The 144179-nt window shown below is 40.4% G+C and overlaps 2 protein-coding genes and 1 pseudogene across 2 annotated transcripts; 1 reads left to right on the top strand and 2 right to left on the bottom strand.

The window, feature by feature from the left end:
* Positions 1-3893: 3893 nt before the first annotated feature.
* Positions 3894-4781, bottom strand: LOC122050583. Its single transcript, XM_042611479.1, has one exon. It carries the CDS (start codon positions 4779-4781, stop codon positions 3894-3896), a length of 888 nt encoding a protein of 295 aa, XP_042467413.1.
* Positions 4782-54250: 49469 nt separating this feature from the next.
* On the top strand, positions 54251-101767 carry LOC122052282 (THO complex subunit 1-like). The gene is made up of 23 exons (XM_042613734.1): positions 54251-54719; positions 54819-54868; positions 56589-56734; positions 58008-58091; positions 60475-60549; positions 62722-62815; positions 62910-63055; positions 63153-63224; positions 77057-77129; positions 77211-77276; positions 77377-77423; positions 93428-93499; positions 93583-93714; positions 93941-94006; positions 97416-97457; positions 98016-98132; positions 98233-98315; positions 99819-99885; positions 100375-100446; positions 100625-100675; positions 100812-100871; positions 100968-101117; positions 101304-101767. Exons 3-23 carry the CDS (start codon positions 56630-56632, stop codon positions 101565-101567), a joined length of 1938 nt encoding a protein of 645 aa, XP_042469668.1. The 5' UTR covers positions 54251-54719; positions 54819-54868; positions 56589-56629; the 3' UTR covers positions 101568-101767.
* A 4121-nt stretch (positions 101768-105888) lies between these two features.
* On the bottom strand, positions 105889-107345 carry LOC122050582 (annotated as a pseudogene).
* Positions 107346-144179: the final 36834 nt, after the last annotated feature.

The raw sequence follows: 144179 nt of genomic DNA, 5'->3' as shown, positions 1-144179 counted from the left end.
ATTATAAATTTTTTAGAATCACTATAAGTTAATTGTTAAAATTAATGGTGTAAATCTTATTTTATTGATTGTATTAAAGTGATATATTATATAGGAGATAAAAGCATAATTTTGATGTGATGGTACACATTATTATCAATTTTATCAATTCAATTTCAAAAAAATGACTACATATGCACTCATGTCCACATCGGTCCCCTCGGATGGGTCTAGTGGCTAGCGCTTGAGATATTACCACCATGAGGTCTAGGGTTCAAATCTCGGCAAAGTCAAGGTAAATGCCTTCCTTATGTGCTAGTCACTATTCCAAAGGCTAGTAGCCGCTCGTGATTTACCTCCTCCGTGTTGGTCTTGGGACAAATTGATGGGGGCGCTGGGGGCGAGCGTATTCGTCTTTTACACCATGTTTATGTCCACATAGTCCCTACGAGTTGGCACAAGGCAAAAGGCCGTTGTGGCATGGCAAAATATCTCATATGATTTATCTGCCTGTATTTTATTGTGGGACCAACGATACTAACCGCTTGAGATAAGCAATATCACTTTTTTTTTTTTTGCTCCAATGTTTATGTCCACTTAGGCACATGGCACATGCATTATGGAGTAATGCTACCACATATTGTGTTAATTTTTTGAAAATTTTAACATGTCCTATAATACATCGAAAATCCGCCTCCATATTGGATATTGAAGCATATTGGATATTGAAGCAGATGCCCCTGTCGTAGTTGGAGATTGTCATGCACGAGACATGTTAGTGGGTGTTGGAGTTGTCTAACAAAACTCCTTTGATGCTTAAAGTCACCCTTCGACCGTGAAGGCAAATGAAACAATAAAAAATTGTAGAAGTAGTGTTGGAAAAAGGAATTATTGGAGAAGAAATAAAAAATTATAGAAGGAAAAAAATGTGGAAGAGGTGAAGAATCTCTACGTGGAGAGGAGGAGAATAAAACAAAACATACAACTTACTTCATTCATTGAAAAGAGGTACATATTTATAGGCTTAATGAATAAGCACTAATAATCAAGTTTTTTTTTTTTTAAATTCTATCTCTACGAAACTCTTATCCTATCTTGACAACTCAACAATCCTATCACAAAGTTTGGTCAAACTTGCCACCTCATCCTTCTATCTTCACAAATTTTATCAACATTAAAATAAAGTTTAATCTCCAACACCCCCTCTTAAACTTTATTTTGTGACTCCAAGTAGATTCCGCATCTTGATGAAATCTTCAAATTTGAGTGGCTTTGTAAAGATGTCAGCAACTTGATCTTTGGTCTTCACATAGACTAGCTCAACATCTTTGTTTTTCACATGTTCCCGAATAGAATGAAAGCATATATCAATATGTTTACTTCTTTGATGATATACTGGATTCTTTCCCAATGCAATTGTCGATTTGTTGTCAATGCAAATTTGAGTTGCTTCACTTTGTTCAAATTTTATCTCCTTTAGCAAGCTTCTTAGCCATATAGCATGACTAACACATGAGGATGCAGCAATGTACTCTGCTTCACAAGTGGAAAGAGTAACAATAGGTTATTTCTTTGACATCCAAGAAAATGTCGTATCTCCAATGAAAAATATAAAGCCGGAAGTGCTTCTCCGGTCATCACAATCTCCACCTCAATCACTATCTGAATATCCAACAAGCTGAGAATTATTAGAATGAGAATAAAATAGTCCATAATTCATAGTACCTCGAACATAACGAAGGATTCGCTTGGCTGCCTTCCAATGAGTCTCTTTAGGCTCTTCCATGAACCTACTCACAAGACCGACTCCATATAATATATCCGGTCGAGTGCAAGTTAGGTACCGCAAGCTTCCCACCAAACTTTTGAAACGTGTGGGATCAACCGTCTTTCCTTCGTCATTCTTGGATAGCTTTGTTCCGCAGTCCACCGGTGTGTTAACTGGATTACAATCATCCATTCTAAATCTCTTGAGGACCTCCTTTGCATATTGTTCTTGAGTCATAAATATGCCATCAACTCCTTGTTTCACCTCCAAGTCGAGAAAGTAGGACATAAGTCCCATATCGGTCATATCGAATGCTTTTTCCATAGCTTCCTTAAAAGATTTTATCATTTAAGGCGAACTTCTTGTCACGATTAGATCATCTACATATAATGATACCAATAAGATGTTATCATTGTCTGCTCTTACATAAAGAGCATGCTCATATGGGCATTGCATAAAGTCATTTTCTTTGAAGTATGCATCAATTCTTGAATTTCATGCTCTCGGTGCTTGCTTCAAGCCATAAAGAGCTTTCTTCAACTTCAACACCTTTCTTTCTTGCCCCCTCTTGATGTAGCCAGCCGGTTGTTCAATATAGACTTCTTCTTCTAAGTAGCCATTAAGAAATGTCGATTTAACATCAAGCTGAAATATTTGCCATTTTAGTTGAGAGGCTAAAGAGATTATCAACCTTATAGTCTCCATTCGGGCAACGGGAGCAAACACTTCTTCGTAGTCAATGCCGGCCTTTTGTTTGTAACCTTTTGCCACAAGTCGCGCTTTGTACTTTTCTATTTCTCCTTGAGCATTTTTCTTCACTTTATAAACCCACTTCACACCAATGGGTTTATGGCCATCGGGCAAAGTAGTAAGATGCCAAGTTTCATTCTTCTCAATTGCTTTCATCTCTTCATCCATGGCTTTCTTCCATTTGCTATCTTTAATAGCTTCTTCAAAATATACAATTTCTTCATTAGCATAAAGATAAATGAGATTAAGTGGAGTTGTCACCTCATATATTTCTTGAAGACTTCTTGTCTTTTGTGGTGGAGGATCTTCTTCATCCAAGGGTGATGAAGAAGTAGGTGATGGTGGTGGAGTTGGTTCTTTCTCCTTCACTTGTTCTTCTTCTTGAATCATCACCATATTAGTGTTCCAATTCCAAGCACCATCTTCTTGAAATTCAACATCTCTACTTATGATAATCATTTTGTTCACTGGATTATAGAGTCTGTAAGCCTTCGATCTTGCATCGTAGCCAATGAAAATGCAAGGTAAGCTTTTGTCATCAAGCTTCGTTCTTCTTTGATCTGAAATGTGTGCATAGGCAATACACCCGAAAATCTTCAAATGAGATACAGATGGCTTGTATCCGGTCCATGCTTCTTGAGGTGTAATTCCTTCTAAATTTCTTGTAGGAGATCTATTTAGCAAATACACCGCACAGTTTACAGCTTCAGCCCAAAATTCTTTGGGTACTTCTTTCGTTTTGAGCATACTTCGAACCATGTTGAGAATAGTTCGGTTCTTCCTTTCAGCAACTCCATTTTGTTGAGGGGAGTAAGGTGCTGTCAAAGGCCTCCAAATGCCATGATTTTTGCAGAATTTTTCAAATTCTTTTGAGGTGAATTCACCACCACGATCTGACCGCATTGCCTTGATAGTATAGCCAGATTGATTTTCTACCAATCCTTTGAATTCCTTGAACTTCTCAAAGCATCGTCTTTATTCATCAAAAGATAGACCCAAGTTTTCCTGTTAAAATCATCAATAAAGGTTAGAAAATATCGACGACCTCCAAAGGAGGTCGGAGTGATTGGCCCACATATGTCCGTATGAATGAGTTCAAGAGGCTTCTTAGCTCGATTGTGCGATTCATTCGGAAAACTTGCTCTAGGATGTTTGCCAAGAATACACCCTTCATAGATATCATCTTGAGCATTAATATGAGGAAGACCATTCACCATTCCTTTGCTTGAGAGAAGCTTTAGAGCTCTGAAGTTTACATGCCTGTACCTCATATGTCATAGCCATGTAATATCCTTTATGCATGCACTTAAGCATTTTGCAGTAACATGCTTAATATCAAGAGAAAACATCTTATTTTTAGACATAGGAATATGAGCAATAAGTTTGCTTTGCTTTCTCAGACGAAGACTACCATTTTTAGTTGCATATTAAAACATTTCTCAAGCAATTGTTCAAGACTAATAATATTTATTTTCATGTCGGACACATAATAAACATCAGTGATGTATGTGTGAGATTCATCTTTAAGTTTGATAAGAATCTTACCAACGCCTCTTACTTGGATTTTGGACGCGTCTCCAAATGAAACTTGTCCATTCACCATTTCATCCAACTCGACAAACATATCTTTACGCCCGTACATATGATTGCTTGCCCCGGAGTCTAAATACCACAAATTCTTGTTTGTGGAATCTCCATCCTTTCTTGCTAGCAAAACTACATCATTGCCATTGTCTTCTTTTGACGCGTAATTAGCATTCCCTTGCACATTGTTAGAGCGGCATTCCGTTGCATAATGACCAAATTTGTTGCAAGCATAACATCTTACATTTCTTTTGTCATACCTTTGGTCTCTACCTTGATTGTTGTCTTTACTTCTTCCTCGGCCTCGAGCAAAGCCCCTGCCACGGCCTCTACCTCGTCCACGTCCACGAAAGTTACCACGACCACCGCCATTTTCTTGCGAACCTTCAGTCTTTGACTCTTCTTTCTGGTCAATAATGGTGAGCTTGGTTTGTAGAGCCTGCTCCATAGGCTCTCTCCTTCTTCTTTGCATTCTTGCTTCATGAGCTTGTAGAGAGCTTAATAATTCTTGCACCTTCATTTCTTTCACATCTTTTGATTCTTCTATAGCCGCAACTACATAGTCGTACCTTGGTTCCAACGAGCGTAGAATTTTTTCTACGACGCGACTATCTTCAATGTTATCGTCATTTCTTCTCAATTGGTTGGCAATAACCAATACCCTTGTAAAGTAGTCTGATACATTTTCGGACTCTTTCATCTCCAACGATTCAAATTCCCCTCTCAGGATTTGAAGACGAATACTTTTTACTCTTTCATCACCTTTGTATGCTACTTGTAGGATCTCCCATGCCTTTTTGGAAGTTGTAGTTTCGGCTACTTTCTCAAAAGTAGCTTCATCAAGAGCTTTATAAATAAAGAAAGAGTTTTTTTATCTTTTCTCTTTTGTTCCGCCATTGCCGTCTTTTCTGCCTCCGTTTGGTCGACTCCTTCTTGAGGCGCTTTATAGCCTCTTTCAACAATATCCCACAAGCCTTCGCTCTCCAGTAAGGTACTCATTTGGATACTCCAATTGTCATACTTCAAATCAACAAGACGAGGGATAGGAAGCATCGACATGGCTCTGATACCACTTTGTTGGAAAAAAGAATTATTGGAGAAGAAATAAAAAATTATAGAAGGAAAAAAATGTGGAAGAGGTGAAGAATCTCTACGTGGAGAGGAGGAGAATAAAACAAAACACACAACTTACTTCAATCATTGAAAAGATGTACATATTTATAGGCTTAATGGATAAGCACTAATAATCAAGATTTTTTTTTTTTAAATTCTATTTCTACAAAACTCTTATCCTATCTTGACAACTCAACAATCCTATCATAAAGTTTGGTCAAACTTGCCACCTCATCCTTCTATCTTCATAAATTTTATCAACATTAAAATAAAATTTAATCTCCAACAAGTAGAAGAGTGAGATTAGGTTTTTCCTTATACGTATATTGTTGCCAGCTTTAGCACTTACAGGGGGGTCCGCGCGTACCCTAAACCATAGGGCCCATGGGATGCAGCCGTGCAGATCATGAAGGGTCGTGCCCCATTGGCCCATCCCGTAAGGTCTAGTCCAGAATGTCCCATTCCTGCAAAGACCATGTCTGGTTATGGCTTGTCCTTATGATTTATCAAGAGGTCACGCCCAACATGGGGGACTCAGGGGAGTCTAGAATGCTCGAAGGGGAGAATTAAGTACGGAGCTCAATAACAACCCCTAGTGGAGTACATTAGGGACTCGAGTACCAAGTGACACACGGTATTCTGGAGGTGGAGCTACAGGAAGGACTCGGGTGGCCGAGTCACATGAGGAATTCGGGATGCCGAGTTGTATGGGCAACTCCGAGTGTCAGTTGTATAGGGGGGCCTAAGAGTTTGAACCGAGTTGGGAACTGGAGCTGAGCTATGTGGCGTGTATCTGCTCACGTGTAGCAGATCCATGTAGGCTGGATTGCAAACCTAGAAGGGAATGTGTTGGTGGATTTTTGATGCAATATTATGGAAAGTCAATTAAAAAGTCAATGGTAGGTCCTCGTCGTCCTCCAATTCAATATGTACCCAATATGCACTCCGGGTAGAAGGGGCGTACATGCACTCCGGGTAGAAGTGCCAAGAAAAAAAATTATTTTTTTGTCTAAACCTAAATGCCACATTAAATCTTAGATTTTATGCAAGAATGTATATATTGCTTTTCTTAGCATAATGGCCCTATAGACGTGAGGAATTAGAGGCGATAAGGAAAGCACACTGATTGGTGTTGTACGCTTTGGCAGGTGATAAGCCACTCTCGTGGGAGCAAAGGATTAAAATAGCAACTGGTGTTGCTAGAGCTCTTGCATTTCTGCATACACCAGAGAACAACATCATTCATCGCGTCATCAAACCGGCCGTCATCCTTCTTGGCCGGGTGTGTAAGCCTTAGCCTCCAACCCAGCTAATTACTTCAAGTGGCACAAATAAGATGTTTTCATTTCTCTACCTAGGAGTTCAATGTAAAGCTTTCTGGCTTGGGGTGTTCGAGGGGAGGCCCAACCGATGGAGCAACTAGAGTGTCAACTCACCTCATGGGCACGGCTGGATATATAGCAATGTTTTAAATCGCGTAGCGTTGGTTCATAGCGTTTTTGTCTTGGCATAGCGTAGCGTAAATAGCGTAGCATAAATAGCGAAGCGTATAGCATAAGCTTTTCGTGCACATCAATGTTTAAATTTAAAAAAAAAACAAAATATACTTATATAAGTAAAATAAAAATAAGATAACCTAAAATTAATCATAATAATTTGTTACATGTCAAAATATCTCATAACAACAATTTAAAAAGTCTTATAATTAAAACAACATAACCTAAAAATAATCAGTATCATCCAACTCTATATCTCTATCATCATCAATAGTGTTTATGGTTAGAAAATTTCCACTATCAAAAGTTGTTGGAATTACTTCATAATTTTCAGCATCAAGATGATTATCTTCCACATCAACAAGACTCAACCTTGCCTGTTTGTCTTTGCTTCCACCTATTATATAAGAGATACGACATTTAAGAATCAATTATAGGTGAAGTAGATATAAATAAATAATTTGCATATGCTTAGTGCTTACTTGAATTTTCAACAACTCTTTTTTTTTTTTAATTCGTAGGAGGAACTTCAACTATATCCTCAACATCTTCGACTTGCGTATCTGAGTCGAAAAGACTTTCAAAGGTAGCCGACGACACACTCACAATAGGATCACTTTCAAATAATTCATCATCTTCAAGTCATTTAGTAGTTACGGGGAGAACTGGATCTTCTTTCTCAGTTATCCATTCATCATCCGAATTAATTTCATCAACTACAATGGGATCAATCTTGTCTCTCCTCCTAATGCTTCTCTCCCTAAGCTTGAAGTTATATTTCACAAACACCAACGCATTCAACTTTGCATGTTCAAGCCTATTTCTCTTTTTTGTATGAATCTAATATTACAAAGAAGAAAACATATATATAAAAATTAAAAATAAATAATGATATGAAAATTATAAAACAATTAAAATTCAAGTAGAGTTAGAAACTTAGAATACTCACCGATTCAAAAGTGCTCTAATTTCCTTCACATCCCGAAGCACTACAAGTGAGACCAAGCAATCGAATTGCAAATGTAGTAAGCTCGGGTGTCTTACTTCCAAAACGTTCCCACCACGAGACTAATAAGTAATAACATTAAAAAAAAATTACAAGAATGCATATAATTTGAAAATATGAATGCTAGTATAATTTTACAAGAACGGTTACAAGAAGAAAATTTTACCCGGAGTTCGCAACATTCTTGTTCGTTTTGCTATTGGAGTTCCAAATTCTCCTTCAGCTTTATTATACAAGTCCAATTGGATGTTTGCTTTAAGACGATCATCATAAGAGAACATCTTATCCATGCAAGTATACAATCCATCTAACTTCATCACAATCAGAAAATCTTTCTTCATAACGCAATTACGGGTTCAAATAGTCAAGGCCGTAACTTCCATGAGGCCAGAGAGGCGATCGCCTCAGGGCCTAGCCCAATGAAGGGCCCATTTTTTTATTAAAAAAATGAGAGATATGGACCCTAAATGACCGTTAAACCTATTCTCACGGTTCCGAGGCACACACTGACGCATGACTCTTATTTGCACATAATTTATTCTTCGGTGTTGCTCTTCTTTGCACGTGATTTCTTCTTCAGCGTTCTTTCTACTAAGGCACGGATCCATGGAACAAGAGGTAATCATAATCTTCTTCTTCGACCATCTTCTTCGTCTTGCAACACGTGACACTAATTGTAACCTAATCATGCAACAAGGATCGTTTGTGCGACCTAATCGCATCGATTCTCACAGTGGTTATCTTACTCGACGCGGGTTGGCAGTTGGCCTTTGTTCGCGTGACTTCATTGCATAGCACGGGGCTATCACACGCTACCTCAGTCGCTTGTGCGAACTGCGACTTAATTGTATGGTCGTTACTACTTATCGTCTTGCTACTGCCTATGGCTACCGCACTAGTATCAGTATTATATGATACACTAAATGGGCTACCAATGTTATTTATTGAGAAAGAAAGAGTTCGACAATTGAATGATGCAAATTTGATAATTGTTTTTATCTCTAAAATAGCTATACGAGTAGTGTTTATATAATTATTTTAAATATTTATTATTTTAATTTATTTTTAATTTATATTTATTTTTAATTTATTTATATATTTAATATATATGTTATTTGTAAATTCAACTTTATTATTATTTATCGTAGCAGAAGAGTCACTTTTTTAGTATGCGCTTCAGGCCCCGTCGTACACAGGTACGACTCTGCAAATAGTACCCAGCCGCATGTAGAGGATGATGAAGTTGTGGAGTCCATCGTGAATCAATTTTTTCCAAATGAGTTTGTATTTTCTATAAACTCTCCCACAATTAAATTTTATTGTCTCTTTTGTCTTATCCATAAGTTCATAAATATATCTCATGGCCGATCTCTCCTCTGAATCAACTTCCCTTAACACACTTACAAGAGGAACAACACTCTTAATACAAAATGCAACATGTGGCCAAAAGTTGGAATCATTAATAACAATTCTCTTCACGACCTTCCCCTGAGTTGTTTGAGATAGTGGTGAACTAACCCAATCTTCGGAAGCAAACATTTGTTCAAGTGGCCTTTTAACCTTATACATACTCTAAAGAGTGAGAAATGAAGTAGCAAAGCGAGTAACAACGGGACAGAGAATTTCTTTACCGTTTGTATACTTTCTCATCAAATAAAGTATAGTCCCATGACCATAAAGGAACTTCACAACCATCTTAGCTTGGTCAATTGTGTTAGAAAAAATCTTCAACTTTGCAATATCCTCCAACATTAGATCAATGCAATGCGTCGCACAAGGTGTCCACCAAATTCTATGTCTAGTCTCCATAATTTTTTTTCCCGCCTTAATGCAATTCGAAGCATTATCCATGACAATTTGAATTACATTTTCCTCTCCCACCTCATCAACAACATCATCAAGATATTTAAAGATCAATTCCCCATTTTTAATAGAAGCTGACGCATCAATAGATTTCAAAAAGAAAGTGTCGACGGGACTATTTACCAAAAAATTGATCAAACTTTTATTCTTTCCATCCGTCCATCCATCAGACATAATAGCGCATCCATATTTTTTTCATGCTTTTTTATGTCCTCATATATTAGGTTGATGCCATCAACCTAAGTTTTAAGTATCCAAGTTCTTAACTCATGCATTGAAGGAGGCTTGAACCCTCTTCCATATTCCGCAATGCCCTCAACCATAGGCAACTAATAAGAATCATTCACAACATTAAACGGAAGTGCGGCAGAGTAAATAAAATGACCAACTCTACGCTTCACATCAACCAGTAAATCTTTTTTTTATGTCGAATTTAGGATTGTTTGTCGAGGTTCGGAACTAACAAATCCATGAAGGGTACCTTTACCTTTTGATTCACCACTACCAGAACATCCAATTGAATTTCCCCCTACACTTCCAACTTTTGATGATTGTGTACTCATACTCTGGGGACCTTCACCAATCTCTCGTAACAATTCGGTTTGTTTGCTTTTAGATGCTCTAATTTTGTCAAGTAATTCTCTAATTTCTTTCTTAATATCATCCGGAACACTAACACAAGGTGCAATCCCTTTATGAGTTTGAGCTAAATGTTCCTTCAAGCGAGTAATCCCTCCATTCGATATATGATGACAAAATTTGTACCGAACAATTTTTCCCCTTCATTTTGATAACAATACTTCCAACCAATATCTTTTTTATCTTTTTTTGACAAATTCGTAGACATTGAAAATTCTAACTAGACAATCAAAATCCTAGAAAAATAAAAGAAAAAATCAGAACAAATAATTAATTAATTAGAAAAAAATGGGAATCAATTCAGGCATCTAGATCGATCATTGGATCGATCCAATTCCTTGGATCGATCCTGTGATCGATCGAGATCCTTTCTGTTCGAACAGAAAAGGTCTGGATCAATCATTGGATTGATCCAGGGCATCTAGATCGATCACTCAATCGATCCAGATGCCCGACTTTTGGAAATCATGAAATCTTTGCTCCTTTGAGAAAAAAAATGAAAAAAACGAAAGGAAGGAGAAAAGCTTACCTCCAATCGCTGTACCTCGCCGCCGCTCATAGGTCACTGCTCGCCGCTCGCCTTGTCTCTCGCCGATCAAAGGTCATTGCTCGCCACCACTCACAGGTCACTGCTCGCCGCTCGCCTCTCGCAAGTTGTCGCTCGTCGCCTGTCGACTCTGCCCTACCTCGATGGTCACGATTCGACTCGCTTTCGCCCTACCTATTGTGTAAGCAATTTGCAATTATAGCGCCCGCTATGGACCGCTAGGTCATGATAGCGCATGCTACGTGCGCTATCTATGCTTTTGTCCCGAATAGCGTGGGTTATTCGGGACAACGCTAATCAACGAACGTTGCAGAACGTTCACTGATCATAGCACGCGATAGCGCGCTATTCGCCACTATTGAAACCCCTGATATATAGATCCCGGGTATGCCATGACTGGTACGTTATGTTATTTTACAATCTTCTTTTTTCATAAGATCAAACTGTATACTACTTGATTGATAACACTCTTCAGCTTGATTAATAGTCTTCAAAGTAATAGCTTCTTATCCTAATGCTTATATTGATCCTTCATTGTACGCATCAAAAGGCATGCTTTATATAAGTGAACACGTTTGGGGTTATAATTATTCACTAGAATTGCTATTCCTTGTTTGTTGAGTACCTTTTTTTTTTTTCTGAACTGTTGATTATATATGTATATTTATAATCTTCTTGATCATGTCATCTGGATGCAAAAGCTGATGTGTATGCATTTGGGATAGTAATGCTTCAACTGCTTTCTGGCCTGAAGGTGTTTGATCGTAGCGGACCACGTCAGAAACAACACTTGGTCTCGTTCGCTTCTGGCTTCATAACTGATGAGAATAACTTGCGTGAATTCATGGATCCAAAACTTGACAACCAATATCAATTGAGCCATGCTTTAAATTAGCGATACTGTGTCAAATCTGTGTTAGCCATGCAGGCTATCTTCGACCTCACATGCAAACTGTATTGGAGGTCCTTGAGAGCATTGCCCCAGTACAAGTTGAAGCTTGCTCTGTATCTTCACCTTCTGAGTGATGATCAGGTGCAAAATTCCTAGTAACTACTAGAAGTTCCAAGTTGATGATCACTTTGATTAAAGTAACTTGTCATCATTCAAATTTGTGTATTAGGATTCTATGATGATGTATGTTCTGTATAAGATGTATCCAGGAAACAGTAGAAATTTGTTATCTCAAAATTGTCTACTTTTTAGCTTCCTTAATTTCAACACTTTTTCACCGTTAAAAAACTTGAACAAATACGGTACCAAAGCAATATCTTATCTTCATATGGTAAGTATTCCGAAATAATTTTAATGTGATCAATCTAGTTAAATTAGGTTATATTTATTTTTGATGTCTTGTGTCTAAGTATACAGGAATTTGGGAGCATAAGAAGTCGAGCAGAAGATGCAGCGGACGACAAGGATGACACGGGAAGGGAGCCGACAGACTCAGTGCATTCGAGGGCTAGAAGTTGCAGAATAGTACACTGGTGGAGGAGAAGGACGTGCATGATATTCGAGGGACGAGAAGTCAGGAAGGAAGTCTGTTTGCGGAGAAGGCTGGAGTTGAGTTAGGATGAGCTCAATTCTAGATAGTTGGAGCATAACCCAAGTGAGCGCGAAGAAAAGACAACTCTGAAGTTAACTTTAGAGTTTGCCAGAAGCTATTGAAGGAATGTGCCTTCAACTCCAGCTCATGGAAGACGCCTTCTATCGTGCTGAAGGCGCTTTTGAGCTCTCATGGAATTGTTAGCTGAAGATAAAGTTTTATCTTTGGCAGATAAAACTTATCTTATTGAAAGTAAAGACCCTTGGAGCTAGAAATTCAACAACTTTTGTATTAACTTCCTAGTTATTTTCTGAGCTATTAAAAAGTATAAGAGATTTCTTTGCCTTCAACGAAGGAGAATTTTAGTACGCTTTTAACTACCTTGAATTAATAATCTCCTTGGTTGTTAACCAAGTAATCTCTAGTGTCTCTTACTCATTTTCCTAAGCTGTTATTTCTTTTTAATGCTAATTGTTTATGCTTAACTAACTTGTATTCTTGTTAAGTTCAAGTAAGAGAAAATTCTAACTTTGGTTTTAAGGTTATGCACCCCCCTTCTAGCTGGTCTAACACGAACCAACAATTGGTATCAGAGCGACGATACTTCAGAAAGATTAATCGTCATCCGAAGCACAAGAATTGTCGGATCTAGCATCTATCCACCAAAATTTGAGGGGGATTTCATGAACTGGAAAAAAAAAATAAAAGTATTTTTTAAAACTGACTTTGATATTTTATTAACGATTAAGTATAGTTTTGTAGCACGCCGTGATTAAAATGGCGATGAGAAAGAAGAAAATCACTGGACCGAGGAGCAAGTAGACTTCGTGATAAATGGTAAAGTAGAGTTTCATATACTAAGCATTTTGCCATTAAAAGAAATTAATCGCATCAGAGCCTACGAGTCAACAAAAGAACTCTGGGAAAAATTCCTAGAGTTACATGAAGGAATCTAGAAGGCGAAGTTGGCAAAATGGGATCTGCTCCGGAATCAGTTAACCAACTTACGAATGGAAAAAGGAGAAACAGTGGCTCAACTTCATGCGAAGATCAAAGAACTACTCACCGGAATCTCAGAGAAATTGTACCAAATTGAGACTTAATAAGGTAGGCATTGAATGCATTTCTAAGAATTGTTGAATGGTCGTCGATTGTAGACGCCTACTATATATCCAATGATCTAGAGGTAAGTAGTTTAGAAAATATGTTTTCTACCTTTGAACTACACGATTCTAGATATTCATGAACCATAAAGAACGAGGACCCAAACAACGTCATCCTGAACACAAAAAGGGTTGAGTCAGACACCAACACTTCTTCTGATGAAGACGAAAAGACTTATATGGTAAGAAAATTCTCAAAAAAAATTTAAAACTAATACATTCAATAATTCTCAGGCTAAGAAGTCTTACATGGAATAAAAGATGAGTTGGATGCTACAACTGTAATAAAAAAAGGGCACATCAAGGATGATTGCTCAAAGCTAAAGACAAAGAAGAAAAAGAAAAAGCCAATCAAAATGAAGCACAAAACCTTAAAGGCAGCATGAGACAAGTCATCATTAGAGTCCGAAGTTGAAGAGTATGTCAGACTATCACTGATGGCAAGTTACCAAGAGAAGAGCACCGACCAAGGGAGAGATATTTCAAAAGAAAGCAATAGTGAAGGGGGAGTCAAACTCTAAAATTGACATGGTAAGTAAAGTATGTCTATTACCTCCCAATTAACTTTACGAAGGTACTAAGTCCATGTCTAAATCGTTATGTAAATTAAAATAAAAATAATAATTTAAAAAAAAATAAATTTTAGAATTAAAAGTAATTGTAGCACATTCATATCCAATAGAAAGGTATGAAAAATTAAAAATTAAAAATAAAATCTTAAAGGATCAAATTGAAAGATTGAAAAATAATTTTACATGTTTTAATCCAAATATTTTAAGAAATTATATAAGTCTAAATTGGTATTTTAACTTTTATAAGGGTTAAATTAAAAAAAAATATTATTAAAATATGTTTTGAAGAAATTTCATATTAATTCAGTAAGTAAAAAATTTATTTTGAGTCCCTAAATCATACTTAATTTAAATAAATAATTATACATATATTTTAATTTTGTTTGTAAAATTAATTTTATATACTTATTGTCTAGATTTTTTATTGAAATTTTTTCTATATTACAACAATAAATAATCTGTTTGTATAAAATTTTTGGGGATTTTTCAACGATTAAATAACTTTTTGTCAAATTTTTATTAGAAAATTATAATTTTAAATTTTTTGATTTATTTTAAAAAATCTAATTTTTAGTATAACTACCATTATATTTTGAACATTTTGAAAAATTAGCCAGAATTTTAGGATAGAAAAATTATTTTTAAATATTAATTTTTAAAATTAATGTTATCTATTTAAAATAATTTTTTGCTAATTTACTTTTAGAATTTCTTATTTAAATTTTTTGGTAATAAAAAAAAGATGATTCTATGATTCTCCGTCTAGAATTTTTTTGTTTTTAATAAAATTTCTATGGATTATTTATAGAAAAAATAATTTTTAAGCATAAAAATTGATTTTAAAAAATTTTAATTTTTTACTATTACTCATTCAATCTATCATACTTAATAATTTCTAAGGGGGACAATAGCTTCCCTTCCATACACCAGATGGAAAGGAGTAAAACCGGTTCCTTCTTTCGGGGTCGTTCGGAGCGCTCATAATACGCTAGGCAGCTCGTCCATCCAACTACCTCCCAGATGGTCGAGCCGCACTCGTAGTATTCGGAGGACTTCCCTGTTGGTGACCTCAGCCTGTCCATTACTCTGAGGGTAGGCCACGGAGGTAAAGGCTTGCTGTATGCCGTAACCATCACACCATTCCTTTAGCTCCTGTCCTGTGAACTGTCTTCCGTTGTCCGAGACGAGCCAGAGAGGAATGCTGAATCACCATATGATATTTTGTCATATGAACTTCTTGACCATACTTTCTGTTATCCTTGCTAGCGGCTCGGCTTCCACCCACTTTGAGAAATAATCCACCGCTACGATTAGAAATTTTCTTTGGCTGGTTGCCATAGGAAAAGGGCCGACTATGTCCATCCCCCATTGGTCGAACAGACATGCGACTGTGGATGTTTTTAATTCAGCGGTCGGTCTGTGTGTCAAATTGTGATACTTTTGACAGGACAAACAGGTGGCCACCTTGCGGCGCGCATCCTCTTGGAGCGTTGGCCAGAAATATTCTACCAGAATAATCTTCCTTGCTAGTGATCGTCCGCCCGGATTCCCCCTGCAAAAACCTTGATGCACTTCTTGGAGGATGTATTCAGCATCTTCATCACCCACGCACTTGAGCAGGGGATGCGAGAACGCCTTTTATATAACTGTTCGCCCACTAATGTGAATCGAGCGGCTCGCTTCCGTAGAGTTCGATCGGCCTCTCGGCTCCCCAGCTGACCCCCTGACTGGAGGAACTCAATGATGGACGTCCTCCAATCTTCCAGAAGTGGTATTCCTCCCGATCGGTCAATGTGAGTAGCTTGGCCACTAACGACGACCGGAGTCACTACGCTGGCTAGCTTGGCCAGCTCGTCTGCTACTTAGTTTTCTGACCGGAGAATCTTCTATATAACAACCTCCTGGAAACTCCCCTTGAGCTTTTCGAAGGCCTCCGCGTATAGCCTGAGCCGCGCGCTATTGATCTCGAACATTCCGTTTAACTGTTGGGCCGCCAACTGTGAGTCTGAGTGTAGGAGTACCTTGGTGGCACCGACATGCCGAGCAGCTTGCAGACCGGCTATGAGCGCTTCATACTCAGCTTCGTTGTTGGTGGCTCGGTAGTCCAGCCGAATGGATAACTGCATCCGATCTTCTTTTGGAGATATGAGTAAGATGCCAATTCCACTTCCCTGACGAGCTGATGATCCATCCACGTACACCCTCCATGCGGTTTCTGGCTCAGGACTTTGCACTTTCGTGACGAAGTCCGCCAGTGCTTGTGCTTTTATGGCCGACCGGGGTTGGCATTGGATATCAAACTCACTGAGTTCAGTAGTCCACTTGATTAGCTGACCCGGCGCCTCGGGGTTGAGCAGTACTCGACCCAAGGCGTTGTTGGTCATTACGATTATGGAGTGGGCCAGGAAATAAGGCCGGAGTCTTCGGGCGGCAAGAACTAATGCATAAGCGAGCTTTTCGAGACCAGTGTAACGCAACTCGACATCTTTTAATATGTGACTCAAAAAGTACACTGGTTGCTGTATTCCTTCCTCTTGCCTGACTAATGCTGATCCAATCGCATACTCGGTGGATGATAAATAAATCCAAAGAGGCTCTCCTACGATCGGCTTGGCCAAAATGGGCAAGGAACTAAGATATTGCTTGAGTTCTTCAAAAGCCCGGTCACACCCTTCATCCCATTGGAACTTGGTAGCTCGCCGCAGGATTTTAAAGAACGGCAGGCTCCGGTCGGATGATTTGGAGATAAATCTTGACAAAGTTGTGATCCTTCCGGTCAGCCTCTGCACCTCTTTTAAATTGCGAGGCGGGGGCATGTCTTGGAGTGCTTTTACTTTGCCCGGGTTCGCTTCGATCCCTCGCTCGATGACGATGTAGCCCAAGAAATGCTCGCCCTTAGCGCCGAACAAACACTGGCCGGGTTGAGTTTGATCTCGTAATGTCTCAGAGTCTCAAGATTTCGCCCGATCTGCTTCCTGAACACTTTATTCATCATCTGCTGGTAAGTGGCGCCGACGTTCTTTAACCCGAACGACATGACCCTATAGCAGAACGTCCCATCGACCGTAACGAAGCTGACTTTTTCCTGGTCCTCGTGGGCGAGAGGTATCTGATGATAGCCCTGGTAGGCATCGAGCATGCAGATCAGCTCGTACCCGGCTGTCGAGTCCATCATCTGGTCGATCCGCGGTAAGGGGTAGGAGTCCTTGGGGCATGCCCTGTTCAAATCTCTAAAGTCAATACACACTCGCCATTTATTACCTGGCTTGGAGACCAGCACAACGTTGGCGAGCCAAGCGGGAAACTGAATCTCCTTGATGTGTCCGGCTTCTAGCAGCTTGTCAACTTCGACCCGGATGATCAGATCTTGCTCGGCGCTGAAGTCGCGCTTCCTTTGTTTGCTGGGTCGAGCGTCTGGCCGGACATGTAGTTCATGTTGCACCACGCTTGGGTCGACTCTAGGCAACTCGTGGGTTGACCAGGCGAATACATTATGGTTCCTTCGAAGGCAAGCGACCAGCTCCTTCTGCTGGTCCGGCAGATCGGATGCTATGAAAGTAGTGGCATCCGGCCGGCTTGGGTGTATATGTACTTTCTCCTTGTTGTCGTACGTCAGCGGGGGAGGCTTCTCTCGAATGACATTTACCTCCAACCAGGGGTATTTCCTGGCTGCTTTAGCTTCCGCCTTGACCATTTCCACGTAACAATGTCGGGCCGCCCCTTGGTCTCCTCGGACCTCGCCTGTCAGGTTTCCCACTAGGAATTTGATCTTTTGGTGATAGGTGGATACTATCGCCCGGAATTCGTTGAGGGTCGGCCGACCCAGTATTACGTTGTATGTCGAGGGTGCATCAACCACGATGAAATTCGTGGTGCGCGTCCTAACCAAAGGCTCTTCTCCAAGTGAGATGGCTAACCTTGCCTGCCCAATCGGCAAGACTTCATTGCCCGTGAAGCCATATAGCGGAGTTGCCATGGGTCGGAGCTCGGCCCGATCAATTTGTAATAAATCAAATGCTTGTTTAAAAATGATATTTACCGAGCTTCCCGTGTCGACAAAAGTCCGGCGAACGGTGTAGTTGGCGATCACCGCCTTGATGATTAGCGCATCATCATGAGGGACCTCCACTCCCTCCAAGTCTTTTGGGCCTAAACTGATCTCTGGCCCTTCTGCCTTCTCCTTGCTGCATCCCACTGCGTGAATGGATAACTGCCGAGCATGGCTCTTTCTGGCTCGGTTGGAGTCCCCTCCAGTCGGGCCGCCTAAGATCATTCCAATCTCTCCGCAGGAAGCGTTTCTTCTGTTTTCTTCTTCTCGTGTAGGATGTCTGTTCCGCTCGGCGGAAACTCGAGCGGGGCTCTGGTCTAGTGGGTGATGCTCCTGTCATTCGTGCGTCCTCTGACCGCTGGCTCTCTGACTGGTCTTGCGCTCGGGATGCCGATTCAGAGTAGGGGACCGGTGACGATATTCCTTGGGCTTGGGCTGGTGAACCATAGGGTCACCACGACATTCCCAGGCGTTGTGTGTTCCCGACTGGTGGAACTTACAGAACATTCGTGTCCATTTTTTGCCCTTCCTCTGCCGATTAATCTCCGAATGCACCACATTCGTCCCTGGCTCGGTGTACTGTGGCGCCCCTGCTGCTCGGGGCCCTCTTGGGGGCTGATGGCAGCTAGGTACTCTCCGTTCGGACGACGCATGAGGCTCGGTGGGCGTTTCTTTTCTGCGGGCCGCCAGTGCTTCCTCCACATTGATATTCTCCGTGGCCTTTTTTTGCATATGAGTGAAATCCCGTGGTGGTCTGCGGATGAGTGACCTAAAAAACGCGCTTTCCGCCAGTCCCTGGTGTTGGTTGCTACTTGGAAAACCTAGAGGTTCCACTGTACAAAATTTTGTACAAAGGTCTGAACATTTTTCCTAGCTACCATGTGTTCTTTTAAATTAAATTTTGGATCGCCTGTGGAACTTAACACGTTTGATCCAAAACTTAATCTATTCGTTCTTTTAGGTTTTGACTTGGGTCTCCTGCGGAACTTAACACGTTCGACCCAAATTACCTTAAGTTATTAATTCCATTAAATATTAATTTCCATAATTGGTTCCCAGTACTGACGTGGCGAGGCACACGCCCTTTTTGGATATAAACCACCACCGACTAGACAAAACCTTTTATGGAAAGCTAATATTTAATTTTCTAAAATAACTTTATGTTAACCGAAAAGAACAATCAAATCACAAGGAAAAATAAAACAAAAGAACACAACATCGAAAAACATATTCGAAATACTAGAATCGTAAGCCTCTTGTATTTTGTATTATTTCCAAAAATAACTAGTATGATGCGGAAAGAAAAATTACTAGTTATACCTTTTAGAAAAACCTCTTGATCTTCTACCGTATTCCTCTTCTAACCTCAGACGTTGTGTGGGCAAGGATCTTCCGAGATGAGAAACCACCAATGAACCTTCTTCTCCTCCTAGCTAGGTTCGGCCAACACAAAGAAAGCTTCACCAAGGATGAAAGAAAAACACCAACCAAGCTCCAAGAGATGCTAGCTTTCTCTCCTTCTTCTTCTTCTTCTCCAAGTAGTATCCGGCCACCACAAGAGCTCCAAGGGGAGAGAGAGGTTCGGCAACCACAAGAGGAAGAGAGGGAGAGGATGATGATGGCCGGCCACACCAAGGAACAAAAGAGGGAGAGAAATAATAGAGGTTGTTACCCATGAAGACACCCCTACCCCTTCTTTTATATTCCTTGGCTTTGGCAAATAAAGAAATTTATTTATAATAAAATTTCCTTAACTTTCCTTGACAACAATTAATTAAGAAAAAATTAAATAAATTTTCCTAATTAATTGTATGTGGCCGGCCACCTCATGTAGAGCAAATAGGATAATTTTAATCAACAATTAAAAATTCCTTATTTGTCTTTGGAAATTTTAAAAAATAAAATTTCCTTTTAAAATCCCTTCATGATTGATAAAAAGAAATTTCTATAATTTTAATTTTCAACATGTGAATAATTTTTCAAAGAGAAAAAATAAAATATCTTTCCAATCTACAAATAAGGAAAGAGATCTAATCTCTTTCTTTTAATCTTTTGTAGATCTTTTAAAAAGAGATATTTTAATTTTAATTCTCTGTAATAAATTATATCTTCCACATAATAAAAATTAAAATTAAAATTCTTTTTAATTTAATGGGGGTCGGCCACCTAAACTTGGGTTCAAGCGAGGGCCGGCCACCCATGAACCAAGGCTTGGCCGGCCCTAGCTTGAACCACAAGCTAGCTTGGCCGTCCCCCTTCTCATGGGTATGAAGGTGGATATAGGTGGGTATAGTACTCTATAAATAAGAGGCTACGATAGGGACCGAGAGGAGGAATTGGTTTTGGTCTCCCGATAAAATTAAGCATCCCGTGTTCGCCCCGAACACACAACTTAATTTTATCAATAATAATTCATTCCACTAGAGAACTATTATTGAACTACCGCACCAATCCCAAATTACATTTTTGGGCTCCTTCTTATTATGAGTGTGTTAGTCTCCCTGTGTTTAAGATATCGGATGTCCACTAATTAAGTGAGTTACTAACAACTCATTTAATTAATATCTTAGTCCAAGAGTAGTACCACTCAACCTTATCGTCATGTCGGACTAAGTTCACCTGCAGGGTTTAATATGACAATCCTTATGAGCTCCTCTTGGGGACATTATCAACCTAGTATCTCTAGGACACAGTTTCCTTCTATAATCAACAACACACACTATAAGTGATATCATTTCCCAACTTATCGGGTTTATTGATTCATCGAACTAAATCTCACCCATTGATAAATTAAAGAAATAAATATCAAATATATGTGCTTGTTATTATATTAGGATTAAGAGCACACACTTCCATAATAACTGAGGTATTTGTTCCTTTATAAAGTCAGTATAAAAGAAACAACCTCAAATGATCCTAGTCAATACACTCTAAGTGTACTAGTGTAATTATATAGTCAAGATAAACTAATTCCTAATTACACTACGACCTTCCAATGGTTTGTTCCTTTCCATTTTGGTCGTGAGCTACTGTTTATAATTTATAAGGTACTGATAACATCATCTTCTATATGTGACACCACATACTATGTTATCTACAATATAAATTAATTAAACAACTACAAACAAATGTAGATAAATTGACCAAATGTGATTCTTTATTTAACATAAATGTTTACAAAAGCTTAGGCTTTCAGTATACACTCTAACAATCTCCCACTTATATCAACAGTCCTACCATATTTCCTACCAATTCCACATAAGTCGACGGACTGACCGGATATCTGGTGAAAAGACTAGCTAGGTTATCAGGCCGACCAGATGCTGGCATGACAACTTCTCCTCGCTTCACGATATCTCGTATCAGGTGGTACTTACGCTCTATATGTTTACTTGCCTTATGAGCTTGTGGTTCCTTCGAGTTTGCAACTGCACCGCTATTATCACAATAAATTGTGATGATTTTGGGCAAACCAGGAATCACATCTAAGTCCATTAGAAAGTTCCTAAGTCATACGCTTCTTTAGGCCTCGGAGGCTGCTACATACTCAACTTCTATGGTTGAGTCCAAACATTTTGCTTAACACTCCTCCATGAAATGGCTCCACCTCCTAAAGTAAACACATAGCCGATGTAGACTTCATGTTGTCCCTATCGATTGGAAATCAATGTGTAACCCAGGGAGCAAATCGTGCTTGGTAAACTAGCATATAATCTCTAGTCCTTCTCAGGTACTTTAATATATGCTTTACCGCAGTCCAATGTCCTTGTCCAGGGTTACTCTGATATCTGCTGACCATGCCCACGGCAAAACAAATATCAGGTCTCGTACATAACATTGCATACAAAAGGCTTCCTACAGCCGAGGCATAAGGAACTGCTTTCATGTCTTCTATCTCCTTTGATGTTTTAGGAGACATCTCTTTAGATAGAGCTATTCTATGCCTAAAAGGTAAGAAACCTTTCTTGGAATCTTGCATGCTAAAACGAGCAAGGATTGTATCTATATATGAAGCTTGGGACAGACACAACATTCTTTTCTTGCGATCCCTTATTACTTTGATCCCAAGAATGTGTGCACACTCTCCTAAGTCCTTCATATTAAATTGTTTGGACAACCATACCCTTACGTCTGATAATACCTTGACATTGTTGTCAATTAACAAAATATCATCTACGTATAGTACAAGAAATACCACCACGTTTCCGTTACACTTCTTATATACACAAGACTCATCCGGACTTTGAATAAATCCATATGACTGGATTACTTCATTAAACCGGATGTTCCAAGATCTTGAAGCTTGCTTCAGTCCATAAATGGACCGATTAAGCTTGCACACTAGATGCTCTTTGCCTTTTTCAACGAACCATTCTGGTTGCTTCATATGGATGTTCACTTCAAGACTTCCATTAAGGAAAGTTGTCTTGACATCCATTTGCCAAATCTCATAATCCATATGAGCAGCAATGGATAAGAGTATCCGGATAGACTTAAGCATGACTACCGGTGAAAAGGTTTCCTCATAATCGATTCTCTCTTTCTGAGTGTACCCTTTCGCAACAAGCCTAGCTTTGAAGGTTTCTACCTTCCCGTCTGTCCCTCTTTTCCTTTTGTAGATCCACTTACATCCAACGGCTTTTACACCATCAGGTGGTTCTACAAGCTCCCAGACCTTATTAGAGTACATAGACTCTATTTCAGAATTCATCGCCTTTTGCCAAGATGCTGCATCTATATCTTGGAGTGCTTCGTCATATGTCCGGGGATCAGGTTCATATTTACCTGGAATCAAGTCCGAAGACTCTCCCAAAAACATGAATCTCTCAGGCTGCCTCACAACCCTCCCACTACGACAAGGCATTGTCTGTGGTTGTGTATCATGTGTGACACGTGTTGCAGTCTCTTGTGGTACTTCATCTTGTACTGTTGGTACTAAAGTAGACGTGTCATCTCTTAGTTCTTCTAAAACAACTTTACTACTGGGCTTGTGATCCATTATATAGTCTTCTTCTAAAAACTGGGCATTGGTGCTAACAATGACCTTCTGGTCTTTAGGACTATAAAATAAACCACCTTTCGTTCCTTTGGGATATCCTACAAACACATGAACTTCTGTACGGGATTCTAACTTATCAGCATCTGGTTTCATCACATGTGCTGGACTACCCCAAATCCGAATATGTCTTAGACTGGATTTTCGCCCATTCCACAATTCTATGGGAGTAGAAGAAACTGATTTAGAAGGTACTAAGTTCAGAACATACACTGTTGTTTCCAGAGCATATCCCCAAAACGAATTTGGTAATTCTGAATAACTCATCATCGATCTAACCATCTCCATAAGAGTACTATTCCTTCGTTCTGCTACACCATTCTGTTGGGGTGTTCCAGGTGCAGACAATTGGGATTGAATATCGGCCTCTGATAAGTAATTCCTAAACTCTCCTAAGAGGTATTCGCCACCACGATCAGATCGTAGTGTCTTGATACTTTTACCTAATCGTTTCTCCACATCAGCCTTGTATTCTTTGAACTTATCAAAGCACTCGGACTTGCAGCGCATTAGGTAAATATATCCATATCATGAATAATCATCTATAAAAGAGACAAAATATTCAAAACCACCTCTTGCCTGGACAGACATAGGACCACACAAATCAGAATGAACTAATTCCAACACTTCTTTGGCTCTATACCCCTTGGCCTTGAACGACCTCTTGGTCATTTTTCCTTCCAAGCAAGATTCACAAGTTGGAAAATTTTCCAACTCTACCGAACTCAAAAGTCCATCAGCTATAAGCCTCTGAATCCTACTTAAGTTAATATGACCAAGCCTTAGATGCCAAAGATATGCTTGGTTTATTTCCGAAGGTTCTTTTCTCTTATTAGAGTTAGAATATGAGTTATAAATTTCCATATTTTGCTTTGTGGAAGAAATTGGATTTAAAGTATACAAATTGTCAACTAATGCACCAGAACAGATAATCACTTTATTTCTTTTAATAACTACATCGTTACTGAAAGAAATTGAATATTCATCTAAAAACAGTTTAGAAACTGAAATTAAATTCTTTCTAAAACTGGGTACATAAAGACAATTTCTTAAAACCAAATTTCTATTTCTACTAAAAGATAAGTAGACGTCTCCCACTGCAACAGCTGCCACCTTAGTAGCATTGCCCATGTAGACGGTAATTTCTCCTTCAGATAGTCGTCGGGTTTCCTGGAACCCCTGCAAGGAATTGTAGACATGATCAGTGGCTCCCGTATCTACACACCAGGTGCTGATAGATAACACCGCTAAACATGTTTCAACAACTAGAGTATGAGATATACCTTTGTTTTGGTTCCTACGAGGGCAGTCCGCCTTCTAATGTCCTGTCTGCTTGCAGATGAAGCACTTGCCCTTCGGCTTCTTCACTTCTGCTTTAAATCCCGTACTCTGAGACTTATTCACTTTCTTTGCTGAACCGACTTGTTTCTTCTTCTTCTTTCCTCTCGGTTTAGAAGTAGAACCATTTTCAGCATAGTGATTTTGAGCATTGTGACGAAATAATCCTTCTGCTGCTTGAAGTTCTGTCAGTAGTTCCGCTAATGAATAAATCCTCTTATTCATATTATAGTTCAGGCGAAACTGCTCAAAACTTCTCGGTAGCGTTTGGAGGATCATATCGATCTGGGTTTCCCCATCAATTTCTCCTCCAAGGATCTGTATTTCGTTCAGATAAGCCATCATCTTTAGGATATGATCTCTTACAGGAGTACCCTCTTGCATGGTGGCTGTCATTATCTTTCTCATGGCTTCTTGCCTAGAAGCCCTATCCTTATGACCAAAGAGTTCCTTGAGATTGTTCATAATATCATAAGCTATTGGTAAATCTTGATGCTGATGTTGCAATACATTTGACATTGAAGCCAAAATGTAACACCACGCCATCTCATCTGCTTTTACCCATTTCCTATGATATTCAATCTCCTCTTGGGTAGATTCATCAGTAGGTGCTTCAGGGCAAGGCTCAGTCAGTACAAATTTATAGCTTTCAGCAGTAAGAACAATGTCCAGGTTCCTTTTCCAATCTATGTAATTAGGTCCAGTAAGTCTATTCTGTTGAAGTATGATGGACAGTGGGTTGAAAGTCATCCTAAGAATCACAAATAACTTTTGGTCAGAACTCTAAATTTAGAATAATATTGATTTCTCAAACAATACTATTTTAAATTAACCAACACCTTAAAACACCGTGAATTTTGTATGCCACGTTAGTGTGGACGTATACAAATTCAACATTTGTAAAAGGAGGGTTTTATCCCATTAATTTTATTATCTTGTCAACCTAACTTTTTGACAAATAAAATTAATAGTTGGTGTCTTTTGGTCACACAAATAATAGCAGTGACTCTGATGGGGAGGATACTATTAGATGTGTCTAAGTGTATACCATTACTTGACACTAAGTCCATTAATAAGATTATGCCCCTTCCGTTGGGGAAGATCACACGCTCTTAATTAACTTCCTATAGTCATCCAAAAATGGAAGTCTGTTCCAGTGATCCACAAACAAGCCCATCCGTTATGGAGGCAGGCACTCAGAGCCAGCAGCTTGTTTGCATCACTTACAAACCAGTAATGGAGACCATGAGATTTATTTAAAAATCTCTCTCCCACTTAGTTATTTATAAATGAGGAATTTTAACTATGCTAGCCTACTAGTCGTGTATACTAACATGCACACACAGCACAATATAAAAGCAATAAATAGAAAATCTAATTTTCAACTATTATGGTTTTTATCTATAGTTGTCCTCCGTGTGTTGTCATCCCAAGCTGCTGCCATATTTGTCCACCGCCACCGGGTCTAGCTGTCGCATCCATCTTGCTCCTAGTTCCGCTGCGCCTCTGGTCCTTAGAAGGTTCCACGCTTTGCAAGATTTGATCCGCAACATAAATAGAATTTTACATTTTTGATCCTATATTCCATAAAAGGAATGTACATGTATCTAGATCAAAAATAAAATCCTAATTAAAACGAAATACAGCTCCTGCTGTATTTTTAATACAATAATGCACACTCATATAAATGCCCTTGACATGTCCAAGGGTCCAATCACACACATAAAACTATAAGCCATAATAGTTGGATCCTGCATCCACAAAGTTAGCACATCCTACTATTATCCTGCCTAAATTATATATGACATGTGCATAATTAAATTAATACCAAATACACAGAGGCAAAACCCTAGCTCTGATACCAATTGTTGGTTGCTACTTGGAAAACCTAGAGGTTCCACTGTACAAAATTTTGTACAAATGTCTGAACCTTTTTCCTAGCTACCATGTGTTCTTTTAAATTAAATTTTGGATCGTCTGCGGAACTTAACACGTTTGATCCAAAACTTAATCTATTCGTTCTTTTAGGTTTTGACTTGGGTCTCCTGCGGAACTTAACACGTTCGACTCAAATCACCTTAAGTTATTAATTCCATTAAATATTAATTTCCATAATTGGTTCCCAGTACTGACGTGGCGAGGCACATGACCTTCTTGGATATGGGAGCAACCACCACCGACTAGACAAAACCTTTTATGGAAAGCTAATATTTAATTTCCTAAAATAACTTTAGGTTAACCGAAAAGAACAATCAAATCACAAGGAAAAATAAAACAAAAGAACACAACATTGAAAAACATATTCGAAATACTAGAATCGTAAGCCTCTTGTATTTGGTATTATTTCCAAAAATAACTAGTATGATGCGGAAAGAAAAATTACTAGTTATACCTTTTAGAAAGACCTCTTGATCTTCTACCGTATTCCTCTTCTAACCTCGGACGTTGTGTGAGCAACGATCTTCCAAGATGAGAAACCACCAATGAACCTTCTTCTCCTCCTAGCTAGGTTCGGCCAACACAAAGAAAGCTTCACCAAGGATGAAAGAAAAACACCAACCAAGCTCTAAGAGATGCTAGCTTTCTCTCCTTCTTCTTCTTCTTCTCCAAGTAGTATCCGGCCACCACAAGAGCTCCAAGGGGAGAGAGAGGTTCGGCCACCACAAGAGGAAGAGAGAGAGAGGATGATGATGGCCGGCCACACCAAGGAACAAAAGAGGGAGAGAAATAATAGAGATTGTTATCCATGAAGACACCCCTACCCCTTCTTTTATATTCCTTGGCTTTGGCAAATAAAGAAATTTATTTATAATAAAATTTCCTTAACTTTCCTTGACAACAATTAATTAAGAAAAAAATAAATAAATTTTCCTAATTAATTGTATGTGGCCGGCCACCTCATGTAGAGCAAATAGGATAATTTTAATTAACAATTAAAAATTCCTTATTTGTCTTTGGAAATTTTAAAAAATAAAATTTCCTTTTAAAATCCCTTCATGGTTGATAAAAAGAAATTTCTATAATTTTAATTTTCAACATGTGAATAATTTTTCAAAGAGAAAAAATAAAATATCTTTCCAATCTATAAATAAGGAAAGAGATCTAATCTCTTTCTTTTAATCTTTTGTAGATCTTTTAAAAAGAGATAATTTAATTTTAATTCTCTGTAATAAATTATATCTTCCACATAATAAAAATTAAAATTAAAATTCTTTTTAATTTATTGGGGGTCGGCCACCTAAACTTGGGTTCAAGCTAGGGCCGGCCCTAGCTTGAACCACAAGCTAGCTTGGCCGATCCCCTTCTCATGGGTATGAAGGTGGGTATAGGTGGGTATAGTACTCTATAAATAAGAGGCTACGATAAGGACCGAGAGGAGGAATTGATTTTGGTCTCCTGATAAAATTAAGCATCCCGTGTTCGCCCCGAACACACAACTTAATTTTATCAATAATAATTCATTCCACTAGAGAACTATTATTGAACTACCGCACCAATCCCAAATTACATTTTTGGGCTCCTTCTTATTATGAGTGTGTTAGTCTCCCTGTGTTTAAGATATCGGATGTCCACTAATTAAGTGAGTTACTAACAACTCATTTAATTAATATCTAAGTCCAAGAGTAGTATCACTCAACCTTATCGTCATGTCGGACTAAGTCCACCTGCAGGGTTTAACATGACAATCCTTATTAGCTCCTCTTGGGGACATTATCAACCTAGTATCTCTAGGACACAGTTTCCTTCTATAATCAACAACACACACTATAAGTGATATCATTTCCCAACTTATCGGGTTTATTGATTCATCGAACTAAATCTCACCCATTGATAAATTAAAGAAATAAATATCAAATATATGTGCTTGTTATTATATTAGGATTAAGAGCACACACTTCCATAATAACTGAGATATTTGTTCCTTTATAAAGTCAGTATAAAAGAAACAACCTCAAATGATCATACTCAATACACTCTAAGTGTACTAGTGTAATTATATAGTCAAGATAAACTAATTCCTAATTACACTACGACCTTCCAATGGTTTGTTCCTTTCCATTTTGGTCGTGAGCTACTGTTTATAATTTATAAGGTACTGATAACATCATCTTCTATATGTGACACCACATACTATGTTATCTACAATATAAATTAATTGAACAACTACAAACAAATGTAGATAAATTGACCAAATGTGATTCTTTATTTAACATAAATGTTTACAAAAGCTTAGGCTTTCAGTATACACTCCAACACTTGGGTGAAAGCATTCACCAGTACGTCTGATGAGACTGCGGGTATGCCCATCGTAACTTGGTTGAAGTGCTGGATATAGGCCCTGAGCGTTTCTCGCTGGCCTTGCTTCAGGGAGAACAAGTTGACACTTGTCTTCTGGTGTCAGCGGCTACTCGCAAAATGGTGCAGGAAAGTCGCTCGGAAATCTTTGAAGCTACGGATGGACCTGCTCGGCAGCCGGGTGAACCATCGTTGTGCCGGTCTCGATAAGGTTGTCAAGAAGACCCTGCACTTAACCCCATCGGTGTATTGGTGCAGTGTAGCCGCATTGTTGAATTTGGCCAAGTGATCATCTGGATCGGTGCTCCCATTATATTCTTCGATTGCCAACGGAGTGTAGTGTCGGGGTAGGGGATCCTCCATAATTCCTCTTGAGAATTGATCGTTGATCCTCTCAGGCGAATCCTCCTCCCGCTGCGCTTTTCCCTTCCTAGCATCCCTTTCGGGTGCCTTATCTGACGAGGAGCCCCTATCCCGGCGGGCTCGGCCTCCTTCCTCCGAGGGTGTTAGGAACAACGCTCGGTGAAAGGGGATCGACGCATTGGGCGCTGGTTCGAATGTGTCTGACTTTTTGCGAATTTCCTAGTCGGCCACGGGCTCCGCTTCACGGCCCGGATCTTCAGGCTGGCCAGATCCTGAGATGGCTGGCTCTTGTGCTGGGCGTTCGACCAAGACTCGTTGTTGTTGCTCCATCGCCCTTGCCACTCCTGCTTGAATCACCTTTTCCAATTCTTTTGTCGTCAGCATTACGATCGTAGGTCGTCCGACTTCTTCCATCTTCTGCTTCTGGGTTCAGGTTGTAGTTCCCACAGACGGCGCCAATTTGATCCTGCCCTGAAGCTGAGTAGATGGCCACCGGAAAATAACGCTGATGTGGGTCTTCGTCTGCGGTGAAGGTGCTTCGCTCCTGCAATCACAAGTCGTTAGTGCTGAGCCGGGAAGGGGTTCCCGGTGACGACCCTCTGACGCTCAAGTCACACAACAGCAGAAGGAGAAAATAGAGGAAGCAAAGAAGTGAATGGTGGTGCCAAAAGACGTATGCGCGTACCTCCGCGGATGGCCACCTCCCTCCTTATATAGAGCTTCGGCGGGCTGACTACACACTTCCCGGGCAGGCGCGCATCCCCAAACTTTCCCCAAAAGCTAACATCGAGAAAGGATCCCTGATGCCTTACTATAACGGGGTGAACGCATCTCTGCCAAGGCGGCAGAATCTTCTCCCGTACAATTTTCTGTCCATCCGCGCCGTCAGCCAGCGGCATCGACTTCTAAAAGGATGTTGGCACGTATCCTCCGTCTGATTTGTCAGCCGTTGGTCTGATTGAACTTCCCTTGATCGACCCGGCCAACCAATTCTCTAACCTCCTACGAGTATATCTGGGTCGATCGGCGTGAGTGCCTCTGGTCTCAGTGCGTTGTAGGCTCAACCAACCCTTCTTGAATTCTTGCAGCTGATCGGGTTGTAGGCTTGACCCACATTCACCGAACTCTTCCGGCCGATCACCGAACTCTTCCGGCCGACCGGCTTGTAGGGACTTCTGCTCGGCTAGTCCCTTAGCTAACCACCTCTTAACTTCGACGACCACCTAAGCGTGGAACTTCCTTGGAGGTGGGCCCTCCTGGATTATCACCAGATCAATGACGATCATTCATCCACACCATATTTTAGATCTTTGATCTTTCCTCTTTCTTAGAATTTGAAATTTTAGATTTTTAGAGTTATCAAAACAAACTAATGGACCAAACGACTTCGGATTGATATGGGACCAAGTCCTATGCGCTCGGGCTAGTGTCCTAAATGTATCTATGTTCTCAAATGTTATTGTGATACACCATATCAAGAGCAACAATTGTTTGAACATGATTCGAGCATAAGAAATTATGTCAGAAGCTCAATATAAATTATATGGCGATGATGATGAATCATCCACACCATATTTAAGATCCTTAACCTCCTCTCTTTCTTACGATATGAAATATTCAATTTTTAGAGTTGTTAAGGTCCATCAGCTAGTTTTGATCAAAATTGATTGATAGACCAAACAACATCGGATTGGCATGGGACCAGGTCCATGTGCTCAGGCTAGTGTCCTGAATGTATTCATGCCTTCAAACATCATTGTGATACACCAAATCAAGAGCGATACTTTTTTAAACATGATTCAGGCATGAGAAATAATGTCAGGCTAGATATAAATTATATGGTGATAATGATCGCTCCATATTTGAGATCTGTGATCTTCCCTCTTTCTGACTATGTAAATGTATCATTTTAATAAAATATGAAGATCATTTTACAAAAGTACTCATTGATACAAGAACAATACAAGACAACAAAAAAATTTTATATAATAGTTTACACAATCCAATACAGGAATAATTTAGAACAACATAACACAATAATTTTACATAATCCAATAACAATCCATTAGATTATTTGAATGGCGAATGTCTATCATCCATTTTTCAAACATTCTAGTTGCATCCAAAACATTCTAATTACATATGCCAACACACATAATTTATATCTTTACATAATATGAATATAGAAACATAACACAACATTACATTGAGATATTTAAATGTAAATCAACTGTTTTAAAATTAATGCTATGTTAATCAAAATGCACATCTAAATATATTTAGCAAAATACACTTATATGTTCATTCATCACAATGATAAGCTTGTGCGCCAAATACATACAAAAATTGAGTACTATCACAAAAGAACACCAATACATATATCAACTTATTGGAGGCATTCTATATGATCTTTTATTATGACATAATTGTTTGCACCTACTACACTTGTTTTTAACTTTTCCCATGTGCTTGGACGAGATCCTCACCCTCTTCCTTCTTCCAAGTTGCATAAGGCTACTAGGTGGTAAAACAATACATTCGTGTCTACCATTAGCCAATATTATTTACTTCTATATGGATAAATATGATCCATGAAAGTACTTTTCTATGTTTCAAATAAGAAATAATGCTCACAATACTTATGTGAGTCCATGCTCTTGTACAAACACACTGCAATAGTGTGTGAGCAAGGAAACCCTGAAATCTGGAACTCACCGTAATTATATTTACAAAACTCTATGTCAACTATATAGGATGATGATGAAATTTGTATCTCCATTTCTATCCTGCTATATGGATGAACAATATAGTACCCAATTTTTTTATCTCTTAGTATCAATATCCTTCATAGCTAATGACATCAATACTCCTGTAGAATTAGACACTTCCTCCCTATGATTATAAAACCATTGAACAACCTTCATTCTTGTGTTATTATTGTTGGTGCAACCTTAGGTCAAGGTTGACCTGGTTGACCCGACTCGAGTTGACGTGACTCGAGTTGTATTTTGATGTTTGACTTGGGAAGATTGTCGGGGCAACCTTAGGTCAAGGTTGACCTAGTTGTGTTGCATGTTGATGTTTGACACTCGTGAGAGAGTTCTATTCTTGATGTGGGACAAGAATAGATGTTTGGGAGATTATTGGTGCAACCGTAGGTCAAGGTTGACCTGGTTGACCTGATTCGGGAAAAGTCCAAGTATGAAGACTTGGCACGGAAAAGTCCAAGCAGGGAGCTTGGCACTAGAAATGTCCAAGTATGGAGACTTGGCACTGGAAAAGTCCAAGCAGGGAGCTTGGCACGTGAAAAGTCCAAGTATGGAGACTTGGCACGGGGAAAGTCCAAACAGGGAGTTTGGCACGGGGAAAAGTCCTGGTGAGTGAAGCCAGGCATTCGGGAAAATCCTGGTGAGTGAAGCCAGGTGAAAATCCTAGTGAGTGAAGCTAGGTGAATGGGAAAGTCCTAACTGGGATGTTAGGCAGTGTGGAAATCCTGGTGAGTGAAGCCAGGTGAAAGTCCTGGTGAGTGAAGCCAGGCGGTGAGAAAGTCCTAACTGGGATGTTAGGCGGTGTGAATCGATGAGTCGGGAAAGTCCCAGTGAGTGAAGCGGTGAAAGTCCTGGTGAGTGAAGCCAGGCAAGGGAAAATCCAGATGGATCGGGGATGATCGGACTTCGGTGTTGGAAAGTCCAAGTAGGTCAAAGGTTGATCGGACACTTGGCGGGGAGTTCTAGCAGGTCGAGGGAGTGACCGATGCTAGGGATGAAGTACCAATAGGTCAAGGTTGACCGATATTGGTTTGAAGTCTTGGGACTTGGTTTGGGCAAAAACCAAGCTCGGATCGGTCACGGCCGATCCGGTGTACCTGTTTTCTCGATCGGTCCGGTGACCGATCGGATACCAACAAGCTCTGTTCGATTCTTGTCGATCGGTGGCCGATCGCAACAGAGGCGAAAAGGCGGTGATCGGTCCGCAGGCCGTCGGGCCATCTGATCGATGTCAGGGACCGATCGAGACGATCGCGGAAGCACGGCGAGTTGGGATCGATGCGTGGACCGATCGGATGTCGATCGGTCCAGGCCGATCGAATGCGCCTGAAGGTTACGTGCTGTGTTGATCGATGCGGGGACCGATCGGCCAATGCCATATATATAAATTCTCAGTGATTCCTTCCTTCCCATTGGAGTTCCTCTCGAACTCATGTGGCTAAACAGTGCTTCACTCGTCCTCAACACGAGCTTTCCCGACAGTTTTCTCGACTGGCTTGCTGTTGCATCTGTCCGTGGAGTTGCTACTTCATCCGGGACCTCAGTCGACGAGAAGGCAAGCTTGTTTGTTTTACATTCATTTTGTTCTTGCTATTCTCTTGTACTCTTAGCTTGCTGTTGCAAGTGATTGTGGCGAGGTTTCTCCACCCACAAGGAGTTGATATTAGCCGGTTCTCCGGGGACTCATCCACCGACGGATTGATAGGGCTCGTCCACCTTACGGACACGCCGAGGAGTAGGAGTATCATCTCCGAACCTCGTACATCGCTGTGTTAAGGTTTGATTTTCTTCTCCTGTTTTCTTTCTACTTTGTATTTCCGCTGCGCTAACCTAATCGTAGGAAGAAACGCGAGCGATTGGGGTCGGCTATTCACACCCCCCCTCTCTAGCCGTACGAAGGATCCTAACAAGTGGTATCAGAGCGAGGTTCGCTCTTCGTCGGATTCACACCCGTGGGAGCACAAGCTAGAGATGGATCTCTATGGAGAAGACGTCACCATTCCACCCTTCTACGAATGCGGCGACTTCGCGTATTGGAAGGTAAGGATGAAGTACTTTCTTATGACTAACATAATGAATTGGTTTTGTGTACAAGAAGGTTTTACTCCTCCGGTGGATAAGGAAGGAAAACTTCTTGAGAAGAAGGAGTGGACGAAAGAACAAATTCACAAATCCGAAATCAACGAAGAGGTAACGAGAATAATTGAATTTTCATTGCCTACTAACATCTTGTGTAAGATAGGTTACAACAATGCCAAGGAATTATGGGATAACTTGGCCAAGTACCATGAGGAGAGCTCCACTTCAAGCCATGAAGAGGAGACAAGTGAGTCATCAAGTAGCTCACATCATGGAGGAGAGGAATTAGAAGTTGAGGGTTACTCAACATCCAAGGAAGAAGAGGAGGAGAGTTCTTCTTCAAGTTCGGAGCAAGAAGAAGAAGCTTCTACCTCCGGGAGGGATGAAGAAGAGAGCTCGCATCCACCCTCAACCCTAGGTAACTCAAGCAATTTAAGTTCAATTAAATTACATATTATGTGCTTTGAGTGTAGGGAACGTGGACATTACAAGAGTAAATGTCCAAAGAGGGTAAGAAAGACTCCACCGGCGCCAAAGGTCAAGGAAGCCGGAGTCCCGAAACGCAAGGGCAAGGAGCACATCGTGTGCTTCCAATGCAAGCAAAGGGGACACTATAGGAGCCATTGTCCAAGGGGGAGGCAACCTCATAAGGGCAAGAGACCGGGCACATTGATAGGGGGAGCTAAGGCAAACCCTAAGGTATCTTTTAAGGCTCATTCGTGCAATTCTAGTAGGATACATGCTAGTAATTTTATTGCATTAGTCAATAATGATAAGCATGTTAACACTAGAAATCAATACATGTGCTTAGGTGCTAAACATGTCAACCTAGATAGGGATACTACTAGGAATGCTAACCCTAGGATTAACACTTCTAAGGTTAAGGAAAACCTAGGTAGAAACCCTAAATCAACTAGACACATGCTTAGGAACACCTCAAGAAAGAATGACAAATCAAAACTTGAGGTATTAGAGAAAGAAAATCAAGCCTTAAGGTCAAGACTTGACTCTCTAGAAAAGGCTCTTAAGGATTTGACTCCAGGGTCTAGGGGTCAAAAACCCAAGTCCAAGGACAAGAAAGGTTTGGGTCACAAACCTAAGTCCCAATTGGCCAAGCCCACCTATCATAATGTTCCATTCGATTATGGAACAAAACCTAGGGCTAGGAAGACCACTACCAAAGTCACAAGGGAAGTCACCCCTATAGTTGACCTTGATGAGACCCAAATGACCAAGGCTTTAAAGCCTAAGAGGGTCATTAGGAGGGTTGCTAGGGAAGTTATCCCTAGTGAATATTTAGTGAACCCAATGAGCTCTAATAGGTATTGGGTTCCTAGGAGCATCTTCTCTACCCCATAGATGGGTTAGAGAGTGTCAACTCCAATAATAAGGGTAGTTAACCCAACTTTGAGGAAATTGACACTCAAGGAGCATTTTCAAGGTGTTTGGGAACCTTTGAAAATGAAATGGAATAATCTTTGTCATTCCCTCCTTGGAAGAGTAAGTTGTGCCAAAGTGAGAATATATTAATCTTACTTTAAATTGACACAATTTTGAAAAACCTAGAGAAATATCAAATTGGGATTTTGATATTCTCTTAGGTAATCAAGGCAATCCGGGCCTTAACTTAGAAGTGCTACTCTTGTAGAATTTTAAATGGTATAAATCAAACAAGAGATCAAGAAATGCCAACTTGGGTTTTGACATTTTCTTGGAGCACTTTGGGCAATCTAGGATTAGAATTTAAGTTAGCTAAGTGATTAAGGATACTTAGATAGGTAGTCTAGGTATTTTATTTGTGTTAACTTACCATGGTTGTTTGCCATATGTCATGTCATGACACCATATTTAATTTATGATCATTTGAAATGTCATGATAATGCTTAGGTTATTATATGTCATGCCTTATTTAAGTTTTCAAGCTTTATGCCATGACATCATGACATTGGCACATGTTTTTACTTATGATATCATTTATGCCATGTCATCATCTCTTGCATTAATAATCAATGAAATTGATTTAAGGATAAAAACACATTATGATATTGAGATCAAAGTGTAGTTTAGAAAATGCATGAGAACTTAGCCTAAGTTGACCTTAACCCATATCTCACATCAAATTGACTTGAATGTGGTTTGATACACCTTAGATGTGTGTGAGATATTAGGATCATGAGTTAGGATCAAGGTGCATAGTTCTTGTACCTAGATGAGCCTAATTCAAGAAATGGAGGATCATAGGGAAAGCTTGTGTACAAGTCATGTACATCTAGCCCCAAGATTATGGTCCTAAATTCAAATGGTTTTAAAAGCATTTTAAAATTGATTTGAAAAACCTTGATGAAGCTTTCCTAGTGATAGCATTCATCATTGAACATTGTGATACAAAGTTGAGTTAAACTTGAACTATTTCAAAGTTTTTGAACTTTGTATCAAGATTGAAAAATGGAAACTATTTTCATAGGAAATTATTTTTCCGTGATAGACTATGGTATGAGGAGTGTATCCTCAAAGTTTCATAATTTTTGAAATTTTCTGGAATTGTTTATGGGTTTCTGAACTTCGGGTAAAGGAAATTCAGGAATTCTGATAAGGGAGCTTGGATCGGTCACTGGACCGATCCAGAAAGGAGTGGATCGGTCACTGGACCGATCCAGGGAGGTGTGGATCGGTCCGGAGACCGATCCAGTAAGAGGCAGTGAGGCAGTCCGATCCCAGTGAATGTGGATCGGTCTAGGGACCGATCCAATGGGATCCTGAATCGGTCTGGGGACCGATCAGTGCGTGCTGAATTGCTGAAATTTCTTCTGGATGTCTGAAATTTCAGTTTTTGGGAGTTGATTTTCAGATTTCTAAAGTTTGAAACTCTCCAAGACATTGTTGGTGCAATGGTCAAGGGGGAGTTGACCTTTAGGGGGAGTCTTAACTAATTGTCAAGGGGGAGTTGACTTTTAGGGGGAGTTTTTACTCCTTAAGACGTTTGAGGATTAGTGATATGGGATTATCACTAAGTTGATTGTTGAGTTTAGTATCAAGGGGGAAATTAAGAGTTTCAATGAAAGGTATGGGACTTTCATTAGGAAGAAACTCTTGACCTTGATACTCTCCTTTTTCTTTTTGATGTGTGTCAAAAAGGGGAGAGTGTTCATTGGAGAATTATTGGAGAACCCAAGTTAGGTTATCGGGTTAACCTAAGCTAGGGGAAGAATGTCAAGGAATGTTCGAGGAAGAACATTGGAATTCTTTTGATGTGTGTCAAAAGGGGAATTATTGGAGAACCCAAGTTAGGTTATCGGGTTAACCTAAGGAGAATGTGAGAATGTTCAAGGAAAGAACATTGGACATTGGAAGATGATTGAAAACCTAAGTTAGGTTATCGGGTTAACCTAACTTGATTATGGTTTTGTCAAACATCAAAAGGGAGATTGTTGGTGCAACCTTGGGTCAAGGTTGACCTGGTTGACGAACTCGGTTGACGTGACTCGAGTTGTATTTTGATGTTTGACTTGGGAAGATTGTGGGCAACCTTAGGTCAAGGTTGACCTAGTTGTGTGCATGTTGATGTTTGACACTCGTGAGAGTTCTATTCTTGATGTGGGACAAGAATAGATGTTTGGGAGATTATTGGTGCAACCGTAGGTCAAGGTTGACCTGGTTGACTGATTCGGAAAAGTCCAAGTATGAAGACTTGGCACGGAAAAGTCAACGGGAGCTTGGCACTAGAAATGTCAAGTATGGAGACTTGGCACTGGAAAAGTCCAAGCGGAGCTTGGCACGTGAAAAGTCCAAGTATGGAGACTTGGCGGGAAAAGTCCAAGCGGGGAGTTGGTACGAAAAGTCTGGTGAGTGAAGCCGGGCATTCGGGAAAATCCTGGTGAGGACGGTGAAAATCCTAGTGAGTGAAGCTAGGTGAATGGGAAAGTCCTAAGCGGGATGTTAGGCGGTGTGGAAAGTCTGGTGAGGAAGCAGAGGGAAAGTCGTGAGTGAAGCCGAGTGAGAAAGTCCTAACGGGATGTTAGGCGGTGTGGAAATCCTGGTGAGTGAAGCGGTGAAAGTCCCGTGAGTGAAGCCGGGCAAGGGAAATCCAGATGGATCGGGGATGATCGGACTCGGTGTTGGAAAGTCCAAGTAGGTCAAAGGTTGATCGGACACTTGGCGGGGAGTTAAGTGGGAGTGACCAGATGCTAGGGATGAAGTACCAATAGGTCAAGGTTGACCGGATATTGGTTTGGAAGTCTTGGGACTTGGTTTGGGCAAAACCAAGCTCGGATCGGTCACCGACCGATCCAGTGTCTAGTTTTCTCGATCGGTCCGGTGACCGATCGGATCGACAAGCTCTCTGTTGATTCTTGTCGATGCGGTGGCCGTCGCCGGAGGCGAAAGAAAGCGGTGATCGTCCACGCGTCGAGGCCGTATCTGATCGATGCGGGGACCGTCAGAGACGATGTCGCGGAAGCACGGCCGAGTTGGGATCGATGCGTGGACCGATCCGGATATTTGATCGGTCCGCATCGATGCTGCCGAAGGTTACGTACGGCTTGTTTGATCGATGCGGGGACCCGATCGGCCATGCTATATAAAGGCGAGGGCTTCTACGAGGTTATTTCTTCTTCTTCCTTGGAAGTTCTCTCTGCCTGAAGCTTCTACTTGCTCGAGCTTTGTTGAGCTGCTTTGAAGCTTGGCGTGAGCTTCCGGCTGGTTTCCTGCTGTTGTATCCGTCAGTGGAGTTGCTACTTCATCCGGACCTCCAGATGAGAAGGCAAGATTGTTTGTTTTACATTCATTTTGTTCTTGCTATTCTCTTGTACTCTTAGCTTGCTGTTGCAAGTGATTGTGGCGAGGTTTCTCCACCCACAAGGAGTTGATATTAGCCGGTTCTCCGGGGACTCATCCACCGACGGATTGATAGGGCTCGTCCACCTTACGGACACGCCGAGGAGTAGGAGTATCATCTCCGAACCTCGTACATCGCTGTGTTAAGGTTTGATTTTCTTCTCCTGTTTTCTTTCTACTTTGTATTTCCGCTGCGCTAACCTAATCGTAGGAAGAAACGCGAGCGATTGGGGTCGGCTATTCACACCCCCCCTCTCTAGCCGTACGAAGGATCCTAACAATTATTAGTACTATAATTGGGTGTTCTCAAGTCTTATTGAACAATACATTCACATTTTCAAAAAAAATTCATGGTTAAGATTGAGTATCTTCTACTAGGGAAATGTACATTTTCCCATTTTGTAGGTTCTATATTTTGAAGTCATTTATAAGCATCTACATGTGCCATTGACATAGTCTGCATGATTTTATCATATTGTGAAATTGTATTTGTTCTAGTTGCAGTCCAAAGCAATCTAAATACAGGTCTATCATGAGTATATATAACCATATTATAAGACATGCGATGATAACATAAGTCATGGTAATCAATAGGGTAAATTTTACTCATTACAGATAATATCCACGGTGTCTATTAGATATAATTGTCATATTTGATGGATCAACTGTAAGAAATGTCTTTACATGATGATCCGACAGTAAGGACGGGGGACCCCCTTTGAGGGGAGTCAATGACACGTAGAGGTCAAAAGTCAAAAGGGTCATCATGAGGTCCGGCCGACCGGAGAAGGGTTGGGTCGACCGGCCGAACGGGTCCGGGCGGAATCAAAGACAAGCCGACGGGGAGTCGGGTTTCCGACGCTCATGGTGAACAGGTTCGCCAGGCCGAGCGGGTAGCCCGCTCGGTCGAGGCGTAAAGCATCAATGCTGTGAAGGAACAGTCTCAACCGAGCACCCGGTCGGATCGATACCTACGCCTGGTCGGACCGATTCCTGCCGAGTGGATGGACGCTCGGCTCAGGGAAAAAGGAGACAAGGACAAGGGGACATTGGAGAACATCATCTTCTGACAACAGGCATGTTCGACGACCAGGCCATATGCAGAATCGTATGATGGAAGGTTCTGCTGTCCCATCAGAGAGGTGCTCAGACTGTAGCAGTATGATGTCAGGCATGCTCCTCTGGCAAGCCCATACTAAGGTATGGTAAAGGACATGTGTACGCCTCGGTAGGTGTGCATAAGTCTCCTCATAGCTCTATATAAGAGCCCTCATACTTTGCAGGAGGTACGCAATCTCGCATATTCGGAGCCACTTCATCGTTTTCCTCTTGCCTGACTTGAGCGTCGGAGGGCCGTCGCCGGGAACCCCTTCCCGGCCCGACTTCTTTGCAGGTTCGCCGGAGATCCATACGGCCGGTCAGAGATCCACGTCACCAGTTCGGAGAGCGCCACGTGCCCAGTGTCCATCGACTCAGCGTTCGGACAGGATCAAATTGGCGTCGTCTGTGGGAATGCACCTGCATCCAAGCGGAAGAGATGGACGAAGCTGGATGACCTCACACCGTGATGCTCTCCCAGGAGGAGCTCGACGCTCTAATCGAGGCAAGAGCAGCTAAGCTCATGGAGCAACAGAAACAGAAGGCGCAAGCCGAGCGACTGGAGCAATAAGCGACATCAGTGTCAGGAGGCCGAGCGGCAGCAGAGTTCCGACCAGAGAACATCTCAGCATAGGGCCGAGATAAGGATCCGATCGGCATCCAAGGAGAAGCACCGCCTGCCTCGATCCCATTTCCTCGGGCCCTATTCAGTACACCTCCTGAAGTCGAACCAGCTAACCTTGATCGAGGATCTTCATCCGACGTTAAATATCGAGAGTCGAACCGGCGACTATAAATCCTCCGGCCGGAAGACCGTCGAGCTCCGACGTTAAATATCGAGAGTCGAACCGATGACTATAAACCCTCCGGTCGGAAGACCGTCGAGCTCCGACGTTAAATATTGAGAGTCTAACTGGCGACTATAAACCTTCCGGTCGGAAGACCGTCGAGCTCCGACGTTAAATATCGAGAGTCGAACTGGCGACTATAAACCCTCCGGCCGGAAGACCGTCGAGCCCCGACGTTAAATATCGAGAGTCGAACCGGCGACTATAAACCCTCGTGGGAAGACCGCCGAGCTCGACGTTAAATATCGAGAGTCGACGGCGACTATAAACCCTCGGTCGGAAGACCGTCGAGCTCGACGTTAAATATCGAGAGTCAAACCGGCGACTATAAACCTCCCGGAAGAGCGCTGAGCCGGCGTTAAATATCGAGAGTCGAACCGGCGACTATAAACCCTCCGACCGGAAGACCGTCGAGCTCCGACGTTAAATATCGAGAGTCGAACCGGCGACTATAAACCCTCTGGCCGGAAGAGCTCCGATGTTAAATATCGAGAGTCGTACCAGCGACTATAAACCCTCCGGCCGGAAGACCGTCGAGCTCCAACGTTAAATATCGAGAGTCGAACCGGCGACTATAAACCCTCCGGCTGGAAGACCGTCGAACTCCGACGTTAAATATCGAGAGTCGAACCGGCGACTATAAACCCTCCGGCCGGAAGACCGTCGAGCTCCGACGTTAAATATCAAGAGTCGTACCGGCCACTATAAACCCTCCGGCCGGAAGACCGTCGAGCTCCGACGTTAAATATCGAGAGTCGAACCGGCGACTATAAACCCTCCGGTCGGAAGACCGTCGAGCTCCGACGTTAAATATCGAGAGTCGAACCGGCGACTATAAACCCTCCGGCCGGAAGACCGTTGAGCCCCGACGTTAAATATCGAGAGTCGTACCGGCGACTATAAACCCTCCGGCCGGAAGACCGTCGAGCTCTGACGTTAAATATCGAGAGTCGTACCAGCGACTATAAACCCTCCGGCCGGAAGACCATCGAGCTCCGACGTTAAATATTGAGAGTTAAACCGGCGACTATAAACCCTCCGGCCGGAAGACCGTCGAGCTCCGACATTAAATATCGAGAGTCGAACCGGTGACTATAAACCCTCCGGCCGGAAGACCGTCGAGCTTTGACGTTAAATACCGAGAGTCGAACCGGCGACTATAAACCTTCCGGCCGGAAGACCGTCGAGCTCCGACGTTAAATATCGAGAGTCGGACCGGCGACCATAAACCCCCCGGCCGGAACGAAAGACGCTTGAAGATAAGCGGCAAGGGAAAGTAGTGACAAGTCGTATGTCACCTATGTTAGGATCGACGGTCGCGGCTAGAGAGGGGGGTGTGAATAGCCACCCCAAATTCTTCGCGTTTCTTCCTACGATTAGGGTGAGCGCAGCGGAAATGAAACCGTAGAAATGAAAAGGAAGAAGACAAACCTCAAACTCGATGGATGTAACGAGGTTCGGAGGTGATACTCCTACTCCTCGGCGTGTCCGTAAGGTGGACGAGCCCTATCAATCCGTCGGTGGATGAGTCCCCGGAGAACCGGCTAATAAATACTCCTTGTGGGTGGAGAAACCTCGCCACAATAGCTTGCAACAGCAATATGGAAATATAAAGAAGAGCAAGAACAAAATACACAATGAATGTACAAATACTCGCTTGCCTTCTCGTCGACTGAAGTCCCTGATGAAGCACCAACTTCACGGACGAATGCCAACAAGCAACTCAGTCAAAGAAGCTCACCCGAAGCTTCGGAGCTCAGCAAAGCTCAAGCACAGCTTTCAGAAGAACAGCAGCTCAGTTCAGAGAAGGAAGAAGAAGGAAGAAGTAGCACTCATCCAGTAGAAGCCCTCGGCCTCTTTTATACCTACATCCACCTACGAAGAAGAAGCGGAAGGCGATGTAAGAAGGCGGTGTGAGCCAAGCGGATAGTTACAGACCGATCAGTGGCTTTGATCGGTCAGGCCCTCGATCGGTCCAGGGACCGATCAGGCCGATTCTGATCGGTCCCGACGATCCCATCAGGAGAGGTGGCTGCGTCTCGATCGATCGTGGAGACCGATCGGACTCCTGCGACGGTCCCCGTCGATCGTTCACTCATGAAAGTTGGCTCAACTCCTCGATCGGTCTCGGGCCATCGGATGACTCTGAGAACCCACATTTGTTATCGATCGGTCACGCGGCCGATCGATACTCAGCGATCGGTCACCAGACCGATCCGAGTTTAGAGTCGACCCAAACCTAAATGGTCACGAGCGAGCTACAGCCTCTCTTGACCTAGTCAGGAGAACGAGCTACCGAGCCCTCTCCGACTTCGTCCGGTCGAGAGAACGAGCTACCGAGCCCTCTCGACCACGGTCCGAGAACGAGCTACCGAGCCCTCTCGGACTTTCCATGCCAAGTCTCCAACTTGGTCTTCTCGTGCCAGTCTCCATACTTGGACTTTTCGTGAATCAGCTCGACTTTTCACCGATGTCTAGTCAACCTTGACCCATGGATTTCCTGCCTGGCTCCACTCACCAAGACTTCAAACTACCTAGCTTCACTCACTAGGTCTTTCCCTGCCTCACTTCACTGACTTTCCCAACCTAGCTTCACTCACAGGGACTTTCTCCAAGCTGCTGGCTTCACTCACTAGGACTTTCACTTTCACCTAGCTTCACTCACTAGGATTTTCACTTGGCTTCACTCACGGGATTTCCATTGCTCGCTTCACTCACCGGACTTTCTCCAAGCCGGGCTTCACTCACGGGACTTTCACTTTCACCTAGCTTCACTCACTAGGATTTTCACTGCTTCACTCACGGGATTTCCCAACCGCCTGGCTTCACTCACTGGGACTTTCAGGCGCCTAACATCCTAGTTAGGACTTCCCCAGTGTCAGTCAACCTTGACCTACTTGACTCTTCTTCAATCAACTGATCGGCACACATCGTTTCTCCGTATGGACAACTGCACCTGCATTGCCCATGTCTACATGTCTTTCTGTATTGTCAAACATCGAAACCATGACTAAGGTTTACGCTTGGTCAACTAGGTCAACCTTGACCTACTGAAAATTGCACCAACAATCTCCCCCTTTTTGATGTTTGACAATACCTTTAAGTTAGGCTAATCCAATAGCCTCAACTTTCTTCATGCCACTAGGTAATGAAACATAAGTTACAACCTTACATTCTCCTTCTAAGAAGGCAACCTCCTTCTTAGATAATGAAGGCCTAACTTAAACCCTTCATTCTCCCCCTATTGGCACACATCAACAAACTCTCCCCCTGAAGAGTAAGTTATCGTTGTTCACAACTTCACTCGTTGTGATCAACAAACTCTCTCACTAACTCCAATGTTCTTCCTTGAACATTCTCTAGACATTCTCCATTCTCCCCCTTTTTGACACACATCAAAAAGAGTGAATCAAGGTCAAGAGTTTCTTCCTAATGAAAGTCCCATACCTTTCATTGAAACTCTTAATTTCCCCCTTGATACTAATGTCAATAGTCAATTTAGTGATAATCCCATATCACTCATGACAACTCCCCCTAAAGGTCAACTCCCCTTGACCAATAGGTAAAACTCCCCCTAAAAGTCAACTCCCCCTTGACCATTGCATCAACAATGTCTTGGAGAGTTTCAAACCTTTAGAACTCTAAGACACCAATTCCCGAGCTGAAATTTCAGACAACCAGTCGAATTTCAGCAACTTGGCACGCCCTGATCGGTCACTAGACCGATCAGAAGTCCCCTGGATCGGTCACCAGACCGATCCACACTCTCCTGGATCGGTCCTAGTGATCGATCCACACTTTCCTAGACCGATCAGAATCCTCTCTGATCGGTCCACAAGTCTGATATCAGAATTTCTGATTTTCCTCCCGAAATTCAGAAACTCCTAGAAAATTTCAGAAAATTCCAAAAATTGTAAAACTTTGAGGATACATTCCTCATAACATATACTATCAAGAAAAAAATAGTTTTCTATGAAAATAACTTCTATTTTCAAATCTTGATACAAAGTTCGAAAAGTTTTGAAATAGCTCAAAGTTTCAAAACTTTGTATCAACTTGCTCAATGATGAATGCTATCACTAGAAAAGCTTCATCAAGGTTTTTCAAATCAATTTTGAAATGATTTTAAACCATTTAATTTAGGACCACAATCTTAGGGCTAAATGTACATGACTTGTACACAAGCTTTCCCTATGATCCTCAATTTCGAATTAGGCTCATCTAGGTACAAGAACTATGCACCTTGATCCTAACTCATAATCCTAATATCTCACACACATCTAAGGTGTATCAAACACATCCAAGTCAATTTTGATGTGAGATATGAGTTTAGGTCATCTTAAGCTAAGTTCTCATGCATTTTCTAAACAATAATTTGATTTCCATATCAAATTATGTTTTTGTCCTTAAATCAAATTAATTGATTATAAATGCAAAAGATGATGACATGACATATAATGATATCATAAGTAAAAACATGTGCCAATGTCATGATGTCATGACATAAAGTATGAAACTTAAATAAGGCATGACATCTAACTATCATAAGCATTATTATGACATTTCAAATGATAGTAAATTAACTATGATGTCATGATATGGCATATGACACACAATATATGGCAAATAACATATAAAGGTATAGAAAATACCTAATTCTAGCTTTAGTTGCCATTTTTGATAATTTTGATCATTTTGCCATAGGTTCTATATTCCTAAGAGTAATAGACCTAAAATCATATACCAAGGATGTTTAGATCACTATGTGCCAATTAAACTGACCTAAGAGAACTCCTCAAATGTAGTTGGCACATTCTAATCACCTTAGGAATAATTCTTAATTTCATTTTCAAGGCTTGTTCACACCTTGAAAATTTCTAAAGTGCCACCTTTTGCCATGATTAGGTTAACTACCTATTCAAGTAAGGTTGGCACACCCTAACTCATCTAGCGTGATGAAATCACGCTCCTAGGAACCCAATACCTATTGGAGCTCATTGGGTTCACTAAATATTCACTAGGGATGTCTTCCCTAGCAACCCTCCTAATGACCCTCCTAGGCTTTAAAGCCTTGGTCATTTGGGACTCATCAAGATCCACTCTAGGGGTGACTCCCCTTGTGACCTTGGTGATAGTCTTCCTAGCCCTAGATTTTGTTCCATAATCGAATGGAACATTATGATAAGTGGGCTTGACCACTTGGGACTTAGGTTTGTGACCCAAACCTTTCTTGTCCTTGGACATTGGTTTTTGACCCTTAAACCCTAGAGATGACTTCTCCAAGTTCTTAAGAGCCTTTTCCAAAGTATCAAGTCTTGACCTCAAGACTTGATTCTCCTTCTCTAATACCTCAATTTTTAATTTTTCATTTTTCTTTGAGGTATTCCTAGGCATGTGTCTAGTTGTTTTGGGGTTTCTACCTAGATTTTCCTTAACCTTAGATGAATTAATCCTAGGGTTGGTATTTCTAGTGTTGTCCTTACCTAGACTAACATGCTTGGCACCTAAGCACATGTATTGGTTTCTAGGGTTATCATGCTTGTTATTATCGACAAGTACAATAAAGCTACTAGCATGTTTCTTACTATAATTGCAAGAATGAGCTTTAAATGTTACCTTAGGGTTTGCCTTAGCTCCCCCTATACACGTGCTTTGTCTCTTTTCCTTGCGAGGCTGCCTCCCCCTTGGACATTGACTCCTATAGTGTCCCCTTTGATTGCATTGAAAACACACCACGTGCTCCTTGCCTTTACGTATCGGGATTCCGACTTTCTTGACCTTTGGCGCCGGTGGGGACTTTCTAATCCTCTTTGGACACTTACTCTTGTAGTGCCCAAATTCCCTACACTCAAAGCACATTATGTGTAATTTGCTAGAAATTAAAATGCTTGAGTTACCTAGGTTTGAGGATGGATGAAAGCTCTCTTCTTTATCCCTTCCGGAGGTAGAAGCTTCTTCTTCTTCTTGCTCCGAACTTGAAAAGGAGCTCTCCTCCACTTCATCCTTAGATGTTGAGTGACCCTCAACTTCTAATTCGACACTTCCATGATGTGAGCTATTTGGCTCACTTGACTCCTCATGGCTTAAATTGGAGCTCTCCTCATGGAACTTCGCCAAGTTGTTCCACAACTCCTTGACATCGTTGTAACCACCTATCTCACACAAGACATCATTAGGTAATGAAAATTCCAGAATTTTCGTTACCTCGTCATTGATTCCGGATCGGTGGATTTGATCCTTCGTCCACTTTTTCTTCTCGATAGGTTTTCCTTCTTCATCCATTGGAGGAGCGAAACCTACTTGGACACAACTCCAATTCTCAAGATTAGTCATAAGAAAATATTTCATTCTTACCTTCCAAAACGTGAAGTCGTCGCGATCGTAGAAGGGTGGAATCGTGATGTCTTCTCCAAGTAGATCCATTCTCTAGCTTGTGCTCCCATGGGTGTTAATCCATCGAAGAGCAACCTCGCTCTGATACCACTTGTTAGGATCGACGGTCGCGGCTAGAGAGGGGGGGTGCGAATAGCCGCCCCAAATTCTTCGCGTTTCTTCCTACGATTAGGGTTAGCGCAGCGGAAATGAAACCGTAGAAACGAAAAGGAAGAAGACAAACCTCAAACTCGATGGATGTAACGAGGTTCGGAGGTGATACTCCTACTCCTACTCCTCGGCATGTCCGTAAGGTGGACGAGCCCTATCAATCCGTCGGTGGATGAGTCCCCGGAGAACCGGCTAATAAATACTCCTTGTGGGTGGAGAAACCTCGCCACAATAGCTTGCAACAGCAATATGGAAATACAAAGAAGAGCAAGAACAAAATACACAATGAATGTACAAATACTCGCTTGCCTTCTCGTCGACTGAAGTCCCGGATGAAGCACCAACTTCACGGACGAATGCCAACAAGCAACTCAGTCGAAGAAGCTCACACGAAGCTTCGGAGCTCAAGAAAGCTCAAAGCATTTAAGAAAATTCGGAGGAAGAAGGAAGAAGTAGCACTCATCCATGAAGCTCTCGGCCTCTTTATACCTACATCCACTGCCAAGAAGAAGAAGCCGGAAGATGAAGACCGTTAGAGCAGCGGATAGTTACGACCGTCGGTCAAGGCGATCGGTCCAGCACTCTGATCGGGTCCTGGGACCGATCAGCCCTCAGCCCCGATCGGTCCTCGACGATCCCACCTCTCAAGAGAGGTGGTGCGTCTCGATCGATCGTGGAGACCGATCAGACTCCTCACGATCGGTCCCCGGTGATCGGTTCACTCCTGTAAAGTTGGCTCAACTCCTCGATCGGTCTCCGGCCGTCGATGACTTACGTAACCCTTCGCTTGTTATCGATCGGTCACGGTGTCGACGATACTCAGCGTATATGGATCGGTCACCGATCTAGGTTTAAACTCGACCCTAAACCCTAAATGGTTCTGAGAACGAGCTACCGAGCCCTCACTTGACCTAGTCCGGAGAACGAGCTACCGAGCCCTCTCCGACTTCGTCCAGTCCAGAGAACGAGCTACTGAGCCCTCTCCGACTTTTCGTGCCAAGTCTCCAACTTGGTCTTCTCCGTGCCAAGTCTCCATACTTGGACTTTTCCCGTGCCAAGCTCCCTGCTTGGACTTTTCACCAGATGTCTGGTCAACCTTGATCCATCTAGATTTCCCTTGCCTTGCTCCACTCACAAGGACTTCCAAACTGCCTAGCTTCACTCACTAGGTCTTTCCCCTGCCTGGCTTCACTCACCAGGTCTTTCCCAAGCGCCTAGCTTCACTCACCAGGACTTTCTCCAACTGCCTGGCTTCACTCACTAGGACTTTCACTTTCACCTAGCTTCACTCACTAGGATTTTCACCTGACTTCACTCACCAGGATTTCCCGACTGCGTGGCTTCACTCACCAGGACTTTCTCCAACTGCCTGGCTTCACTCACCAGGACTTTCACTTTCACCTAGCTTCACTCACTAGGATTTTCACCTGGCTTCACTCACCAGGATTTCCCGACTGCCTGGCTTCACTCACTAGGACTTTCCGAACTGCCTAACATCCTAGTTAGGACTTCCCAGTCAAGTATCCGGTCAGCCTTGACCTACTTGATTCTTCTTCATCCAACCTGATCAGACCCTGATCAGTATTTCTCCGCATGGACAACTGCACCTGCATTGTCCATGTCTACATGTCTTTCTGTATTGTCAAACATCGAAACCATGACCAAGGTTTACGCTTGGTCAACTAGGTCAACCTTGACCTACTGGAAATTGCACCAACAACCTATGCCCGCTCGGGAGGCCTAGTTGGTCGAGTTATGTGTCATAGGCCCTGACCAATTACCCACAAGTAGGCAAAGTAAAAATGAAGTTGCACAAAGATAAATTTTTCATTAGAGGAAACAAGGCCGAGCGGCCGAATTACAAAAAGGAAAGTTTTTTGCCCGAACGGCCGAAGTACATAAAGACTTATTCCAGAAAATCATAGAGGTCCTTAGCGATGGTGCTAAGGAGCGTCGCATAGTCTTGAGCCGGGATGCTGGCGGAGTTCGGGAGCTGACCCTTGAACTTCAGATAGTCCGTCGTGGCGGTGATGGCAAGCTCAAAGGTGTTATACATCCGCTCGCACACTTTTTCTGAGAATTCGGTCGAGCGGATGTGCTTCAGCCTCAGGGCTGCGACTCGGCCGGGTTTCGCCTCTTGATATTCCTTGAAGGCAACCTGGGAAGCTTCGAGAGACTCCTGCAGCGTCTTCAATGCATCTTTATGTTTAAGCGCCTCGACCGAGCGGCTCGCCTTCTCGCCGTCCAGCTGCTCTATCAGCTCTTTGACTCGTTGCTCCAGGCCCCGAGCCTCGACATTCTTCTTCTCCAGATCGGCGATAGCCGTTTTCTTCCGATCGATCGCCAGGCTTATTTTTCGATCCAGTGATTTGACCTGTCAATCGAGTTCGGCCAGAGTGTGGGCCTGGTCGGCTGTCTTCTTTTGCTCAGCCGCCAACAAAGCTTGGGTCTTCTTGAGTTCTTTCTGCAGCTTGGCGTATGAAGGACCCTGAGAGGGCACGTCACCCGAACTCCTTAACCTCTTTAGCTCCTCGTCCACCATGGCCAGACGATTGGAGATGGCGATCTCCTCCACCCATCTCTGACATAAGCAAGATTGTTAATAGCCGATCGGAAAGAATGCGGAAAGGACTTGAGAAATCACGCTTACCCCAGTGGCCTGCTGCATATGACTATTGGCCAGATTGCTGAGTGGAATCATCGCGACACGTGCTCGAGCGTCGGCCCACATCTCCGCTAGTGGACCCTTCATGGTGATCATGTGCTCAGGCGCGGTTGGCCGATCGGACTCGGGCATCAACTCTTCGGTGGGGAGATGTAGTGAGACCCTGATGGTACGGTGCCGACCGAGAGTCATCTGAGCAGAAGCTGGGGAAGGATCAGAGGCCGGCGTAGAAAACTGGGACAAAATGGCCAAGCGTTGGACTTGGCGGGGAGCGGGCGGAAGGGCGCTGATAGGAATGGCCTCGAGAGGGTCCGCGGACGCATCCAGCTGGGATGTGGTCTGATCGGACGAAATCACCTCAACCATTGGGACTTTGCCGCGAGAATCGGCGGTGGTCCATTCGGACGGCTGGACCGCGGAAGTGGCCGAGCGAAGTGGTGTCTCCGTTCGGCGCCTCTTTTGTCGGAGAGGGCGCTCTTCCTCCTGAGTGGAGCCTTCCTCCTGGACAGTTGGCCCCCAGCTAGGGGTGGCGCCTCTGGCCATATCCCGAGCGGAGGCTTGAGCGGCCGACTCCTCGTGAGTCCCGCTCTCCCCTTCGTGTGAGCCGACCGGCTCAATGCCAAGCGCCTCCATCTCCTTGGCAGCTGCGGCCTCGAGCGTCGTCGCTTTCCTCTTCAAAATGCCGGCTATCACGAACTCCATGACAATGTCCGCTGCAAAGGAAAATGGAGAAAATCAGTTAGCAATCAAGGCGAATGCACAAGTAAAATTCTTACCGAAGCCGCTTGGGAGGGGAGTCCGGATCGGACTTAGGCCAAATATGTACATCACCCTTTCGGGTAAGAACTTGTTAATGTCGAACTTCAGACCAGCTAGCATGTTGGCAGCGTGAAGATAGTCCGGTCGGGTCTTGAACCTCTTTAGCTCAGGGGAGATTGGCGGTCCGACCTGCCATTGGGTACGGAAAGAGGCCCGTTCGGGAAGACGAAAATAGAAGTAATACTCTTTCCAATGTTTATTGGAAGAGGGCAGTTTATTAAAGAAGACTAAACCGGGCCGAGCCTGGAACATGTAAGTACCCAACTCGGACTGTTTAGGATAATAAAAATAGTAGAAGACCTCCGGTCGGAGGGGAATGTTATGGATTTTGAACAAGACAACAACGCCACATATAAGGCGGAAAGTATTAGGGACTAAGCTGCCGAGCGGAATGCCGAAAAAATTACAGACTTCTACGATAAAGGGATGGATTGGAAAGCGCAGACCGACTATGAACTGGTCGCGGAAAACACAGATAGCTCCACTCGGCGATTTGTGCTACCGAGCGGAGGGTGAGGGTAAGATAAGTTCGAAGTCAGAAGGGATGTCAAAATTGTCCATCAGAATATCGGCGTCGTGCCGATCGAAGCGCGACTCCATGGTGGTATACCACGGGCCGAGGGCTAGGTCTTGAGGTTGAGAAGAACTGGCCATTGTCCGAACGGGCGAAACCACAAAAGGCGAGAAGAGGCAAATGATAGAAAGAAGAAGACGACAAACAATACGGCACCAGAGAGCGAGGACTCGGCAAAAAACACGAGGATAACAAAGAAGGAGTAAAGACCTTACAAAGAAGCAGACGAAGATCGAAGGAAGAGTGTGAGAGGTCGCCGGAAGAAGCAGCAACAAGATCACCGGAGCAGGAACGACAAGGAAAGTTTCTAGGCATGCGAAAGCACAAATGTGGTGAGGAGGGGGAGAAGGCGAAGGCTTTATAGGGTTGAGCCCGAGCGGTCTCCACCGTCGGATGCAGGTCACGGGAACCGAAGCACGCATCATGCCGTCCATTTCAAACCGCCTTGGTCTCGTCGCCCGCAACGCCGCCGCCGTACGATGACGACAGCACCGCCACGTGGCATTCGACCACTGGAGAGCATTTAATGAGCGCCTTCATGAGGCGCAGAGCGCATGCCCGGCCTTAATGTCGAAGATTGGCGTAAATTTCGAAGAGATCCGAGGAATGTTGGCGTTGACTGAGGTCATAGCTATCCCCGTGGGGTTCGAGTGGAGGATAGTTTCACGGAGACGTCGCTCGGCGTAACTGGCGGTCCAGTCAGTCGGACTAATCACCTCCTTCGACTAGACTTAAAGGGGAGGCAAGTGATCCGGCAGTAAGGACGGGGGATCCCCTTTGAGGGGAGTCAATGACACGTAGAGGTCAAAAGTCAAAAGGGTCAGCATGAGGTCCGGTCGACCAGAGAAGGGTTGGGTCGATTGGCCGAACGGGTCCGGGCGGAATCAAAGACAACCCGACGGGGAGTCGGGTTTCCGACGCTCATGGTGAATAGGGTCGCTAGGCCAAGCGGGTAGCCCGCTCGGCCGAGGCGTAAAGCATCAATGCTGTGAAGGAACAGTCTCAACTGAGCACCCGGTCGGATCGATACCTACTCCCGGTCGGATCGATTCTTGCCGAGCAGATGAACGCTTGGCTCAGGGAAAAAGGAGACAAGGACAAGGGGACATTGGGGAACATCATCTTCTGACAGCAGGCATGTTCGACGACCAGGCCATACGCAGAATCATACGATGGAAGGTTCTGCTGTCCCGTCAGAGAGGTGCTCAGACTGTAGCAGTATGATGTCAGACATGCTCCTCTGGCAAGCCCATACTAAGGTATGGTAAAGGACACGTGTATGCCTCGGTAGGTGTGCATAAGTCTCCTCATAGCTCTATATAAGAGCCCTCATACTTCGCCGGAGGTACGCAATCTCGCATATTCGGAGCCACTTCATCGTTTTCCTCTTGCCTGACTTGAGCGTCGGAGGGTCGTCGCCGGGAACCCCTTCCCGGCCCGACTTCTTTGCAGGTTCGTCGGAGATCCATACGGTTGGTCAGAGATCCACGTCACTAGTTCAGAGAGCGCCACGTGCCCAGCGTCCATCGACTCAGCGTTCGGACAGGATCACATGATTTTAAAAATCATTCCCATGCGGAGTCACATTCAACCTCAGCAATTGCAAAGCCAATTGGAAGAAGATTTCCATTACCATATACTGTTGTGAGCATCAATAATACACTAGAATACTTGCCTCTCAGGTGTGTTATATAAATTCCAATTAATTTACAAAAATGTGTCCAAAAAATCTTCTACATGCATCAAAAGCCCAAAAACAACATTGAAATTTATCACTATTTTTTTTTCAATGCAATGTATATATTTGAGTCTCTATATTTTAGCTCACGAAATAGTCTTGGGAAATCACCATAATCCTTATTGAAATCATCTACCACTTTATTTATAGCTTTTACATGTGCATAGTATGCCTTTCGATATGATATATTCACTTGAAATCATGATTTTATCTCATTCTGAATATTTATGGATCTGTAGTCTTCTGATGTTACAAAATGACTTTCAATCTGAGAAACTATAAATGAAGATATGCATACATGATGATTAGTTATTGTCATACTAAGATCGCATTGATGACACTCTAAATATTTTATAACTATTAACTCAATATCTCCGTTCTAATTATTGTCCATATGTAATTTCCTTCATCACATATTGCTTTAATTCTATTTTTCCTTCTGTCCTTTATTTTGTATGTGAAATATCTGTTCATAGCATATTTAGCAAGTATATCTTTAAAATATTCTTGCGTTATATAAATCGACAATAAGAATTGATATATATTTATGTTAGTACTACTGAAATTGAGTTGAGTTAACTTTATGAAAATTAAAAAAAATACGTTACTTGACCAACACAAAATCCCTCAACAGAGTCATTTCGTTCTTCCATAAGTAATGGAACAAGATATGTGTTCATTTTATATGTATCTTTAGCTAATAGAAATTACTTTTCAAGGTCACTATATTCATTAGTATTCAGTGCTCATTTAATGAATAATATATATTATTTGCTACGAATTCATCCTTAGAGATATCTATTTCAATTTTTACTTCCATTCTATTGTCGTTATATTCTTATTATGTCCATGTATCTTCAAAAGGATTTTTTAATTTTGTAGTCGTATGTACTGGATTATCCTCAAAACTATGAGTTTGTTCATTCAAATTGAAACTATAAGTAATAGTCTTTCTAGTATTGACCATAACACTAGAGGAAGTTGAAGGTGTTATATTACCGGTACTCATAGTTATATTTAGATTAATAAATTTGTTTCGATTATCTATTCGTGGATTTATATATTGGATCGTAATTATGAATCCCTGATTAGAAATTTGATATTTCTTGCATTGATACCGTCAGGAATTAACCCTATTCCCGTACCTTTTTTTTCTAAGCGGTGCGGTAAAAGGCCGCTTTATTTTTCTCCCTATCCCTGAGGCGCAACTCGACCGCTCCATTCCGCCTCTCTCCCGCAACCTCGCCGTCGCTCAGTCGCGCCGCCGTCGCTTCCCTCTCACCAGCCTGCGCCGGTCGTCCAAGGGCGCAGGCCGACGCAGCATCGCGCGTCCGCACGCAACCCCGGCATCGCCACTCGTTTGCTTACACGCAGCCTACGACTCCGCCGCTGATCTCCCTCGCGACAACTACGACTACCAACAATATCTCGCGAGCTTCTCATCCCTTTTGCCCGATCTCGTACAGCAGCTCGGGATTCAGCCTTACTCCTCCGCAAGCAACTTAAGAGGCCCTGGTTCCTGCTTCTCGAAGAAGCAAGACGCCTTCTTCTATCTTGTGGATCAGCAACACCTCTTGTTCTTATCTTTTGACGAACAGCCAGGACTGTCGATCCTTCATATTTCCTTTGGTGAGCTGCATGAGTTCTTCAAGGTTGCTGTAATTTCAGGGTTTTGTGTGTATTATTAATGATTGAAAGTGTTCCTTCGCAATTCTTCATCTTGAACAGTCCCGTGGTGTTCAAATATCTATTATAGCAAAAATGGAGCATCTTTCCATGTAAGTTCAGCTTATATTATTGATATTTTGGTAAATCATAGCATAAGGTAGTTTCTTATTTCTCTCTCATTAAGTCGGAACAAGAAAGGGGCATTGTGCATCGATATATTTAATCTTGCTGGAAGTCCCAACTTAATATTATCTATTGTTCATTTCCGTTGATCATGTGCACTATATTAGATAGGTTTATAAGTTGTTTATCTATATTTGTTATTTAATGCATGCATTGTTTGCTTTTAACATGTCAATGTTGATGTTGTGTCTTAAGTGTAGTACGCAATTTTATTTTGTCGCCAATTGATGTAGAACAGAAGGTTACCATAGGGTAGAATATGACAAACCTAAGGCATAACATTATAATCAAATGAATTCTTTCTTGGTGCTGATTATATAGCAGAAGTTTTATTGCATGACGCCTTTGGCCCAGTAGGATGATTTTGGATAATTTAGTACTTATACTGATTCCTTCATTGATTGTGCATGACCTGTTGGCAAGAGCAATATGTTGGATGTATGCTCGAGCTATCTTTGCTTGTCATGCACGTGTTGAAACACACACATGCATCAATCTCTATTGCAAAATGAGAGAGTGTAGAGTTTTACACCTATTGGACGAGTCCTAACTTGCTCAACAGCTGGTAATTAGCAAGTTATCATGAGGTCATCTATTATTGCTAGTAGTTACATATTTGGCAGTACATTACATGATGTTTATCTCATTATCCTTCATCATATTACTTAATATACATAATGTTCTTTGTCGACTTCTTCCCTTTCCATTCAAGGACTTCAAATGGAAGATTTTTTTGGCTTGACTGGGTTAAGATTTGATTATTTCTAGTTTGAGTATACTTTTTTTTTTGTTTTCTTCTACCATTTATTTCTTATCTATGTAATTTTATTCTTAGAGTTTCTTTTATATGTTTCAACAATTCGTATCACCTTCACTTATTGCTAGTAGATTAAGAACTTTATGCTTAATTGTTTTTTTATTGATTCATCTGTCATAAGTAGTGTAAGAACTTCGAATTAATTATGCAAATTGGAATTTTGTTATGGCTTCTTGTTTTGAAAAGGTTTAAACATAATATATTGAAAATCCTTTTATGTGGTTCTTTTTTGAAATTGTTGGTTAACCAAATAGGTGCCGAGGCAAATTGCTTGACGGCCTCTTGGATGCCATGCTATGCCTATGGCTGTGGAGATCCACTTGAGACATGATATTCTCTCTCTCTCTCTTTTGAATAAAAAAATTGCTAGCACCTTTTGATTAGGGCAGATGTTGAAACTTATCGATTAGAGTTTCTTTTATATTATTTCTATTGTTCATGCCAATTTCACTTGTTGCTAGTAGAGTAAGAATATTATGATTAATCATTCACTTATTTTATTGGTTCATTTGTCATAAGTAATGAAAAAAACTTCTACTTAGTTATACAAATTGGAATTATCTTGTGTCTTTTGATTGTGAAAAGTTTCAGAAACAATATATATAAAACCAATACATGAAATTCTCTTTTAAATGTTTGGTTGAGAAAATAGGTGCCCCTAGGGAAAATTTTCATGTGATAGTCATAGGTGCCATGCCATGTATGGGTGTGGAGACTCACTTGGGGCATGTCAGTCTCTTGTGTTGTTCTTTTATTTGAATAAAAAATTGGTAGTACCTTTTGATTAAGCAAGATGTTGAAATTGTTTTGTTCTTGTTTCTTTCTGCTAGATTTCTCTGGTCCTGCGAGAGATAGGCAGACTGAGCTTGTCATGGCGGCGGAAACTCCACCAGGCCTTCATATTCTTCTGCACCAGCAAGTCAAAGAGCACGCTCCCACACTGATCTCCAGCCATGCTGACCGTGACCGAGTTATCGTGAGTGAACTCAAGCACTACCACATGGTGACAGAAACTCTTTTTTGCTCGTGAGGTTGCAGGTTCCTTGATTTTGAGAGTCCTTTAGGGTTGATAATAGAAGGGGAATATCATTATAGCTTAGGTTTAAAAGAGAAGCTTTTATTTGGGAATGGACCATGGTCAAAGAGTGTGCTACTACACTAGTCTTTAGCCATGCTGACCATAACTGAGTTATTGTAAGCTAACCCAAGGTCTCTCCTCCTCCCTGAGGCTTCTTTGCCTTCAAGAATAGGGTTGATAATATAAGGGGAATATCATTATAGCCTAGGATAAAATGGAGAAGTTTTTACTGGGGAATGCATTCTTGGTCAAAGAGTGCACTCCCACACTGGTTTCCAGCCACGCTGCTGACTGAGTTATCGCAGTGAACTGAAGCCCTCTCCTCACCCTTTCTGCCCGTCAGGTCATGGGTTCTTTGACTTCAAGAATCCTTTAGGGTAGATAATAAATGGGGGAAATCATTAAATCTTAGGTTAAATAGAGAAGTTTTTACTGGGAATGGAGGCCAGAAGGTTAAAACACCTGAAAAAGTTGATATTTTGTCATTTATAACGAAATGTAGGAGCAATGAATAAGAACAAGTGAAGGTGTTCATGATTTCCTTAGAATTAAAGATGTTTGTTCTCACAAAATAAAAAAACAATTGTACTTTTTCCTGACTGTATAGTTATAGTAAAAAGTTGTCTATTTTATGGTGTTATGCCTTGTGAACTATGTGGCTAGTTTATTTAGAGCAAATTACCTTTATTAAGAAATATTTATGGCCTTTTGTCATTTTAAAGTCTGGGAAAAAGGGACTAGCTAGTGGTGATAGGTTTGTGTGACATATTTGGGGGCCTTTCCCTTATACTGAGAATTGAGGGGGCACAACCTTATTGAAAACTTAGTAGAAATATTTCAACAACCACATTTTTATTTTTCATTCTTTCTTGGTCGTTCCAATGCAAATTATCACAAACTGACTTCAAGGAACAACCTTAATCGAAACCTATCAGTTTGTCTGTTTTCAACAATTGTTTTTTGGCGCAAATCATTACTGATGTTTGCATGTCCAGTATTATCATACGAGGCTAAAGTTGTCAGGATGCTTTTAATGACTTATTTATTACCTCCCTGTTAGAAAATAAAAACTCTCAATTTTAATATTATATATTTTTTTATTCCATTGTATCATTTTTATTTCATCTTCTTGCTGCTTTAGTTAGTTAACTTCACATGTTTGGTTTGGCAGGAAGTGTTTAGGAATGCGTTATTAAAAACTGGCCCACCTGAAAGTTTTGCACTTCAAGCTGTGCAAGAAGCAATAAAACCTCAGGTATCTAAAACAAATTCTTGGTTATTAATTTGAACTAAAAATCTTGCTAATTATCTATGCATTCCCTCTGTTGTGTATGCTGAATAACGAGTTATGTAAAGAAATCAATTAAATATTATTAATTTTAAGTTTATATGCTTGTATGTTGATTTTATTAATTTGTTGCAAAACTGTAACTAGAGGATACTCATTGTTTATGTCTATTTGGGCCGGGTACTGATTTGGAATAAAGTGAATGTTCAGATGCTGATTAGGAATAATTTGTCAAGCTATCATCCAACATGGTGCTAGGTGGCTACATGTGTCTTTTTTTCCACCTCTTTTCTCTGTGGTATCTAATTGGAGAAGTGAATGTGAGATTTTTTAGTTGCCATAAAAATTTGATATTTAGTGCAATTTTCAAGTACCATTTTTTATTTCCCCAAACATTGCCTACTTGTGGAATACACAAACCATTTCTACTGGCAATATTTGATCCACAGTTGTCATCACCTTCAGAGGATGTTTCTCAGATAAGTTTCTTTTTTTCAGTAAGACACAAAATAAGTTTGCTAGATTATGACTCTTTTTTTTCCATATTTTGTGTTTCTCTCTCTCTATTCATCCTTCCTTAGTCTTCTTTATAGCTGTGTCAGAAAAATCATATAACAAGAGAGGCTTGATCTACCAAATGGTATACATGCAACACATTATGATCTCCATGTTCACAGCATCATTCCTCTTGAATCAAACAACTGGATCACTAAACCCCCTTTATTCTATCCCTAAGTTTTCGTTGAAAAGAAAGAATACTTTCAAAAGTTCAGGAGATACATTTGGATGACCTGTGTTTACAAGTATGCAGATCTCATTACACTATATTTGAATGAGATAACAAAGAATGTTGAGATCCTTCATGGCACTTCAGCAAATATATTTCAGTCTTTTCATATGTTATTTTACTGATTAATGGTATTATTATATTTACATTTGTTTTTTTTTGTGTGGATTTTATAGTATCAATCTTTTACAATATTTTGCTAGCCTTTTTAATAATACATTATTGATTCCTATTGTTATTTATAATTTTTAGCAAATTCTTTAAGTTATAATGATGATAGATACTGTTGTTAATACTGAAACAATGTAATTTATATAGAAGTACTAAATTATTTTAAAAAATGTATTATGTTTTTAGATAAATATTTTAAGATGACAATGCTCATTTATTTTGTTTTAGTTAAAATACGTGCTTTATTTTATTATGATTATTGTAGGTTTATTGAATCATGATTTGTAAGTGCTTTTACCAAAAACTGGGTGATAATTGCATCACAAAGCACTTTTGAAAGATAAGTTATGAAACACTAATTACTTGTTTAGATAACACACTTAGTCTTAAAGTGTTTGTCAAAATGTTCCTTTGAATGCAAATATAATGACAAACCCTACCCGCAATAATAGTATCTCTCTCACTTGGGTTTGCCGACATGTATAGGTAGAGTGTAGGAGGTGCACCCTGACACAACTTATAATTGAATAATGTTATTTTCTTTTTCCTCACAACTTGGTATCAACAATTCCTTCTCATCTCTCTCTCAGGAACGCTCTCTGGCTAACTTGTACCACACACTTCCTTAGCCTCACCTTCTCTTCTCCTCTCTTTCACCCTTCCTCTCCTTTCTCTTGTCCAATTGCACGCTGCTGCTTCTTCTACACCATTTGCTATTTTATGATCATTATCACTGAGCTATATTTATCCCAATTACTTAGATTCAACTAAACAGAATTTTATCCCTCCATCTTGATGTTACATTATACATGATATGTTTTTTTACATTGACAGACACTTGAGCTTGAAATGTATCTGCATGAAAAGGTGTCAACAAAAGAGTGTTCATATGGTAGATATGCTTAATTATTTATGAAATAGAGTATTTTTGCTGATGCTTCCAACCATATTTCACTTTATAGGAAGTAAATACAAATTGTTATCTGGTAAAATTTGAAAGCTTCCGATGTTTTTTTATTGAATATAGCTGTTTGCCTATTCAAAACAACCTATGCTTGAAGTTTCTACTAAAGTTTGATCTAAAAAGTGTAAGTGTCATTATTTACAAGAAATAAATGCAAACCTGAACTGCTCAACGGTTCACCTTTGACTCTTTTATCTGTTCATTAATGGTTTTGTTGTGCTGCAAAAATCTTTTTCTGACATTCCATTGATACTACTTTCTAGGTGTTTATTTGTTTGAAAATTATATAGCTTCTTTACAATGTAAAGAACCTGTATTCAAGACAATTTGGCTCATGTATTTTTATCTTGTTATAGTGCAGAGTTTGTTCCATATTGCTCTCTTGTAACTTCTCTTTGATTTGTACTAATATGTAAATCCTACAACAGAAACAAACTGTTCTGGTCCAAGATGAAAATCAATCCCTGGAAAATGCGCTTCGGACATTGCTTCAAGAATTAGTGGTGAGCTTTTTTACTATATTAGTATTTCAGATGTATTTTTTTGTCCAGTGACATTTCTTAAGAGATTTGTGAGCAAAACATTCTGCAGGGTGTTGCCATGTTGAGTCATGTTTCACATTTAGAAAGACTCATATTAAGTTTTGGAAAAATTATAACTTTCTTTTTGTTTATTTCTATGCAACAACTTCTGCTTCTTTATTTGAGATAACTATACAAAGTTAAAATTGTTTATGTAGGTTACTAGTCATTGTTGTCTATTGCCCAGAGTTGAGCTTTTAAGACTTCACGTGATGATAGCGTAGGATGGTTTTAGAGGGTATACATTTAGTGATAATGACACAGGACTCTTTTAACAGGAATGTTTACTCTATTTAGTTAATCAAATCTTACTTGTAGTCCAATAATGTGTACTCTCATGAAATTCAATGGTAATGACCAATATTTAAAGTTTCGAATCACTTGACACAATCTATATGTGCATGTCCAACCAAACATTGACGTTGGTATATAACTGGCACAGTAAAGATGCTATCTTGTTGTTTTTCTGCTGTAACTAATGACTATATGGTATCAGGTTATTGCCTCATATCAGGTTTTCCTCTCATTTATTCTCTCCAAGGCTACTCTATCCTTCCTCACAATCCGGCCAAGCTTCATCTTCTGATGCCACTTTTCTAATGTGTTGAGGTGGTTGCTTCAAACCTCAATGAGACCAACTTACTAGTGTTGGACATCCTCTAACCGTGAATGCCCTTACTGTATGTTGGAGGGTTTCCACTTAAAGTTATTTCACTAAGAGATTAAGCCACTATTTATTTGTTTGTTGGAAAGTAACTTTTTTTTTAAAAAAAATATCTTCTAAAAAATATTTTAAGGAAAATAAATTATTATTTTTTATTTGAATGTGATACTAAAATGTGTGAAAAATACTTATGTGTTGGAAAATATTTTTCTACGATTGATGCACAGAGGGGAAAATATTTCCCCCTTCTCTAGGTTAGGCTCACCAGTCTAGTCAGGCTGAGTCGATGGCTAATTAGGTTGGGTAGGTCAATTGTAACGACTTGGCCCCTCGGCTCCTTGGGCGGCCCAACTAGCGACCCATTTGGTGGCCCTTTGGCGGTCCCTTGGGTGGCCCAACTGGCGACCCCTTATGTCATCGACCGACGACCCTCGGCCATGCCGTTACTCACTAGGTCTTCCAACCCCTGGCTAGTGGATTTTTGTTTTCCCCAGGATTCGAACTCTAGACCTCCAGGCTAAGTACTAGAGTTTATGAATCCTAGTAGCCAAGTGAGCGCCCCCAAGGGGCCGAGGAGCCGGGTCGTTACAATAATGAATCCTGATAGCCAAGTAGGCCGCTTACTTGTCTACCAGGATTCATAAACTCTAGTACTTAGCCTGGAGGTCTAGAGTTCGAATTCTGGGGAAGACAAAAATCCACTGGTCAGGGGTGGGAAGACCTAGTGAGTAACGGCACGGCGGAGAGTCGTCGGTCGACGACATAAGGGGCCGCCAGTTGGGCCACCCAAGGGATCGTCAAGGGGCCGCCAAATGGGCCGCCAGTTGGGCCGGGTCGTTACATCAATCATGTCAGGTTGTCTTGGTGGGTCAATGAACTGGTTGGGTTTATTCTAATGAATGATAACTTGAATATATGTTGAACATTGACATGCTTCATGTTTGTCTATTTATCAAAATTGCTTTTAATCTAATGAATGATACCCCTCCTTGGGATTAATTTAACTTTTATGGTCCATATGTAATCATAAACAAAATTGTTATTTTTTTTAGCTGTCAAAATTTTGAACTTAAGTATATGATCATATACTTGTCTAATCTTCTTTTTCTTCTTCCGCCTCCAAGTCTCTACCGATGTTGACTTGATATCGAAACAGAACATAATCGTTTTACCCAAAAACCGAAACTTTGGCATGCTCGAGATTTCGAACCATGGATACGCCATAAAGAAAATTGATTCTTTACTTTCCTTTCAATTTTTCATCCAACCCTTCATCTCCCTTTACTTTGCCATCCACTAAGCACAACCTAATGGGAGAAATAAGTAGATTAGATTCTACAGAATTAATCAGCTATCTTTTGTTATTTAATATAGTTTGTAATAGCATTCATTATTAGATAATGACACCTTTCGATAATTTTCATGCTCAGTCATCTGCAGTCAGATCAGGTGAAAGAATGATGCAATATGGCCAATCAGTTGACGAAGATGAAAGTATTCGTGGACAGATACCACAGTTTCTTGGTCTGTAGTTGGTTCTTATAGTTTCCTCATTAGGCTGCACTGCATATGCTCCTGCACTTTTTTTTGCTGAGCCCTTCTTTTTGTTGGGTTGTAGATATTGTGCTTCATCTCTGCGAAAGAGGACATATTGAAGGTGGGATGATTTTCCAGCTGTTAGAAGATTTGACTGAGATGTCAACCATGAAGGACTGTAAAGAAATTTTTGGGTATATTGAGAGCAAACAAGATATCTTGGGAAAGGTGAGTTGCCGGTTGGGAATTTTATAAACCTGAGGGGTATTTATTTTTAAACAATCTAGTGCTTTTTAACCTTAGGATTCTGTTTATTTTGCTGCAGCAAGAGCTCTTTGGTAGAGGAAAGCTTGTGATGTTGAGGACGTGCAATCAACTTCTTAGGAGACTATCAAAGGTTAGAATTGGATAACAATTTACTCTTTTGAATTGAATATTTTATACCGTACCAGATATGTGGAACTTGGAGTTTTCCTTGTTCTGTTCAAACTGGAAAACTGAACTTAGTTCAACCAAAAATTTTGGGTTTTCAGTTATTTTACTCATTCAGATTATTTGAGTTGTTTCCAACATAACAATATTTCAGTTCAAGTTCAATTTAAAGTTTTGACCAAATTGTAGCCTCAAATTTATTTATGTATTGTTTTCTGGAAGGTGTAATTGCAGAATCACTAGGTTTTCTTGGTATTGCACCTTTATAGCATTACAGTAGGGATGAAGTGCCTCAGTTACAGAAGATAGCATCAACACCATATGAAAATGTGGTCCACTGCTCACTTATTAAATGTGGAAGTTTTCATTCCCTTGTTATCATGGTTTTATTAATGCTTTCTATCCATTCCATTTGGTGGAAATAAAATAAAACAAAGCAAGTTATTAGATTTTGAACTTACATCTGAGTTAAGGCTATCAATTAGGTTCAAGTGATTCCAAATTCAGGTCATCAGAAAAACTTTACCTTTCTTGAAGATTGTTGATAATATTTATTTTAAAAATCTTCATACCTTTCTTGTGGGTTGATGACTTTAATTAAGTGCGTAATCTTGCTTTTTATCATGTTTTCATTTCTTTCTTTTTCTTTGCCCTCAGTAATCTAGGCAAGTGTCGCAGGCATATGGAAGATGCTGCTATATGCTATCCATTTTATTTGCAAAATAAAATAATTCCTAAGTGGTTGAACTTATTCCAACTAGAAGAATGTGAAGCCACTCCTATCCAGCATGTCTCTACATTGTGTCTCCATTACTTCATAAATTTTTCCATATCAAACTCCTAGTTTGCCATGGCTGATGGCTTTATATGATAGGAACTGGCATGGATAGTCAGTACCTGCCATACCATGCATTATGTATATGGACGGAAGCAAAAGTAGACTTCAACAAACATCTTCCAGTGAAACTGCCACATGACAATATATGAGCTCATGAAAACCATTTCACTCAGAATCAGTATCACATAGGAACTACGCTGAAATGTAGTAAATTCTATATATCAATCAATTCATAACTAGTAAGAAAGTCTCAAATAATTTTTCATCTCTCTCAGAGTGAAACTCATACGAATAGTAACATTGCAGTTTTTTAATAAGTAAAACTTGTTAGAAAAATCTTAATATTTAATATGAGATACCTTCATAAATGTTGAAATTCTCTGGAAGACAATGCTTAGTAGACAATTTATAAAAAAAATTTACAAGACACCATGCACAGAATTTTAACATCAAATACTAGACTTCACTTTCAACTCATATCTCATAAACTAACAATCTAACTATAAATCATGTTTAATCATAACAATAGTATTCGGCTCAATGTCTCAAATACCTTGTAGGAAAAATGTCTCAATTATCCTGTACTTCAAAAGATTGTCAAAATCAGCATCATGACACATGGGCCTCACTTTGATGTGTGTGGTATTCACGACCTAAAAAACATGAAAGAGAATGCAGGGTTGGTTATCACTTTCAGGAGAGCTGGCATTGGTACATAGGAAGGATATACTATGCTAATATGCTCACAGTCATGCTTCATCGACTCATACATAAAATCCTATCAGTAAATCCCAATATGCTTTATGATGATAAAAACAAAAGTACAATATTAGTGAAGTGGCTTGAAGGTTCGAGTCTCTAAATTGATTGTCAAAGAATTGGCCACTTAGCAATGATCATGGCATCTTTAAGAGATATATCATCAAGGGATGAATGGTGATGGTATTTTCTTCATTACCTCCCCCCATCATGAAGATACCATTAGATTCTAGAGTTTGCAAGGATAGATGTAACATGCGAGAGGTTACAGAGTGAATTGTAAATTAGGGGTTTTAATCTCCATTCTTTACAGAGGAGTTAATTTTGAGAGAGATTGAGTAAAGGCCAATATTACTTGGAGAGATGAGGATGTAATAGAGAAGAGAAAGAAGATAATAGAAGAGGATAAAGTGTAGTCTATTTTTTGGTGTTGCAACTCACAAAGAGACTAATAAAAGCATTTCACATGTTTGTGAGAGTCAATCATCAATTTTAAGAAGGGGGAAATGCTGAGAGGTGAGGTTAAGTTGTTGGTTATTTTACTTAGAAAGGTGTGACGATATTGATTTTGAGAGAAGTGGGATGTTGGAAATGGTAGAAAATAATTACTATAATCTTAAATTATGAAAAAGGATGATGAGTAGAAATTAACAGGTATTATAATTGTGAAAATTTCAAGTAGAAATTAGTGATACTCTAATTGTGATAATGGAGCAGATATTGCATTATTTGAAGAAAATTCTGTTATAATAGGAAATCTCTTTGAGGTCATCTTGATTGCCCGAGATGAATGTCTCCCCTAAAGTTGACACTTCCTGCACCCACATGAGAACTTGTGGCCTCTCCCCCTTGATCTCTCTCTCTAGAGTCAACAAGTCTCATTTGTATATATGTAATTTATTTAGCATAAACGGTTAGCAACATGATTAGAATAATATCCAACAACTTCCTCTACGAATGAGATGCACCATGTTATATCATTATAGCTAGTTTTATCTTCTAAGTAAGCCAAGCATCAAGGATTGTGTGTTTTGACTTTTAACCCGTACATTTCAGACCAACGAAGAGGTGCACTATCCACGCCAAGGTTCAAAATCTCGAATCTTGTTGAAGTTTCAATCTTTGTATTGTTTCGGTATCATGCTAATGTTTTGATGCATGGTGCCCGTAATGATTTGGAGTTAAAAAAGGAAGGAGATAAAACATAGGAAGAAGACATTGTCTTTGCTGAATATAATTTTAAATCTTGTACCATGTCGGGCAAAATGGTCAAAACATATCATTCTGGTAAATTATCGAAATTTGATACCACAAGTAGTGAGCATAATGTATATGTGCAAAGGAAACATGGAAGGAGTCAATTGCTAAAACAAATAAAATCAAACAACTAGTAGTAATAAGGTCAAAGGTTCTTCATCAAATAGGGTTCCCAATCAAGGTCCTCCAAAATATCGTAATCCACAAAAGTAAACACATTTTAACCTAACACGATGTCAAAAGGGCAATTTGCACTTCATATCAACCAAGGATTGAAATTTTGTTTTATGCCGGGTGGCACAGACGATTTTTACCGTTTTGTTGGGGAACCGAAATCGACACCCTACGCGCAATCATTTTGAGCGTGCATCGGGAGAGCGTTCGGAATATGTCGCCGGACGCTTTCGGTGCCACTGGACGCCTCCGGCGGCGCCTAATGTGTCGCAGATGCCGGAGGAGTCGCGACGCGATGCTTCCGGTGTTGGGTTTTTCGGGCTGCGAAAACAGCTTTTCGCGTCACGGAAACCCCGAATCACCCAAAGCCGTAGATCCGTGCAAGGAAAACCGAACGAAAAATTACGAGTACGAGTTTTAAAGACTCTAGATCTACACTAGATGAGAGTTATACCTTCGAAGCGTGCCCTTTCGCGTTCCCGCTCGTCTAAGGAATTGCCGGATCTCTAGAGTATCAAAATAGATACTCCTCTAGAAGTATCCACACGAACACGTAGGTGGAGAAAACACACAAAAGGTGTGCTAGCACCTTGTGTGGTCACGGCAAGAGGAGGAAAGGGAGAGAGCTCTCTTGAGGAAGAAGAAGAAGAAGTAATGCCTTGAATGAAAATCAAATTTCATTCACCACTTTTGTGTGGCCGGCCACTCCATGGAGTGTAACTCCCATTCCACATTAATCACAATTAATGTGAAGCCATTAAGAGGTGTTGTGTAACTCCTATGATGTGGCACATCATGAAGATGTGGACCATTACCATTGGTCCACATCTTGCCACTTCACAATGATGTGGCAAATGAGTAACCTCCACTCATTTAATGTGGCTAACTCACATTAAATGCAATGGAGGCTTGTAACCTCCATGAGGTGGCAAAGCAAGATGATGTGGAGCAACACTATTGGTCCACATCTTGCCACCTCACTCATGATGTGGCAAAGAGTCAAGTCAAACTTGACTCTTCCTCTTCCTCTCTAGTCAAGTCAAACTTGACTCAATCTCTCTCATGGTTGATCTAATCTAACCATTTGATTCAAGCCAACTTAATATAATGAATCTAATTCATTAAATTAAATTGATCTAATGAGTCATAATCTAAATTAGACTCATTAAATACATGAATCAACTTGAGTCTAACTCAATTAGCCCAATTTGGATTACTCTTAATCCAATTTGATTCATCAAATGAATCTAATCCTCTTGGTTCATCATATGAACCAAATCTCCATCTAAATGTCCTAAGTGTGTGACCCTATAGGTTCTTGTAACGTTGGCAATGCCCTAAACCCATTTAGGAGCATAAGTAATGAGCGGTATCTAGCAACACATCATTACTACCCAAGTTACAAGAAATGTCGAGATCCAACATCATCTTGTGACTACTAATTGTGACTCCTCACAATATGTGACATTGTCCTTCTATCCTATACATTGATCGATGCGAGGCAGTCATCCTCTAATCAATCTAAATCTTGAACTCCAAGTAGACTCACTCAATCAAATGAGCTCAACATCTCATTCATGGCCATGCACTTCGTGGTCTAACTCTATCAAGAATATTGATGTCGCTCCGTCGTATGGGAGGATAGATCCCATCTACATCACTCACATCCCTCCGTAATTGTTACATACCCAAGAATCGCTTTATAGTCCCTTTATTACGGGTGGCGTTTGAAATCAAAGTACATAACCCATGTAGGGATCCATGGTGACTTGGTCAAAGGACTAATAGTCATACTAATAGAAAGTATATGACACTCATATAACGATCCACGATACTTTCTGGCGGGTCATTCAAGATACATTCTCTAACGATACCCACGTGTCGACGATATCTACATATCCACGACTTGAGATCAAGTCATCGAGTGACCTACGCTAGTCTTATTAACATTGTCCCGAATGTTAATACTCGATAAGAATGATTTAGAGTAGTGTTCCCTATATCATCTCACTATCGATTCAACCAATCGATTGATATAGGTAAGCACCTTCTACTCAAGGACGTTATTATACTTATTTTATCCGGCACTAATACAAATAAGCATAATAACCAAAACCAAACGCCTTAATATATATACAAGAATATGATATACATGAGTCCATACTCATCAATTGATTGGCTCTGGGCTCTAACTAACAATCTCCCACTGCCTTGATCGATCGGCCTAAGGCCTAACGACCTGTGTGACCATCACGCTTTCTGCAAAGCTCTTGGTCAAGGTTTGCGATGTTAGCCTCTGTAGGTACTCAACAAATCTCCACATCTCTATCGATAATCTCTCGAATGAGATGGAAGCGTTGTAGAATGTGAACTCTGCCATCTCATAGCACTACCATTCAAGCAAAACACGAACCTCGATTGTGATCTTTAATTATCCCGATCGGTGCAAGCTGGCATCACCGTAACCCTTTTACAGCATTGCCTTTATATATCAAGAAATATTCTTTAGTCCTTCATAAGTATTTAAGAATATTCTTGACCGCCATCCAAGGACTTTCACGGATCGGTAGTATTTGCTTCGCTCGAAGCAATCACGAGACATCGGTCGACGTAGCGCGATAGACCCATGGCCGAGGCATAAGGGATCGATCCTCGCATCTCTCTCTCTGAAGAGAGACCTCGAGTCTTGAAGACTCGACATCGGCGATCCCTTCTTGAAGTTCGCGGCAAACCGGAGTACCTTGTCGATATATGTACTCGACTTAGGCCAATCTCTTAGATCTATCTCTATAGATCCGTATCCCTAGAACGCGGATGCCTCACCTAAGTCCTTCATTGAGAAGCAACTCCCTAGCCGGTCTTGTGTGAAGCATGGATGTCCTTCGATGAGTAGTATGTCATCCACATCTGATATGAGGAAGACAATGCGTTCTCTATTACCTTCTTTGAGACCAAGGCTCATCTTCATTCTTGATGAAACCAAACTGTTTGATTGCATTATCGAATCAAAGATTCCAGCTCGAGAAGCTTGCTTTAGTCCATAAATGGACTGTCGAAGCTTGCATACTTTATTCTTATTGATGGATCTGAAACCCTCGTGATAAGTCCATCCATTATGGCCTCTTTTCTTAAAGACCCACTTATACCCAATGGGTTTTACCCTTCAGTGGATCAACCAAAGTCCATACTTGGTTGGTGTACATGGCATCTCGGATCTTATGGCCTCTAGCCATTTCTAAGAATCTGATCTCTAGGTGGTAGGCTCATCCTCTATGAGCACAATGTCATCATGGTCGACAAGAGAAATGAGTATCTCTCAGTGACGACGTACCCTATCGGACTGCGAAGAGGTATGTCTACTTGTTGTTCCTCAACTCTTGTGGAACAACATCATCCACAACACTTTCGGGTTCCGATTCAATTTCCATCGAGCTTCATAGTATTCGATCTTGAACTTCCAAGATCGAGCCCCACTAGTCTTTCTGTAAACAAAGTCCCTTTAGAAAGACCCGATCTTCTTGACTACCTTGTCGAGAACGTAGAAGTAATATCCCTTAGTTTCCTGGGATATCCAGGTGAAATAGACTTGTCGGATGGGTCCTAATTTATCGAGACTGGCGTCAACGTAAGCCTCAACCCCAAATCCTCACGAAAGACACCGGGCATCTCTCATCCATATTCTATATGATGTCTTTATCACGGCCTTGGATGGAACTCGGTTGAGAATGAAAGCTGCCGTGTCCAGAGCATAGCCCCAAAGGTATGTCGGAAGATCCGTGTGACTCATCATAGATCGTACCATATCTAATAAGGTACGATTCCTCCTTTCGGATACACCATTCTTCCGTGGTGTTCCAGGAGGAGTGAGATCGACACTCAGCTAAATAGTCACGAAACTCATGGCTTAAGTATTCACCACCTCAATCTGATCAAAGTATCTTAATACTCTTGCCAAGCTGGTACTTCGTTCTTGAATTCTTTGAACTTTTCAAAGGATTCGGACTTATGTGTCATCAAGTACATAACCATATCTACTGAAGTCATTAAATGTGATGAAGTATCTATAACCGCCTCCAAGCATGACATTGAAAGGGCCATACATCACCACGTATGAGTCAAATCAATCGCTCTCGCGCCCACTAAAGGAGTCTTGGTCATCTTGCCTCGTGGGCATGACTCGCATATCTCATATGATTCAAAATCAAATGAGTCCAACAAACCATCCTTACGGAGTGGGATGGCGCTTGTCATTTATACGACTTAGCGGCGGTGCGGAGATAGTTTGGTTCAAGTCATTCGACTTGAACCTCTTGGTACTAATGTTATAGATAGGGCTCTCAAGGTCTAGAATATAGAGTCCGTTTATTAGTGGTGCACTACAATAGAACATATCTTTTAAATAAACAGAACAACATTTGTCTTTTATTAAAAGTAACCTTTCTTGTCAAACAAGAAACTGAAACTATGTTCTTAATAAGGACGTACATAATAACAATCGCCAAATCTACAAGCCTCAGAGGGCGAGATAGATGGTAAGTCCCTACAAAGAATAAAAGAACCCGTGCTCCATTGCCTTAGTCCACCTCGCCTTTTCGATGCTCTGCTATTTCTGCGGCATCAAGACAAATGTGAGAAGCACATCCAATATCTAATACCCATGATGTAGAAATAGATAGATTGACTTCTATAACATATACGGAAGTCTCACTTCGCTTCTTCTTTAGATCCTCCAAGTATACCTTGCGAGTTCCTCTTCGATGCAGGTCGACCGCGGTGGGCGGTAGCATCCGCGATCCCTCCTTTAGGCTTGCCTTTGCCCTTGGTTTGGGACTTTCCCTTACCTTTGGGCTTCCCTTGCTTCTGGACCATCAGAACGGGCTTAACCTTCTTAAGGTTAATCTCAGCAGTTAGTAACATACTAAGTAGCTCGGGCGGTGGCTTGTCAGTCAATCTCGTTCATGTTATAGTTGAGAACGAATCGACTATAGCTATCCGGCAAGGCTTGCAAGCAGCTCTTGGCCAAGTGGGAACCCCAGTCTTTGAGGTTCTCATGTACCCAATCATCTTCGAGTACATGGGACCCACAGAGTCCCGTCGACATCTTGCCTTTGAAAGTGCCTTCGAGATCTCAAATCTCTCATGCCTTGCTTGTCCTCGATATAGTTGGCGAAGATGCTCAACCATATCATAAGCGCCCATCAACTCGTGTTGCTTCAAGCTCGAGTTCATGGTCGGCATTAAACAGACACATCTAATGCGTCGTCTTGATGTTTCTTATAAGCATCTTTGTCGGCTCGCGGGCATTGGCGGAGCCTCCGGAATGGGCTGCTCCAGAACGTACAGTTCGTTCTTGGGTGAGAACTATTCTCAAGTTCCTGTCAGGAAATTCGCTCTGTTGAGCTTGTCCTTCTCAAGGACAGATCGCAGGGAGAAGGAATTCATGTTCGACGTCATAGTTATCTACAACAGAAAAATTTGCAGAAATAAATATCATATTCTTAAAATCATTTAATTAGGCCTTTAATTAAATGATGCTCCCACTGAATTCTATAATTCTTGAAGATCCACATCATACTAATCCTTGAGTTAGCTTTGGCTAATACACCCAAGGCTTAGCATGATCGGTAGGTAACGATTACCAATTACATCTCTATGCAACTCTTGTTTATAGAATCAATATCCGCATTTATATTAAAACTCGAGTTAGCTTTGGCTAATACGCCCGAGAGTTAATATAGTTGTGATTTTGACCTATCTTTTCGAACCGTTGGAATAATGCCTATAGTTGACTCGATCCAACCGAGTAACTAGGAATACTCAATCTAATTGAGTTTGTATTCACCCATGCATTGATAGGCGGGACCAAGATTGTCCCTCCGTACCCTACCAAGATAATATGTATTGCTCTGCTTTAGCAGATTCAACAATACATGTGATCGAGGTAGTGATAGGTATCACGGCACGGTTAGGCATTTAGAGTTGGTTCGATCGAGATCTAATCTAATCGAAAAGGATGCATCTTGTGCACGACTTAGATCTAATCTAATCGCAAGGGTGCATCATGTGCACGACTTAGATCTAATCTAATCGTAAGACACTAATTAATTAATTACTTATTGAACATGCATCATATACATAAGCAATTAACTAATTAATCTATTTGTGATTTAGTCATGGCCCCACTATGATCTTCTCAAGCCAATGAGAAGATCGAATGGTCAACCTAGGGTCAATAGCTTCTCCAAGCTCCTCCCTTTGACCACCTTGTGTTGCTCGTGCCCGACTCGGAACTCCGTCTCGTGTGGACCCTCCACCGCTCCAATTTGTACATTACAATTTGAAACTCGAGTTACATTCGAGTCTAACTAATTTACAACAAGAATATAAGAGAAGGCACGACGCGCAGGTCGCGAATATAATACAACACTCGCAAACACATAACGGCACGCAGACCGTATTATGAATTACAACACAATCCAATCATATTGGGTTTTTGGGCCATGACTATCACAAAATTAATATATAATTCAAAATTATATATTTTCATAATTTTCTGTAATTTTAAAATTAATTTTTACGAGTAAAATTTTCCGGCGGACCCGTTTAGCGGTTTCGGGCGCAATCGTGGAACGGATCCCCTTGCGGGGCCAGGGGCAGCGCCCCTACCCGCGATCTAACCATCGCGAGGGTTCCTTTGCGATCCAACAACGCCTAAACCCGCTGTCCCAAAACGATTTGGGCCGAGACATTGCCGTTTCGAAAAAATCTTCCCGGCGGGTTCGTTTTTAGCGATTTCGGGTGCAATCGCGGAGCAAATCCCCTTGCGGGGTTAGGGACAGTACCCCTACCCGCGATCTAACCATCGCGAGTTGCTCCTAAGCGATCTAATGACACCCAAGCCTGCTGTCCCAAAAATTTTTTGGGGTGAAACGAAGCCATTTTTGGAAAAATCTTTCCGGTAGCCGAAGCCTACAAGCGACTAAACACTTGTGCTTCGATTACTCGAGAAATACTCATAAAAACTCAAAAATCATAATTTTACAGAAAATTACAGAAACTTTAGTTTTCATAAAACCAAAAAAACAAACTTGTACTCGCCTTGCACGTGGCTCTGATACCACTGTTGGGTTTTTCAGTCCGCGAAAACCGCTTTTCGCGTCACGGAAACCCCGAATCACCCAAAGCCGTAGATCCGTGCAAGGAAAACCGAACGAAAAATTACGAGTACGAGTTTCAAAGACTCTAGATCTACACTAGAGAGTTATACCTTGAGCGTGCCCTTCGGCGTTCGCTCGTCAAGGAATGCGGATCTCAGAGTATCAAAATAGATACTCCTGAAGTATCCACACGAACACGTAGGTGGAGAAAACACACAAAAGGTGTGCTAGCACCTTGTGTGGTCACGGCAAGAGGAGGAAAGGGAGAGAGCTCTCTTGAGGAAGAAGAAGAAGAAGTAATGCCTTGAATGAAAATCAAATTTCATTCACCACTTTTGTGTGGTCGGCCACTCCATGGAGTGTAACTCCCATTCCACATTAATCACAATTAATGTGAAGCCATTAAGAGGTGTTGTGTAACTCCTATGATGTGGCACATCATGAAGATGTGGACCATTACCATTGGTCCACATCTTGCCACCTCACAATGATGTGGCAAATGAGTAACCTCCACTCATTTAATGTGGCCAACCCACATTAAATGCAATGGAGGCTTGTAACCTCCATGAGGTGGCAAAGCAAGATGATGTGGAGCAACACTATTGGTCCACATCTTGCCACCTCACTCATGATGTGGCAAAGAGTCAAGTCAAACTTGACTCTTCCTCTTCCTCTCTAGTCAAGTCAAACTTGACTCAATCTCTCTCATGGTTGATCTAATCTAACCATTTGATTCAAGCCAACTTAATATAATGAATCTAATTCATTAAATTAAATTGATCTAATGAGTCATAATCTAAATTAGACTCATTAAATACATGAATCAACTTGAGTCTAACTCAATTAGCCCAATTTGGATTACTCTTAATCCAATTTGATTCATCAAATGAATCTAATCCTCTTGGTTCATCGTATGAACCAAATCTCCATCTAATTGTCCTTAGTGTGTGACCCTATAGGTTCTTGTAACGTTGGCAATGCCCTAAACCCATTTAGGAGCATAAGTAATGAGCGGTATCTAGCAACACATCATTACTACCCAAGTTACAAGAAATGTCGAGATCCAACATCACCTTGTGACTCCTAATTGTGACTCCTCACAATATGTGACATTGTCCTTCTATCCTAGACATATAGATTGATCAATGTGAGGCATAGACCGTGTCATCCTCTAATCAATCTAAATTGAACCCAAGTAGACTCACTCGAATCAAACGAGCTCAACATCTAATGTGACTCATTTGGGCACGGCCATGCACTTCTTGGTCTAACTCTATCAAGAATATCGATGTCGCCCGTCATATGGGAGGATAGATCCCATCTACATCACTCACATCCCTCGCGTAATTTGTTACATACCCAGAATCGCTTTATAGTCCACCATTACGGGTGACGTTTGTAAATCAAAGTACATAACTCCATGTAGGGATCCACGGTGACTTGGTCAAAGGACTAATAGTCATACTAATAGCCACGAGAAAGTATATGACACTCATATAACGATCCATGATACTTTCTCGTGGCGGGTCATTCGATATCATTCTCTATCGTACCCATGTATCACCGATATCTCTATATCCATGACTTGTGAGATCAAGTCATCGAGCTGACCTACATGCTAGTCTTATTGTATTAACATTGTCCCTGAATGTTAATACTCGACTAGGAATGATTTAGAGTAGTGTTCCCTATATCATCTCACTATCGATTCAACCAATTGATTGATATAGGTAAGCACCTTCTACTCAAGGACGTTATTATACTTATTTTATCTGGCACTAATACAAATAAGCATAATAACCAAAAAACCAAATGCCTTAATATATATACAAGAATATGATATACATGAGTCCATACAATCATCAATTGATTGGCTCTAGGGCTCTAACTAACATCCGGTGCCACTAGAAGTGTCGCCGAACGCCTCCAGTGCTGCTAGAAACATCGCCGGACGCCTCTAGCGCCGTCGAATGCGTGCAGGGCGCTGGAGGCGTAGCAGGCGCGCGCCGTGGGCGTGCGTCACAGGCATACTGTGCAATAAGTGCAAAATGAATTGTAATTCAAACAATTCTCAAGTGTGATATTTTGAAGAGTCTTTTATAAACCATAATTAAATTATCTCAATAAAATATAAAAAATATATTTAATTTTTTAAAAAAATAATAAATTTTATTAAATGATATTATGAAATTATTTGTACTGTTTTAAATTTTATATTATGATAGTTTTTAATTATTTTGTTTTTTTTGTTTTAATATTTATTGATATTTTAATATTTTTTATTATTTTAAATATATATTATTTAAATTAATAATTAATTAAATGAATAAATAATTAATTTATAAAATTATTATATATAAAATAGCATCTTTGTATTAATTTATATAATTATGATTATTTAATCTGGGTATTGGGGAACTATAGAGGGTTCCTAAGCAAAATGGTACAAAAATCAATGTTTTCATCTAATTCACGCTACTCCTTTTAGTATTAGTAAGATAACATATATTATGATGTACTAATTTTAATTCGAATTGTTGATAGATCAATTTTCTTTAGAAAATTATATTTAATTATTTTTCTAACAATATTAAGTTGTTTAATAATGGATAACTTATATTAAATTAATAGACAACTTATTTTTAAATTATGCACAATAAATATATTTATCTAATAATTACTATATATAAATAAAAAAAATATCGAAACCGTATCGACACGCCATGATATGATATCGAAATCGTATCGTTCCGGTCTGGGACTTAGTACGGGTCGAAATTTTAAACGATATCAACCTTTAATACTCAATTAAGAAAGTTAATTCTGGTTGCGTGCAGGAGGTCGTAGGATCTTATTGATCACTACAATAGCCACAGATATTAAGGCTTTGAATCCTATTCCCTGCTGTCCATTTATAAATACCAGTCATTTGGGGGTAAAAACATAACAAGATAACCCTTAAAAACTTCAGCCTTACTTTCTAGAAGCATAGACCCTGGTTCTCTGTGCCATTCTCTCTATAAACCATGGATGCCATCCATTGAAAGATGTCACACGAGGATTTGGTTTAAAAGGGAAACAACCCCTGGACAGTGCTAATATCAACATAGGACAGGAAGATGCAGTTTCAAGGCCTCAATTAAATCTCAAAAATCCCTCTTTTGACTATAAACATGCTATACAATCATATAACTAGCTGTAGCAATTTAAGACTACTACACTTAGGAAAATATGAAAGTGTAAGCTTTAAAGTAAGTTGTTTCCAAGGATACCCCAGCTACACTTTTAATTTTGATGGAGAAAGACCTAGAATCAAACTTGCTGAGATCAAATTCGCAAAGGAAAACACCAAAGAACTCATTGCAGACACTGCCATATATGATTTACTAAAGATTTTTGGGCAAATTTTAAAAAGTAAATGGAAAGTGAAGCCTGTGACTCACTTTCCATCAAGTCAAGGATATTGTATGAAATATTTAAATCTTGTAAATATTAAGGATCATCTTCCCCATTTTAATGCCTTCAACCTTCAAATGCTTTTGTTATGTTTTTCCATGACTATATATTGTTGCACCATCTTCGGTACCATGTTTTAATTATTAAACATTTCAGGCAAACGATGTGGTATTCTGCGGACGCATTCTTATGTTTCTTGCACATTTTTTTCCTCTTTCAGAGCGTTCAGGTAATTGCTTATGTTTAAAATGCTGGTAGTTATTTACACCATTGTTTTCTCTGGACATTTTTTCATTTGGACATCTTACAGCTGTGAATATAAAGGGAGTTTTCAACACAACGATCGAAACCAAATATGAGAAAGATGCTCCAGATGGTATGCAGTTGTTGATTGCAATGCTCCTTTTGTAACCTAAGATGTGTTTCCACTTTTGATGACACTTCTATCCTACATTATTTTTATCTCAATGTGCCAGGAATTTCAGTCGATTTCAACTTTTACAAAACCTTTTGGAGTTTACAGGTTAATGCTATATTCTCCCTCTATTGATTATATCCTGAATTTTAACTGCCTATTATTCTACCTTTAATGCTCTTACTCTACTGTGTTATTTTCTAGTGTCGTCTAAACATTATGACTAATGATATAGACTAATCTTACATGTAAAAATAAAGCATATTAGAAAAATGGATGACTTGTAGAGAAACTAGAAAAATATATATTTTCTTCTGTAACAATGTTTCACTTGGGAGACAAAAGTTTTAGTAATGGAAATAATCACTTTTCTGAGGAAGTGTAAGGTCCTACACGATCTAATAGTATATTTGATATACTTTATGTCACATGTTAATATTCACATGCTATTTTCCGTAGATGAAAAGTGAAGGATATATGTTATACTTTGCTACTTTGGTACATAAACATAACATAATATGTATTTACTTGTGTATCAATTCAATCTAGAAAGAAATTCACAGAATCTTTTTAGGTGCAAAATAAAATTCTCTTTGGTAAATGTGTAAATGCATTACCTCTTTCTACTCAAATCTAGAAGGCAAGAAATACTACAAAAGCTTATCAAAGATAAATGCATGGTATAAAATACTGTGTTGTGCCAGTTGGCACGAGTAGAATTTTTATTCTGCCTATAGACTGGCACTGGTACGATCCTCTGTGAGGTCACGAAGGCAGCCGCAACATCGTGGCATCCTCTGCGAGGAGTGTTCTCCTTGTTTTTTGTAATAATAATTTTTAATATATTTGTTCCTCGAGTTAAGTGAGATGAATTGGCAAAATATCATTCTATCTCTGCATTCCAAGTGGCCAAATTCCTAGTCAGCCTATTCGATTGATACAACACAATTCAGTTATAAAGACTTGCTGATGTTGCGGTATCATCCCTATTAAATGCCTTGCTCTGTTTCTTTTGTGCTATCCCTATGGTTCTTGCTGCTAATGATGGTGTCATGGAAGTAGCCAGCCTTCATACTCACCAGGTGTTCATTACTGGATAGTTTCGCTTGCATGAGTGTTTGCTCTAATAGGTCTTGGGTCAATTTTCAGTGGATGCAAAATGCCTCGTTGAGTGTCCGACCTCTCCATGGAAAGGATTGCTGCGCTAGGGCAAAATAACCCCCGTGATTTATCTGTTTGTGTCTTGTTGTGGGGCCAGCGATACTGGGTGCTTGAGGTGAGCGATATCACTTTTTGCTCTATGTTGGGATAGTTTCAAATGATCACCAGTTACATAGGCTTATATTGTTGATATTTTTACAAAGCCACTTCTAGCAGCTCGTTTTCTCTTTCCATGTAACAGGAATAAGAATAAAGTAATTAATCTTGTATTTATATTGTCTAATTCCTCAATCTCTAGGTTAGTTATTCTGGAGTTTATAAATGCATTAGCTGTATTCCTACTTTTACGCAGTGCGAATGAAGATATTGGCAGAAAGCAGGATCCTCTGTCCCTATGAAGCAACAGACCTAAGGATCACAAATGATTTAGTAGGGTCTGCTACATTAAGACTCCGTTTGAGGTGATAAGCACAGAGGACTCCTCAGAGTGAATGTAAATTGGGAATGAATTTGAGCCAAAATAAAAAGGTATCCAAATCCATTTCTCCCACAAGTGCTACTGTTTAAAGAGGATTGTTTCCTCAGTGTTTTGCCAACATCGTCAGTGTCTTGCTGCTGCAGATTACCTACTAAGGTGTGCTAGAGGTCAGGGGCAGTTGATGCTTCGGGAAACTTCCGTGGGGGCAATGCTATGGTGTAGGTGGAGGGGTTAGTAGTGCAAGTTCAAGTAGGGTGTTGGGTTAGCATCATAAGTCGTCGGTGGGGTATTCTTTGAAGTTTCATATTGGGTCTGCTTCCCATGTAGGTGTATCATTGAAAGTCTCAGTGCCTTCCAACTGAACGTCTCTAAGTGGCATTGATCCACAGCATAAGACGTTGCCCAATAATCTGAGACAAAAGTATTTTTAGGCAAGGAAATCCACTCATTAGATCTCAATGGGCACCCTTCAATAAACCTATCCTCAAATTGGCTTAATTCCTTGGACAAGTTATCCCATGGGGATCTCCCCCTAGCTAAGTAGTAAATGTATCCTGTCAACCTATTCTAGGTGCAAGGGCATCCACCCTCTTAAAACTGTACCATTTGAGTTATCCTTTCATATAATGTTTCAGCAACAGCGGAAGTGTGCAGGGGAGGGGTTAGGTGGTGCTAATGATTTTTAGGAGGTTCTAGTGATTTTGGAACTCTATTTGCTGATTTCCTCTTGGCATTTCTTCCCCTCTTGAATTAAACCCATTTCAGGTATACGTTGTTGTTTGTCTCCAATAGCTCGAACTTGTAGTCGTTTTACGACTGTCAGCACTGTCGGGGATTGCCGCCGGGAGGATGCAAACTGATATCATCGAGGCTAGTGTTCAACACTATTTTCGTAAAACGATATTGCTCCACTACAGGTGTTTACGGATAGCAGCAATTCGTTTCCCAAGATACAACGACGCTGTCTCGAAATAGCAGTACTTCAAATTTCGAGATTGACGAACCTCCTCGTAGGCTTTTTGGACTCCGAATGCAGAAGATGGATGAATGAATTGCTTTGCTAATTCTGTGTCTTTTTCAACATCTGGAGGGTTCTATTTATAGAGGAGAAGAGGTGATGTACTTTTTGGTGAGGATTCATCTGAGCCGTTTAACTCAGAGGGTTGTGTCCTTTCAGATAGCCCTTTATCTGAGCCTTTAGATATGAAGGTTGTAAGTTGTAACCTTTCAGATCGCCTTTTGATCTCAGCCACCAGATTAACTCATTTAATTTGACGCTTTAGATCAGGTCTGGTCGCCAATGGTCAGATTGCGACATTTCGTGATCAACGCTCCAGATTGTATCACTTATGATCCATCACTCTCTTTTATCCAACGATTGCCATTTGTCTTGCCTAGTCATATCTCTCCTGTGCCACCTAGGCACATGACATGTCATCCGAGTGCCATGTCATTATCACTTGGAGAATAAATTTAAGCGCCTCGCGACGATGCGAAGTGCAAAGTGCGCCAACAAAGCGCGCATGCGCGCTCGCAGGTGCGAACACCTGCTCGCCCATGGGAAGAGAGCACCTTGTGCCTTTTGTGTTAACTCTATTAACACAGCAATACATATAAGGAAGCAATCTCTCTGGGAAATTTCGGATGTGGGACTTGTTGGGACCTTAGATGGCTAGAGGGGGGTGAATAGCCTCTTTGAAAAACACTAAACACAAATTTCTTCAAGAACTTTGTTAGCACAGCGGAATTAGAAAACTAAAACAAGAAAGCACAGCACACTAACTCAGAGATTTACGAGGTTCGGGGATAACTTGCCCCTACTCCTCGGCGTGTCCGTAAGGTGGACGAATCCTCTTGATCTTTCGGTAGATCACACCCCGGAAGCTATCCGGCTAAAGGATTCTCCTTCTCGGTGGAGTAACCTCTCCACAAAGTCTTTAACAGCAGTAAGAAATTAAGCACAAGACTTACAGTAGTGGCTCAAGTGAAATGATCAAAGGAAGCTCACAGCCACAATCAGCGAAGAACAAGCACACTGCTTCAATCTTCCAGAGAGTTTTTCTCCACAGTGTTTTTCACAGCAAGAGCACAAAAAGCATTATCACGAGAGCCTCTCCTCTCCACCTTCATATGCCTCTCTGCTCTGTAACGGATCTCTGCCAAACCTGCAGCAAATCCCTGCAAATCCCTGCAACCGTCCACGACGTCGCCAATCACGCTTCTTCCTTGTCTGATTGTCTCAGCTCCCACCAATGGCATCCTCGTTTCCACTGGTACCTCTGAGCTTGAACCTATCAGCACAAGTCAAGCTGATTTCGACCAAACGGCTGCCAGCAGATCGCAAACGAGACGTTGCTACCAAAACTGGTTTGTCCGCAGCGAGACACAGCAAAAGCTTTTTCGTCGCCTTCTACTAATGATCCTTAATTTGAATTCACCCAACATCAAGTAATCTGTAACCTGTAACTTCGAGAAAGCTTGCAGCAGATGGTTAGAAACGAAATAGGTAAAAGCAATTGCGAATCAGAAACAATAAGAGAAAGCGCATGCAAAACAAGCCATACTGTGGATCGGTCAGCAGACCGATCCATGCCCGGTCTGAGGACCGATCAGGAACTAATCTGATCGGTCCCCAGACCGATCAGGCGTCGCTCTTTCCGAAGGTGCGCAGCTTCTGATCGGTCTGCGGACCGATCAGGCACTAATCTGATCGGTCCCCGGACCGATCAGATGTCGCTCGTCCCGTGCTTAAAGCCTCCTGATCGGTCTCCAGACCGATCAATGAAAATCTCGATGAGCTGCGATTGACTTGATCGGTCCACGGGCCGATCGGTAAAATCACGATGGGCTATGCGACGATTCGATCGGTCTCCGTCGATAACGCTCGATAGCTGCGATCGATCCCTCGATCGGTCGGCACCGATCGGTATAATTTCCTGGATCGGTCGGCACCGATCCAGTGTCAGTTTCACCTGGATCGGTGCGGAGACCGATCCGACTCTGTTCGATCGGGTCGAGCCTCTCGACCTAGTCGGAGAAATGAGCTCCTAGCTCTCTCCGACTTCATTCGTCCTAAGCGAGCTCACGAGCCCCTCTCGACTTCGCATGCCAAGCTTCCTTCTTGGACTTTTCAACACCGATGTCCGATCACCTTGATCCATCTGGATTTTCCTGCCGCTTCACTCACCAGACTTGCCAAGCCTAACATCTCGATTAGGACTTTCCCACCGCCGCTTCACTCGCCAGGGACTTTCCAAGCCTAACATCCCGTTAGGACTCTCCACTCGTGCGAGCTCCTGCTTGGACTTCTCGATGCAAGTCTCCATACTTGGACTTTTCCGAATCAGTCAACCTAGATTAGTAATTAATCTGAGTTAAAATATCTGATACAAACTTAAATCGGTGTCAACATCAAAACAACATCCAGGTCGGATCGTATCAACAATCTCCCTTTTTGTTGTTTGACAACACGATTAAGTTTAGATCAAGTGCTCATTACCCATAATTTTAGGAAATCGGGATCCTCCCCAAGACGGATACACCAAGTCAATGACGGAATCAAGATCCTTCCGTTATCCTCTCCCAAAATTAAGCTTTATACATTTCTAAACTTAGGTATCCTCTCCCCTTTTGAAAACCAAAAAGGCTCCCCTTAATCCATCTGCCTTCTCTTAACCAACCTAGAGTTCCTCTGAGGTTTCAATACGACAAGATAAGATAGACAAAGATACAATCAAATCATGGCATAGGAACAAAGATAATAAAAAACATGAGACAATGAAGCGTAATAAAGAGCAAGCAAATATAAAACCGAGTATCATAAATATATGAGTAGCATCGAATGTAAACATCCAGGTCAGCATAAAGACTAACAAATAACATCCAAAATACAGACGACACAACAAAACAAGATGTATCAATCAACATCCTCACACGAGGAACACCGCCATCGTCGGCGGGAGGGTGAAATCTCGAGGGCACGACTGGAGGATGAATAGCACTGGTAAGATCTGGAGGCGGGTAGCGTGCCATCCATCCGAGTAGCAACCGCTGTGTCACCACGACGATCGTATCATCAAGCGTACCGGTCAATACGCACAGGTCGTCGTAGCGCCGGTCTATCCGAATCGTAGTCCATCGAACTCGCAGACCACCATCTCCTCGTGTCGATCAAAGCGGCTCTCCAGCTCGGCGATCTGCCAGCGCAGATCAGGATCCGCCTCGCCAATGTCAGCAGGAGGAGCAGCTGCAACCTGTCGTGGAGGGCCCCGTGGTAACTCACCTAAGGCTCTCCCATCCTTCCACTGAACATCCCCATTTCGCCCTATGATTCCAGACTTGGAAAATGCCCGTTTCCCAAGTCGGCAATCCTGCCTAACCATTTTGATTATTCTACCCTTAGAGACATCAATCTGAAGAGTCTCAAGCCAATCAGTAATTATATGCCCATAAGGCATATAAATAGTGAAGCCGCTAGGCTGAGAATATGATATGATCGAGGAGTAGATACTCGACATGATATCAAAATCAAGACGCCTACGCAACCCGTAAAGCATCAGACAATGATACGGTCGAATCTTTGATAATGGTTTAGATGTGATAGGTAGAAGACAGTTCGTGACAATTTTAAAAAGAATATAATCTTGAGGAGATAATCTCAAGGCTGCAAAAGTAGGGAAGTCAACATCTAGCTCATCTAGCCCTTGTCTAGGCTGTCTGAAGAAGTACTCATATATGTCGTCAGGTGAGATATCAAACGGTGGAAGTAATTGTTCTGGTAAGTCAGGAAATATCGAAAAAACATCACCGGAACACCTCCGACAATCGAGATACTCAAAGAAAGATGAGATACTGAAATCAAGAGTCCGCTTAGCAACTCTTGTTTTAAAACCTTGATCACTAGTCTCATGAAGGTTATTATAGAACTCAGAGACCAGGTCATAGTTGATATCTCGTTCCAAGTAGACTAGTGAATCGAGTTTGTAGTATGCTATGATTTCGGACACTTGTGGGCAAAATTCGTCCATGAATTTTCTATCCACGGACCTACAAGGGAGTAATTTGAAAGTCCTTTGTTGAAAAGCTTGCTCAGACTGGCGGTTTGGGAATCTACTGGAACTAGCTGGTTGGGGTCGGGAAGAAGCAGCAGGAGTTTTGGATTTGGATGTCTTGGTTGGTTCCTTAGAGGTTCCCTCACCATCAGTGGGTTTCTTCCTAACCATTTGGACAATGGGAAACAAAGAGAGAGCACCGGCCATGGGCAAACCACCAAACACAAACCACAGTCACCGTAAGAAACATGATAACGTGAACTGCCAAAGACAATAACAGTAGAGATTAGAGATCGAGAGATTACCTCGGTGCCATTTTGACCTTCGGCTTTTAGAAGACGATGGGTCGAGAATACGGGAGAAAGAAAGGGGCGTCGGGGCGTCGGTCGGCTAGGGTTGTGAGAAAGAAGAAGATCGGGAAGAGAGGAGGTCAGGAGGATTTAATGAGGGGGTAGCGCACAGTGTAATCTGATCGGACGGCTGTCCGATCAGGATCGATTTTAACGCACACAAAAAGGGTCTGATCGGTCCCCTTGACCGATCAGGAAACCCTCTGATCGGTGCTCGGATCGATCAGGGGCCTTCCTGCGAACCATAGAGAGCTGATCGGTCCTTGGACCGATCAGAGATCGAACAGAGAGGTTGAAGAGGTTGAGACTCTCCTGATCGGTCCCTGGACCGATCAGATGTGAATCGTCGCGTGAGATCCTCCTGATCGGTCCCTGGACCGATCATTTGTGATTGTCGCGTGCCAGAACCTCCTGATCGGTCCCTGGACCGATCAGTGAGCCAACAGAAAGCACGAAGATATCTGGAGGACCCCTGATCGGACTGTGGACCGATCAGAGAGTCTCCTGATCGGTCGTGAGACCGATCAGTGTCTGATAATTCAGATTTCTGACATCTGAATTCGAGCAACTGATTTCGCAGTCGTTTCTCTCGAGAATTCTGAAAATTCAGAACTTCTCAAATTCAGAACACAGAACTTAAACATCTACGAACAAGAACATTTCCTAATTGCAAGCTCTGAAAGTCCTAACATTCTAGGTTTTTTTTATTAAGTTACAAGTTAGTTTCAGACATTTCAGAGTTTCAAAACCTGAAATATCCAACCCTGTCATGTTTAGTTTCAAATTTGTCAAAATATATCCTAAATTACTATTCTTACATTATCAACTCATCTTATCATTAAAGATACCAATCCAAAGTATCAATCAACACATCAATCATGATTAGATAATTTCTAGACAAAAGTCCAACCAAGATTCCTTGGTTGGAATATATGAGTAAGATCTAGGAGTCAAATACACATGAATTATGTAATGACCTTCCCCATACTCAATTTATGTCTCTTCAACCTACTTATTCAAGGGATGCATAGTACATTTTGAATAAATTGGTTGTTCCTAGCATCTCACCCCATTTCTAGCAAACAAAAACAATTTGTTAAACCTTATCGTTTGTGTGAGATGTCCCCAAATTACCCAAATCAGTTTCCCAATTACTCTTGTCAATTTAATAGTCCTTATTGATCATGGTGAAGTTCTAATGACCTAAGGAGCCAAACACATTCCCAACTCCCTCCTTAAATGACTAAATTCATTCTCCGGAAGTGGTTTGGTGAAAATGTCGGCTAGGTTTGACTTTGACTCCACATATGTGAGTGCAATGTCTCCCCTAGCTACGTGATCTCTTATGAAGTGATGACGCACTTCAATGTGTTTGGTTCTCGAATGATGGACTGGATTTTTAGTTAGGTTGATCGTGCTAATGTTGTCACATAGCACTTGTACACCCTTATAAGAAAGTCCATAATCCTCTAGGGTGTGTATCATCCACAACAACTGTGATACACTCTCTCCGTGGCAATATATTCACCTCGGTCGTGAGAGAGCAACACGATGTTGCTTCCGACTTGACCAACTAACTAAACATGAACCTAAAAATTGGCAACCCCCCAGTGCTTTTCCGATCCAATTTGCACCCAACGTAATCGGAGTCGGTATAACCTATCAAGTCAAATGATTCAGGTGGATACCAAAGACCTACTCTAATTGTGCCTTTAAGGTATCTCGAATTCTCTTAAGCTGCAATTAAGTGAGATTCCGCAGACTTGATACTAGCGCATACGCCCCGTGAAAGAGTATGTCCGGTCGACTAGGCTGTGAGATATGAAGACTACCGATCATGCTTCTATATTGCGTTAGATCAACTGATTTTCCACTCTCATCATTGTCAAGACGAGTGCTCGTCGCCATAGGAGTGGATACTTCCTTAGAATCACTCATTTTGAATTTCTTAAGCATCTCTTGAGTGTATTTTGCTTGATGGACATGAATGCCATCTCTAGTTTGTTTGATTTCTAGTCCAAGGAAGAATGTCAATTCTCCCACAAGACTCATTTCAAACTCACTTTCCATGTGAGTGATAAATTCATTTAAATAGCCCTTGTTATTTGAGCCACAAATTATGTCATCGACATATACTTGGGCTACAAAAATATTTTCACCATCTCGACGAAGAAATAGTGTTGGGTCTATTTGACCCCTTACAAAACCTTTCTCTAGTAAATATGTTGACAACCTCTCGTACCAAGCTCGTGGTGCTTGTTTAAGCCCATAAAGTGCTTTCTTGAGCTTATATACGTGGTTTGGAGCTTCGGTACTCACAAACCCCGGTGGTTGTTCAACATATACCTCTTCTTTGATGAGACCGTTTAAGAAAGCCGATTTAACGTCCATTTGATAGAGCTTGAAACCTCTATGTGCAGCAAAAGCTAGCATCAAACGAATGGACTCTAATCGTGCCACGGGAGCATAAGTCTCATCATAATCGAGACCTTCGACTTGACTATAGCCCTTGGCTACAAGTCTTGCCTTGTTTCTTACAACTTCTCCCTTTTGATTTAACTTATTTTTGAAGACCCATTTAGTTCCAATAATGGTGGTCTTCTTAGGTCTAGGAACTAAGTCCCACACTTGGCTCCTTTCAAATTGACCTAATTCGTCTTGCATAGCTATGATCCAATCAGGATCGTGCAATGCCTCATCAACTAATTTTGGTTCAATCTCGAAATCAATGCGACTTCATTAGACTCGTTTCGAAGAATGACCTAGTCCTAACCCTGTTGAATGTCTCCCACAATTTGGTCTTGGGATGACTAGAGGCTATCCTAGATTGTCTTGGTGTTGATGGTGCCTCGTGAATGGTCTCACTAGGCACAGGCAAGGACTCACTATCGCAAAGGATCGATTGAGTTCTTTGTTGCCTTTGCTCATCAACATCAGAGTCAACTTCGACTCGTTCTTCATTTTGATCATTCAAACTTAGATTTCTAAGTTCAAATTGAATTTCTCCTATAGCCCTTGATTGATCATTTGAGTTAGGGATTTCTTCAAAAGCTACATCAGAGGACTCTTCAATCAGTTTAGTCCTATTGTTGTAGACTCGATAGGCTCTGCTGGTAAGAGAATACCCGACCAGTATCCCTTGATCAGCCTTAGCCGTGAACTTCCCAAGATGGTCCTTGGTGTTCAAAATAAACACCTTACAACCAAACACCCTAAGATGTTTAATTGTAGGTGGTTTCCCAAACCAAAGTTCATGAGGAGTCTTTCCTAAAAACCTATGTATTAAAACTCGATTTTGCACATAGCAAGCTGTATTCACAGCTTCAGCTCATAAGTAGCTCGGTAGTGAGTACTCATGAAGCATGCTTCGTGCAGCCTCTTGTAGGACTCGGTTCTTTCTCTCCACAACCCCATTTCTTTGTGGGGTCCTTGGAGTAGAGAACTCATGCCTATATCCCTTTTCTTGACAAAACTCTAAAACCCTATGATTTTGAAATTCCCACCATGATCACTTCTAATGGTTTTAATTGTTGTCGATTTTTCATTTTCAGTTCTTCTACAAAAGGAAATAAAAATATCTATAGTTTGGTCCTTATGTTTCAAGAAGAAAGTCCATGTATCTAGTAAAATCATCAACGATTACCAAACAATATCTACTTCCATTCAATGATATTACACTACTGCAATCAAATAGGTCCATGTGCAATAAATCTAAAGCAGTAGATGTACTTACATTGCTTTTACCTTTATGGACAGCTTTTGTTTGCTTACCCTTTTGACATGCATCACATAGTTTGGTCTTGTGGAACTTGATGCTTGGTAAGCCTCGCACTAATCCTTGGTTGGCCAACTTCCAGATGTTCTTCATGTTTACATGTGCCAATCTTCTATGCCATAACCAAGACTCTTCTTCTTTCGACATGAAACACTTAATCAAGGCATTAGTAGCACTTTTAAATGATACTTGATAAATATTGTCAACCCTTGTGCCTACTAGTACCGTGTCAAGTGTGTCAATGTGTTTAACCAAACATTGACTTGAATGAAATTCAATTGTGTAACCCGTATCACACAATTGACTGACACTTAGGAGATTAAAAGTCATCCCCTTGACTAGAAGGACATTTTTGATATGGAGACATTCGGATATATGAATGTCTCCAACTCCTACAACCTTAAGACTACCATTGTTACCAAATGACACATTACCTCTATTTTTGTTTTGAATGGTAGAAAATAGTGACTTGTCCCCGGTCATGTGCTTGGAGCATCCACTATCAACAAACCAAGTTGATAGACGCTCCCCCTTTACCAATGCCTACAAGACACGAAAGATAGATGTTTTAGGTACCCAAATCTTGGGACCTAATGCATCTACAATGAAAGACTTAGACACCCATGCCTTTGTTACCTTCTTCCTAGTCTCATGAACCCTAGAAACATGCGATCTATGAAATTGGGTTCTTGACACTAAAGAGATAAAACTAGACTCCTTAGGTTGGTATCCTAATCCAGCCTTGTTGTAGACCGCCCTTTGGGCATTTAGAATCATGTCTAAGGTCTTAGAGCTGGTTGAGAATTTCTCAAGCATTTTCTTGAGCTTCTCAATTTCACCCTTCAAGGTTTTGTTTTCATCCTCTAGGGCCTCTTGATAAAGGTCATCGACCTCATCTTCCCTAAGGGCCCTTAATTTCTCTATTTCATCTTTTAGCAGTTTAGTTTCTATTTTTGATTTTTTAAGGGAAGTAGACAAATGTGCAATTGTTTTATAACACTTTTCTAAATGGGGAGAGGTTACCTCTTCATCATCCGAAGATGATGAAGTCGCGGCTGAAGAGCTTGAGTCCTCACTCTCGGACTCGGACTCCTCTCTTGCCATGAGGGCTAACTGCCGTGTACTCTTCTCCCTCTTCTCTTCCTCAGATGAACTTGAAGAAGACTCATCCCATGTAGCTTTTAGAGCCTTCTTCTTCTTGACTCTTTCCTCCTTCTTTTTGGCTCGTTCCTCCTTCCTTTTTAATTTCGGACACTCGCTCCGATAGTGTCCCTTTTTGCTGCACTCATAACATGTAACATTAGTTTTGTCAATATTTTGTTCACTAGGTTTACCTTTCCCTTTGTATCTTCTGCTCCTTCTCATGATTCTTCTCACGAAGTTGGCCATCTCGCTTGATGATGATTCACCTTCATCATCGGACTCGGAGGAGGATGAAGATGAAACAATTTCTTTCTCCTTCTTCTTTTCTTTCTTTCTTCTTCCCTCCTTGCTCTTTTCTTCTGTAACCAAAGCAATACCTTTCTCTTTTTGCCCTTTGTTAGCAAGTTCATGTAATTCCATTTCACAAAAAAATTCATCTAACTTAACAATGGAAAGATCCTTGGATACCTTGTAGGCATCCACCATGGATGACCACAAGGCATTCCTAGGAAAAGCTTTTAGAGCATACCTTACGAGGTCACGGTTTTCTACTCGTTCATCCACCGAATGGAGACCATTGATGATCTCCTTGAACCTTCCATGTATCTCACTTACAGTTTCATTCTCCTTCATGACAAGGTTCTGTAGTTGGTTTAGGAACAAATCCCTCTTGGCGATCCGAGAGTCTCGAGTCCCTTCTTGGAGCTCGATGAGCTTGTTCCATAGATCCTTCGCACTTGTGAAAGGACCAACCTTGACAAGTTGATCCTTGGCTATCCCACATTGCAAAGTGACAACCGCCTTGGCATCGGCTTGTCCCTTGCGAGTTTGCTCGGTTGACCATCTCGATGAGTCGAGTTCCTTACCTTCTTCGTCCTTTGGAGGTGAGAATCCCTCCTTGACCGAGAACCACATGGAGATATCAGTCTTGAGGTAATACTCCATGCGGCTTTTCCAGTATTGAAAATCTACTCCATCGAAATAAGGTGGACGGTTGGTGCTGAGTCCCTCCTTCATGGCCATTGTTTAGCTCTTTGGGTTGTTAAGCCGTAATGAAGAGCACCAGGCTCTGATACCACTTGTTGGGACCTTAGATGGCTAGAGGGGGGTGAATAGCCTCTTTGAAAAACACTAAACACAAATTTCTTCAAGAACTTTGTTAGCACAGCGGAATTAGAAAACTAAAACAAGAAAGCACAGCACACTAACTCAGAGATTTACGAGGTTCGGGGATAACTTGCCCCTACTCCTCGGCGTGTCCGTAAGGTGGACGAATCCTCTTGATCTTTCGGTAGATCACACCCCGGAAGCTATCCGGCTAAAGGATTCTCCTTCTCGGTGGAGTAACCTCTCCACAAAGTCGTTAAGCACAAGACTTACAGTAGTGGCTCAAGTGAAAATGATCAAAGGAAGCTCACAGCCACAATCAGCGAAGAACAAGCACACTGCTTCAATCTTCCAGAGAGTTTTTCTCCACAGTGTTTTTCACAGCAAGAGCACAAAAAGCATTATCACGAGAGCCTCTCCTCTCCACCTTCATATGCCTCTCTGCTCTGTAACGGATCTCTGCCAAACCTGCAGCAAATCCCTGCAACCGTCCACGACGTCGCCAATCACGCTTCTTCCTTGTCTGATTGTCTCAGCTCCCACCAATGGCATCCTCGTTTCCACTGGTACCTCTGAGCTTGAACCTATCAGCACAAGTCAAGCTGATTTCGACCAAACGGCTGCCAGCAGATCGCAAACGAGACGTTGCTACCAAAACTGGTTTGTCCGCAACGAGACACAGCAAAAGCTTTTTCGTCGCCTTCTACTAATGATCCTTAATTTGAATTCACCCAACATCAAGTAATCTGTAACCTGTAAAAAGCTTGCAGCAGATGGTTAGAAACGAAATTGGTAAAAGCAATTGCGAATCGAAACAATAAGAGAAAGCGCGAAAACAAGTTATATCGTGGATCGGTCCGCACCGATCCATGCTGAATCATCTCGATCGGTGCGGACCGATCAGAACTATCGATCGGTCCCGGACCGATCGGCGCCGCTCTTCCGGTGCGCGACTTCGATCGGTGCGGACCGATCAGCACTAATCTGATCGGTCCCGGACCGATCAGATGTCGCCGTCCGTGCTTAAAGCCTCGATCGGTCTCCGCCGATCGAAATCTCGATGAGCTGCGTTGACTTGATCGGTCCACGCATCGATCGGTAAAATCGATGGGCTGCGATCGATTCGATCGGTCCGCACCGATCGACGCTCGATAGCTCGGACAATTCGATCGGTCGGCGGACCGATCAGGTATGAATTTCACCGGATCGGTCGGACCGATCCGGTGTCAGAGCCACCGATCGGGAGACCGATCCGCTTCGACTGGTCGAGCCCTCTCGACCTAGTCCGAGAAATGAGCCCCTAGCTCTCTCACTTCATCCGTCCTAGAGAACGAGCTACCGAGCCCTCTCTGACTTCGCATGCCAAGCTTCCTTCTTGGACTTTTCAACACCAGATGTCCGATCACCCTTGATCCATCTGGATTTTCCCTTGCCTGGCTTCACTCACCAGGACTTGCCAACTGCCTAACATCCCAGTTAGGACTTTCCCACTGCCTGGCTTCACTCGCCAGGACTTTCCAACTGCCTAACATCCCAGTTAGGACTTTCCACTCGTGCCAAGCTCCCTGCTTGGACTTCTCCAGTGCCAAGTCTCCATACTTGGACTTTTTCCCGAATCAGGTCAACCAAGTCAACCTAGATTAGTAATTAATCTGAGTTAAATATCTGATACAAACTTAAATCAGTGTCAACAGCAAAACAACATCCAGGTCAGACTGTATCAACAGGACTATTCCCCATCTTCTTCCTTAATGTTATTTTGGGCTTAACTTTAAACAATTAATTTCTCATTCATCCGTAATCGGTTTTGAGCAAATTAATAGTCTAGATTCATCTACGCGAAACGTAGATTTCGATTTAGAAGTCAATTATGACTTTCATCAATTGATGACATCTCGATTTTTCCTTGCAAAATCGTATTGGTTGTTTTAAGACCCAATATCCAATATACGTGTAATGCTTTCAACATTTGATTGCATACTTTATCCTAGTAGTTTGCCACTTCTCACATTAAGTTCTCATCTCAAGAGCAGATATTTAAATTCTAGTCTATTTCTTTCATTTTGTGTTTTTCAGCACGTTTTGAGTCAATCCTTGCATACTAATCCCATGATATCTTTGTTTGAGAAGTGTAAGTAGATTATATCAAGGGTCAGTTTCTTTTGTGCAAAATAACTTTCATTTGTATAATATTTTCTGGAGAATTTTTTCTGGAAATTAAATATTTTTCTTTTGTGGCTGTGAGACAAAGGAAAACATTTTCCTTTCCATTCCTTTCCTGATTGATTTCTGTTGGATTGAGCTCTACCTTGATCTTCATCTCATTTCACAGAACAATCCCTGACTGCTCTATTGGATCGAGCTTTGCCTAAATTCTCATTTCGGTTTGTCTCAGCAAGCTCTGTTTGCTTGATACTCGCTTGCTGTTTGGATCAAGCTCCTCTAGTGGGCTCAGGAGAGGGCACCAAGAGTGCTAATCTGATGGAGCTTTCCATTATGGGATTGCGATAAGGAACTGGGAGCTCTATCAAAGCCTGTTCCTCAAGAGGGCACAAGGGGCTACGCTGGATGGATCTAGAGGGGCTGCTGGAGGGGTCAAGAGGATGATAGAGGGCTACTGAGGGGCTGCCTGACAGGTTAGGAGCGGAGGGCTGTTTAAGGGCTTGTAGGAAAGGTGGGGTGCTGATGGCTCATGTGCAGGAAGACGACTTCAGCTGACTCTCACTTGAAACGAGCAGAAGCCATTTTTGCCCAAATGCCCACATTTGTTGTCGACCAAGAACAAATTTCCCATTGACCATGATTTCTATTGCATGAAACCATGAAAAACTAGGAAAAGATTTGCTGGAACAACACTTTCCATTAGTCAAACGCACCCTAAATCTATTTTAAAAATCATCACCAATTTCCCTGTAATATTTCTTCAATCTTCTCAATGATGCACTAATAACTATCTCTGTTGTGAGTTAAGTTTCTTATTTTCTAGTCTTCTTTTGAAAATTATTGACTGAATCAATTGTATTTTTTTTCTCTTTCATTCTAATCAGGATCATTTTAATAATCCTATTCCAACAACCCTTCCACCACCACAATGGCAAAAATTTGGATCAAACTTGACGGTATACTTTTGGAATACCAGTACTTATTTATATTTTATAAGAGTGCACTGATGTATTGTTACTGTTTGATGTTGAATTTGTAGGTTGTGTTGGACACCTTTGAAGCTCAGCCCCTGAGTGATGATGATGGAAACACTAACCATCTTCACCAAGAAGAGGAGGATGCTGCTTTTAACACAAAGTACTTGACAAGCAGTAACTTAATGGGATTAGAGGTGAGCAGAGATAACAAGTTTTATATTAGCTCTTCTTATTCAACAATCATTTGATCAAACATCTCGTCAAAAGCTTATGAATACTGGGATTTGTTTGGAAGGGCATTATAATGCATTCTGATGGCTGTTTGATCAAACCGTGTCAATAAATTATCCTGAATTTTGAATTCTTTATTGTTAGACATCTTTTTGATTTATTTACATAAGTAAAATTTCTCTTCTACAGTTGAAAGATCCCAGTTTTCGCCGTCATATTCTACTGCAATGTCTCATCTTGTTTGATTTTCTAAAGGTATGCTGTTTAGCCTGCTGCATTTTTTAATGATGTAAGCTTCGTTTCTTTTTATCTTCATTTTGCACAACTTTCAATGATTTGTTTTTTGTGTCAGTTGCATTTAATGTAGCAATATGTCATTTCAAGCTTGCATCTAACATATTAATAAGCTTATTATAATTTTTAATTGTAACGACTTAGGGATATATCCTATACATTTTTAATGGTTGATTCATTTGATAATTCAATAGTATATGTGAGCATCAATTTTTCTCACACTATGAAAGAGACTAATGTAGCATGCATGGAGTTTCCTTTTGTAAAGGCGAATGTGAATGAAAACATAATCTCCTACACTATTCATTGTAATTTCGAAGTCTATAATGTGCTTCAACATGAATTTTATAAGTTCCATTACTTTGTGATTTTTCTCTTAAGATTGGAATGAATCTTGCTATTGTCTCTTAATTGAATCAAAATTTGGGAAAATAGAAAATGATGGAAATCAAATCTACTGGAGGATGAGCTCTTGATTCATAAACAACTTCAAAAGCACATTTTCTTGTAGGTCAATTTATGCAACACAACAAGAGGGTTTGATTGTTTGAAGATAGGTGGGGTAGGAAATTGAAATATAGTTTTAAAAACTATTGAATGGATGTAGAAACTTAGGCATCACACCTAAAGACCATACAGATCATATTGTAGGGAGATTATGCCACACAATCTTGAAAAATATACTTAAAATCGCACTCTTCTATTTCATATCGCAGCAGAACAAACACACATATTTATACTAGTAGCTGGACTCTTGGAACATAGGAAAGAGAGCAAAAAGGATTCATATTTAACTAACTCGTAGGATATCTTGCAACAATAAAGACCCTTAACTAAATCAAAAACTCGTGGACTGAATTAAAGATACAAAACTTTGGACCGCTTCTCCGACTTTCTAAACTTTTTCAAACATTGTAATTGTTGAACTTTAGGTGTCTCATTATCCAAAGTGTATGCCAAATTAAAAATTTAGGCTTTGGAATATAGGTTTTTGATCTAGCTAACCATCAAAACTAGTGGCATCTCTTAACTTGTACTTGGACCTTAGTTGGTTATTGTTTCAAGAAGTAATCCTCTTCACTTATAGAAGGAATGATGATTATGATCTATGTTTTACCTAAGTGACATTTATGAGCTTACATTGGAAGTTTCACCTAGGATGTCAAAATCTTTTTTCTTTGTCAGCCTATTGAATACTTGCATAACATACTGTTAAATTGTTTTAGGCTGTCCACTCGAGCCCTTAGGTATTTAAGCATATTGACCATGCAAGTAAATTTTGAGTCAAGATCATCACATTTAGAATCTAGGTTTCTCTTATAATGGTATTTCCTTTAGACATTTCACTTAATTGACAAGTAAAGAACAGTTAACCAGGTAACAAGTAAGAAATAAGTATCCTCTTTTTTTTTCCTAAAAAATGAAAATAATAAGATATGCATGTGGAATCAAATGGTTGTGGGAAAAAATTGTCAATATAGGAAGTTGACTAAGACAAGAGCATTGAATGAAAAGTTGTTGTCAAAGAAAGGAATAGAGAGGAATGGCTATATACTGGGGTGATACTAGCCTTTCTGCTACTAGAGTTGTTGTGTGGTCTATGTCTTGATCAATTAGAACTTGTACTGAATTTGAAAATCTTGTGTGGAATCTCAATCACTATTGTTGGAATTAATCGTTATAGGTGTTGAACTGAATCCAACTTGGTCCAAAATAGGCTTGGTACAATAGTAACTACTAAAAGTAGGCATGATACTTAATGGTTCTTTAAAAAAAAAATATGGCTTGTTCTCAAGATCGAGGCCTCGCCACGATCTTGGTTATATTCGCTTGGGGGATAGCATGCATGAAATCACCTGGTGTTTAGGATTATGTGAGGTAACAAGCCACAGAGTGGTAGTGTGGCTGCTCCTGAAGTGGATATTTGGCACTTGTGTGAGATATAGCTTGGAATGAGGTAGTTCGTGGGGCTGTGTTATAGACCTAGTATAGAATCAATAGGACAAATCATGAAGTGCACAAGGTTGTGGTGAGGCGGAGGAGGAGGTGATGCAGTCAGCTAAGGAGAGGCGTTTAGCTCTTGCTAGAGGTAACAATAAAGAAAGCAACTAATGGGGCGGAGATCAACACCTAACTCAAATCCGTTCTTTATGTGGATGCGAATCCACTCAGAATAGAGGGTTGATAGGGACGAAAGCCTCGTATTTCTCACATTAGAAGTGGGCATTGGAAAGAGTCATGAGGCAATCACAGAGGTTTCAAGCATGTGGCACTTGGGTAACAATGAAGAATTGACTCCTACTCTGCAGCGAGGAAGGATGTTTGTTGTTCTTGGAAGAAGGGTTGTGAGAGGTGAGGCCAGTGTATCAAAGAGACTAGGTCAGGTTCAGTTTTGACACCAATTGATGCAGTATCAGGAACTAATATCAATAGAGAAATTTCATGAAAAGGGGAAAGCTTATTAAAATTGAAAGTTGCTTACATGATGGATAGAGTTTATGGTCCTCTTCTGATCCTCTAGTTCATGCCTTAGTTGTCGTTACTCCAATTATCCTCCATTGCATCTTCAACTACCATGTCACTTGGGTCATTCTTTCAACTTTCAAGAGTTACCCTTTTCTCAAATTGAAGCTTTGAAGTGACCAATCATCATGGTTCACATTTTTTCTAGTAAATCTGTCAAAACTGCATAGTCTGCATATTGCCTTTAGGCTAGGAGAGTCTAATGTGTAAATCATCTTTAGGCCAAGTGTTCAATATAAAGTTGTGCTGTAATTGGCTCTTCAATCGGTGGATATGTTGCAAACATCTTGTAATTTTTAAGCTAATCATTCCTGGGCTAGGTATGCCTATGAACCGACTTTTGGTAATATGAAACTTTGTACACCTTATAATTATAAATCATGTCATTGATGCAAATTGAAGTTACTTGCAGTAAGTTCAGGTGTGAATGGATATTAAACTGATTCTTGCCCAATTCACCTCCGATTGTTTCATCAAATATCTTTGATTTCTTCCTATATTTATCACAATATATTTTCATTTGGAACCAAATTTGTATTTTCCCGTTATACATTTTTTTATGCCCTACATTACTAATATAAAATTTATATTGCAATAAATTCTATGATTGTGTACTACCAGTCCTCCAATTTGAATTGACCCTTTCCTACCTTACTGTGAGAAAAAGTTGGCTCTACTTTGAGCCAAGATCATCTTGATACCACCATGGTTCCACCTGAAATCAGACTCTCTCTCTCTCTATGTATATTTTATGGTTTTCATTAGACATCAGAAAATAATTGTTTATGCTCCCTGCATTAAGTTTGTGTATCACTTTCTTATTATCTGTTTTCTTCTCACTATGTAGACACCTGGAAAGAATGACAAAGATGGATCATCCGACAGCATGGTGAGAACCTCCATTATTTCAAGTCCTTGTTTTGACTCCCTATATTATTAGGTATTACATAATAACACAATTCATAGATTCACAACCCTGTCTCACATTATCTAGCACAATTACATGTGAAGAATATCCATCTATAACACTATATGTTAAATGTTAGGACCGAATGAATTTAGATATCTTCACAATAGTATATTGTCCGCTTTGGGCTTAAGCCCTTTTTATTTTTGGATTTTATCCAAAAGATCTCATACTAATGAAGATATCTTTCCTTTATAAGCCCTTGATCTTTCTCATGTATTTTTAATATGGGACTTTGTTTGCAACCTTGCAACCCGAACACTAAAGACTTAGAAGTAAAAGAGATGGTGAGTAGAAATTGACTTTTGCTTAAAGTTTAAGATTATTACCTTGCTAAATCATGTCAAAAGGATAGTGATTTGTGTTGTGAATTAAATATTGTCATATTAAAACTTCATGTATGCTTTGTGAGTTTCATAAATTAGCTATAATGCACATACCTTTTTTATTTTACCAAGATAACACAGTTTTTCAATTCAGAAAGAAGAAATTAAGTCTTTTGAGGAGCGTGTAAAGAAACTACTAGAGGTCATTCCTCCAAAAGGGAAGGAGTTTCTTCAAAGCATAGAGCATATATTGGAGCGTGAAAAAAATTGGGTGTGCAGTAACCTATAGTTTCTCTGAGGAAACTATTTTTGATATGATGCTGTTTGAAATTGTATTTTGATCCATACGCGTTTTCTGGATCTGTACTTAGGTATGGTGGAAACGAGATGGCTGCCCAGCATTTGAGAAACAACCCATTGAGAGAAAGATTGGCCAAGAAGGAGTAAAGAAGCGGTAAACATTATGATATTTACAACTAATGGTCTTGGTTTACAAGAAGCATGCATACAGCAACATGCATTGCTAACATAAATTACTACTTGTGCCTGTTTGGTTACCCTGTCTTTGTCATTTTTGTTTTGTTCATATTTTTTTCACTTTTATTCCTCACACATACCTTCAATGCACTTTTCTCCTGGTATTTTGGTTTGCATTATTTGCACTACATCTTGGTTACACGTAGTTGGTTTGCTTGCTTCAAATATTAGATATCCGTTAGTATTTGCTTGTTATTATTTGTTTTTGGCATGCTATATTTTGCATATTCTCACCAAATGCTTCTGTAATTCTGAGTCAAGATCTTTGGCATCCTAAAGTTACTTGGTGTTTCCTTTTGTGCTTCAGAGAAATAAATACATTTGTTTAGTGTAAGCATTCTATGCCAAAGGAACCACCAACAAAGTCTTTAAAGGATGTCCGAATTGCTCTTGGCCAATTTTGAACTTGTGTCAACCAACCTACAAAATATAATTGTTGGAGACCTCGACGCCCAAATTTGGATCAACTTAGTCAACATAGTTTTACGTTGTTCGACACACTTTTGAATAGACGCAAAAGTATGTCAACTAACCTTAAAAGATGGTTGACATACCTTCTCCACTCGACTGGCACAATTGGAAATCCTTTCTTAAGCCAACTTACAAGCCCTGTATGCTGCCATGATAATCAAGACCTTAGCTGTTGACAACGACATGCCCTTTAGGGCTCAGGATAAAGCTTCCTGGATAACAAATAGATGCTAAATCCTATATATTCACTCAATCTATGCCCGAAATAAACCTAAGATACAAACGTGGTCAATACAATACATGGTCTTTCTAGTCCAGTCTTCAAGCTTTTGACCAACAAGTTTTACACTTGATCCATGAAGTGCTTCACCCAATGGCGTAGCCACTTCACCAAAGCTTGATAACTTCAATTTCCAGTTTGCATGACATGATGGACAATTCATGCAAATGATCAGATACACAACAATAAAAAAAAAGGCAGCCCGGTGCACGAAGTTCCTGCCATGCAGGGTCTCGGAGAAGGATCCATTGTAACTTTTTTTGCAAGAGGCTGTTTCTAGGATTTGAACCCGTGACCTTTTGGTCACATGACAACAATTTTACCGTTACGCCAATGCTCCCCTTCTAAATGATCAGATACACACCTAACTTAAATTGTATTATTATCAAAACATCGTGGTTAGACCTAACTACAAATTAAGAACCCTTGTCCCAACACCTAATCCTGATGGAATCCAATGAGCAATGCTTGCCAGATACGTACTTAATACAACACATTACTTTTGGTCACAATTCATTGCTATGATTGCATTATATAAAAATGGGAATTGTTGTTATAAAGATCTCAATGGTAAGGTCCACTTCACTTCACATAGATACAAAGCTAACTATTTGATATTTTACTTCTTTAAACTTGCTAATATTGATTTCATTCACTTCATTTTTGTAGTAAGGCAAGATGGAGGTTGGGTAACAAAGAACTATCTCAGCTATGGAAATGGGCTGACCAAAATCCTGTATGGAACATACATCCTTTCACTGCATTTGATTATTTTGTCAAAAGTAATCAATTTCCAGAATCTATCAAAGACTTGGCTATTATTTGTTTCAGATCACAAATTCAGTTTATGGTTACTTTTTTTTCTCTGTTAGTCAATTTCACTCCCTGAAAAAGTTAAGCTGATTTTTAAGCTAGAAGGTTCGCATTTCAGTTTGGGATGCACCTGGCAATTATTTATTCCCTCTTCCATTTACTTCTCATCTTCTCTTTATCCAACACTAGTTACTATAGATGATTATTTAATAGTACATCAAAACTTTACAGATGTTTATCTAACACTGTTACTAAATGATTGGAGCACAATCCATACCTTAGTGAGCATTCTATCAGCCTGCTATTAATATGTTCATGTAGCACACATCTTTACGGATGTTTGATATTGCTATCATTTTTTCTCATTTTGATTTGTAAGACTTTTCTAACTTTAGTGTCATCTCAATCATAGAATGCTCTGACTGACCCACGACGTGTGCGAATGCCATCGGTCACTGAATATTGGAAACCTCTTGGAGAAGATGTAAGTATCATAATCACCTAATTTCATGAGTTCAATAATATATTCTCCTTTCTCTATGTAACGAGGCAATTATAGATACTTTTGTGCGATAAATAAAAGAATTTCTTCTTTTAGAAAACATTTGGTTCCTTTACTTTAGTCATTGCATAATTGCATTATTTGTCTTGAATGCTTGCAGATGGATGTTTCTGCTGGAATAGAAGCTGAATATAACCACAAGAACAACCGTGTAAGTATTATTTTTATTTAAACTTAAACTAATAGCTGCCTTTTCAACCTGGAGCATAAGTGATGGACTAGCCCCATTGCCAATTTTTTGATGATCCTTTCCTGTATACGTATGTGATGGTGTTGTTGATGTTTAGGTCTATTGTTGGAAAGGCCTACGGTTTTCAGCACGGCAAGATTTGGAAGGCTTTTCACGGGTATCATCATTATACATACCGTGTGGATTTCCATTGGAGTATCAAGCTTATCTGTCTGTTAACTTGGTACTGCTGCAATGATTATCTTCCATGTAGTTCACTGATCATGGCATTGAAGGAGTTGTACCTCCAGAACTTCTGCCACCAGAGGTTCGTTCGAAGTTTCATACAAAAGCTGGTGACAGGTCAAAAAGAACAAAAAAGGAGGAAGTTAAAGGTGTTGCTACACATCCTGAAGATAACCAGGTAGTTGCAAATACCTTATAGCCTCCTTCAAACTTCTTATTCTTGGAATTGTTTTCATCCATTTCCCCTATGAAGAATTTCAGACTCTTTAAGTTTGAAATCACCTTTGCTATTTGGCCGTATAATTACACTCGATACTGAAATGTTCGATTCATTTTCTTTAACGATGAACATCTTTCTTTAAAGGTTGCATCGGCAACAGTTGAGAATGACGGCATTGGTAGTGGAGCTGAACTTGAAGATGGTGTGGCACCCATGGATTCAGATGCTTTAGCTGGAGAAGTTCAAAAACAAAGCCCTGATACAGATTCCATTCATGAGGCTGGGCAGTCTGAAGCTGATGGAGTAGATAACGATACAAAAACTGATACCAAAATGGAAGTTGACGCCTCTGATATAAATTCAAAAGAAGCCAACCCAACAAGCAGAAATAGAGATAGTAATGACTAAGGACAATCTTATTTTTGCTGCACAATTAATGTGCTTGATGTTATTAGTGGCCTTGTAATACAATTTATTTATTTATACTCTTGGCGAAATAGACCATCTGATAGCTTGTATTTGTACACTTAGCGTGCGCTTTGTTGCTGCTTAACTAAATTTGTATCAAATGAAAATGTTTTTAATGTCCAAGTGATTGAGTTCAACAAGATGTTTGGTAGGTTGCATATGTATATATAGCTCATAATATGGTGGGTTAAGTTGTGTGATTTTTTTTTTGTTGGTTAATTTTGGAAGTGGTTGATTTAGTTTTATGAAAAATTTTTATTGGCCATTAGAATAAATTTGAAAAATAGATTAATTTTGACGGATGGTTCAATGTCATGAGTAGTTCAAACTTATTGTCGTAGGAGGCGTGATGAGTCAGATTTGAATTTTCATTGCATGGGAGATTACCGCCCATGATGATCGGTCATGGTCGGTTCCAAGCTCGGATAAAGGAGGAGGGTTACGTTAGGTTGTCAGCTAGCGTCAAATTATGACAAATATTCAATGAATGAATCAATTAAATTATTATGTTAATGCTAGGTTGTTCTCCGGAAGGAACGCGTTGCAGGGTCCGACTGTAACGTCTCGGCAAGGACCGCTACATCTCCAGAACTCGGATGTAGTGATAAATATGTAAGAGTTCGCGTTACAGGGTCCGACTGTAATGTCTCAGCAAGGACCGCTACATCTCCATGAGAATTTGAGTGTAGTGTCAAATAGGCAAAAGTTCTCATACCATAGGTTAGATAAGAACAAATATGATAGGAAAACTAATAATCTAAGATTTGAAACATGGAATATAGGAACTCTCACTGGTAAATCAATGGAGGTAATAGATATGATGGTTAGGAGAAAAATTAGTATTTTGTGTGTACAAGAGACAAAATGGATAGGCGAGAAGGCAAAGATGACAGAGAACTCGGGTTTTAAGTTATGGTACACTAAAAAGAGTAAAGCAAGAAATGAAATGGGTATTATTATAGATAATTTGTTAAAAGATGAAGTTGTAGGAGTAGTTAGAAAAGAGGATAGAATTATAGCCCTTAAGATAATAGTGGCGAAAGAAACTATGAACATAATTAGCGTATATGCACCACAAGTAGGATTAGATGAAGTTACCAAATCAAGGTTTTGGGAGGACTTAGATGAAATATTACAAAATATTTCACCAAATGAAATGATTTTAACAGGAGGTGATCTAAATGGGCATGTCGGAGTGAAAAATGAGGAATATGAGAGAGTACATAGGAGTTATGGGTTTGGAACGAGGAATGAGGAAGGGAAAACTATATTAGATTTTGCGATAGCATATGACCTTATATTAGCTAATACGTTTTTTAAGAAAAGAGAAGAACACTTAGTCACATTCAAAAGTGGGAATAATAAATTGTAAATTGACTTTCTTATGGTTAGGAAGAAAGATCGAAAGATTTGTAAAGATTGCAAAGTCATCCCTGAAGAAAGCTTAACTACTCGACATAGGGTAGTAGTGTTGGATATACGTCTCAAACATAATATCAATAGAAAGAAAATATATACAATTCCTAGAATTAAGTGGTGGAAGTTAAAGGATGAGAAACAAAATATATTTAAGGAGAAGGTAGAAGTACAAGCATTAGGTGAAATATACGATAACTCTAATACAACATGGGATAAAATGGTATCAAAGTTGAAAATAGTAGCTAAGAGTGTACTCGGTGAATCAAAGGGACATGCACCACTAAGTAAAGAATCTTGGTGGTAGAATGAGAAAGTACAAGAGAAAGTAAAGGAAAAACGAATAGCTTATAAGGAATTATATATTTGTAAGAATGAGGAAAACTTAAAAAAAATATACAATAGCCAAGAAAGAAGCTAAGAAAGTAGTGAGTGAAGCAAAAAATGAAACTTTTGAACGGTTATATCAAAATTTGGATACAAAAGAAGGGGAAAGAGACATTTATAGAAAAGCTAAAGTGAGAGAAAGGAAAACAAGAGATCTTAGCCAAATAAAATATATTAAAGATGAATGTAATAGGGTATTAATAAATGATAAAGAAATAAAAGAGCGGTGGAAGAGGTATTTTCATCAACTTTTTAATTAAAGTTTAAGTGACCAACTTAACTTAGGTAATTTAATTAAGTCAAATGAGCATAGAAATTTTAATTTTTATTGTAGAATTCAAACTTCAGAAGTAAAACAAACTTTAAATGAGGTGCACAATGAAAAAGCCGTTGGACCAGATGATATTTCGATAGAGGTATGGAAGTGCTTAGGGAAACAAGGTAATGAATGACTTACAAAATTATTTAACATGATATTGAAAACGAAAAGAATGCTTGATCAATGTAGGATAAGTACTTTAGTTCCCTTATATAAGAACAAGGGAGACATACAAAATTGTACAAACTACAGGGGTATTAAACTAATGAATCATACTATGAAACTTTGAGAAAAAGTAATAGAAAAAAAAGATTAAGGAAGGAGACCACAGTGATAGAAAATCAATTTGGATTTATGCCTGGAAGGTCGACAATAGAAGCTATACATCTTCTTAGACAATTAATTGAAAAATATCGGGAGCAAAAACAAGATCTACACATGATATTCATTGACTTAGAAAAAACTTATGATAGAGTCCCAGAGAAATTATATGGAAAATTTTAGAAAAGAGATGTGCTAGCGTAACATATATTGAACTAATTAAGGATATGTATGAGGATGTAATGACCAGAGTAAAGACTTCAGGCGGAGTAACTGAAGCATTTCCAATAAAGATAGGGTTATATCAAGGATCATCCCTAAGTTCCTATCTTTTTACACTAATTATGGACGAACTCACTGCGCACATTCAAGACACAGTACCGTGGTGCATGTTGTTTGCAGATGATATTATTTTGGTAGATGAGACACGTGAAGGAGTAAATGCTAAGTTAGAATCTTGGAGGGAAACACTAGAAGGGAAAAGTTTTAAGCTTAGTAGATTAAGGACAGAATATATGAAATTTAAGTTTAGCAATATTAGAAGTAATGAAACAATTGTTAAGATAGGAGATGACGAGTTGCTCGAAACCGAGAGATTTAAATATTTAGGATCATTTTTACAAAATGATGGAGAGATTGAGAGAGACGTCTTACATAGAATACAAGCAGGATGAGTGAAATGGAGGGGAGCGTCGGGTGTTTTATGTGACCGTAAAGTACCTCTTAAACTTAAAGGTAAGTTCTATAAAACCGCTGTTAGACCTGCTATGTTATATGAAACTGAATGTTGGATTATGACTCGAGCATATGAGCATAAGATGATAGTTGCAGAGATGAGAATGTTAATATGGATGTGTGAACATACGAAGATAGACAAAATAATGAATGAGAGCATTAGAGAGAAAATTGGAGTTACATCTATTGAGGACAAACTCCGAGAGACACGTTTAAGATGGTACAGTCATGTACTTAGACGACCAATAAATGCTCCAGTTAGGCGATGTGAAACTATGATAAACATGCATATCAAACGAGGAAGATAAAAAAAGACTTAGTTAGTAATAATAAAATAAGATAAAATTTATTTAAATATAGATGATGATATAATAGGAGATAAAGTTCAATGTCGTAAAAGGATTTATACAGCCGACCTCACCTAGTGGGAAAATGCTTAGTTATTATTGTTGTTGTTGGGAGACTATCACATCAAGCTTCGGGAGGTAGGTTAAGTTGATGATTACCTAAGTATCAAGTTAGATAGATATGCTTAACGACTTCTGGTGTAGAATAAGGTGATCGGGAGGTGATTGACTAAAAAAGATAGATCCATTATCTTAACAGCTCTCTAGTATCGATCTCACGGATATGGAAGGAGGTTCAAAGAGATGATTAACTAAAAAAAAAAAAAATGTGGAACCGCCACATCAGCGGCCCCCTAGAGCCGGTCCCACGAATATGGAGGGAGGTAAATGCAGGTACACAGGTGGAAAATGCATGACGGAGACGTTAACTCCAGACAGTAACACTCCGAGGATCGACCCCTGGATCTTTCAGTCACAGAATCATGCACTCCCCATCTGTGTTACGTCTTGGGGACACAGAGATGATTAACTAAAGATAATATAGATCAAGGACTTATGTATTTGAGAGAGTAAAAATATCACGGTCACACGGTACCGCCGTTCACGGTCACGTTAGGCAGATCGGGAATGGAAGAGATGAAATTACTTTTTGTCTAATTTGGAAAGATGAAAAAGTATCTGTGAATTTATAAATTTATCTGTCTATCAATAAAAAAAAAGATAAAATATATATATATAAAGTAAATAATGGGAAGTCTGCAATTTTTATTTCCATCATCGTCCCAAGTAAACAGCGACAAAGGATTGAAAGCTAGCTGGCCGTTCTTAAAGGTGTGATGATCGATGATTTATACGCTGTGTAAGATTTCTACAGAGAGCTTCTCAGTGAAGGGTCTTTCTTGATGAGGCTCGCCATTTCGCCAGCGAACTTGTCCATGACGGAGCGAGGTAGGTAGTGAGGAACCAGGATGCCCTCCTCCCCCTTGCTGTTCCTGAATAGGATGTGGAAGCTCGCCACCCGTCCCCACGCCGGCCCGGCGTACGCGGCCTTCCCCCACCCGTAATCTACTTCTTCCATTCCCGTGCGAGTCGCGTCGGACACCAGATACACCCCTTCCGTGGCGTAATGCGGCCGCCCCCGCAGCACCATAAGGTCCGCGAGCGACCGCATGTGCTCTGTCGTCACCGACGCCTTGGCATTCCTCATCAGCTCCAGGGGATAGCTCATCGGCCTGCTGCACAGCTCGCCGGCGCTCGTGACCGCCGCCGCGTAGGCGAACGCGTTCCCGTAGTACCCCCGCGGCAGGCCTAGGCCGGCGCAGCGCCCTCCGCGGGCGCCCACGGTGAAAATGACGCGGATCTCCTCGTCGGGGTCGTCGTAGCCGATGGCGACGGTGCGGCAGCGCCAGAGGCAGGCGGTCAGAATCTCGAAGGTGGAGCAGGTGCGGAGGTGGGGCGGCACGAGCATCCTCAGAGCGGCGATGTCGGATCTCCGGAAGAGGAAGGAGCGGTGCTCCATATCGAGGGGCGGGCCATCGCCGGCGTTAGGCGGCCGAGCCGCTGCGTGATCGAACGCAGGGTGGAGACAAGTGATGCGGGGAGGAGTGCGGGCCTCGAGGAGCTCACGCGCCCAAACAGGGAGTGTGGATGGAGCCGACGCGCCCCGAGCCAGCTCGCCGATGGCGGTCAAGAACTGGCCCAAACCTGCACCGTCGGCCATTGTGTGGTTACCACGGAGGGCGAATATGAAACCCCCGCACCGTAATCGCGTCACCTGGATGTGAATCAAGGGGCGATGGAGGATCCCGGAGGATTCAGGGAAGACCTCGTCAAAGAAGGGAATCGGAGGGTGCAGAGCATCGCCGATCTGATCGAGGCGGACGTCTGCATCGGCCTCCACGAAGAGGACCCCCTCGCCCGTGCACTCCACCACCAGCTTCCTCCCGGCGATTTCTTGGATTCGGCCGGCCAGGGGGTAGAAGAAGACCAGCGCCCGGGAGAGAGCGTGGCGAATCACCGCGACCGGGTCGCCTGCCATCGTCGTGCTGGTAGTACTGGATGATGGGGATTTGGGTGCGGATGCCGTCTTGATCGTCGATGTCGGAGAGGCGCTTGAACTCGTACGGCGTGGGGGCGGCAGGAGCCACAAGAAGGGCGCTTTCGCCGGACCGTGAAGCTAAGCGCCGCCATGGAAGAACAGAGTCACTACTCAGCGCTATCCCTGGCCACGGCCACACGGGTGCGCGGTGGTTAGAATAGTAAAGCGTACGTCCTTCCTCCTTATCCTTCTCACCTCTTAAAATAAAAAGAATAAATCCCTTATCTTTTTCCAAATTATTCTTTTTTACTCCACTAATTTTTTTAAAACAAAATTACTATAACATAAAATAATATTAATCAAAATTACTCTAATATAAAAATGCTCCACTACTAATTTTAATCAAAACTATAGTGTAGGTTTAAATTAGTAATATTTTTAGAATACTAAAGCTGTAAAGCAAGTTTGATCCATGCTAAAGCAATCTTAATTAATATTAAGTAGTTTTAAACAATTTTACCTAAAGCTATTACAGAATTAATCTAGTTTAATGAATTCATTTATAGAATATTAGTTTGTATTGGGCGCTACCTAATAACCTAATGGAACCATCAATCTTTTTTATCTGCGTTTGGAATCGGTAGTTTTTTTTAGGATTAGTCTAGTCAACAGATATTATTTAATAAAAAATAGGATGAAATTTTATTATTACATAATAAATTAGTGTCGTTTAGCCCTTTAAATTAAATCCCTTAATAATATCATATCCTTATAATAAATTTAAATTGTTACTAAATACAGATAATTTATTGCGAGAGATATTAAGAAAAAAATTATTTAATTAAAATTATACAAAATCAATTCTAACTTATTTGTTGAGATGACCTGAGCAGACAATCTCAAATTATCAGCGAGCCTGGTTTGGATGTCCGAGTTGGGAAGTCAAGTCGTGATGAGGCTAGTCTAGAAGACGAAGCTGAGGCATGCGTTCAATGCAATTTTTTTGAAATAGATTCGTCTCACCTCTGGTTGTGCTTTGAGGTTATCTTGGATAGTCTGTTTTTCAGGAAAGAACAGTAAAATCGTGATCACCACTAAGCACGGGTTGATCACGGCGAATTGAATATGCACTTAAGTGCTATCACGAGTAGTTCTACCAAACGGGTGCACGACTAAGAGAGTTTTTATGAAAGAACACAGGTGGACAGAGGTTCACTTCTTGCTCTTCCTCCCGTTCTCTCTTTCTATTATCTTCCGTTATTATTTCCTTTGCTTAAGATTCAACCTCCTTATATAGGAGCTCTCACTTTGCCTGCAATGAATGATCAAATTATAGTCATTTAATGTTAGGTTTAATGTCGCCATTAATGGATTTAATTTTTTCATTAATGTCGAGACGTTATGGAATTATTATTAATGAGTTTAATATCGCTATTAATGTCAAGATATTACAAAATCACCATTAATGAGTTTAATGTTGCCATTAATGTCGAGACATTATGGAATCACCATTAATTTCATATTGAGCAAGTAGCAAAAGAAGATTTAGGTGGCAAAACGTTGATTCATTCTTTGCCCAATCTAATATTTGACGTACGCAGGTCGTGCTTGCACACGAGTCAACTTAGTTCAGTGCAATCTAGGCCCTGGATTTGCACCTACTCTTACGCACCCATGCATGAGAGAGTCTCTCCCCATACATATGTTTACAATATCAATGCATGTGCGATAATTTAAACCAACAGTAAAGTCAAGAGACTTCTAATGTGAGACTAAAAACCTATGCACAATAGAGTTTCTTCGTATTCACCTCTTTATTCCATTCACATTTCCAACAATCCCCCACATGAATGGAATATAGGGTATGTAATAACATTCAGTAGTTGAGTCAAGTATAGGATATATGAGTTTTACCCTTTAAACCTTCCCTTGTGAAGATATGTTTGTATACTGACTAACAGTAGACATGATGTCTTTGAATGTTCTATCGTCTGTGTAAGCATTAGTAAATCTCACCCATGACTCTCCTTGATACAATTCAGTTCTCATGAGTATATTTGTTCTTGATTATGAACACTTCTAGTTCTGTGAGAAACTCTAAGAATTATGCCTCCAATTCTCTTCGAAGCGACCCCACTTCTTTCTCACATAGATACTCTCTCAAAAGTATTCATCTATTCTTCTTAATCATTAAAAGTGCATCAGCTTACCTTGGTTCGGTCATTGTTTTATTGGATCATCCTCCACAATATCTAGTCAATGCAAATTAGTTGTCCCTTTAAATCTAGTTCTTGAGATCTTCAATTAGCATAGATTGGGTGCCCTCTGTACTAATTGTTGACAATGGTATCAAACTTATTCCTCGTGATGAGCTTGGTACTAACTCTTGATTTAACCGTTTGGTTAGTGGATCCGCTAGGTTATTCTTTGACTTCACATAATCAACAGTGATAATTCCCGTGGAGAGTAATTGTCTAATAATATTATGTATATGACGTATATGTGTAGACTTACTATTATACAGATGACTCTATGTCCAACTAATTGTTGATTAACTATTATAATGTATGCAAATTGTCGGCATAGGTTTTGACCATCATAGCCCTTCAGCCTCTTCACCCCATTTGTCAAGAGCTATAAACTCAGATTCCATTATTGATCTGGTTATTACGGTTTGCTTAGAAGATTTCCACGAAATGACTGTACCTTGCAAAGTGAATACATATCCACTCGTAGACTTAAAGTCTTTTATGTCAGATATCCAACTCGCATCGTTGTATCCTTCGATCATAGTATGATATCTTGTATAGTGCAGTTCATCTTCATGAGTATACTTCAAGTATTTTAGTACTCTTGTTATCCCTTTCTAGTGCTCAACACCGGGATTACTCGTGTATCTACTCAGTTTACTAACTGTGTAGGCTAACTCTTGTCTTATACGACTCATCAGGTACATCATGTTGGATCGTAAAAGTCGATAGAGGGGGGGGGGGGGGAGTAAGCAGTGGAAAAATAAAAGAGAGCACAAACACTAACACAAACCAATTTACTTGGTTCGGAGTCTTAGTCGACTCCCACTCTAAGGTCAGCACTCATTGAGTGCTTTTGTTGGCCAATTCACTAGCAGTTCACATAAGATTACAAATGCAAGTACACGAACTTTAAAAAGAAATACCGACAACAAAATAAAGGAAGAAAAAACTCTTGGCAGCACGTTATCGGAGGAGCTTCGCAGCGACGCAGGAGTACAGCATAGTAGAGCAGATGTCGTTGTTGTTCTTTGCTTCAAGGCTAACCCTCCTTATATAAGAGGCTGCGAGCACCTGGACTGTGACGTAGCCTAGCCAACCAGTTGTTGGTTAGTCCTAGGAACGTACCAGTTCCACTGTATAAAAGTTTTGTACAAGTGTCGAACCTTTCCTTAAATAACCTATTGTGTTATTTAGAAGTTAAATTAGGAATCGCAGACGGAACTTAACATCATTGATTCCAAATTTAACTTATCTGTTCTTAATGGTTTAGATTTGAATCGCAAGCGGAACTTAACACTATTGATTCAAATCCACCTATGTTATTAATTCCATTAAATATTAATTTTCAAAATTGGCTTCCAGGACTGCATGGCGAGGCACATGGTCTTCTTGGATATGAGAGCAACCACCACAGCCTAGACAAAGCTTTTTAAGGAAAGCTAATATTTAATTTCCTTAAATAACTCTAGGTTAACCAAAAAGAACAATCGAATCACAAATTCGAAAAACAAAGAAAACACAAACTCGAAAAACTAGATCTAATGCCTCTTGTGTTTGGAATTCTTACAAAAAGAAATAACTAGCATGATGCGGAAAATAATTGCTAATTATACCTTCTCTTTATATGCTAATGACCTTGAGATCTTCTGCCGTATTCCTCGCCTCGCCTTGGATGTCGTGTGGGCGACGATCTTCCAAGATGAACACCACCCAAAAGCTTTTTTCCTCTTCCTCTAAAATCCAGCTACCAACACCACCAAGGAGAAGAGAGCAAAAGGGAAAAGAGAAAGGGAGAGGGAAGGGACGACCACAGACTCCACTAAGAGAATAAGAATTGTGTCTCATGAGGCCTCCTCACCCCTTCTTTTATATTACTTGCCCAAGGCAAATAAGGGAAGAATTTTTACAAAAATTAAAATCTTCCTCATGGTTTTCCTTTTCCCTTTTAATTTTTCATTTTCTTTCCTCTTGATTGAATCAATCACCAAATATCAATTGGATGATGATTTGTTATTTTGTTTTAGCCGACCACCTTGCTTGGGCACCAAGCAAGGGTGGCCGACCCCCTTAAAGAGGAAGAAAATATTTTTTATAAAATTTTACAAGAAGAAAAGCTCTTATAAAATTTTACAAGTTCTCTTTCCTAAAGTAGGAGTTAAAAAAGGAAAGTTTTAAAAATTAAAACCATGTTTTAAAATTTAAAACTTCTCTTATAAAATTTTCTTTTTTAACATGGTGATAGAAAATTTAAATTTTAAAACTTTTCTTCCTTTTTTTTTCTAAACCATGAGGATGGTTAAAAAAGGAAAGTTTTAAAACTTTTAAACTTTCTTTTAAAACATGTGACCTAATTCAAATAAGGAAAGTTTTTAAATTTAAAATCTCTCTTTTAAAACTTGTAGTTTTCTACAAAGAGAAGATTTTAAAAATTCAAAACATCCCTTCTTGTTTGAATTATTATGGTCGACCCCCTCTTGCTTGGGCACCAAGCAAGGGGTCGGCCCTTTAAGAGGATATGGTGGCCGACCATTGCTTGGTCACCAAGCAATGAACCGGCCCCCTTCTTGGACACCAAGATGGGCCTTTCTTTGGATGGACTTGAGGCTTTAATGATGCTACGACAAAGACCTAGAGGAGAAATTGGTTTTGGCCTTCCGATGAGCTTGAGTATCCCATGCTCGCCCCGAACACACAACTCAAGTTCATCGATAATAACTCATTCCACTAGAGAGTTATTATCGCACTACTGCATCAATCCCAAATTACATTATGAGCTCCTTCTTATCATGAGTGTGTTAGTCTCCCTGTGTTTAAGATAACGAGTGTCCACTAATTAAGTAAGTTACTGACAACTTACTTAATTAATATCTAGCTCCAAGAGTAGTACCACTCAACTTTATTGTCATGTCGGACTAAGTCCACCTGCAGGGTTTAACATGACAATCCTTATGAGCTCCTTTTGGGGGCATTCTCAATCTAGATAACTAGGACATAAATTCCTGCTATAATCAACAACACACACTATCATTTCCCAACTTATCGGGCATATTGATTTATCGAGCTAAACCTCACCCTTTGATAAGTCAAAGAAATAAATATTAAATATATGTGCTTGTTATTATATTAAGATTAAGAGCATACACGTCCATAATAACTAAGGTCTAGTTTTTTTATTAAGTCAGTACAAAAAGAACTTACCTAAAATGGTCCTACTCAATACACTTAGAGTGTACTAGTGTAATTTATTAATCAAGATAAATTAATACTTAATTACACTACGACTATAACGATGGTTTGTTCCTTTCCATCTTAGTTGTGAGCAACTATTTATAATTTATAAAGAACCGATAACATGATCTTCTGTGTGTGACACCACACACCATGTTATCTACTTTATAAATTAATTGAACAACTATATTCAACAAATAAATATAGACATTTGACCAATGTGATTTTTTTATTTTAAAAATAAATGTTCACAAAAGATAGGCTTTTAGTATACACTCTAACACCAGTGAGATCCACATTGCGATGACTTGCGGGGATAAAATTTGCCTTCCAAGCGCCCGGACCACCTTTCTCCAGAAAGTCCTTCTCCTGCAAGAAAGAGTTAGTCCAAGGCAAAATAATAGCTAAACTGTTGGTTGATCCTAGGAATATCGTACCGGTTCTACTGTACAAAAATTTTGTACAAGTGTCAAACTTTTCCTAACAACCTATTGTGTTCTTTAGAAATTAAATTCGGAATCGCAAATGGAATATAACATTATTGATTCCAAATTTAACTTATCTGTTCTTAGTGGTTTAGACTTAGATCGTAAACGATGCTTAACATTATTGATCCAAATCCACCCATGTTACAAATTCAATTAAATATTAATTTCAGAAATCGGCTTCCGGGTTAAACATGGCGAGGCACTAGGCCTTCTTGGATATGGGAGCAACCACCACTTCCTAGATAAAGTCTTTCAATGAAATCTAATATTTAATTTCCTTATATAACCCTAGGTTTAACCAAAAAGAACAATCGAATCACAAATTCGAAAAACAAAAGAAAACACAAACTCGAATCATAAATTCGAAACCTAGAATTATATGCCTCTTGTGTTTGGAATTCATACAAAGAAAAACTAGTATGATGCAAAAATAATTACTAATTATACCTTTCTTTGTAAGCAACAACCTCTTGATCTTTTACCGTATTCCTCTTCTTATCTCGGACGTCGTGTGGGCGATGATCTATCGAGATGAGAACCACCCAAGCCTTTCTTCTTCCTTCATCCAAATTTCGGCCAAGCAACCTTCTCCAAGAGATTATAAGTTTCGGCCGCCAACCAAGCTCCAAGGAAAAACTAGGAAACAAAACCTCCTCCTCCTTCTTCTTCACCAAGCTAGATCTGGCCACCAAAACAAGCTCCTAGAAGTTGAAGAGGTTCAACCACTAAGGAGGAAGAAAAGGAGGAGATGGAGAGATCATATGGCCGGCCACTACCAAGGAATAAAAGAGAGAGGAAAAATAGAAGTGAGTTGTCCCCCATGAAGGCACCCCTACCCTCTCTTTTATAATCCTTAGTCATGGCAAATAAGAAAATTTAATTATAATTAAAATTCCCTTTATTTTCCTTGTCATTGGTTAATAAGGAAAATTTAATAAAATTCCTTTTAACCCCTTCTATGGCCGACCACCTTAAGAGCTCCAAATTAGGCAAGTTTTAAACACAAAATTAAAACTTCCTTATTTGTTTCCGGAAATTTTTAAAATAAAAATTTCACTATAAATTTTCCCTTCATGGTTGGTTATAAAAGGAAATTTTATAAATTAAAATCTCTCTATTAAAACATGTGGATAATTTCCAAAAAAGAAAGTTATCTTTAAAATTAAAATCTTCCTCTCAATCTACAAATAAGGAAAGATATCAAATCTTTTCTTAATCTTTTGCAGAAACTATAATAGGAAAAATTTAAATTTAAAAACTCTCTTTTAAAATCATGAACATGGTTTCATAAAAGGAAAGTTTTATCAAAAATTAAAATCTTCCTTTCAATCTACAAATAAGGAAATATATCAAACCTTTTCTTAATCTTTTGTAGAAACTATAAAAGGAAAAATTTAATTTTAAAACTCTCTTTTAAAATCATGAGGATGGTTTCATAAAAGGAAAGTTTTATCAAAAATTAAAATCTTCCTTTTAACTACAAATAAGGAAAGATATCAAACCTTTCACTTAATCTTTTGTAGAAAGCTATAAAAGGAAAGATTTAAATTTTAAACTCTATTTTAAAATCATGGTATCCACATAAGAAAGATTTAAAAAATAAAATCCTTTTAAAATTAATGTGGTCGACCACACTAAGCTAGGGTCAGCCACACAACTTGGCTCATCCTATTTGCTTGGCCGACCCAAGCTTGGGGTCCAAGCTTGCTTGGCCGACCACCTTAGGATGGGTATAAAGGTGGGTATAATATTTTATTAATAAGAGGCTACGATAGGGACCGAGAGGAGGAGTTGGTTTTGGTCTCCCGATGAAATTAAGCTTCTCGTGTTCGCCCCGAACACCCAACTTAATTTCATCAATAATAATTCATTCTACTAAAGAATTATTATTGAACTACCGCACCAATCCCAAATTACATTTTGCGCTCCTTCTTATCATGAGTGTGTTAGTCTCCCTGTGTTTAAGATGTCGGATGCTCACTAATTAATTAAGTTACTGACAACTCACTTTAATTAATATCTTAGTCCAACAGTAGTACCACTCAACCTTATTGTCGTGTTGGACTAAGTCCACCTGCAGGGTTTAACATGACAATCCTTATGAGCTCCTCTTTGGGGCATTATCAACCTAGATTACTAGGACACAATTTCCTTCTATAATCAACAACACACACTATAAGTAATATCATTTCTCAACTTATCGGGCCTATTTATTTATCGATCTAAATCTCACCATTTGATAAGTCAAAGAAATAAATACTAAATATATGTGCTTGTTATTATATTAGGATTAAGAGCACACACTTTCATAATAACTAAGGTCTTGTTCTTTTATTAAGTCAGTATAAAAAGAACTTACCTTAAATGGTCCTGCTCAATACACTCAGAGTGTACTAGTGTAATTTATCAGTCAAGATAAACTAATACTTAATTACATTACGACTATTCCAATGGTTTGTTCCTTTCCATCTCAGTCGTGAGCTACTGTTTATAATTTATAAGGAATTGATAACATGATCTTCTGTGTGTGACACCACACACCATGTTGTCTACAATATAAATTAATCGAACAACTACACTTAACTTATAAATGTAGATATTTGACCAATATGATTCTTATTTCTAGTTAAATGTTTATACAAAAGCTAGACTTTTAGTATACATTCCAACAATCTCCCACTTATATTAAAAGACTATGCTGTCATGTATTCTGCCATACATCTGATTCCCATCCCTTCAACATACCCATCAAAAGCTCTTGCCTTAAGGGCCTTAGTGAAAGGATCTCCAAGGTTATCACTTGATGCAATCTAGGCAGTAACAACTTCTCCTTGTTATACGATGTCTCGTATTGGGTGGTACTTGTGCTCTATTGTGTTTACTTGGCTTATTGTGTTTCTTCGAGTTTGCTACTGCACCACTATTATTACAATAAATTGTAATAATTTTTGGGTAAACTAGAAATCATGTCTAAGTCCATCATGAAGTTTCTGAGCCATTCAACTTCTATGGTGGAATCCGAAAAGCACCTATGCTTAACACTCTTCCATTGTTATGGCTTCACTTCTTAAAGTAAACACAAAACCCCGAGGTCGACTTACTATTGTCCCTGTCTGATTGGAAGTCAAAATCCGTGTAACATTCAGGGAGCAAATTATCTGCTTGATAAACCAGCACATAATCTCTAGTCCTTCTCAGGTACTTTAATATATGCTTAACAGTAGTCCAATGTCCCTGTCCAGGGTTACTTTTGATATCTGCTAACTATGCCCACGACAAAGCAGATATCCGGTCTCGTGCATAGCATACATTAGGCTTCCGATAGCCGAAGCATAAGGAACTGCCTTCATGTCCTCTATCTCCTTTGATGTCTTCGGAGACATCTCTTTAGGTAAAGTTACTCCATGTCTAAAAGGTAGAAAACCTTTCTTGGAGTCTTGCATGCTAAAACGAGCTAGGATCGTATCGATATATGAAGCTTAGGATAATCATAATATTCTTTTCTTGCGATCCCTTATTACTTTGATCCCAAGAATATGTGCATTCTCCCAAGTCCTTCATATCGAATTGTTTGGACAACCATACCCTTACTTCCGACAACACTTTGATATTGTTTCCAACTACCAAATAGGTCATATACGTATAGTACAAGAAATACCACCACATTTCCATCACACTTCTTGTATACACAAGACTCATTCGGATACTGAATAAATCTATAGGTCTGGATTACTTCATTAAACCGGATGTTCCAAGACCTTGAAGTTTTGCTTCAGTCCATACATAGACCGATTAAGCTTACATACTAGATGCTCTTTGCCCTTCGCAATGAACCCCTCTAGTTGCTTCATATGGATGCTTTCTTCATGACTTCCATTAAGGAAAGCTGTCTTTGACATCCATTTGCTAAATCTCATAATCCATATGAGCAGCAATAAATAAAAGAATCCGGATAGACTTAAGCATGACTACCGGTGAAAAAGTTTCCTTTTCAACAAGTCTTGCTTTGAAAGTTTCCACCTTCCTGTCTATCCCTCTTTTCCTATTGTACACCTATTTACACCCAATGGCTTTTACACCATTTGGTGGTTCTACAAGCTCCCAGATTTTATTAGAATACGTAGATTCTATTTCAGTATTCATTGCTCTTTGCCAAGATGCTGTATCTTTATCTTGGAGCGCTTCGTCATATGTCTGGGGATCAGGTTCATGTTCACCAGAGATCAAGTCTAAAGACTCTCCCAAAACATGAATCTTTCAGGTTGACTAACAACCCTCCCACTACGACGAGACACTGTCTGTAATTGTGCATTATTTGTGACACATGTTGCAATTTTTTATGGTATCTCATCTTGTACTGTTGGTACTAGATTAGACGTGTCCTTTATTATTTCCTTAAGAACAAATTTACTTATGGGCATGTGGTTCATTACATAGTCATCTTCTAAAAATCGAGCATTGGTGCTAACAATGACCTTCTGATTTTTAGGACTATAAACCTCCTTTCGTTTCTCTAGGATAACCTATAAACAAGTGAACTCTTGTTCTTAATTCCAACTTATCAGTGTCTCCCTTCAGCACTACCCCAAATCCGAATATACTTTAGACTAGGCTTATGCACATTCTACAATTCTATGGGAGTAGAGGGTCCTGATTTAGAAGGTACTATGTTCACTTCGGTTTCCAGAGTATATCCTCAAAATGAATTTGGTAATTTCTGAATAACTCATCATCGATCTAATTATTTCCATAAGAGTCCTATACCTTCTTTCTGCCACACCATTCTGTTGGGGTGTACTAGGTGCAGCCAGTTGGGATTTAATCCCGACTTCTGATAAGTCTCTCCTAAACTCTCCTAAGAGGTACTCGCCACTACGATCTCACCGCAGTGTCTTGATACTTTACCTTGATGTTTCTCCGCATCAGTCTTGTACTCTTTGAACTTATCAAAGTACTTAGACTTGTGGCGCATCAAGTAAATGTACTCGTATCTTGAATAGTTGTCTATAAAAGAGACGAAATATTCGAAACCACCTCTTGCCTGGATAGTCATAGGTCCTCACAAATCAGAATGAACCAATTCCAACACGTCTTTGGCTATATACCCCTTAGACTTAAAAAGCCTCTCGGTCATTTTTCCTTCCAAGCAAGACTCGTAGGTTGGAAAGTTTTCCACCACCAATGAACCCAAAAGTTCATCGGCTATTATCCTTTGAATCCTACTCAAGTTGATATGACCTAGTCTTAGATGCCAAAGATATGATTGATTCATTTCTGAAGGTTGCTTTCTCTTATTAGAGTTAGAAGATGTGTTATTAATTTCCATTTGTTGCATCATGAGAGTTATTGGATTATAAATTGTCAACCAACATACCAGAACAGATAACTTCCCTATTATTCTTGATAACAACTTTGTTATAAAAAAGACAGAATATCAAGTTCTTTGATAGTTTAGAAATCGAAATCAAGTTCTTTCTAAACTTGGTATGTAAAAACAATTTCTCAAAATCCATATTTTATTTCTATCAGAGGATAAACATCTCCCATTGCAACAGCTGCTGCTTTTGCAGCAGTGCTCATGTAGACGGTGATTTCTCCTTCATATAGTTGTCGAGTTTCCTGGAACCCCTGCAATAAATTGCAGACATGATTAGTGGCTCCCATATCTACACACCAGGTACCAGTAGATAACACCACTAAACATGTTTCAACAACTAATGAATAAAATACACCTTTATTGTTCTCAGTTCTGTGAGGACAGTCCACCTTAGAGTCCAAGTTTGTTTCCAATCATAATTGGGACTACTAAGTCTATTCTATAGTATAACAGCTAGGGGATTGACTAACATTTGAAATTCTAAGAATCACAAAAATATTTGGTCAAGACTACCACCTCAAAATCCTCATGAATTTTGTATGCCACGTATACAAATCCAATCTTTAAGAGGAGATTTTATCCATTAATTTTATTATCTCGTCAATCTAACTTTATGATAAATAAAATTAATAGTTGGTCTGTGTTTGATCAAATATTTGGTCAAAACTTTGAATTTAAAATAATATTTATTGCTCAAAACAATATCATTTAAATTCACCAACACCTCAAATACCGTGAATTTTGTATGCCACGTTAGTGTGGACGTATACAAAATCAAACATTTGTAAAAGGAGGGTCTTACCCATTAATTATCTTGTCAACCTTAAATTACCTCAAACACCATGAATTTTGTATGCCACGTTAGTGTGGACGTATTCAAATATTTGTAAGAGGAGGTTTTACCCATTTTATTATTGTCAACCTATCTTTATGACAAATAAAATTACCTCAAACACCGTGAATTATGTATGCCACGTTAGTGTGGACGTATACAAATTCAGACATTTATAAGAGGGGGTTTCACCTAGCTTCATGACAAATTAATAGTTGGTATTCCTTTGGCCACGTAAAATAATAGCAGTGACTCCGTTGGGGGGGGGATACTATTGAATGCGTCTAAGTGTATACCATTACTTGATACTTAGTCCATTAAATAGGATTATGCCCCTTCAGTTGGAGAAGATCACACACTCCTAAATAATTTCTTATAACCATCCATAAAGGAAGTTTGATCTAGTGATCCGCAACAAACCCATTCGTTATGGAGGGAGGCACTCAGAGCTAACATGCAAGCTTGTTGCATCACTTACAAACCAGTAATGGAGACCGTGGAATTTATTTAAAAATCCCTCTCCTACTTAGTTATTTAAGGTGATGAATTTTAACCTAGCAAGCATACATCACACACATCACAGTAAATAAAAGCAATAAATATGAAAATTAATTTTTCAACTATTATGGTCTTTTCCATCACTATCCTTCCCGTGCTGCCAGCCCTAGGGCAAACCTAACACTTTGATTTAACGTGGTTCATAGATAAAGCTCCTACTCCACGGCTGTCTGTAAGGTGGACGATCCCGATCCGTCGGTGGATGATTCCCCGGAGAACTTCCGGCTAGCTCACGTAGCTCCTTGTGGGTGGAGAAACCTCACCACAACCTCGTACAAGCACGCTAGATCACTTGGAAACTTGGAGACTCTAATTAGGTGTTAACCACCACTAATTTCGTCAACCTTAACCAAACTTCCAATGCTTGGTTATATAGGCCACAAGTTAGAAAATCCCGTCTACCAGTCGACTGCCAAAACTAGTAGTCGACTTCCCTCTGTGGAAATTCGATCATTACATTCCAACGGCTCGATACCAGTCGACTACCAAAACATGCAGTCGACTGCTCCACACTGACCGAACGAACAGAACCATTCTGTTCGCACCAAGTCGACTGCGCGGTCGACTGTACCAGTCGACTGCTACAGTACTGCTACAGTAACGCTAAAGTACTACTACAATAAAACCCTAGAGTCTAGGATTTGACCCCCGAGTACATTCGCTCAGCACTCATCCTCACCCGACCAACCTAGACCTATACTTCTAGCCTCCTCCATCAGCCTTGTGTTCCTTGGATGCCTCCCCACCCTTCACGTCTTACCTTCTGGAGCTTCCATCGGCCTTGTCATTGTTGTCGGGTCTTCCTTTGCCAAGAGGTCGCATCTTTGGAACTTCATCCATTGCCAAGTCACACTTGGACTTACGTTGCCAAGACTACATGCTTGGACTTACACCGCCAAGACTCATCCTTAGACTTTCCTTGTTGTACCTGTATCCTGCACACTCACAATGCATATCAAATTACAACAATAATCCTAACTTAAACCTTTGTCCAAACATCAAAACCTAGGGTCACTAGATTGCTCCAACACCTGCAACCACAGAGTTAGCCCATCCTACTATTATCCTACCTAAATTATGTATGACACGTGCATAATTAAACTGAAAACCAAACACACAGAGGCAAACCCTAGCTCTGATACCAATTGTTGGTGGATCCTAGGAATATCATACCGGTTCTACTGTACAAAATTTTGTACAAGTGTCGAACCTTTCCTAACAACCTATTGTGTTCTTTAGAAATTAAATTTGGAATCGCAAACGGAACATAACATTATTGATTCCAAATTTAACTTATCTATTCTTAGTGGTTTAGACTTGGATCGCAAACGATGCTTAACATTATTGATCTAAATCCACCCATGTTACAAATTCAATTAAATATTAATTTCAGAAATCGGCTTCCAGGTTAAACATGGTGAGACACTAGGCCTTCTTGGATATGGGAGCAACCACCACTTCCTAGACAAAGCCTTTCAATGAAATCTAATATTTAATTTCCTTATATAACCCTAGGTTTAACCAAAAAGAACAATCGAATCACAAATTTGAAAAACAAAAAAAAAACACAAATTTGAATCATAAATTCGAAACCTAGAATTATATGCCTCTTGTGTTTGGAATTCTTAAAAAGAAAGACTAGTATGATGCGAAAATAATTACTAGTTATACCTTTCTTTGTAAGCAACAACCTCTTGATCTTCTACCGTATTCCTTTTCTTATCTCGGACGTCGTGTGGGCGACGATCTACCGAGATGAGAACCAACCAAGCCCTTCTTCTTCCTTCTTCCAAGTTTCGGCCAAACAACCTTCTACAAGAGATTCTAAGTCTTGGCCACCAACCAAGCTCTAAGGAAAAACTAGGAAACAAAACCTCCTCTTTCTTCTTCTCCAAACTAGATCTGGCCACCAAAACAAGCTCCTAGCGGTTGAAGAGGTTCGGCCACTAAGGAGGAAGAAAAGGAGGAGATGGAGAGATTATATGGCCGACCACTACCAAGGAATAAAAGAGAGAGGAAAAATAGAAGAGAGTTGTCCCCCATGAAGGCACCCTACCATCTCTTTTATAATCCTTGGTCATGGCAAATAAGGAAATTTAATTATAATTAAAATTTCCTTTATTTTCCTTGTCATTGGTTAATAAGGAAAATTTAATAAAATTCCTTTTAACCCATTCTATGGCCGGCCACCTTAAGAGCTCCAAATTAGGCAAGTTTTAAACACAAAATTAAAACTTCCTTATTTGTTTCTGGAAATTTTTAAAATAAAAATTTCACTATAAATTTTCCCTTCATGGTTGGTTATAAAAGGAAATTTTATAAATTAAAATCTCTCTATTAAAACATGTGGATGATTTCCAAAAAGGAAAGTTATCTTTAAAATTAAAATCTTCCTCTCAATCTACAAATAAGGAAAGATATCAAATCTTTTCTTAATCTTTTGTAGAAACTATAATTGGAAAAAATTAATTTTAAAAACTCTCTTTTAAAATCATGAACATGATGTCATAAAAGGAAAGTTTTATCAAAAATTAAAATCTTCCTTTCAATTTACAAATAAGGAAAGATATCAAACCTTTTCTTAATCTTTTGTAGAAACTATAAAAGAAAAGATTTAATTTTAAAACTCTCTTTTAAAATCATGAGGATGGTTTCATAAAAGGAAAGTTTTATCAAAAATTAAAATCTTTCTTTTAACTACAAATAAGGAAAGATATCAAATCTTTCACTTAATCTTTTGTAGAAAGATATAAAAGGTAAGATTTAAATTTTAAACTCTCTTTTAAAACTATGGTATCCACATAAGAAAGATTTAAAAAATAAAATCCTTTTTAAATTAATGTGGCCGGCCACACCATGCTAGGGTCGGCCACACAACTTGGCTCATCCTATTTGCTTGGCCGACCGAAGCTTGGGTTCCAAGCTTGCTTGGCCGACCACCTTAGGATGAGTATAAAGGTGGGTATAATAATTTATTAATAAGAGGCTACGATATGGACCGAGAGGAGGAATTGGTTTTGGTCTCCCGATGAAATTAAGCTTCCCGTGTTCACCCTGAACACCCAACTTAATTTCATCAATAATAATTCATTCCATTAAAGAATTATTATTGAACTACCGCACTAATCCCAAATTACATTTTGGGTTCCTTCTTATCATGAGTGTGTTAGTCTCCCTATGTTTAAAATGTCGAATGCCCACTAATTAAATAAATTACTGACAACTCTCTTTAATTAATATCTTAGTTCAAGAGTAGTACCACTCAACCTTATTGTTATGTCGGACTAAGTCCATCTGTAGGGTTTAACATGACAATTCTTATGAGCTCCTCTTGGGGACATTATCAACCTAGATTACTAGGACATAGTTTCCTTCTCTAATCAACAACACACACTATAAGTAATATCATTTCCCAACTTATCGGGCCTATTGATTTATCGAGCTAAATCTCACCCTTTGATAAGTCAAAGAAATAAATACTAAATATATGTGTTTGTTATTATATTAGGATTAAGAGCACAAACTTCCATAATAACTAAGGTCTTGTTCTTTTATTAAGTCAGTATAAAAAGAACTTACCTTAAATGGTCCTGCTCAATACACTCAGAGTGTACTAGTGTAATTTATCAGTCAAGATAAACTAATACTTAATTACACTACGACTATTCCAATGGTTTGTTCTTTTCCATCTCAGTCGTGAGCTACTGTTTATAATTTATAAGGAATTGATAACATGATCTTCTGTGTGTGACACCACACACCATGTTATTTACAATATAAATTAATCGAACAACTACATTTAACTTATAAATTTAGATATTTGACCAATATGATTCTTATTTCTAAGTAAATGTGTATATAAAAAGCTAAGCTTTTAGTATACATTCAAATATAAACTACTCTGCAAAACAGAAGTTAACACAATTATAGTAAAATAGAGTAGTAATTAGATTCTGTCTCCTCGAGACCAGAATCTAGTCACGATCTCAACTTAGATTTCTGAAATGGATCTATGTTGGATAGACGCCTAAGTTCCCTAACCGGGAACGCGTCCTCACCATGTCACTCTCCTCTAGTGACTTACCTTAACTTACCTGCTAGACGTTCGGTCAGCCCGTCGACCCGTTTGGACTTCGTGCTAACTACCCGGTTAGCTCGTCGACCTAGCAACACTGAGTTAGCATAATAGATAAAAATAGTACAGTAACATAGGGTTGCCTAGCTTCACTCACTAGAACTTCCATTTCCCGGCTTTACTCACCAAGACTTCCTCCACCTAGCTTCACTCACTAGGGCCCGACTTCACTCACCGGGACTTCCACCACCTAGCTTCACTCATTAGGGCCCGACTTCACTCACTAGGACTTCCACTTTGCCTAACCTTTGGTTAGAACTTACCTTTGCTAGTTATCTAGTCTTGACTAGACTTCTCTCTCTCAAACATCAAATCCTATTTGGATCAACCCTTGGTCATATTGTCAAACATCGAAACCCTAGAGGTTGATTGCACCAACACGTCAAACTTCCAATCACTTAAGAGTACTTTATTTGAGAGATACTTTCTCCTCGATTCTTTGATAGATGTTGACTCGTATCTATCGACGTTCATGCCAATGTAGTATCACCCTTGGTGAATTTATCAAGAATCTTGTCCACGTAGTGGGACTGACTAAGAACAAGTCCTTTTGTTGTTCTAATAATTTTGATTCCTAAAATCACAACAGTTAGACTCATATCTTTCATGTCAAATCTTGAGTTCAACAAATCTATAATGGATTTGATTATCTTATCATTACTCCCAATGATAAGTATGTCATATATATATATAGACATAAGATAACATAATCATTATCTATGACTTTCATGTATACATATTTATCATATTCATTGATTTTGAATCCACATTCTTTCATTACATTGTCAAATTTCTCATGTCATTGGTTTGATGCTTGTTTCGAGTCATATAATGACTTCACTAATCTATAAATCTTGTTTTTCTATCCTGTTACAAAAAAATCCTTCAGGTTGCTCTATATAGATTTCTTCTTCTAAATTCTTATTTAGAAAGGTCGTCTTTACATTCATTTGATATATTTCTAAGTTCCACAGCAATAACCAACAACAGTCTAGTGAAAGTTATTCTCAGCACCAGAGAATATATATCAAAGTAATCAAGACCTTCTCATTGTCGGTATCCTTTGATTACTAATCTAGCCTTATACTTATCAATTGTGCCATCTGACTTCATTTTCTTCTTGAAGATCCACTTGCAACCTAGTGGTTTACTTCCTAGAGGAAGATTCATAAGTTTCCAAGTGTGATTTTGTAAGATAGATTCAATCTCAGATGTAATTGCCTCTCTTAATGAGGTTCATTAGAAGAGCTTACCACTTCTGAATAACTGCGGGGCTCTCTTAATGAATTTTTTTCACCTGAGTTATTTTACTCCGTCTAAGCTCAACCTCGACTGGTTCCTCATAATCTTCTACTTCTTATGTTTCATATGCTCATTTTGAGGAGCTAACATCTTTTCTCAAAGAATGAGGCCTTCCTCGATTTTATTATCGAGTTCTTGTGTATCTCCGATATTTGTGACTCATATACAAAAAATTGATATGCACTATTGTTATGTGCATATCCAATAAATATGCAATCAATAGTTTTTGGTCCTATCCTAATCCTTTTCAGATTAGGTACCAAAACTTTAGCAAGACACCCCCACATTAGTAAATATTTATAGAACGGTTGTCTTCCATTCCATAAGGGCTCTTATCTATTTTCTTCCGAGGCACGTTATTTAAAAGATAATTAACTGTTAACACAGCTTCCCCCCACATAAACTCTGATAGTCCAAAGCTTAATAGAAGAGTGTTCATTATATCCTTCAGAGTACGATTTTCCGCTCAACAACACCATTTTCTTGAGGAGTATAAGGAGTTGTTATTTCGTGTCTAATCTCATGTTCAACACATAACTCAGTGAACGGTGATACATATTTATCACCTCGGACACTTCGAACCACCTTAATCTTTTTATTAAATTGGTTTTCAACTTCATGCTTATAGAGAGCAAATTTTTCTATAGCTTCATCCTTATTTTTGAGAAGATACACATAACAATATTTTGTATTATTATTTACAAAAAGTAATAAAGTATTTATTGTTGGGGATCTTGTGGCCGGCTAGAAGAGGGGTTGGATAGACTAGGTCACCCCTAACTTGATTTCTTCTCTACAAGGTTAGTGTGCAAGTGGAAATACTACTAACTAAAGAAAATAATAAGAATAGAACACAACTCTAACGCGATCGGTGTAACGTGGTTCGGAGATTGCTTGCTCCTACTCTACGGCTTGTCCTTGAGGTAGATGAACTCTTAATCCTTCGGTGGATTAGTCCCCGGCAATCTCCGACTAGAGCTTTCTCCTTCTCGGTGGAGCAAACCTCTCACAATTCTCTCTTCCTCTTTACAAGATGAAGTTTAGGTTGAGGAGGAAGAGAGTAGACTTTGGAAGCTTGGAGGCAAAGACTAGGAGAGTTTTAATCAAACCAGTAACCTCCTTCAATGCTCCAAGCTTCCTATAAATAAGAAGAGAGAGTTGAACAACAAATCAATTCATCTCGGCACCAGTCTACTAGTCCAAGCACTAGTCGACTGGTGTAGCCGTTGGACATAGCTAACGACATTCTGCAAAGGCTTTGATCCTGCCAACAGTCATATACCAATCGACTGCTGTCAACACCAATCGACTAGTCTTCGCAGTTGATGAGCACAGAATCTTTCTGTGCTCTCGTGAATTTGGAATAGTCGACTAGTCCAAGTACCAGTCAACTGATACCTTACATTCATTCACACTCATCCTTTCCGGAGTCGCCCTTGAAGCCCTCTTCCTCAGCCTTCGTCCCTCATATGCACCTGAACCTGCGGCTCCTTTCTGTGTCATCCTTCACGTTGCCTTGAAATCCACTTCCTTCGGCTTCACTCCGTTGCTCCTCATCCGGTAGTCCCTCGGATGCCTTCCACACCATCCTTCACCGAGTCAAGGATCCTAGCTCTTGGATGAACTTCTCAAACTTGGCCGCACCAAGTTCCTCATGTGTTTCACCAAATCCTATAAGACTCAAACACATATGAAAGTCTAACTTAAACTCTTTGACACACACATCAAAATCATGATCATACCGATCAAACTTAGGTTGATTGCATTAATAATCTCTCCCGTTTTGATATGTGGCAATATGTTTAAGTTAGGCACAAATAACAACTTAAAAATTATAAGCATAGCATAAAACCCAAGCTCCCCCTAAACATATGCTCTATTACTCAAATTTCAAGTTTTGCACCAAATAAAGAAATAAAACTTTCATAAAAGTTTCTAACTTAAACCTCCCATTTCTCCTCCTTTAACACTGATACGGCGCATGATAGTGGGGTTGGATAGCAGACGTGGTTAGAAGTCAAGCCCACGGGGCGGTCAGAAGTCAAGCTCATGTGGCGGTCAGAAGTCAAGCTCACGTGGTGGTCAAAAGTCAGGCCTACATGGAGGTCAAAAATCCGGCCTACGTGGGGTTCAAAGGACCAGGTTACAGGATGGTCCTGGTTGGGCACAAGTGGCATTCCAGAGTTAAGCCTACATGTTAAGTAGGAACTCGGAAGGTAAGACCTACAGGTCATGAATTAAGGACTTGCGGCGCAGGATATCCGGACCAAGGCGTATATGTCGTGATGTGCAAACCAAGGATGACAGGTCAGGACTTACGGACTTGCGGGTTGAGATACCCAGATAAGGCGTACAGGTCGTGATGTGTAAACCAAGGATGACAGGTCAGGACTTACGGACTTGTGGGTCAGGATACCCGAATAAGGCGTACAGGTCATGATGTGCAAACCAAGGATGACAGGTCAGGACTTATGGACTTGAGGGTCGGGATACCCGGACAAGGCGTACAGGTTGTGATATGCAAACCAAGGATGACAGGTCAGGACTTACGAATTTATAGACTGGCAGAACAGGATACCAGGACCGAAGTGTACAGGTCAAGATATGCAAACCAAGGATTACAGGTCAGGACTTATAGACTTACGACATAGGATACCCGGACAAAGCGTACAGATCGGAATATGCAAGCCAAGGATTACAGGGCAGGACTTATAGACTGGAGGAACATGATACCAGGACCGAAGTGTATAGGTCAGGATATGCGAACCAAGACTCGCAGAGCAGGATATGTGGAGCCAAGACACAAGTCGAGATATGAGGACTAAGGCTTACAGGTCGGGATCTATAGGACAAGATATGCAGAACAAGATACACGGACCAAAGACGTACAGGTCAGGATATGTGGACGAAGGCTTACAGGGCGGTAGGCGCAGGTCTGGATCTGTCAAGATAGACCGAATGGCAAATATAGGGCAGGACGTACAGGTCTGGATTTACGGGACAACAAACAAGCCAGGGAATGTGCCAGGAAAGGCAGGTACGGGCATACATGTCAAGATTTGTAGATACGAGGACCCAGTCGAGGGTTAACAGACCAGCGCGAGCCTACACTACGCGACAATCAAGCGAGAGAATCATAACAATCCATCAGAGAATAATCACCACATGTCAGGAAATATGCTAACGGTCTGTGGCTCGTTGCCTCCTGATCCCTCCTCAGACCAATAGAAAGATGTCACGTGTCATTCACCGCTAGACAAATCCTGACACCCGACATTCCCTGACACTTGTCAGACTCCAGAAGCATCCACTGCTATATAAAAAGGGAGGCTTTGTCTCTACGCAGGTACGCTCACTCGTCTTTTCATTCTAGTCTTTTACTTTTCATCCTTTCACTGTGCTTCTGGGGAAAAAGTACCTGACTTGAGCATCGGAGGGCTTGACCCGGGAACTTTTTCCCTGGTTCTTGGTCTCTAACGTAGAGGCAGCTTGTCTGAGTGTGCACAGGACCCACGCGTCGTCGTCGTCACCACCCCTCGCCATCCACTCGTGGGAACCCTTCCGGTAGGTGCCAGATCAACCAGACGTCTTGGCGACTTTCCGTTAGCACCAGCGACAGCGCGACCAGCCTCTGTCTGACTCAGCTTCCGGACGAGATCAAATTTGGCACCGTTTGTGGGAACACAGCTACCTGCTCCGGAACGTGAAGATGGAGGATTTTGGTAGAATCAACGTAACCATGATAGCGGGAGAGTACGAACTCTTCAAAGAAGCCAAAAGGCGGGCAACCTCTGAAAAGCAATAAACTACTGCCTCTCGACTGCGAAAGTTACCTAAGGTTTCTAAAGAACCGGCTCACGCCTTGGATCGAGGTTCGAAGAGAAAACAACCATGGAATTTCCTCCTGCCTTCTATAGAGAGCTAGGCCAGGGTTATTATCAGCCAGACCCGGGATGCTATAGCCGCAAGGAACAACCACAAGTTTATGTGGCTGAGAGTTCTTTGCCTAAGGATTCGAAGAGAGGGAAGTCTATCGTCCCTCGAGAAGAACGTCGGGTGGAGCCGGAAGAGAAAGTGTCATTCTCTTCCAAAATATTGGAGGAAAGGCTACCCCCTGCTATCGGGGAATATGATGACAGCAAGGACCTTGAAGACTACCTCCGCAAGTTTAGAAATGTGGCTCTGCTACATCAATACAGCAATATCGTTAAGTGCCGAGTGTTCTTGAACACTCTATCAGGCTCTGCCCAAAAGTGGTTCAATGGATTGCCGCATGGGTCCTTCGCCTACTTCTCCGATTTCAAGATTGCATTCCTGTGCCACTTCTCCAGCAGCAGGAAGTATAAAAGACGGACCACTGCTTGTTTGCTCTCAAGCAAGGGCCCTCCGAGCCATTGAGGAGCTATATCAAGCGCTTCAATCAAGTGGCTCAGGATGTTCCCTCGGCCACATCAGAAATACTCATGAGCGTCTTCTCTCATGGGTTGACCGAAGGAGAGTTCTTTAGGGATCTCATTAGAAATCTCGTGAAAAATTTCGATGAGATGCTAGAGAAGGCAGCCAGCTATATCAACGTGGAGGAAGCGCAGGCGGCGAGAAGAAAGACAGATAAACCTCCTCCTGTAAATAAGCCTGAGAGAAGAGTGCCCCAACCTCCTGTTCAACCTCTCCCGCGTGCTCGGGATGCCCGACCTACTTTCTACCCCGGTCAAGATGTTCGGCCGATCCCGCGCGTAGCCGCAGTCCATACTCCCCGACCTGGACCTTGGGGACCGCGCTATTGCACTTATCATCGGTCCCACTCGCATGCTACCAGTGAGTGCTTTCAATTCGCCCGTGATTCCCGACGTGCTGCTGAGCTGGGCCTGCCACCCCCAGAGCTGGCTCCTCAGGTCCAACGAATGATGAAGGAGCGACGTAATGCAGCGGGATAGGCCAGCCGACCCCGGGCCGATCGGGAGGGGCCAAGCATGCAACAAGGGCGCACTGGGGAGTAAGGAGAAGCACACGAGGCGGAGAATCGGGGCAACACGGCCATCCGGGACATAGGCATGATCTCCGGAGGACCTACTGACGGAGATTCGGGTCGGACATGCAAGTCTCATGAACGTCGATTGGAGATTTATGCTATTGGATATAGCAAGGAGCAGGCCACTGGCCCTATTATCAGCTTCGGGCCACAAGACTTGGAGGGACTGGAGTTGCCTCATGATGACGCCCTTATCATCAGAGCGGTCATAGCCAATAGCCGCGTGGCCAGAGTCTTCGTTGACACTGGGAGCTCTGTCAACGTGTTGTTCAGGTCTACTTTCGAAGAAATGCAGATTGACGCCAGTGAGCTCCAGCTGGTGGCTACTTCTTTATATGACTTTACTGGTAATGAAGTAAAGCCTATGGGCCAGATCAAGTTGGTCATATCTTTAGGGAGCGAGCCATTAGTCAGAACCAGGAGGAGTACCTTCCTCGTAGTAGACTCGCCTGTTGGTTGGTCTTAGGAAGATTGTACCGGTTCCACTATACAAAAATTTTATACAAGTGTCGAACCTTTCCTAAACAACCTATTGTGTTCTTTAGAAGTTAAATTAGGAATCACAAATGGAACTTAACATTATTGATTCCAAATTTAACTTATATGTTCTTAATGGTTTAGACTTGGATCGCAAGCGGAACTTAACACTATTGATCCAAATCCACCTATGTTATAAATTTAATTAAATATTAATTTCCAAAATAGGCTTCCAGGACTGCATGGCGAGGCACATGGCCTTCTTGGATATGGGAGCATCCACCATTGCCTAGACAAAGCCTTTTAAGGAAATCTAATATTTAATTTCCTTATATAACTCTAGGTTTAACCAAAAAGAACAATCGAATCACAAATTCAAAAAATAAAACAAAAGAAACACAAATTCGAAACAAATTTGAAAACTCTAGAATCATATGCCTCTTGTGTTTGGTATTTCCAAAAATAACTATACAAAGAAAACTAGTATGATGCGGAAAACAATTACTAGTTATACCTTTCTTTATAAGCAAATAACCTCTTGATCTTCTACTGTATTCCTCTTCTTATCCCCGACGTTGTGTGGGCAACGATCTACCGAGATGAAAACCACCAAAGCTCCTTCTTCTCCTTGCAAGATTCGGCCACCACAAGTACTCCAAGAATAGATGTGGTTCAGCCACCACCACCAAGCTCCAAGGGATGCTTCCTTTCTCTTCTTCTTCTCCAAGCTAGAATCCGTCCACCTTCAAGCTCTATGAGATTATAAGGTCCGACCAATGAAGACGAAAGAAAAGGAAGAAGGAAAAAACAATAGGGTCGGCCACCACCAAGGAGGAAAAGAGAGGAAGAAAAATAGAATAAAGTCGTTACTTTGAAGGCACCTCTATCCTCTCTTTTATAATCCTTGGCCTTGGCAAATAAGGAAAGTTTAATAAAACTTTCTTATTTTCTTTGCCATGAAAAAGAAATAATTAATTGATAAAATCAATTTTCTTTTCTCTTATTAAAGTGGTCGACCACAAAGAATTCTCCATCAAGGAAAGTTTTTATTCACAAGAATTAAAACTTCTTAATTTGTTTCCGAAAATTTTTAATAAAAAATTTCTCTAATAATTTTTCCCTTCAAGGTGGATTATAAAAAGAAATTTTATGAATTAAAATCTTTCTTTTAAACATGTGGATAATTTCTAAAAAGGAAAGTTATCTCTAAAATTAAAATCTCCTTTCAATCTACAAATAAGGAAAGATATTTATTCTTTTCTTAATCTTTTGTAGAAACTTATAAAAGGAAATATTTAATTTTTAAACTCTCTTTTAAATCATGAACATGGTTACAAAAAAGAAAAGTTTTTTTAAAATTAAAATCCACCTTTCAATCTACAAATAAGGAAAGATTTCAAATCTTTTCTTAATCTTTTGTAGAAAGCTATAAAAGGAAAGATTTAAATTTTAAACTATCTTTTAAAACCATGTTATCCACATAAGAAAAAATTTAAATAAAAATCCTTTTTATATTATATGTGGCTGGCCACACCTAGCTTGGACTCCAAGCTAGGGTCGACCACTAATCTTGACTCAATCCTTGGGTCTTGGCCGACCCTAGCTTGGGTTCCAAGCTAGCTTGGCCGACCACCAAAGAGTGGGTAATAAGGTGAGTATAGGTGGGTATAATTCTCTACATACAAGAGGCTACGATAGAGACCGAGAGGAGGAATTGATTTTGGTCTCCCGATGAAAATAAGCTTCCCGTGTTCACCCCGAATACACAACTTAATTTCATCAATAATAATTCATACCACTAAAGAATTATTATTGAACTACCGCATCAATCCCAAATTACATTTTGGGCTCCTTCTTATTATGAGTGTGTTAGTCTCCCCGTGTTTAAGATATCAAGCGTCCACTAATTAAATGAGTTACTCACTATTGGGGATCGATGGCCGGCTTGAAGGGGGGTTGGATAGACGACGCCACCAAATCGATCGCTTCTCCTACGATGTTAGGTTGCGCAACGGAATACAAACAAAACAAACAAGCTAAAGGTTAAAACAAAGAAAGGAAATGCAAACCGCTAACATGTTCGTTTAACGTGGTTTGGAGATTAGGGCTCCTACTCCACGACGTGTCCTTGAGGTGGACGATCCCGATCCGTCGGTGGATTAGCCCCCAGCAAACTCCGGCTATCTCAAGTAGCTCCTTGTAGGTGGAGAAACCTCACCACAACACTCACAAACACTTGAGAACAAGTAGACTACTAATTAGGGTTTACCACCATTAATTTCGTCAGGGATAACCAAGCTTCCAAGCCTTGGTTATATAGGTCGCGGGTTGAAAACCCCGCCTACCAGTCGACTGCCAAAACATGCAGTCGACTGCCCTTTGTGGAAATTCGACCGTTACATCCCAACGGCTCGATACCAGTCGACTGCTAAAACTTACAGTCGACTGGTGCAGTCGACTGCTAAAACATACAGTCGACTGATCCACACTAACCGAACGAACAGAACCATTCTATTCGCACCCAATCGGCTGCGCGGTCGACTACACCAGTCGACTGCTAAAATATGCAGTCGACTGCTACAGTAGCGCTACAGTACTGCTACAGTAACGCTACAGTAAAATCCTAAAACTAGGATTTTACTCCAAGTACAATCTCTCATGCACTCATACCCTCACCCTTATGACTCACTTGACGCTTCTTTGCAGCCTTGACCTCTTGCCTTCAAGCCTACTTCCTTTGGCTCTCGTCCCTCGGATGCATTCAAGCCCGCGGCTCATCCCCAATGCCATCCTTCGCATATGCCTCGAAGTCGCTTCCCTCGGCCCTTGTCCTCGCTGCCTTGTCCATGGTCCCTCGGATGCTCCATCCTTCACTGGACCAGAAGCTGTCAACCTGAGTCACATGTGTACCCTGTAAACCTGCACAACTCAAATACACATATCAAATACAAGGGTGAACCTAACTTAAACCCTTTGCCCAAACACCAAAACACATGGTCGCATGGACCATTGGGATTGCTCCAACACTGACAACTCACTTAATTAATATCTTAGTCCAAGAATAGTACCACTCAACCTCATCGTCATGTCGGACTAAGTCCACCTGCAGGGTTTAACATGACAATCCTTATGAGCTCCTCTTGGGGTCATTCTCAACCTAGATTACTAGGACATAGTTTCCTTCTATAATTAACAACACACACTATAAGTAATATCATTTCCCAACTTATCGGGCTTATTGATTTATCGAGCTAAATCTCACCCATTGATAAGTCAAAGAAATAAATACTAAATATATGTGTTTGTTATTATATTATGATTAAGAGCACACATTTCCATAATAACTAAGGTCTAGTTCTTTTATCAAGTCAGTATAAAAATAACTTACCTAAAATGGTCCTACCCAATACACTTAGAGTGTACTAGTGTAATTTATTAGTTAAGATAAACTAATCCCTAATCACACTATGACTTTACCGACGATTTGTTTCTTTCCATCTTAGTCGTGAGCAACTGTTTATAATTTATAAAGAACTGATAACATGATCTTCTGTGTGTGACACCACACACCATGTTATCTACGATATAAATTAATTGAACAACTACACTTAACATAAATGTAGATATTTTTGACCAATGTGATTCTTTATTTCAAAATAAATATTTACAAAAGCTAGGCTTTTAGTATACATTCCAACATCGCCCTCTTCTTATAACGTTATTTTGGGCCGACCGGCTCTACATGAGTTCAGGGCTGCTATCTCTACCTTTCATCAAAAAATCAAGTTCCTCGTGGGAGAGCAGGTCGAGGAAGTTAGGGGAGAGCAGCGGGTTTCTCGGCGATGCTATATTGACATGGTCAAAGTGGAAGCTCACAAAGCACAGAGGACTCAGGACGGGGCTGTGCACGCCATTCAAGAAGAACCCCTGCCTATAGCTGAAGAACACATTCCCTGGGAAGAAGTTCAGCTATATCTTGAACGTCCAGAGAGTCTTACTCGGGTAGCAGGTGACTTACCTCCCGAGCTCAAAGAAGAACTGATCCAGCGCTTGACCTGCAACAGAGATGTCTTCGCCTGGTCTGCTGAAGAATTACCAGGGGTCAAGCCTGAAGTAGCGGAGCACAAGTTACACCTCTTGCCTGACGCCCGACCTATAAAGCAGAAGAAGAGGAACTTCTCGGCCGACCAGAATAAAATTATCAGAGCTGAAGTGGACCAACTCAGGAAAGTCTGACATGTCCGAGAAGTACAATTCCCGTCCTGGCTTTCCAATGTGGTCTTAGTAGCAAAACCCAATAATAAATGAAGGGTCTGCATAGACTTCCAAGATCTCAATCGGGTCAGCCCTAAAGACTGTTATCCTCTACCTAGAATTGATTAGCTAGTAGACTCAACCACCGTCTGTGAGAGGATTTGCATGCTGGATGCTTATCAGGGGTACCATCAGATTCCCCTAGCCCTAGAGGACCATGAGAAGGTCAGTTTCATTATGGCTGATGGTACTTTCTGTTATACTGTCATGCCTTTTGGGCTCAGGAACGCTGGAGCAACTTATCAAAGGATGATGGACAAAATCTTCCGGGAGCAAGCCGGGCGCAACGTGGAAGTCTATGTGGACGACATACTTATCAAATCCCCCTCAGCCGCAAATCTAATAGCCGATGTGGAGGAGACTTGCGGTACCCTCCTGTTGGTTGGTCCTAGGAATATCATACCGATTCCCTTGTATAAAAATTTTGTACAAGTCCTGAACATTTCCTAACAACCTATTGTGTTCTTAGAAATTAAATTCGGAATCGCAAACAGAACTTAACATTATTGATTCCAAATTTAACTTATATGTTCTTAGAGGCTTAGACTTGGATCGCAAACGATACCTAACATTATAGATCCAAATCCACCTATGTTACAAATTCAATTAAATATTTATTTTAGAAATTGTCTCCCAGATCAAACATGGCGAGACACTTGGCCTTCTTGGATATGGGAACATCCACCACTGCCTCGACAAAGCCTCTTAACGAAATTAAATATTTAATTTCCTTATATAACTCTAGGTTTAACCAAAAAGAACAATCGAATCACAAGATCGAATAATAAAAGAAACACAAATTTGAAACAAATCTGAACATCTAGAATCTCTAGCCTCTTGTGTTTGGAATTCATACAAAGAAAAACTTATATGATGTGGAAAATAATTACTAGTTATACCTTTCTTTGTATGCAACAACCTCTTGATCTTCTACCGTATTCCTCTTCTTATCTCGGACGTCATATGGGTGATGATCTTCCAAGACGAGAACCACCCAAGCCCTTCTTCTTCCTTCTTCCAAGTTTCGGCCGAGCAAATTTCTCCAAGAGATAGCAAGTCTCGGCCACCACCACGAAGCTCCAAGGGATGCTAGAAACAAAGCCTCCTTTTCCTTCTTCTTCTCCTAGCATGATCCGGCCACCTTCCAAGCTCCAAGAGATGATGAGGTTCAGCCAAGGAGAAGAAAGAAAAAAGGAAAAGGGAGAATAAGAGGGCTGACCACACCAAGGAAGAGAGGAGAGGAATAGAAGAGAGTTCACTTTTTGAAGGCACCCCTCCCTCTATTTTATAATCCTTGGTCTTGGCAAATAAGGAAAGTTTTAATAAAAACTTCCTTATTTTCTTTGCCATGAAAAGGAAAATTTAATTGATAAAAAACAATTTCCTTTTCTTTTATTAAAGTGGTTGGCCACCTCTAATTCTCTAAGCAAGGAAAGTTTTAATCACAAGAATTAAACCTTCCTAATTTGTTTCCGGAAATTTTTAAAATAAAAATTTCTCTATTAATTTTTTTCCCTTCATGGTTGGTTATAGAAGGAAATTTTATAAATTAAAATCTCTCTATTAAAACAAGTGGATGATTTCCAAAAAGGAAAGTTATCTTTAAAATTAAAATCTTTCTCTCAATCTATAAATAAGGAAAGATATCAAATCTTTTCTTAATCTTTTATATAAACTATAATAGGAAACATTTAATTTTAAAACTCTCTTTTAAAATCATGAACATAGTTTCATAAAAGGAAAATTTTATGAAAAATTAAAATCTTCCTTTCAATATACAAATAAGGAAAGATATCAAATCTTTTCTTAATCTTTTGTAGAAACTATAAAAGGAAATATTTAATTTTAAAACTCTCTTTTAAAATCATGAGGATGGTTTCATAAAAGGAAAGTTTTATCAAAAATTAAAATCTTCCTTTTAACTACAAATAAGGAAAGATATCAAACCTTTCACTTAATCATTTATAGAAATCTATAAAAGGAAAGATTTAAATTTGAAACTCTCTTTTAAAACCATCGTATCCACATAAGAAAGATTTAAAAAATAAAATCCTTTTTAATTTAATGTGGTTGGCCACACCAAGCTTGGATTCAAGCTAGGGTCGGCCACACAACTTGGCTCATCCTATTTGCTTGGTCGGCCCAAGCTTGGGTTCCAAGCTTGCTTGGCTGACCACCTTAGGATGGGTATAAAGGTGGGTATAGGTGGGTATAATACTTTATTAATAAGAGGTTACGATAGGGACCGAGAGGAGGAATTGATTTTGGTCTCCCAATGAAATTAAGTTTCCCGTGTTCGTCCCGAACACCCAACTTAATTTCATCAATAATAATTCATTCCACTAAAGAATTATTATTGAACTACCGCACCAATCCCAAATTATATTTTGGGCTCCTTCTTATCATGAGTGTGTTAATCTCTCTGTGTTTAAGATGTCGGATGTCCACTAATTAATTAAGTTACTGACAACTCACTTTAATTAATATCTTAGTCCAACAGTAGTACCACTCAACCTTATTGTCGTGTCGGACTAAGTCCACCTGCAAGGTTTAACATGACAATGCTTATGAGCTCCTCTTAGGGACTTTATCAACCTAGATTACTAGGACACAGTTTCCTTCTCTAATCAACAACACACATTATAAGTAATATCATTTTCCAACTTATCGGGCCTATTGATTTATCGAGCTAAATCTCACCCTTTGATAAGTCAAAGAAATAAATACTAAATATATGTTCTTGTTATTATATTAGGATTAAGAGCACACACTTTCATAATAACTAAGGTCTTGTTCTTTTATTAAGTCAGTATAAAAAGAACTTACCTTAAATGGTCATGCTCAATACACTCAGAGTGTACTAGTGTAATTTATTAGTCAAGATAAACTAATACCTAATTACACTACAACTATTCCAATGGTGTGTTCCTTTCCATCTCAGTCGTGAGCTACTGTTTATAATTTATAAGGAATTGATAACATAATCTTCTGTGTATGACACCACACACCATGTTATCTACAATATAAATTAATAGAACAACTACACTTAACTTATAAATGTAGATATTTGACCAATATGATTCTTATTTCTATGTAAATGTTTATACAAAAAGTTAGGCTTTTAGTATACATTCCAACACCTCTGACAGTACGGGTTAAAATTAAATCCCTTGAAGTGTCTGTTCGGAGCCAAAGGAGGAAAATTCTTGGGATATTTGGTGACGGAGTGAGGAATCGAAGCCAACCCTGAGAAGGTCCAAGCACTCCGGGATATGAAGGCTCCTCAAAACCTAAAGGAGGCGCAAAAATTGGTGGGCAGGATAGCAACCCTGTCCAGATTTATCTCCCGATCGACAGACAAAGCGACACCCTTCTTCAAAGTGCTCAGAAAAGCCTCCAAATTCCAATGGGATGAAGAATGCACGTGAGTTTTTGAGGAGTTAAAGAAGTATCTGGAGACCCTACCTTCCTTGTTCAAGCCTATTACAGGAGAGCTGCTCTGGGTCTACCTATCAGCCACCCCTGAGGTCGTGGGGGCGGTGTTAGTGAAAGAATAGGACAATGTACAATGGTCGGTGTAGTTTTTTAGTCATCTATTGAAGGGGGCTGAGTCTAGATACATAACCTGGAAAAGTTAGTCTATGGATTGGTGCTCATGGCTCGACATCTAAGACCTTATTTTCTGGCACATCCTATCACAGTCTTGACCAATAGCATCATGGGTAAAGCCCTCACCAATGTAGAAGTTGCTGGCCGGCTTATCAAGTGGGTGACAGAACTGGGAGAGTATAATATAGCTTATCAACCTTGAATGGCTATTAAAGCACAGGCCTTGGCTGATTTCCTAACCGAGATTCATCAAACTAATTCGGAAGAAACGTGGAAAGTATACGTGGATGGATCGGCCACACGGCAGGGAAGTGGTGTCAGGGTTCTTTTGATATCCTCCCCCCCCCAAGAAGATATCTTGCAGCTAGTCGTGCGGTTAAACTTCAGAGACACTACTAATGAAGTAGAGTATGAGGCCTTATTGGCAGGATTGCAGGTAGCCCGACATGTGGGGGCTGCCCGAGTAATCATATACTCAGATTCTCAGTTAGTAACCCAGCAGGTAGCCGACAACTTTGAGATCAATAGTGACAAGCTATAAGTATATCGAGAAGGTTATGAGAAAATGAAAGAGAATTCAAGGAAGTCACAGTGAGCAAGATTCCCAGAGCAGAGAATGCCGAGCTGATGAGTTAGCCAAAATGGCCAGTTCTCTGACAACGTGGGTATTAGATAAGTCAATAGCACAAATCTTCCTCATAGCTCAGATAGACCTTCAGAACAACATGGAGGAGCCGATTGATTGGAGAGCACCAATGATTAGTTATCTGCGGCAAGGTATTTTACCAACAGACCCAGAGGAAGCACGACTGGTCAGGAAAAAGACTCATGCCTACACCATGATAGGAGATCAATTATATAAGCGGGCCATTTCCAGACCTTTACTTAAGTGTTTAAGCATGGAAGAGGTGGAGCATGCTTTGCGAGAGACACATCAGGGGTGTTGCAGCAGTCATGCTGGAGGTCGAACATTAGCTCGTAGGGTGCTGCTGGTCGGTTATTTCTGGCCTACCTTACAAAAGGATGCTCAGAAGTTGGTGAACACTTGCTTATCCTACCAGAAACATCAGAATTTGACACATGTGCCCACCTCAATGCTAAAGACATCCATCATTTCTTGCCCCTTTGATCAGTGGGGTATGGATATCATGGGACCATTCCCAATGGCACTAGGTCAAAAGTGATTCCTGCTGGTAGCAGTAGACTACTTTTCTAAATGGGTAGAAGCCGAAGCCTGGCCAGAATTACAGAAGGAGCAATTATCAAGTTTTTGTGGAAAAGCATTCTGTGCAGGTTTGGCATACCCCATAAGCTGGTATCAGATAACGGAAGACAATTCCAAGGTCGGAAGATCCAGGTCTGGTGTCAAGGCTTCGACATTACTCAGGCCTTCACATCCATAGCATACCCACAAAGTAATGGGCAGACCAAGGTCATCAACTGAGAGATTGTGTGGGGATTGAAAGTTAAGCTAGATCACGTTGGAGGAGATTGGGTAGAGGAATTGCAAAGTATTCTCTGGACCTACCGTACAACGCCTCAGGAGAGCACATGCCTCACTCCCTTTCATCTAGTTTACGGCAATGAAGCGGTGGTGCCTTTAGAGATCGGGGTACCATCCACTAGAAGAATGTTGTATGACGAAGAGAATGCCGAACGGAGACTTGCAGAGTTGGATCTCATCAGTGAAACTCGTGAATGGACAGTAGCTAGGCTAGAGGCCTATTGAAAAAGGATGAAGCAGAATTATGATAGGAGGGTGGTTCCTCGTTTCTTTGGAGAAGGGGACTTGGTCTGGAAGCGAGCGAAGTCTGTGGGGGACGTAGCCAAGCTAGCACCCCAATGGGATGGGCCCTATAAAGTTATTAAAAAGTTGGCATTAGGTGCGTATTACCTACAGGACGACCGGGGTCGGAATCTAGACCGACCCTGGAGCGCTAATTATCTTCGGCCTTACCGAACATAGATAACTGTCTTTTCTGAAAAGATTGGGCTTGATAAGTGTCGATTTGTGGAAGGTAGGATAAATCAGGTCGGGAGTAGTTACCCGACCAGCCAGTAAGAATGTTTGCCTGGGCAGGATTGTTACGTCCTTTGTAAATTATCAAACCCATTTTGGACTCAAACACAGAAAGCAAGAAGTAAGAACATTAATTAGGGAGTAGTTCAGTTTGTATAGTATACAAATACAAATTACTTAAAGGCAGAAAAGATTTCGTTGGGTATTTCATCCAAAATACGACGATGATCTAAGAAGTGTTCAGGGGGAGCAGACATAAAATATCCTTGTTCATACAGTTATTGCATGGCCCCTGCCGCACCATGAACTATAGCGGTCATGAGGCGATCCCTAACCTGGACCCCAAACTCCCGGGAATGGAGGTAGGATTCCCAACTCAACCTGCAGCGTTCAGTTTCGCCCGCCCTATATATTTCCAGAGCTGTGGTGACTCCAGAAGTAGTAGAGCGGGCTTGAGCTAGTTCAGTCTGTGCTGCACACAATTCGGCTACTTGAGATTCCAGAGTTTGCCTCTGCTTTTGTAATAGGGCCTCCTTGGATTTCAACTCCTTATTCAGTTGATCCACAGTCTGTTTATGGAGACTCTCGGCCTGACTTTTCTCCTCACGAAGGCCTTTGAGTTCCTGGTCGGCTTCTCGTAGAGATTGTTTGTGCTGAGCATTTGCCCTCTTCAAAGCCCCTATTTCAGCCCTTTGTGCGCGGCCAGCTGCTACAGGGTCATTCAGTTGAAGTTCTAGTTCGGCTACGCTGTCCATTAACACTTTATTACTGTGGTAGTAGAGATGGAGTGTTTGATTTACTACCATGGATTTAGCATGGGCCTGGGCAAGAAAGGAAGATATTTAGGAAAGATAGAGGGAGCTCTATAATAGGAGTGAGGGAAGCTCACCTGGGTATATAACTCAGAAAATCTATCCATTCGACCAGGTACTAGGAGATCCTCCATCTGTCGCACGCTCTCTTCCCAACAAGTGGCTAGTTGGCCCCTCATGGTTAGAACACTAGTAGGAACATCCCGCTGATACAGCAAGTTTAGCTCTGAAGGTTTGGTAGTGTGATAGTGGTGATGAGAGGAGCCACAGGGCTGTGGAGTCTCGGCTGCTGGTTCGGAGGGGCCAGCTTCCTCGTTCCAAGCTGGAGGTGCAGCCGAAACAGGCAAAGGGGAAGAAGTGTGAGCTTGAGGGGTCGACTGGGATTCTTCAGCAATTCTTTCTGGAGTAACCGAGGGCGTCACTCGTGAGGCCCCCATGGGATTCTCTGAAGGAGCTAGAGTTATAGAGGGACCCGAGAATTCAGCAGCAATCCAAGTAGAGCGGTAAGATTGTGTTGGAGGATCGATGGCCGCTTGAAGGGGGGGTTGGAATATACTAAAACTAATACTATGAAAAACAAACAAGAATGCAAACGCTAACAAGCTCGATGTAACGTGGTTCGGAGATGATGCTCCTACTCCACGGCGTGTCCTTGAGGTGGACGATCCCTTGATCCTTCGGTGGATCAGTCCCCGGCAATCTCCGGCTAGAGCTTCTCCTTCTCGGTGGAGCAAACCTCTCACAAGGTGCACTCTTCCTCTTTACAAGATGGAGTTAGAATTAGGAGGAAGAGAATTGACTTGGGAGCTTTGGGCACAGAATAGGAGTTAAACTACAAGCATCAGTAACCTCCTCAATACCCCAAAGCTCCCCTTAAATAAGAGGAGAGAGTTGATCTCAAATCAACTCAAACCCCGACACCAGTCGGCTGGTCCAAGAACCAGTCGACTGGTGTGCCGTTGGACTCAGCCAACGGCTCTTTGCAGAACCCCAAATTCTGCCAACGGCTATGTACCAGTCGACTGGTCTCAGGACCAGTCGACTGGTCCCCATAGCCGACAAGCACAGAAGCATTCTGTGAATTTGGATCAGTCGACTGGTCCCAGTACATTCACTCCTCTCATCCTTTCCGGAGTCGCCTTTGAAGTCCTCTTCCTCGGCCTTCGTCCCTCAGATGCACCTGAGCCCGCGGCTCCTCTCCGTGCCATCCTTCACGCTGCCTTGAAGTCCACTTCCCTCGGCTCCACTCCATTGCTCCTCGTCCGGCGGTCCCTCGGATGTCTTCCACACCATCCTTCACCGACTCAAGGATCTGAGCCCTTGGATGAGTTTCCCATACTTGGCCGCACCAAGTTCTCATGTGTTCCACCAAGTCCTGCAAGACTCAAACACATATCAAATACATATGAAAGCCTAACTTAAACTCTTTGACACACACATCAAAACCTAGGTCGATTGCACCAACAATCTCCCCCTTTTTGATGTGTGGCAATATGTTTAAGTTAGGCACAAATAACAACTTTGAAAAGTAGAAGAAATATGTAAATGTGAAGCATAACACCCAAGCTCCCCCTTAACACATGCTCTTAATCTTAATTTTCAAAGATTTGCCCCCAAGTAGATTTCTAACTTAAACCTACCCATTTCTCCCCCTTTGACACCATCAAAAATATTGTACCAGATACGTACACATACTATGATATCAGTTCCAACCAAATTTGAACCAAAAATTTGATTTTAAAGACCAACAGAATGCTGAAAGGCTGGTACCAGTCGACTGGTATCTGCACCAGTCGACTGGCACAAACTGAACATCAATTTCAGCCTACGGCAGCCAACTTCAGAAATCCATAAAAAATTTTGAAAAATTCGAAAAATCATGAAATTTTGAACACATATTTCTTATAATGTTCTTTAACTAAGAAAAATATGTTTTCATGAAAAGTCAACCTATTTTCAAAATTTTGACCAAGTTTCAAAAATATCGAAAAACATGCAAGTTTGTATTAATTTCAAGCTCAGTTTTGCAATCATATGTTTTAAAATAGCTAGACCACAGTAAATAAAACATAGAATTGTTTTCAAAACATTTGAAATGTCCAACTATGATCTATGGGCAAGATGTCCATTAATTAAACATTTGCTTTCCCCATAGTTGGCCTATGATCACTAAACATTGATACACTTCATAACTCATCAAAATGCCATAAGCATAAGTGAATTACTTGTATCATCCTAATATCTCACATTCATGGTTAGAAAATAATACAAATCATTGTGAGATAAAGGTAACCTCTACTTAGCCCTCTTGATCATAAATCTCTATCAAGGCTAAGTCCTCCCCCTTAAGGTCTCAAGTCAACCATATAGGAAAATTTTGAATTATTGACTTCCATGGTTGACTTGCCATAAAATCCTCTAACCCTTGAGGATTGATTTTGGCACCCAATAGAAATTCTTTCTAATTGGGTTGACCAAGTACTCTTTGGGGATCCATTTTCTATCTATGATCTTGGTTTTTGATTGCCCCCTAGCAAGTAAACAATGATAGGTCTT

The sequence above is a fragment of the Zingiber officinale genome, chromosome 3A, assembly GCF_018446385.1.
Source record: "Zingiber officinale cultivar Zhangliang chromosome 3A, Zo_v1.1, whole genome shotgun sequence".
Classification (NCBI taxonomy): Eukaryota; Viridiplantae; Streptophyta; class Magnoliopsida; order Zingiberales; family Zingiberaceae; genus Zingiber; species Zingiber officinale.
This window is presented reverse-complemented; position numbering and strand designations above follow the sequence as displayed.

What these genes read in the sequence shown, in the direction of transcription:
- LOC122052282 (XM_042613734.1), top strand. Translation starts at nt 56,630, where the DNA reads ATGGCGGCGGAAACTCCACCAGGCCTTCATATTCTTCTGCACCAGCAA. An exon ending in CTGACCGTGACCGAGTTATC is followed by an intron (nt 56,735 to 58,007) that starts GTGAGTGAACTC and finishes TTGGTTTGGCAG; the next exon opens with GAAGTGTTTAGGAATGCGTT. An exon ending in AATTTGGATCAAACTTGACG is followed by an intron (nt 93,500 to 93,582) that starts GTATACTTTTGG and finishes TTGAATTTGTAG; the next exon opens with GTTGTGTTGGACACCTTTGA.
- LOC122050583 (XM_042611479.1), bottom strand. Translation starts at nt 4,781, where the DNA reads ATGAAAGAGTCCGAAAATGTATCAGACTACTTTACAAGGGTATTGGTT.